At 42.6% G+C, this 144179-nt stretch overlaps 1 protein-coding gene and 1 long non-coding RNA gene across 4 annotated transcripts; one reads left to right on the forward strand and one right to left on the reverse strand.

Annotated features, from left to right (window-relative positions):
- Positions 1 to 14653: 14653 nt before the first annotated feature.
- On the reverse strand, positions 14654 to 72809 carry LOC137334630 (uncharacterized). 2 transcript variants are annotated; one of them, XR_010966191.1, is made up of 4 exons: positions 72463 to 72809; positions 21512 to 21878; positions 20076 to 20143; positions 14654 to 15524 (listed from the first exon to the last, which is right to left on the reverse strand). It is a non-coding gene; the product is annotated as an uncharacterized lncRNA (long non-coding RNA). The 2 variants fall into 2 exon arrangements; XR_010966192.1 differs by lacking the exon at positions 21512 to 21878 and having other exon boundaries at positions 72463 to 72754.
- Positions 72251 to 96100, forward strand: LOC137334628 (ras association domain-containing protein 9-like). 2 transcript variants are annotated; one of them, XM_067999452.1, is made up of 3 exons: positions 72251 to 72356; positions 72683 to 72879; positions 92725 to 95148. In XM_067999452.1, the coding sequence occupies exon 3, from the start codon at positions 92744 to 92746 to the stop codon at positions 94022 to 94024; it is 1281 nt and encodes a 426-aa protein (XP_067855553.1). In that variant the 5' UTR covers positions 72251 to 72356; positions 72683 to 72879; positions 92725 to 92743; the 3' UTR covers positions 94025 to 95148. The 2 variants fall into 2 exon arrangements, with proteins under 2 accessions (XP_067855553.1, XP_067855554.1); XM_067999453.1 differs by lacking the exon at positions 72251 to 72356 and adding an exon at positions 95818 to 96100 and having other exon boundaries at positions 72463 to 72879; positions 92725 to 93994.
- The last annotated feature ends 48079 nt before the right edge of the window (positions 96101 to 144179 follow it).

Genomic DNA, 144179 nt, shown 5'->3' on the forward strand with positions numbered 1-144179 from the left:
GGGTTTGTCCTCCTCCTCCTCCTCCTCCTGCTCCTGCTCCTCCTCAATGTGGATGGCAGATGTGGATGGTGGATGAGGGCATGGGGCCTCCTCAACCGGTAACCCTCTCTGTTGGGCCATGTTGTGCAGGACACAACACACTACTATAATGAGACTCACTCTCGCTGGTGTGTATCCCCAGAATGATCGAGGCACCAAAATTGCATCTTCAGTAGCCCTATCACATGTTCAATTATAGACCTGGTGGTGATGTGGTAGTCCTTATATCGACGCTGTTGCTCGCTGATGGGGTTCCTTAGAGATGTCATGAGCCACCTGTGCAGGGGGTATCCCTTGTCCCCGAGGAGCCAGCCCTCAAGGGTGTTCGATGTGTGGAAGAGGCCCGGGATGTTGGATTCCCTCAGAATGAATGAATCGTGGCAGCTGCCAGGGAATCTGGCGCACACGTGAAGAAATCTTTTGCGGTGGTCACAAAAAGCTGAGCTTTGATGGAGTGATACTCCTTTCTGTTAATGAACAGTCCTGGCTCATGTGGAAGTGCTCGGATTGCTATATTCATGCAATCAATTGCACCCTGTACATGTGGGAAGCCAGCCACAGCGTGGAATCCCACTGCCCTCTCCATCTGGCGAGGCCCTGTGAAAAAGCTGTCGGTGACCTGCCTTATGCACTTGTGTGCAGACTACTGAGAGACCCCGGTGATGTCACCGGTGGCACCCTAGAATGATCTGGAGGTGAAGAAGTTGAGGGCAGTGGTCACTTTAACTGTGACGGGTAATGAGATGCTGCCAGGCCCAGCCGGGAGCAGCTCGGCATGAAGGAGGCTGCAGATGTCTGCGACCACCTGGCGACTCACTCTCAGCCTCCGTATGCACTGCTCCTCAGAGAGGTCCAGGAAGCTGAGCCTCGGTCTGTAGACCTTCTGACGAGGATAGTGCCTCCTGCGACATCATTCCCTCTGTTGTTGTCCTCTGTGCTCTTGTGCCGGTGCTGTGTGGTGGAGCTGCAAGTGGCGGAAGTGCATTGTGTGCCTGGCGAGGATGGTGATGTTCCTCGTCCTCGGATGTACTGGTGAATGCAGCCATCGCCACCCACCCCCCATCCTGATGATGTCATTTTGAGGGGGTCCGAAAAGTTGGTAAATATGTGTATACAGAACAATTCTGAGTGTAAACCAAGAATTTTCAGTCTAAACACCAAGATCTCCCAGCCAAAACTTTGTCTGAGAGAACTGAGTGCCCTGCTGCAATAACTCACCTTTTATCCCCATCTGTCAAATAGGCATTTAAATGGCCAAATGGCTGCCGGCTGAAACACGACTCTTTCACCATGATGGTTTCACACAGCACGGGAAACACGCTGAAGCAGCATTGAAATCGCTTGCCTTCACTCTTAATTAGATTCATGTACATTTCAAGTATTTCAAGTACTTGAATTACTTGTTTAACTATCGTCCCGCTGGCTTTAATTGCCGGCGGGTCTTCCAGGTTCGGGAATGGTACATGCACCCAGATGACCCTGGGTCGTATGCGTTCTTAGGCATGTTGGAGCCGGGATTTCTGCCCGCTACTGGAAATCGTGATTTTCCTGGCCCACCCCAACGCACTCGCAGTTCCGTTTTAAATTCGAGCCCATGGTGTCTGGTCGCTGAGTCTCTGGAATCAAGGTAGTTCTCGAGCTCTGTGCATACAGCCCTAAGATGGACGTGTTTCAGGCTGCTGCACTTCAACAGATGCAGGGACAACTCGCTCCTGCCCATTTTCTGACACACGAAAGATATGGGAAACTGATGTGGATGTGCTGCCATAATGTGAGGCAGCACCATTACCCATTGCCAGGTCTGGTCTGCCCTGTTCCCAGTCTGTATCATTATGCTTGCTGAACTATGGGTGAGCAGACAGCAATGTCATTAGCAATGTCAGCTAATGATATTGCTGAAGTCCCTACTGATAGCATCTTCCATGTTTTGTTTTCTTCTGGTGCCCACAAATTATCAGCTTTATTGAATTCAATTTCACAATTTGCCAAAGTGCAATTTAAGCTCAAGACATCTGGGTTGCTAGTCCAGTAGCATAACAGGTTGTCATCCACCTTCTCTCTGCCAAGCACTAGTTTAGAGGCATGCACATGTTGTGGTGGGGCAGGGGAGTGCAATAGGAAGTGAACCGCAGGGGAGCATAAAGGATGATGCACAGAGCGCAAGTGGGCAGGAGGAGCTGAAGGGGGTGAAGTTGGTCGAAGTTCTTAACTGAAGTATCAGGAGACATCTGCCCTCAACTGAAGATCCTCCGGATCCAGATCTCACAGGCTCTGTTTTTAAAAGAAAGAAGCTTGCTGAGCGTATGTACATACAGACAGGGGAATGGCCTCCCAGAATTTGCAGCAGATAGGAGGGCTAATGGAGGAGTCTACTTCCAGCATGTGCTGCACCACGATGGATAGCTTTGCAGCACCACAGGCTCCCTGGGAGCATGTGGCAGCTCAAAGCCGACCTGCATTAGATGCCCCCACCACAATGGACCTAAGGACAGTCTGAGCTTGTAACATGAAGGCTCAGGACTGCTGCCATAGGGCCTGGGACTCCAGATTAGAGAAAGCTATACAGCTCGCAGTACACCATCACTATCCTTGAGAAGGTAACTGGATTACACTTCAGAACAACCCTAATCAATCTAGACACAAGAAACGTGCCTTTAAAATACTAACTGTGTGCTCTATGATGATTGTGCTAGCAGAATGAACCTCATTAAAGCAGAGTTCAGGTGGAGTCCTGGGAAAGATACAGATGCCGTCTGCCTTGCCACACAGGATAGTGTTAATTACCTTGGATACACCCATATACTTGCATCTTTGCTAGAAAGGGTGCAGGCATAACGGACCGCTTTAAAATGATTGTGACAGCTTCCATTCACTTGCATGATGCAGTACTGCTGGACACAACCAAGGTGAACACTGAGCAAGTGGTGACCTTTCCTATTCAATTTATTTCAACCTTTTCAACCTTTTCTGTTGTGCCTAGCAACTCTGGGCACCTGTTTCATACAGGCATCATTTACGTCCAATGTTATTGAGGCAGTAATGATGGAAAATGGGATGTATCATTTCATCACGTCATTACCACCTGATTTAAATATGCCTACCCATATTGGATCAGTGCTTTGGACATTTGGCAACACTTCTGCTGGAAAATCCACAGGTCATAAAAAATGGACAGGGATCTAATGTAATGGAACACCACCGCATTTTCCATCACTGGCCTGAAAATTCAAAGGAAAATCGGAGAATCCTTCGCTCTTAGCTCTTACCTGTACGTAAGAACTGTTTAATAATGGGCTAATTGTGGGGCACTGGAACTTTACAAGTTACTTTCTGACCTTTCATGGAGGTGGCATGTTTTTATATATTCTGCTATTGAGATGTTTACTATTCAAAGGTAGATTAATTTAAGCAGAATTGTTCATTAATATATTTTATTGTATTTCTACTTTGTTTAGGAAGTGTCTCCAATAGATTATGTGTTGCATATATCTTCCTTTACCACATAAATGTGCTGTTTTTAATTGGCACCATTGTTGCCATGGATATATTACTGAAGTGAAATGGATAAGTGGGTGTTTGTTTTTCTTGCAAAATACAAGGTCTTAGTGTAAATACCACTCTCACTTTACTCTTACTATCACGCTTTTAATTTAAATCAGAAATTTGTGCAGTTATGTTTGAACATTATTATCAAGTATTTAATTGTACAGTGCTAAGTGAATTGTTTTTGTTCTGCTAAATGTATTATTTGCTAAATGAAGTTTTTGCAAATCAGATCAAAGTAAAAACAATGCAGAGATACAAAGCCCAAAACCCAGTTGCCATCTATCCTGAAGTAAATACCAGGAGGCATCCTGGTAACCTCCAACATTGACCTTAAGTGTCTTTATTTTTCTCATTTACAGATTGTTTTGTACTTGTAACAAAGTGAGATATGTGCACACTGAGGTACCATTTTTAACTCGTTGCCAGCAAGTCTTCGATGGTGCTACTGGGTGTCCCATGGAATTGCATGACATAATGTTTTTTTTCCCATTAGAAACTGAAAAGTGTTACAGTCTGAGCAAACAATGTATAACTTTTAATTAAGAAAAATATGTTTTTTTACAAATAATCATTGCTTTGAATTTTTAAGTATAAACAAAATAAAGCACATTTGCTTGTCATCTCTCTATATTTGGCTGTCTCTGAAGTAAAATGAAACAGTTCATAATAGATTAAACAATCTAAATAGTTTATATTTACCTGAAAAAAGTTGGGAGTTGATATCCGGGTTGTTTTGAAATCATTGGGAAAAACAAAATAATACAGAAATTCTGTAGCAGGAGGAGGAAAGACACAGGCTTCCAATTGTACAGAGAGAATCCGAATCAATGCATGGTGGGACATCGAGCACGCTGTATATACTTAGACTCCATCATTTCCCTTCAACTGACACAGTGACAGCTCTAAGAAAAATATTAACTGCAATCCCAAGCTTTTGAGAGAGACTGAGGCTTTCCAAGTTAAACACTGATGTAGGTACTCAAAGGCACGAAAGTCAATCTTATAGGTAAGTTTATTGCGAAATATGTAATTTTTTAACATTTCAATTGTATTGCAAGCCTTAGTTAACTATATTCAGTAGGCTCAGTGGGAAATTGTTCCAGTAAGTAATTTGAGTGATTTCATTAATGAAGCTTGCTAAATTTTTATGATTCTGAATTCTCACAATGGGGGAATTTTACCCCCCCCCCCCCCCAAGATGGACGGGAGAGAGTAGCGGGGGGGGGTGGTTAAATTGTTAAAAATGGGAAACCCAACCCCAACCTGCCACGGCGGGTTGGGGGGCGGCCAAGTAACCCGCTCTGGAGAGGCGGCTCCATGATTATAATGTTTAAATGAGGATGCATTCCTCAGATTTTGGCAGCCATTTAAATTTAATACTGGCCAGCCAGGTTTCCCAGGGCTGCTGAAGGGAGGCGAGAGCTACCAGCTGCTTCCCAAGCAAACCTTCTGCAATCTTCCGACCCCCCCTGCGATCTGCCGACCCTCCACGACATTGGCCAACAACCCCTCAGCGATATCTCCCTCTGCAATGTCTCCAACCCACAATATCTCCCCTGCGATGTGTCCTCCCCATGATGTCTCTCCCCCCCCCAGCGATGTCTCCCCCCAGAGATGTCTCCCTCCTCGTGTTGTCTCCACCCAGTGATGTCTCCCCCCCCCCCACCCCGTAATGTGTCTCCCCAGCAATGTCTCCACCCACGATGTTTCCACCCAGCGAATGTCTCCCCTGCAGCGATGTCTTCTCCCATGATGTCTCCCTCTGCGATGTCTCCCCCACTGCGATCTCTCCCTTCCTCCTGCCCTCCTCACTGCCGTGCTCTGAGCCCCCTCCCCCTCACCGACCCCCAATCGCCTCGATTGCTGGGGATCGTCCCCAGTGCTCCCCGGCAGCTGCCTTCTACAGTAGGCTTTCTTGCTTGGCAGCAGCTAGCCTCTCAATCTGGCCAGCTCCCGGCCGGGAAACGTTATATTCGGCAGGTCCTCCACCTTCCCGGGATTTCCGGGTTTACTGGCCATTGACACTCCCTCCCCGTAAATATTGCGACCAATGTTTCTCAGGATTGGCACAGGGTCGGAATTCACTGCTTTTTATCAGCCAATCAAAAATAGGTGCGATATTGAAGTGTGAGACAGAAAATGTGGTACTGACTTAGCAGTAAATGTGCACAATTGTGCTGTTTTTATAATTTTATACATATAGCCTACATATAAATTATATAAAATACTGTATACAAATTTTGACAAAATATATACCATTTATAACTTCTATTGAAAGTGTGCAATATATAATTTAATCTACTTTATACTATTAGTGGACATTCCCTTTATTTCTAAACCCTAAAATTATATAATAGCCTTTTTAAATATACGTTAATCTAAGTTTCTGATTAAAGTAATTCAATTGAAGTTACAATATACAATTTATTCTTTTATATTCAATAATTTACTTTACTCAAAGTGACAATAAAATATGTCAGCACAATAATATATTCTGTTACATTGTATAATACTCCTATCCTTATTAAACAGGGCATCCTCCAAATTATCATAGGCATTATCATGAGATTCAAACAGTTTGCACAAAAGTCTTTCATAAATGCACCATGAAATACATGTAAGGCATCACACTTCATAATTTTTTTTTCTCATTGATTTACCGATCAGTTTGATATTGCACAGCATCATTTGCTACCAGTTCAGTAGCACAGCAAGGAAGAGCAGTAGTGAACGGGGAACCAGCAACATCAGCAAGGCCACCAGGAGTGGCAGCAAGGTGAGATGGCTCAGCAGACCAAAGACAAATTGACTAGCAGCAATAACAGACTGGTCCGGGAGTTTGAGGCAGGAAATCTGCAGAACCCGGCAGAAAAGATCTCGCAAGATCTGACAGCGAATGGAAAAAAAAAACAATTTATGGAAAACTTGCGAGAAAATGAAGAAATAAGTGCTTTAAAAGCCTGTAAGACAAGAACCAGCATGGTATACTGGGCCATTGAAGTCAACTTTAACCTCACAAAGGGCAAGCAGGTTATTTTACAGGCATACATAGCAATAATATTCTACTCAAGTCTTTCTGCCATGCTTTGTTCTTCCATCAATATATAAACACAATCCTATTGTACAGTCTAAGTATCTATATGTCAACCAAATAATAGTTTGGATGACATCCAATATTTCATAAACACCAATAATTGAATTTTTAACTGATCAGTAGTGCAGCAAAGGCCTAAAGGGACCAAACTTCTTTCATGGAAACATATTTAGCAAACTATTTTCTGTTAGAGAAGGGTGAAGAGTCAGAAGAGACATGCATAATTTTTAATCATATTTATTGTGATATATAGGGACATGAATTGTCATCGAGTCATCGGTTTTGTAGATGAAGGAGTTACAGGTTAGTTGCTGGATTATTGCTTTTGGCTGCTGATGCATTTGTAACTGTTTTTGGAGGTCTCCTATACTTGAATACTAGGACTAGGGGACATAGTCTAAAAATTAGAGCCAGGACTTTCAGGAGTGAAGTTAGGAAATACTTCTACGCGCAAATGGTGTTAGAAGTTTGGAAAGCTCTTTCGCAAACAGCAGTTGATGCTAGCTCAATTGTTAAGTTTAAATTTGAGATTGATAGATTTTTGTTAACCAAAGCTATTGAGGGATATGGGGCTAAGGCGGGTATATGGAGTTAGGTCACAGATCAACCATGATCTCATTGAATGGGGGAACAGGCTTGAGGGTCTAAATGGCCTACTCCTGTCCCTGTCTTCCTATGTTCCTATAATAAAGTTTCAATACTCTACAGGGAGTGGGCTGGATAGTTGACAGGCAACAGCAAGCACACTGGTGGAGTGGCAGGGGTGGGACAGGAATGCTGTCACCCTGACAGAGGAGAGCAGGTTCATATTTCATGGAGCAACTACCACTTGCTGCCTCCTGTTATGCACCACCTTCTTCTGCAAGAAAGCGGGATGTGTGTCGGTGAATGTTCTGCAGGATATTTGGGTGATGTGCCTGTCATGGTTGAATAGCTGTCAGTGTGTGTGACCTGTGAGTTGTGGGTGTGCGGCTTGCAACAGTGGTAATGTGTGAGGATGAGAGGAAGCATCTGATTGGAAGAGTTGAGTACTGATGGAAAGAGTTTGTTGGTAGGTGGATGATGGGGGTGGTGTAGTGCGTGGAACAGTGGATGCAGCTAGTGGTGCAGCTGGTAAGATATGCTACTTAACAGTTGACCTCACTCACCTTGACCCCTCGTGTCAAAGCATTGAACTTCTTCCTGCACTGCAGCCATGTACGTGGTGCTATGCTCCTGGTATTGATTTCGTCCCCAACTGTTCCCACTGCCTCAGAAGCATATGTCTGGAGGGCCTCTTGCCCCCTCTGCGGATACAGGATGCCCCTCTTTCTGTCCACCTCTTGCACCAAGGCCTCTAGTGCATCATCAGAGAACCTTGGTGCATGCACACTCTCTCACAGGCCTGGTACATACTCAGGTCGGCAGATTGGTGGGGCCTGGCGTACAGATTGGAGGATGTGGGATTTAGTAGTGCGCAACCTTTATTCAATGTTTTAAAATAACACAACAGTTTGTAAACATAAGGACGGGACCTGCATATCTGTGTTTTACGTGTGCGATGTCTGATCTCCGTTCCGACCCGCATCTTATATTTTGCAAATATCAGAGTCCCGCAAATGTTGAGCAGCCCAGTTGTTGCTCATTAAAAATTCCAGAGGTCCCATTATCACCATGCTGCACTATATTGCAGCACAGATTCACTTCACAATTTACTTCCAACACTTCCTGCAGCCACAATGCACCTTCCCTTTAAAAGGTGCAGGTTAACTTTAAGTGGTACTAGCCACTCGTGATATCTGGGGCCCCTGCTGGTGAGCAGCCACTCAATGGCACAGGTAGGGCTGGCTGCACGCAGCAATCATAGAAATCACCAGGCAGCACGAATATTACTTGCTGCCTACAGCTCAACGACTGGGCGCGGGTGAATCGCTCACCGCGACCCCCCGCCCGATTTTGGGGGTTATCCAATATAACCCTCTACATCTTTAACTCGCATAATTAAGAATGGTCCTCAGTATGTCTCTTGTCCTCATGTGTTTCCAATTCACCCATCGTAATCCGTATGTGACTGGCCCTTGTTCCATACTCCTTACTCTATATTTGCACCTTTATCCTTTGGAATCACTTTTAGAAATGTGATTCTTCTACAGATCATTCTTAGAATGAGAGACATATACAGGTTTTTCACTCTTACTTTCTTAAATGGATTATTGAAAAGAAAGAACTTGCATTTATATAGCACCTTTCATGACCTCAGGGTGTCCCAAAGTACTTCACAGTCAATGAAGTGCTTTTGAAGATTAGTCACTGTTGTAATGTAGGAAACGCAGCATCCAATTTGCTCACAGCAAGGTCCCACAAACAGCAATGAAATAAATGACCAGATGATTTGCTGATTGAGGGATAAATGTTGGCCAGGACACCAGGAGAACTCCCTTGTTCTTCTTGAAATAATACCATGGGATCTTTTGCAGGTTCCCTGCTGTTTCAGAGGTAGAATGTCATGTGGCAAATCTAAAATCTGTTTTGTTTGATGCAGAGGGAACTTTACGATATATGTCTTAATTATTATTAAGTCCTTAAGAAGTTACTACTTTGATTTGTGAATTATTAAATTGTTTACGACATATTTGGTTTCTCTGTTTTGGAAGATAATCCACATGTGTGGTTAGAAATGCCATAGCTGGGTGACTGCAATCAATCACCTTTGACAGATATTATAGGTCTGGGTGCTACACATGCATATTGTCAATCCTAACAGCTAGATTACAAAAAGGTCAGTTAGTTACCATTATAACTTTTGTTTAATGATCGGCAATTTCAAATTCTTATGACACTTGAACTTGAGAGGCTTGGTTTCCAAAGCAAGGCATGACTCACAGTGTGTCTCTTGGAGAAGACATCGCCATGGCCAGGCAGAGAAATCATTTTGGCAGTTTTTGGCCAGTTCAGCTTTTCTTCTTGTTCTATTGATGTGAAAGTGAACTCATGGAAGCTCTGTGGGATGGACTCAACCTCACGTATAGATTTTGTGTTATGATGCTAGTCCAGGTTTTATGTTACGAAGAAAATTAGTGAAGTTTCACATCTTTTATAGTTTTGCAACTGGATATTCTGAGCTTTATGCTGTAAATTAATGAAGCAATTACAGTAACAAGGGTGTTCTGTTTGCCCCTGAGCAATGCTACATTATCAGAGATTGGTTTGTAAGGAGTAAGAACTTGCTTACATGAGAAATATCTGGTGCAGCCTGAAAATTGCAACACCGTTGCTAAGGACTGGGGGAATTGGCTTTTGCGGAAGTAGCACAAGCTCAGTGCATGTTTCCCTTCCAGTACAGGTTTTCTACCTACTTTCACGGCACAAACCCTACTCTAAGGAATCAAATCTTCAATCTTTACTTCAGTTTAGGAGGCCGAGTGCTCAAAATGTAAAGTGAGGAATGAGCAAAAGATGAACCTTAGACTTGCATGGCTTGTTCAGGAACAGCAGTAAAGTGAGAGGGAGTATCAGAATGGCCCCAGAAAGCTGCAGGACGGCAGTTTGGCTCAACAACGGGCTAGTCTGGCATCAAAAAATAAAAAAGTCTGGGTGCAAAAATATATTACCACAAGATCCAGGGCCAATGAAAAAGGCAACTTTGCAAATCTCACAAGAAAAGTGCTCCTATCCTGAAGAATATCTGTCTATGAATGGTAGTAGGTTTCTACCCAAGTAACCATTCTTCAGTGAGCATCAGTGGGTTATTTTACCATGAGGGACATTAAACTAAATTCTAACTTTGTCCTCATCCGCACGTACATATTTCCAGAATGAGTAACTGGTTAGCCAAAACTCTGACCAATGTTTCCTCTCCCCAGCCCAAGGATTTCAAGTCTAGCTATAGCAGTCCCACTGATTTTCTGGTTGATATCAGTCATAGATCAGGGATTGAATCTCCCCCTGTTCAATATGGCATATTGACACAGCATGATGTGTGTTTGTTGACTGAACCATTGTGGTGACTAATTAATCGGTGTTTATTGACATGACTATAAACAGTCCTCCAGATCAGTAGCTCATTTCTCTAAAGGCCATACTGTAATTTGTCCTGTAGAGTCCAATCTTTAGTTAATATTTTCCATAACTGTTATTTTCTTTCTCATGGTTCCATTTAGTGCTGAGTGTCTTATTTGAATTAAAATCATAGAATTTCCAGCACATTATAATTTGCCCAGCTGAGTTAATTTTGAATATAAAACGATGGCATTCAACCTCAAAACACTGCTATCTTCAATGAGTCAATCAACAATTGACCCCACTATAATTTTTCACCTCAATTGTTCCTCAACCTTCTCATTAGTTTCCTGATTTGCTTACTTGAGCCAGCACCTTATCACTGAAACTAGTCACATACTTTTAATAATTGGAATTCTACACAAATAGTAACCCGACAGGAAAATTTAATTTTATGGTAGGGTATTTCCCCAGAGTGCACTAATTACTCTTACATTTTATCACGCATGGGCATGGGTCCAATTGTGATTACTGGACATCAACAGGTAGTACTTCTGCAATTAATTGTGTCGTAAGGCCTCCATATATACATTAAAGTGAATAAAGTACAATGTAGGTTTGAAAAGAAATTAACAATTATTTCTTTTTTGGATAAGGGAATAATATTTGTGGGTTTGCAGCCAACAGAGATTATTGTAGTGTTTTGATGGGATGAAAGTCACGTGGTAACTTTATATAGGCCATCAATTACACAGATTTTACTGCGCTTCATTTCTGATATTGATTCAGATCCAAAAAAAGGTGTTGCGTTCTCTGCTAGATTCTAAACCTGGCCTGCAACTGCATAAAATGTATTGAGAATGTCTGCAATAACTGAACCGTAATTGACATTTTAATTAAGAGCATCTGTCAGTCCACAGCTGGAGATTAAGCATTTTATGACCAAAAGAATTGGCTTTCAATGATGTATAAGAGCCCTTCTAACGTTCATTATGGGCTAAACAATGAAAGACTATTCTTCAGATTTTCATTACAAATAGACAGTAATTTTATTATAACAGGAGTGTTAATCCATTCAGTTAATTATTTGTGAACTAGAGTGCTGCTTTATTTTTCTCTCTAAGTAGTTTTATAATATTTGTTATGGGTTAGAGATATTAATGAAATTTAAAGGGACGTTAAATGAGACACAGAAATAAAAATGCGAAATAGATAAGGTACAAAATATATGCTATACATACATCAATACCTTTTGAATGAAATATTTCAGATAAAGGATACAAATTGTGACCTGTATTGAAGCATTGTCAAATATCCTCTATTTTTTCAAGGTTGTCTTTACCTAAAGCAAAATAATTTTAAAACTTACATGATGGAGTTCATTGAGTAAAATTGCTTTGATTTGTCCTTGTAATTTGGTATAGACACATTAGAAAATTATTTATTTGCCTTTTCCAAAAGCTAAAACAAATGAAACAATGCTAATACAATTTTTTTTTAACTGAACAAATTTATCTGTTTAAAAATGTTCTTTAATAAATAAGATCACAATTTTTTGTGACGGTGATAGATTTTCCAAGTTATTTTTCCCTTGGCTATTCATTAAGTTAAGAGGAGAAGGCAGGTGACTTATCTGTCCTAGCCCTTCACCTAGGCCACTTTGAGCCAGCTGCTAAGATATGCGCAAGAACAGCCTTGGGATGAATCTGCCGCTGATTTTCTATTCTATCTGGAACAGCACTTGATTTCTGCTCAGTACTTGCTCACAATGGAATAACTGAGATGAGAAATTCATCAGTGTGGAGAATAACTGAGATGAGAAATTCATCAGTGTGGAGAATAACTGAGATGAGAAATTCATCAGTGTGGAGAATAACTGAGATCAGAAATTCTGGTGGAAGGCTGATGTTGCTCATGTGAAAACCCTTGTGTTATCATAGCCAATGACTTGTGAGACCTCAAGCCTCTGAGGGCTGCAGACTGCGGCACTGTGGCTGCTGCCGCGGCAATCTGCCCCAGGTGGCTTTCTGGCACAGTGGTTGGTATTGGTTGAGGGGGCGGCGAGGAAGCCGATGTGCTGACTCCCTTAGAGAGCGCAACATGCCGCTCCCGCGGAGCCACTGCCACTCCCATGGGGCCGGTTCTCATCTCTTTCACTGATCTGCGAGAGAGCAGACTGCAGAAGATGAGCAATGCCTATCTATTTACTCCACAAATCTCTGCAAGGTGGATGTCTGTCTCTCGAAGGCGGAGCACAGGTTTGAACCCAGAATCTGCATGGCAGCCATTTGAGCCATTTGAAACTCACTCATAAGATTTTAATAAGGCCTGGGAGTTAAAATAACCTGGGGATGTTTTCTGGGGCAGTGGTTAAGTTTTGAACTCATCCCACTATCCACCCGCTCAAAACGCACCCAGAATAAAAATTGGGGCCAGTGAGTAATTGATAGAGGAATTATATCAAGGAGTGTGGTTTATTCAGCCAAACACAAAGTGTTTGTTGTGAAGCAGTGGCGATACTGACATTATCGAGTATTTCCTCAGGGTGTCTCCCTCTTCACCACCCTAACTGTGGTGGAAGTTTGACGGAGGCTCTATTTACACTCGGCGACAGAGCGGGAGAAGTCCCCATGGAAATTTCTGACGTATGAAACTTGTAAGAATCAAGGACTTTCCCTGCAAGTAGATAATCAGTGTTTATAAAGACAAACACAACATTTTGTCAACAATGCTGTTTCAAGAATATTGCTGAACAATTTTTCTATTAAAGTTAATATTAAAAAGCAGAATAAAAGTAACATTCTGAAAATGCACTCAAAATTCTTATCTTTCAACAGAAAAATGAAAATCCAGACTGTTCGTTGTAAGAATATGGTTCAAAGCCAAGCATGGTCAATATCCCATTTCGCATAGCTCGCATAAAACTCCCAAACATTTAGCAAGAAGGCGGTGTTACCAGGAGAGGGTCAAAGTCGTGTCTCGGTGTTTGTGAAAGACAGTTTGTAAGAAACAATCCTGCTGAAACTTCAGAACTAAATACCTAAAGGCTCGTTTCTAGATGCTAACGTCAGATGGTGGTTTACACTAAAACAAGAGATGTGGTTACTAAAGAAACCTGATAACAGTGAAAGGCTATGTAAACAATAAACATCGCAGGAGTCATTTTCAAGGCAGACATGGAACAAACTGTATATGCAGCAGATAGTCAAAACAGTCCTTGCTGGTTTCTGAGATCAGCAAAGTGGGATGGTTTACAACCATGAGATAAGACCAGCAGTGCTTACGTACAGAACAACGCAGCCAAATAGTATAAAGATAGGGCATACTCCCTCCCAAAAGTTAGAGCTCTCAAGAAGGGACAGTGGGAAGTCCATTGCCACAGGCAGTCCACAAAGGCTAGGTCTGATCTACCTGGACTCACAGACAGATCAGGTTGTATTGATTGCTTGTCATTAATGTAATCTGTAGACAGTAACTACAATACTGTTGAATGTAATGTTGAAGATAGCTGTAGTGCAACTCTGTTGTAAGTCAATCTATTCAACTTGCTATTTTATAACTACTCGGGCTAGAATCAAGCAGAAGTTATTGTTGAAGGATTAACAACCTATAGTTGCGACAGTAACGGGAGAAATCCGCTAACATTCATCTACCTGAATGTAAAGTAGTCTCTCCTGAAATATGTATTAATGGTTGTAGTTAATGATTGAATAAGTTTTACATCGGATTAGGATAAACTCAGGCTCTTACCTTGTACTTTAGTTATATCTCTGCCCCCGGTAGTGCTACGTTACCTACTACAGCAATAACATTCGTTACAAGTTATTGCAAAGAGGGAAGAAAAAAAACAACTTTGGGAGCTGTATGTTGTGAGTTGAACAGATTTCTGCAGGACAAAAACATCCCTACCAACTGCAAAATGATAGAAGAACTTTAGATACCCACAGCATTTTAAAGCAAGTTTATTTAATATTTCATGTCAATGCATTTGACATAGTTAAAAGAAGATCTGTTGTGTACAGTTTGTTGACGACAAATCTAGGAAACATTAATTGAAAATGATAAAGAATGGCATATCTGAACATAAAACTCTGACCATAAAGAGAGAGGAATGAGGAATGCCATGCAGAAAATGTAAACATTCAATCACACTCAAGGTTCACACCTTTAATTACACAAAGTTTACTCACTTTCGAGTGTACTGAATCCAAATGAATTACACTTTCACAGCAAGCAAAAGGAAGACATAGCGACTGCGATGTCCCGCTTCTGAGTCCCCAGTGGTGCTGGGAGTGCATGTTGAGAAATTATATACACTCAGTCTGTACTTTGCCACCCTTTTCATTTCAATGGTTAAAGATTGCAGGCTAGGAATGCACAATTACCCAATATGCGCTCAGAGAAGCAGAGAAATGAAAAATCTCCCCCAGCATGCAAAGTTCAAGTATCCTCTTATGACAAATAGGATTGGATGAAGCACATCACAGAGACATATAAATTATCTTTTGAAACACTGACAGAGTCCTGGCTTGATGTTAAATATTTACATCTGTTTTGGGGGATTTTACATGTTCTGTACTCTGATAAGATGAGGTATTAAATCTGTTAAATGTGATATGAAATTATTCATGTTAATATATGTTGCCAGGTAACCAATAAAGATTTATATGTTTTCTTGAAAATGTATACTTGTGTTGAAATATTAATTCATGAAGAAGACAGAATTACGTTTGAGTATATAAGGCCGACGAGATTTTCCAACACGTGCTTGTCTTTTCAAAATATATGGGTATTTTCTCTTCGCTTGGTTTTCTTTCTTATATTCTGAATCTTCATAGCTACCATAGTCTTGGTCTGCCTGAAACAACTACAAAACATGTAACCGTCACTACTACAATTTAGAGTCATTTAGGTAAACAGTATATTTTAGGTAAACATTAATAAGAGCAAGGTGTCAAAAATTCATTTTTCATGAATGTGCCACTTGTTGATATGCAAAATCTGGTCAACAACAACTACAACTTGTACAGCACTCTTCCTGTAAAAAGAACTGTCGCAAAGCTTTACAAGCAGACAAGTGAACACTGCAAGAAATGAGGAAATTGGGCTGGGGGAGATCAAAGAAATGATTGAAGAAATGGTCAGATCATATTGGGGCTGAAAATCCTCCATAAATATGGAATTAGGACAATATTACTGCACTCAGATCAGTTCTGCTCACCTATAATAATTATGCAGACAAGACCTAGAGTTGCATTGGGAATTATGTCAAATGGCAATTTGACCAACAATAATTTTATTCAACTTCACAGTTCTCTTTTCATTTTCAGCATCATACCTTCATGCTGGAGTTCTTGATTCAAATTTTGAACTTTTTTTTTTATTCGTTCACGGGATGTGGGCGTCGCTGGCAGGCCGGCATTTATTGCCCATCCCTAATTGCCCTTATAAGCAGCTACTCTTTATCTTTGACTTTATTATAGAACATGAAAGAGAAAGTTCATCTGTAGATAAGCTCGCTAAAGTTCCATCTACATACCATGGAATATTCTTTTTTTTTATTCGTTCACGGGATGTGGGCGTCGCTGGCAAGGCCAGCATTTATTGCCCATCTCTAATTGCCCTCGAGAAGGTGGTGGTGAGCTGCCTTCTTGAACCGCTGCAGTCCGTGTGGTGACGGTTCTCCCACAGTGCTGTTAGGAAGGGAGTTCCAGGATTTTGACCCAGCGACAATGAAGGAACAGCGATATATTTCCAAGTCGGGATGGTGTGTGACTTGGAGGGGAACGTGCAGGTGGTGTTGTTCCCATGTGCCTGCTGCTCTGGTCCTTCTAGGTGGTAGAGGTCGCGGGTTTGGGAGGTGCTGTCGAAGAAGCCTTGGCGAGTTGCTGCAGTGCATCCTGTGGATGGTATACACTGCAGCCACAGTGCGCCGGTGGTGAAGGGAGTGAATGTTTAGGGTGGTAGATGGGGTGCCAATCAAGCGGGCTGCTTTATCTTGGATGGTGTCGAGCTTCCAAGTCTTATTTCAATTAATGATTTGCTTGCTGTGTTCCACATTGAGACATTTTACGGTCTTATTCTTGCTGAGCAATTCTAATGTGGGAGTAGATTTTCAAATTACCACCTGGGCATAAAATGTGTGTTGCGGATCGACTACCCATAAACCGCCCGATTTTCGTTTCCATTGAACCCCCTTCTGGAGTTTACTGCCTTCAATGCCCAGCAGTCTGTGCCTCTCCTGGCACTCACTTCAACCAGGATAATTGTATCTGAGAAACTGGGAGAACTTCCTGTTGCTGACCTTACCTCTCCACACACCTCCCCCTCCCATCCACCATCTCAGGACTGCTGCTCTTTCTGACATCCTGCTCTTGTGCTACCTACTGGTCAAAAAGTGATGACCATCTTTAACTAGCAACAATCTTAGACAGCACTCAATTTCCTTTCCTCACAACAACTGTAACCCAAGAGTAGTGTTATTTCTCCTCCTAACCCATCCTGTATTGATAATGAGGGCCATGGGAACAAAGTTCAGCATGTTAGCGGCAAAGTCACATGGGATCCGCTGCTAATCTGCTAATGAGAGGAGAATCCAGCATATCAAATCCAAGCCCAGGTTTTTGTTGGAAGCTGAGGGAAGACCTGTCACCAATCTTCTGAATTCCTGCAATTGAGCCCATCCAATTTCCCTGCCTGGCCTAGTTTGTGGCTTTACTGTTGCTCTACTGTCAAAGTTAAGATGGGAGTACAACAAAAGGATCACGGATTTACGACCCCACTCAAAATAAACTTTACCTGAATAAATCTTTTGGAATTTGTCGGCTAGCTTTTCTTCAAATTATTTTGATACTGCCGAAAGCTGAAGAGAAATATCTGAGCAATTGCACTGATTAAATGCTACTTAGGCATCCTGGAAAACTATGCAAACTGCACATGTTCAGACTGCAAAATCTGCTTGCAGTTAATAGAACTAAGACGCTAGATAAAATATCAAATCCAAACTCAGGCTTGGGCCTTGAAATAAAGAACAGACCAGAGGCTGGATACTCTGCAACGACCGGCTCAACCCTGACCTCTCAAAACCTCCACCATCGACAAGACTCAGGCCAGGCATGTGCTGGAATATATACCATACATCTGGATGGCTGCAACTGCTCTGGAAGTTTGATACCATCCAGGAGAGAGCAGTTTGCTTGATTGGCACCCTGGCCAGTGGACTCAATATCCATCGCTTGTGTGCTGTGGCTGCAGTATGTACCAATCTATAAATCTAATTTGATGATTAATCTTTCAATAAATAGCTTTCTTAGTCTCAGTTGATGACTGTTCAAGTAGCTCTTTAGGAACTAATAATCAAACGATCTTTTTGAATGTAGATAAACCCAAGTTCCACTTATTTATACTTTTTTTAGATTAAACTGTAGCAACAAGTGAAGTAAAAAAGTGTTACAAAATTATCTAGATTGCATATTCTTTTTAATAAAATGTTATCATTTACAGGGAGCATAGTCTTATAAGAATCCATGCAGCTGCACCAGTCAATCAGAGCCAGCATTTGGAAAGTATACTTAATTCTAAGTTTATGTTTGATTTTGTGTAAAATAATCATCAAGCAAGGCGATGACATAAAATATCACAGAATACTTTAATATCTGAATGAATTGGTTTTTTTAATTATCTTTTAAAAACTACTGCTTTAAAAACAAAGTTACTATTGTTTTCATTACTTCTAAGAGTTTCGACCATTTGGAAGGAACCTGTTCCACCCAGAGCTGAGCTTCAACCATCAAATCCTCTTCATCACCAAAACTGCTCGTTTCTGTTGTTGCAACATTACCTGCCTCCACCCCATCTTAGTCCTTTTGCTACTGAAACCCTTATTCACATTTTTGACCGTATTCTCCACCCTCCATAAACTCTGAAATTCAGTTTACTGTACCCTGTCCTACACTAAGTCCTTGATAACATACATTGGGCCCTGTTTCCCAATGTATCCAAATTTAAAATCCTTATCATCATTTTCAAATTTCTCCACGATCTGGCCCCAGCTTATCTCTGCAACCTCCTTAGCCTTATACCCTCCCTAACCTTTCCGTCCTTTCAGCACTCCTTCCCTCCCTTCATCGCACATTTGGTAGCAAAGTCTTTTTGTCAATTCATCCTTGGGATAAAGCTGGAATTTATTGCCCATCCCTAGTTGCCCTTGAGAAGGTGGTGGTGAGCCTTCTTTCTGAACCACTGCAGTCAGTGTGGTGAAGGTACTCCCATGGTTCTGTTAGGTAGGAAGTTCCAGGAATTTGATCCAGTGACAACAAAAGAATGGCAATGTATGTCGAAGTCGGGAAGGTGCGTGATTCGGAAGGGAACTTGGAGGTGATGGTGTTCCCATGCATCTGCTGTCCTAATCCTTCTAGGTGGCGCTGGGCATGGATTTGGGAGGTCTTCAGCCACCTTAGTCCTGTTGTTGCGATTTCCCTTCCTAAGCACCTCTTCTGCTTCACGACACTCTCCACCTCCAAAAGCCTAGTCAAAAACCCCCATCTTTTCAACCAAGCTTTCGGTCACTCTCCTAATCTCTTTCCCCCACACCACCATTAGCTCAGCAGCCATTTTCCATTGTGAAGAGCCTTGAGATTTTATTCTTACATTAAAGGGGCTAAATAAATGCAAGTTGTTGTTGAATATTTTGCCCCTGAAAGTTCGTGGGGATTCGTCCCATGGGAGAGCAGCAGGGCCCCAAGGAAAAGGTATGAATGACTGAAAATGATCATTTACGGCATTTCTCTGGGGGTTCCCCTGGTCTCCTACTGAAGCTACAGTGGGAGACCGGTAGAAGCCCTGCAAAATTTCAGGATTGTTGTCTCAAGTACATTGCAATGTAACCTGGATTACAGTGCTACTACAAGCTCTTTGACTGTAATTTAGTTCATTTAATTAAAATAATGGAACATTTGTATTACATATCATTGCTACGTGACAACTTAATACTGATGTTTGGGTTCAAATGTGGAAAAAGGTTCAAGACATTAAGTTATCATTGTTAATTTATTAATATTTCAAGGAATTAATATAAATAATAAGTATTGGATATCCAGCAGTACAACTCTACATTGAAGCTTACACTGAGCAAAATTAATCATATCAATGTATATGGAAGAAACATCTGGTCACAAAATAGATAATGCAGATTTATTTAATGCTTGTACCTCGCTTTATGTTATTACTATATTAATATAACCATATGCATCATTCCCAATCATTTCACTGTGATTCTTGCTGAAGTTTAGAGAAAAGAGATGTCTTTTAAATACTTATAACACTCAAGTTGAAGCCACTGTATATTAATAACATATATCTGCTTCAATGCAAGAAACAATTCTAATATCTTTTGTTTCATCTCAGCATCTAGTCCTACCTTTAAGGCGTAAAGATGATCCAGGAGTTCTCTTTCTGTTGGTATTGTTTCTGTATTAGCTGCAGAGACTGAAAACAACCATTCCAAACTAAGTTTACAATATTCAGTCATACAAAAATCAGCCCCTGAGAATATTTAAAACACTTCACTCCAATTTTTTTAACCATAGTTCTTCTTTCATGTATTGTTATTTCTACTGCCCAAGGTGCACAGCCAGTCTGGATTAAAATGTAGTGAGCAACATGTTGGGCTCATCCGAATACTAAAATGGATTGTGCTGTGACTTTAATTGCCTCCTATGACATAGACTACAGCTTGCGGAATGTAAGGGAGGATTTTTCATGTTTTATTGCCTCAATGCATTATTGTTTGAGCTAATAAAGGTAGGGTTTTGTATTTCTTTACATTTACAATTAAAGCAAAAACAATTCGGCAGACCATGTTTCATGCGTGGGAATTAAGATTGATCAGTTATACTCAATTAAATAATTGGTATCTTAGCAAAATATGAGGTCACCCTAGGGTATGTTAGTGCAGTGTGCAGGTAATTAACTAATTTTCTAAAGTTAACCCATTCAAAGTCTTCCTGAGTTTATATATAACATAATATTTATATTTTTGCCTTGTTCAACCTGCTTTGATTTCAATTTGTATGCATCTCTTTCCAATCGAATTATTTTAAAGATTCTTCTTTTGTGAGCAGTTTAGCATTAAACAATAAACTACAGTATTTTTAAAAAATCTATGTACTTCTTATCGACATGACAACATTCAAACCTTTGAAAGAAGCCGATAAGCATCACGCAATCAGGAATGTAATCACCACATGAAATTCGAGCAGTAAATGCCCATCAGAAATTAAACACCATCATACTATCAATGATTAATGAGTAATCATAGTTAAACTATAGTTACATTTGTGTTTCCAGACAAGTTGACAGTTCAGATCGAAAAATTCTTAAAACAATACTTTTTGTACAAGCTTGATCGATTGGTTTTGCTTGAATGATTCCTTATGATCACTAGTCGGAATACAATGTGAAGTATTGATGATTGGAGTTGATCAGGACCATGTCCTAATCTTCTGAACAGATGGATTACTTTCACCAACACGGACATAGCACTAAATTTGACCATTCGTTTTTGTTTTTGCATCGGTAACATATTTGTGTCGACACTGACTAATCCCTTTCGCTCCTAACTGTAATACTGTCAGAATTAGGAGTTAGATTTGACCTGCAGATAACTGACATTCAAAAAGCTTTATGCTTTATAACTTATTCAGGTTAAACGAGTATGTTAATTCTGTCACTCTAAATTTGAGCAATAAGAAACATTTTTAGAAAGTATTAAAAACTTATCAGATCATAACTGTTCTGATTTTCCGTCGGTTTTTTCCTGATGCAATATTATTTTGGTTAAATGTTCCTACTCACCTGAACATATGCCATAAAAACTGAGGAACAGCAGCAAACACATCATTTGAATCCTCATTCTTCCAGCAGTGAATCCTCACTTTGCTACAGCCCAGAGTCCATGAAAGTTAGGGGGAGGCTGGAAGCTGAGTGTGATCCTCCTCTCTGGGGTTTTCTCTCGTTCTCTGAGCACAAGAGGCAGTAGCTGACTTCTTTAGTATCTCCAGGCTGTCGTGACGTCAAGAGAACGCTGTCCCCTGACTTCATTCAAAGGTGTGGGATAACATAGCACGTTTCCCAGCGACGTCAAGATCAGCATGTTATCTATTATTAACGCTGCCTTGGAACTAGTGCATCCTTGATCTGCATCTTTTCTAATGTTGTAAACCTATACGACGATTGCAGAATTACCTTTAATTGATTATTTTTAAAAGTCGTTCAGCAGCAAATGAGTACATTTTACACTATGTACCACCAGCTTTAGCTCACTTTTTATGTATTACTGATCTATTCACAATGATATGCAGCTGGTGTCATTGTATTGATGTTTAATTTATAAACTGTTTGATCGAGTGTCTAATGAATGTACCATGGAGAACATGGACGTCCCTCCTCTCTCATGCCAAAAGGCCTTGGGGGGCTTAATAAAGCTAGAAAAAAATGTGCACCGTTCATTCAGCCCTCTGAAGTTTCTTGTTAAAATCTTGCTATCCCTCAGGGTTGTACTGGAGTTTGTAACCGAGAAACTGAAATGTTCTGGTTGACTCTTCAGCACTTCTTTCCCCCAAGATCAGGAAAGATTGCGCAGGCTGAGGCTCTTTTCTCTAGAAAAGAGAAGACTGAGGGGTGACCTGATAGAGGTCTTTAAGATTGTGAAAGGGTTTGATAGGGTGGACGTAGAGAAGATGTTTCCACTTGCTGGGGAGACCAGAGCTAGGGGCCATAAATATAAGATAGTCACTAATAAATCCAATAGGGAATTCAGGAGAAACTTTTTTATCCAGAGAGTGGTTAGAATGTGGAACTCGTTACCACAAGGAGTGGTTGAGGAAAAGAGCGTAGATGCATTTAAGGGGAAGCTAGATAAATGAGGGAGAAAGGAATAGAAGGATATGCTGATAGGGTTAGATGAAGTAGGGAGGGAGGAGGCTCGTGTGGAGCATAAACAACAGCATGGACCTGTTTCCGTGCTGTACATTCTATGTAATCTGTGTAAATATCCGAGGATAATCTCAATGTTCTGAAGTCATGGAAATAATTAACTGCATTTTCAGGTTACATTGTGTGTCTCCAGTATTTTTTTCAGTATAACTACAAAGAATTACATAGCCCTCAACATGCCTCACCTTGCTAATCTTAGCCAAAAAAGTCAGTGTGAGCAAAAAACATTGTGATGTAGGGAGAAAGAGCTACAGACAATTGGTCCACGTTTAATGCTGATGTGAGTATTTAAACCTCTCCACAAAAGGCTAACTAGAAGTGAGGAAAAAAGTGTTAATTTTTACTTGTCACAATTTCATTAAATGGTGAACTCTTGCAATATTGGGCAGCCAGCAGATTCAGATCAAAAAGTAAATATTTTGCTCCGGATTTGACATTAAGTTAGTGAGCTCAATAAAGGGGAAGATTTGTAACAATGATCACAGCCGTGAGAAAGGTACAGAGGAGCTTTTCATCTCAGGACACACATGTAGTGGCGATTGGTGAGCCAATTGCATTGGACCAGGAGAAACAGTGGGCATTTAGGAGTACAGAGGGCATAGGCGGCACTCAATTCACAGTAGATGCTAACATAGGCAGCAATCTACTCAACGTAGGTGTCAGCTTTGGCTCAGTGCCTGTCAGTCAGCAGGTCATGAGTTTAAGTTCACTCCAAGACTTCAGCACATAGTCTAGACTGCCACATTAGTATGGTACTGAGGGATTGCTGTATTGCCAGAGTTCAGTCTTTTGAATGAGGTGTTAAAACGAGGACCCATCTGCCTGCTCAGATGGACATGAAAGATCTTTTGGCACTATCTGAAGAAGTGGAGGGGAGTTGTCCTTGTCAACATTTATCCCTCAATCACCACCATTAAAACAGATTATCTGGTCATTTATCTCAATGCTGTCTGTAGGACCTTGCTGTGTGCAGGTTGGTTGCCACATTGGTTGCAAATTGGCTTTGAAGTGCTTTGGGGTGTCCTATGAATGTGGAAGGTGTTATATTCTTTCAAATTGGGTGCTCAAGGCTTCTGCCCTGTTGGCGTCAGAGATTTATTTCCATGAACTTGACAGTCATTAACACAGTCGGATCGCAAATATTGACATTATGGAGAGCCATCCCCAGCAGATAAATGGAAATTGGTAGATTATCAAGAGTACACCAACACTTAGTAGGACATAATGGCTTGAATTTCCTTGTTGTCAGTTATGCCATTGTTGCACTGGAAATACACCGTTCACCAGCAGAGGGAGTTCCACAGAATTTTCCTGAGGTAAATTAATTTAAATATTTTTGGTGCAGCTCTGGTGTAACTTGAGTTTAGAAATTGTATAAGGTGCTGCAGCCCACCTCCCCCCCCACCCCCACCACCAGGAAACTTCCTTAAAAGCACTCCACAGACTCCTGCAGCAGCAGAATGGTGTCCGGCAGCAAGGTAAACAGGCGACAAGTGGTTTCACTGGCAATTTCCATCAAATTACTTGACAGCATTTCTCACCCACAGCATCAGTCCAGATTGGCACCATCATGCCCACTTAGGTGCCAACTGTGCCCACTGGGCACCACGCCAGGGCAGCAGGCAGTAGAAGCACAATCGGCTTCTCTGATGAAGACTTCCAAACTCTCCCCAAGATTTACCTCAGATTCCTGGGTCTTCCTTTTGCCAAAAAGGACACCAAAATCAGTCATGCTGCCTGGAGAGCTGGTACTGGCACTGACTCCTCCCTCACCCTCAGGACACATCAACGGTGCAGAAAAAAGTGAAAACACTTCTCGAGGGCAGGCAGGGGTAGCATGTCACCATACTCCCCCTTTCCTTCCTGCTCATCCTGGGCACTGCCACACCCTCACTCTCTTAAAGCAACACTCATACTACATGCTAGGTAAGGGTGCCTACAATCACCCCTAGCAAACACCACTATCTTGCACAACCTCAAAACACCTTCCTCCAAATCCTTACATCGTACATCTCTCACTTCACAATAGCCACATACTCCTTAGCTGACAGCCTTATCCTCACACACACAACCTTCCATTCCCTTAGTTTACAAAAAAACACAAATGTTTGCTTTGAAATTCATTGGGCACATGTCTCGTGATTTGTTATTTATGAACATTACAGTAAATCAGGGAATAGACCATTCAGTACATTTTGACTTCTTCACACAAGTGAGAATTCCTGGCAAAGTCCTGCTGGGCCAAAGAGATCTTTGGTGTCATCTGGTAGGGTGCATAGAAGAAGGTAAGACAGAGGTGCTGTCACTGCAGTTGATCAGTTGATGAAGGCATCTTGCAGAATCTGCCCACTGATGCCCCTTGCAGCAGTGAGAGAGGGCACAGCCTGCTGTACACCACAGACAGGTGTGACATCCTGGGAATAGAACCCTTTCCTATTCACATACGTAAGCGGCTGCTTGCCTGGTACCTTCAATGCCACGTGCATACCATTATGGCATCCTGGGAAATCCAGCTATCCTGCAGAAGTGCTTGGCTCTGTGACTTTAGAGCCTGGGGACAATACCCATTTGGAGAAATTTGTCTACTCTATGCAAGAGGGCCTCCATCACCTGCATGATACATGCCCTGACTGCTCCCTGACTAATGTTGCACAGATGCCCTGAGGCAGCTTGGAAGATGTGCAACCATAAAAATTGAGTTTTGCTGTCCCTTTAATTGTCACGGACAGAGCAGTTACCGCATTGGAGGAAGTCTGCAAATCTTCATGACGAAGTTGGTAGAGGCACAGCAGCTTGGTGAGATCCTTGTAGTATCGGTTTGTGTTGTACATGCACTGAGGAGTATAGTACCTGTTGGGCTGCTGTCCTCAGCCATGTTGCCTGATTCTCTTGGCCTGGACACGCTGCTACTGCAACTCCTCCTCCATTATGATGGCATGTCCATGGGGAAGGATGTCCCTTGTCTGAAGTCGATGTGGGTTTGGGGGCGAGGGGAGTCGAGGGTCTCAACATTTCTTTCTGGGCAGAGGGGAAAGCACTACAGACAGTAATGAAAAAATGTGAAGGAAGGGGTTAAAGAAAGGTTCCTTGCAAGCTTGTAATCAACAAGTGAAGTTGGTGCCCTCTTCAGCTCACCACCCCCTCACTTACACTTGACTGAAGTGCTAGAGGGAGCTGTTAGACCATTTTTTGGGGGGGTATAAAGTTACACTGATTACAGGAGCGATGTATGTAATATCCCTCTTTTTCAAGCAACTATTTCATTTTCTTTTAAAAGAAATTTTGGATTATGCTTCATTAGTTTATGGCAGAGAGTTCTAAATTCTAACCACGCTCTGTGTAAAGAAGTTTTTTTTAACTTTGCCTTGATTTATTTTTGTGACTAATTTTAAATTATGTTAGCTTTTTACTGACTCTTGTGGACATGGGTTGTAGAACTTCTTTTCAAACCGCCAAATTACCATGAATCAAGTAGAAACTGAAAATGGTTCAAGAATGGAAGCTCATGTCCTTCAATAACAAATTTGGGTTTCTTCTAGGTTATCTGATTTGCATATATTAACTTATGTTAATTGACCTTGAGCATCCTTCAGACAACAATAGGCCATCTGGTATTTCAACATCAACAAGGTGCAGTAAGTAACCAAATGAAGGAGATTACTGATTATACCTGCAAAGACCAATTAATCTCTTTCTTATGAATAATTTCTTAGTAGGAGGTAATTAGTTAGTAAAGTCAGATTCAGCTTTTTGGCCACCAAGAAGCCTCTTTTCCTTTTATTGGGAAGGTGCATATACATTATGCCAGATAAGCATCCATCACCAACTAGTTACAGTGGATACATGGCTCCATGACTTCATAAAGTATGATGCTTGGTCAAATGAACAAACTATTATGGCTTATCAGCTGTCAATGTGGGGGTGAAATTGGTCTTCGCCAATAGTGCAAAATGGGCTGAGAGCAAATCGGCCGCCCATTTTACACCCTGTCCGATTTTCTTTTCCATTGAAGTCAATGAAAAAGAAAATCGTGCTCAATTTAAAATGGTTTAAACCCAATTTCACCCCCTGTGTGTCCATTAGCAAAATTCATCGAATGGTCATGATCTTTTTGCTTCTGATCATTTGCCGAACATTTCAGACACTGGAATCATTGTTTAATCCATGGAATGTACTTACAAAAGTAAAATTCAGTGGATCTATATCTAAGAAACAGACATTAGTTCATAATAGTCACAGCAGCAGTAAAAAGGCAAAAGAGTGCCATCTATTTATCTATTTATTTATCTTATTATAAATTATCCTTACTCACAATATTCTTGAAAACTTACTTCAACAATTTTGAGATGGGATTTTCATGAAAAAATTATATTATTGAACAAAAAAATTAAAGTTTCTAAAAAATATTGCTAAAATATTATTTGCCACACTCTTATTTAGTTTAATGGTACACATCATTTGCCACTAAGCTGCTGAATTTAAAGGCACATTAATCAGGAGCCCGCCAGTGAAATATTTTGTGCCCTAACACGATGCATCAGTGTAAGACGAATCTTAGCCAGCATGTGAGCAGTAGACACCTGGGGCTCAATTTTAAAACTGGGCATTGGTTAGGCATGGGGGCATGGATGGGCATAGGTTGGCATGGGTGAGCACAGGTTGGCATAGGCGGGCACAGGATGGCATAGGTGAGCATAGGTTGGCACGGGGGTCGTGAGTCATGGGGGGAGGGATCGGTGGTCTTCGCAGGGGTCCGCGATTGTTGAGGGGGAGGATCAGGGGTCGTGGGTGGAAGGATCAGGGTCGGGGATCGGAGGACCGGGATGGGGGGAGGATCGGGGTCGGGAATCGGGGGTCCGCGATCTGGGGTCGGGTGTCTGCGATCGTTGGGGGGTCAGTGCAGGTAGGCTTGTTGGGCCTGGTGGAAGCACTCCTGCTCCTCCAGACCCACAAGCTGTGCCTTTCTTGGCACCTAACTGTTAGTCTTGGGCCTTCTCACCTCCTTTCACGAGGCGTAAAACAGAAGGCCCGGGAATCCCGGACCCCTGGCGTTTAAATTGGGAAGCTCAGAAAAATGGAGGCCCGAAGCCTCCTTGAAAGGTTTTAAGGCCCGACCTGCCTCCTGGGAGCGGGTTGGTCGCCCGACCCTCTTCCCGCCCTGGTGAAAACCGGAAATGGGCGGGTTGGAGGTGGGTTGGGGGCGGGTCTGAAATGGTGGCAATTTTGAAGGCCCCCCTGCCCCCAACCCATTTATTTTTCACATTTAAAATTGAGCCCCAGTAGAGGCTTCCCACAGGAATGGAAAATCAGAAGGGGAAGCTAGATAAACACATAAGGGAGAAAGGAATAGAAGGATATGCTGATAGGGTTAGATGAAGTAGGGAGGGAGGAGGCTCGTGTGGAGCCTAAACACCAGCATAGACCAGTTGGGCCAAACAGCCTGTTTCTGTGCTGTAGTTTCAATGTAGCTCAATGTAAGTCAACTTGCACCTCCTACTGATAGGTTCAAGAATGACAATCATAGATGCCCATCCTCTCAGTTTGGAAATGGCGCAGGGGATAGGAAGACCAATGAGAGAAAAATAAAAAATATGTGGGAAAAGGGGAATGGATATGATATACAATTTTAAACTAACTACCCCCTGTAGGACTTTTTCATTAAAATTCATTTATTCTAAATTTAAAGTAAGTTCATTTTAGATCACTGTTTTTGACAGTGCAGTATCTGCACAACAGTAATTTTTTTCCTCCAGTCCACCAGAGGGTCCTGACATTATCCACATCAGTGCCAAACTCTGCATTACGTATTGCCAAAGCATTCAAATGTGGATCTGAAATATGGTCCAAAACTATTAGTGGTTGAGTTGAACCTATTAGCAATGGAGTAATAATTTTATCATTGTAAGCTTATTTTCTTGGATTACGTATTGCTTCAGAATTCGCCAATCAAGAATTGATAGTTTTAAATATATTTAAATTTGTTGATATTTGACATAGATATGAAGAACTTGTGATAAGGTGAATTTAACAAGAACTGTTGAAATAGATAAACCGGGTAAGTAGTTAATTTCTCAACTAACTGGGCTTGTAGCATTTCTATGTCAAATATCAACAACATGTAATCCAATCAATGAAAAGGACAGGGAAGCTTACACTCAAGATTTGCTGATTAATTTTATTGCTTCATTTAAAATATAATTTCTGTTATTGCAGATAATTTTTCAGCAAACACGGTGTTCAGTAACTTTCTTTACCTGTGAAAGTGTGGCATTTAAATCGCTCCTTTTTAAGAGAAAGTTTCATGGGGTTTGGCAAATGTTGGAAACAGTGGTGTAGAATTTCCACTAGATTGCGTTGGTTTTATCCACGCAAGCCACCCGAACCAGTGCAAAAGATCGCGGAAAATCAAACAGAAGTCACATCAAGCGTTAATTGAATTTCCGTGATCTTTAATGCTGGTTCGAAAACCAAGGCTGGCCCTGCCCACAAAACTGGCCACGCCCCCAGATCGAAACAACAAGGATGGCGCCCGCTTGCGGCCGTTCGAGGAGGGTTTTCAAATTAAGATCGTTTTTTTAGGCACACCAGCACATTTTAAACTTTTTTACATATTAATAAATATTTAATTTACTAAGAAACTGACTAGTGTACACCAATGAAATTAGTAAATGGCTCAGAATAGGTTTTTTGAGTCATTTTCAGTGATTTAAAATCAGATCACTCACAGGTGGAGGACTGGACACTCTTATTAAAAATGCTTCCTGTTTGTGATAAACCCATTTTCAGCTGTATTAATAAAACTGCACATTAATATTTTTTAATACAAAGAATAAAAATAAACAATTACGTTCTATTTCACTGCCCGATTGCGCTGGTCCATGGAAGGTTTTACATTTGTGATAGTGCATATGCATTTTAGTGGAAACTTGAACTGTAACTTAACCAGTGCAATTTCAAGGGCAATTTGTGCCCAATTTGCTGATTGCGCCCAAAGTGGAAACTCTACCCCGTGGTGTCACCATCTAATCATCATGGAATTTGAAACTGATCTGGGCCTTACATTTAGCAAACTGGGGGAAGATGTCTACAGTTTCCTGTTCATAGGAAAATTGTAAATGCATTCTTTATACATGACGCAATCTTTACATATTCGGACTTAACATGAGTGTAAGCTTCCCTGGCCTTTTGATTGACTGATCTTCCCGAACTACAAAGAATATTTCCATTTTCAGGCATTTTCAGTATCTTTTTTTAAATTAGATCTGCGAGTCAATGGCAATGTCTAGCCGCACCACTCTGGTTTTTCTTGACTGATAAGTGACTTTCAACTAATAAGGTGAGATAGCTAAATTGTGACTTAGTATTCCTTTCATAAATTCTACCTTATTTTCATTCCCTGTGAATCTATGTTCATGCATAAAACCTCTTGCTGCTGAAATTCCGTGGCTTGCTTTGTTCAATAATTTACTTCATATTGAGGGCTGAGCTTTATTTTTAACATGTATTCTGGCAAGGGCTTCGGTGCTCTGCCTCTTGCATTATTTTGAATATTCTGTTCAGCTATTTAACATTGCTGAATAATGTTTTAATTTCTAATTTAACATATGTCAAGAATGCTTTTATGTCAACATGTTAGGATTCTGGAATGGTAGCAAGGAGAAAATGGCCTCGCACAAATGTACAAGTCCTTTGTTTTCTTATGATAAAACAGTGATCTTTGTTTGAAACTGACATTTTGGAATATGTGGACTCTATTAAGGTCAGATTAAGGTCTATTAAGGTATGTATGTATCTAGAAAAGTCTTGTATTTGGTCACATGAGGGAAACCAATTTATATATTTATCGACCTGCAGTGGATAAGGAAACGCTATGTATTTATTTTCCAGGAACCAATAAAAAAAGTTACTTCACTGTTTTTGAGCAGATCTCTTACGAATGTCTTTCCAAATATGAAGTGTGAAGGCAAATGAAGGGCAGAATAAATAATTTGATTTGCATTACAACAAATTTGTACTACAAAATGCAGCAAAAATAAATTCTCTGTTAGGTTGAAAACAGAATAAAATTTTTCCTGATATATATGAAACATTCACAAACAAATTGGTTCAGAACTGTTGCACACTTAATTCCCAACAGAGTGCAAGTTATAACCAAATGATTGCCTTATTTTGATTGTGAGGAATTTGAAACATTATACTAAATTGCTTGCTTAGATGTTTTTTCACCTTGAATTTGACTTAAGTTCTGAATGGATGCTTATTATAATTATAGTATCAGATGGGAATGAATTGCCATAAAAAGGTATATACTTCTCATTATGTTATATCCTACTTGATGAAATTTGAGAATTGGACCCAAAAAATCATGTTTTTATGGATTTTTAGCAATGAATCATAATAACTCAGGAAAATTTTTTAAAGTTCATAAATTTTGTTAGGAATGACAGGAATCATATTTGAGTATGTCCATCAACATCAACACAAATGGTGCCACTTAATGTCACAGGATATTTCAAAATATAATGAACGATTTGTAAATTGTAATGAAAATAATTTTTTGTGAATATTTAAGACCTATTCCAATTCAGCTTAGTTTTAACGTTTATAGCTATACATTTATTTGTAATGATTAAGTGTTAAAGTAGAATGCATGTCCAGTAGTAATAACCATCATATGAAAGGGAAAGTGGTGGCCACATACAGGAAGTGATCTGTTTGGATAATCCTTGGCTATTAAAAGACAAATGGGTGGTAGAGAGTAGAAAGAGCCTCATATGGAGCACTGGATGGCTGCCCATGGACAAAAGAACTCCACCAAGGAATCTGTGGAAAGGATGCTAGCAAATCTGCTGCCAAGAACTGGACTGGACATATGTGGTACCAAAAGTTTCACACCAACCCTCAGCAACATAGGGTGGAACTACAACAGGCCATAAGGGCTTAGATTATAGTAGGAAAGCAATAAAGAATTGAAGATTAAATGGTTAAATCTATCCATGTTATTTACCATGGAGGGAGTTGCTTTGCTTTTTAAGCTCACAACACTATCCCCATGATCCTTGGCCAGCTGAGTTTTCCAGTCCTGATCATGTCCATTGCCATCTGGGATAATTGAATCATAAGTGTCATTTATTGTTGGGAGGAGTAGAGGTGAAATTCCAAATGCATCTCATGAAATGAATGCCATTGTTTGACAAAACATTATTTACACTCATAAAAATAACACTTGTCTCCTTGAATACAAGGAAAAATCAGCATCAAACTGTTTTTTTATTTCTAGTTCATATTGTGAATATGTTTTAAAATGATTTATTTCTTGAGTTGCAGTTGTTCAATACAGAAATAACAGTTTAGATTGATTGATAATCAAAATCTAGTTAAAAAAAAGAAACAATAAAAGATCTAAATGTATAAAAACCTCCAGAGTGAATGAATACAAATAGATTATGGATAATCCATGTGAAAATTGGATTTGGAATTGATCCCAGATGTTATTGTCTTGAGGATATTTTGTGCTGACATGAATACATTTTCTGACAAGCATGGATGAGATTCTGCATCTCTTTGTAATTAAATTATTTGCAAAGAATTCTGTGAGCATGCATCTTTTCACAACTCATATTTAAAGTCTTTTGGTTTTATTATACAAGCACTAATTCATAATTTTAAAATGTATGATATAAATTAATCATATAACCCCTTGAGTTTACTAGCACTGTGTTCTAATAGACTGAAACAATGTTGTGGTATTCCTTCTCTTTTTTACTATAAAAACATAGATAAAATGTTTTATACTTATTTATCTCTATATTTCATTGAGATAAGAAATCAATTTTCATTCCAAAACCCTCTTGGGTTTTTTTTTGGTGCACCAGTGTCAAAGGAGCTCCTTTGGGAGTGTGTGAGAGCGATATTTAATGGCCAGCCACCTGATTCTTGCCTGCAAAAATAAGCAGCCGGCATTTGAAAATTGGGCGAGCACCCTGGCCGCCCCATTGACACCCAGGGGCTGCCTGATGCAATTTTCAGGTGGGCCGTAAATAACCGAGCAGCACACCCATCTGAAAGAGGAATGAGGCTGCTTAAATATGCCAGTCAGGTTCCTGTGCTGGTTGTAAGATCCCGATTGCTCTGTCCATTTGTGCCAGGCCTAACCAGTAGGCCTTAAAGGAACTGCTGGAGTCCGTTCAAAAAAACGACTAAAGAAACTTATCATTTTTTTTGATGGGCCAAGAGGAGCAGGAGTGTTCTTCTTGGGCCCACAAAAAATTTCCGGCTCACTGTCAGTTCTCATGAGTATTTCTCCCCCTGCACCCACCCCCCCCAACCCAGATCACACTCTCCCCACGCCAGGCCTGACATGCTGGCCGGCTCGACTTGCGAGGCGGTTGATTTCCCATCCTCCCCCAACTGGTCAGCTACAGCATGGCGCCCATTTGGCACCCACAGCTTGCCACCGGCATTTAAATGAGGCTTGGACCAAAAATGGTACTGATGCCAGTTATGCCAACTTTGCACCCATTTCGGGCAGAAGTCGAATATCAGCTGAATATTTAGATTTTAAAAGGGAATTTCAATTATCAAAGTTAATTCTTTAAAGCATGGGTATTGATTGTAGATGCAGTGTGGCAAAGAAAGCAAGGGAGAGACTTTTGGGTTGGTGCAAAATGGGCGTGATATCAACGGTGCACTGGCTGCGCCCACCCAATGCGGCAGTCAGGAGACCCGAACCATTTTCAGGTTCTGGCCTAATTAGCATTTTCTTGGCGAGCTGCAGGCGTCAAATGGGCACCCCATTGCAACTTGCCCGCTCGCCTGTCTGCTGAGGAGGATATTCCATTGCTTTTGAAGACTAGAGTGGGGTCTTATAGAAGCATAGGACCAGTCCAGTTGCTAAAAGGAATTACCAGACAAGGTTTGCTGTTTGTTTCCTAACATGTTACCAAAACATCGAGGAAGAATTTCCATGGGGTTCTCCCAATCTCTCACTGTAACTTTAGTGGAAGATCAGCATAAACCCCAGAGAAACTGCATAATAGGCTATTTTTAGCCATTTACATAGTTTCTCTGGGAATTCTACTGAACATCTGCCAAAATTATGGCCCTAAATTGGGAGACCACCCCCATGGAAATTCCAGATGATTATCTATTTCTCAAAGCAAGGAAAGGCACTTGAAGACAGGGGGATTTGGGATTTGCCTTTAAAAGTGATCTAAGATACGAAAGTTGAAATAACCCAGAGTAAGATGGTCAGAAAAGACTCAAAAATGTAACAAGTATTTAACTAAAACATCTTCAGTGAAAACCTCCAGCAAAAACTGAAACAAAATATCTACAGTTAGCAGTCAACGGAGAAGAGTTGTTGTTATCCTAGTGAACGACTTAAAAACTCATTTGTGCACGGAACTGTCATTTAGCAGCAAGGCACCTAAACCACCACTGAACCATTTTGCATTCCTTATGAATAATTCTAACTTTCATTTTTGATAATAATGATAAGATATTTCATGAAAGCATTCATGAAATATTAATTTTAAATTTCTTCCAATATTGAGTGTTTTGATTAGAATTTTTGTTGTAACAGCTGTAGGAAGTACAATGGTTACCATCAATGGTTATTCATAACTTTGATGTTCCTCCTAACTCTAATGAGTTTACGTTGCTAAAAAATATTTTTAAAATACTAGAAAATCTTCTGTTGCATTGCTAAAGTGCGTCAGACGAATATAATAATGGTAGTGTTATACAATGTATTGTTATATAGCTGCTACATCGTCCATGACATTATTCATGGTGAGTTAAAGGACATGGAAACTCTTAGGTTATAACCTTTTTTAGAAGAAGGGTTGTGTGTGTGTGTTTTTTTTAGGCAGGAAGGATCCAGCTATGAAGTAGGAATGTTTTTGATGGCACCATTGACTGTAGGAGGATGAATGAATCTGGGAGCTGCAGCGAAATGCGCATTCACGTGAATGATTCTGCTCCTGTGGTAACAGATCAATGATTGGCATGGTAGTGCTTTCTATTCATGAATGGCACTGTGTTTGAACTGGGGATGCATATGGCCACATGGGTGTACTTAGTGATTTTATTGATCCTGCCACATGGTGGAAGTGGATGCCTCTTGCTGCTTTATGCTGTCCACAGAAAAAATGTGATAATATCCCTGACTCTGGCAAATTATGCACTGTTATCTGTTTGATACAATTGTGGATTGAATGTTGGGAGATATGACATTATGCACTTCCAAACAAGTTACAATCATATGGGTCTGACCAATGCTATGTTCACGGCTATCTAATTTCCTCTCAAACCACATAGCATTCTGATGAAAGTTCTGATGAAAGGCCATCACCCTAAAAGGTTAACTCTGTTTCTCTCTCCACAGATGCTGCCTGACCTGCTGAGTGTTTCTAGCATTTTCCGTTTTTATTTCATGTTTCCTTTGTTTCCGAAGCTGCCTCGAAGGAGCTCAATTTTTTTCTTTTGTGAGAGATACTTCCTTTCCTCTCAGCAAATCCTAAGTCTTTATAAAACCCAAGTCTATCCAAGATAAAAATACTGCTTTAAATCTGGAGAATCTCTCCAAACATTCCTGGAAAGGAGACAAGAAAATGCTTATTGTCAGGTAGGCAATCCTTCTCTCACCTCTAGTCTCCAAAGCCTTTCTCTCCATCACATTCTTTCTTGTCTCTGTCTACTTTATTGATGCTTCTATGGTCAGAACCTCCCTGAACTATCATCTATAAACATCCTGTCCTACAAGCTCTTGCTTCTCTCTACAATTTCATTGTGCTGAATTCAAACCACATTGCAAAGTCTCTTGCTCTAACACATTTTTTCCCAGGTCCTCAAAACTGAAACTCCTCCCTCCCTCCCTTGGTCTTTCGTTGTTCCTACAGCTTTAAGACTTTAAGACCCAAGTTTTGCATTGTTTAAATGATTAATTTCATTTTCTACTTTTCCTGTATTCTGCCTAAGTGGCATCCTGCAGTATGGTCCTTGCACTTGAACCAAAGGGCGCGTCGGGAAACTGACGGGATTGGGTGTAACGCTGGTTTCACACTCCACCCCTATTGGGCGGAATGTAGAACCAACATTCCACCCAATCCCATGGGTTTCCCACCCCACGAGTTAGGTTAAAATTACCCCCAAGTTTCTCAATGCTAAAAAAAACCTCATCATCAGATGCTATCAAGACCTTTTTATTAAAATCAATGCAGCATATAAACAGATGTTTTCTGCATCCTCCATAGTTTTTACAGAATAGGTTTAGGATGAAAATATGGTTCATGATGCTTCTCTTGCCTTGAAACTCAGCCCATGAGACAGAGATGATTTCTTCAGTATGCCTTCCCGTCTTTTGCAGGATGAGAGTGGTTATTTTTCCAGAATGACAGCTTGAGCTAATTCCATGGTAATTTGTGTAGTTAGCTTTGTCTGTTTTCTTGTATACCATTACCATAATTGTTTTTTTCAGTTATGATTTGTGATTCTATGTTTATTAGCACAAGTTATACATCAAATTCACTACAGACTTGGATCACTTCAGCTGTTATTCATTCTACGTGCGGTACCTTCCCTGATATAATTTCCTTACATCTACTTTTACTTCACTTTCCACACTGTCTAATTTTTGATTCCAGTGTTATTCTCTCAAATTACTTAGGATTAGTTTATCAAAGCTTTGTGTTTATTTTGCTGCTCTTAATAATTCTCTTTCATTCTGGTGTCAGCCATGGCGCAATGGTAGCACTCTTGCCTCTGAGTCAGAAGGCTGTGGATTCATATCCCACTCAAGAGACTTGAATATATAAATCTAAGCTGACGCTCCAGTTCAGTACTGAGGGAGTGCTGCACTGAGGGAGATGCTGTCTTTCAGATGAGATTTTAAACTGAGGTCCCATTATCCCTCTCAGGTAGATGTAAAAGATCTCGTGGTGCTATTTTGAGGAAGAGCAGGGGAGTCCTCCCCTGTGTCCTGGCTAATATTTATCCCTCATCCAACATCACTAAAACAGATAATCTGGTCATTATCTCATTGCTGTTTGTGGGAGCTTGTTGTGTGCAAATTGGCTGCCTCATTTTCTATATTACAACAGTGACTCCACTTCAAAAAATGTACTTCATTGGCTGTAAAGCACTTTGGGATATCCTGAGGTCGTGTAAGGTACTATATGAATGTAAGTTCTTTCCTCTCCTTTTCAATCTTTTTAAAAATATATTTTGATCTGCAAGCACTCACATGTCCTTGTTTTCAACTGCTCTTACGATTGAAGTGTGTGACTAGATAAACTTTCTAATCAGATAAAATGCTGTGATTGTGCTGATGTCACACCCTCCATATTATCATGGATGGAAAAAAACAAATTTGCATTTATATTTATCTTATCACATCCCAAAGCACTTTATTATATAGGGAAATGAACAATTAATGTGCCCATAGCAAGGTGCCACAAGCAACAAATTAGATGAATTTTGGGGTGTTGATTGAGGAGGAATGTTGGTCTGGACACCCTGCACTTTTTTGAATACTGCCATGGGAGCTTTCACATTCACCCAGGCAGACAGGGCCTTGGTTTAACATCTGACTATGCAGTACTCCCTCAGTATTGCAAGGAAGCATAAGCCTGGATTATGTGTTCAAGCCCTGGAGTGGAACTTAAACCCACAACCTTCTGACTCAGAGATGACAGTGCTACCATGAACATGCACACTGAAGCTTATGGATTGATGATATCACTTATATTCCTCTATGAGTCTCTTTTCATTTTTTTTTCTCAGCTCAAGTAATGTTTTATGAAGACTTTATTTTTCTTCATTGGTTTGAACCTTGTGCTATTACTTGCTGCAATCTGTTTCTTGTGATAACCTTGAATCTCAGTTCATCTTGTTTTCAGCACTCTTTCTGATATCTGTTTATAGGAGTATGCCCTTCAAAGAATTACATTTTCGCTTTATCTTGTTTCATCTTTTTTTTTAGTTTGTTGCCACTCACTATCTTTACTAATTGATCATTTATTTATCTCACTGAAATGACAGGGGTGAAAGCAAATAAGACAACCGTAAAACTTTGCTACGGTGCTGACAAATTTGATGAAATAATAGGCTGCTGACACTGATCGATCTGAAACAATCCTTATTTGATACACTTCATGTAAGCCCGACGACAATTTTCTGTTGATGTGTTTGCCAGAATATTAGTAGTGCCTTTGACAAGTGAGTTGTACACTTTATGTGTCTGTTCTGTTTAATTTCTTAATACTGCAAGATACTTCACTTAATTAGTCAAAAATCTTTCTCCTTTTCTGCAGAAGGCACCAACTCATATTGAGCTATGAATTCCCATACCCTGATAGTCTACAATCTTCATTTGCAAGCCTAGAAAGTAAATCTTAACAGGCTATTTGATAATGGTGAGTAGCAAGCCTGGTCATGTTCTCACTTCCACACACTCATTTCTCAGCAGAAATCACTCTACAGCAATCAGAAAGCAAAACTCTGGATGATTTCTCCCTTCCCTAATACAGGGCACTGAGGCCAGTTATAGCTCTATACCAGAACTCCATCTCAGATTAGCTAACACAACACAGACTGGGGAATGAACCTGGTATGGCTCAGTACTGCAATGGATAATGATCTGCATGGCTCAGTACTGCACTGAGCAATGCTCTGTATGGCTCAGTACTGCACTGATCAATGGTTTGTATGGCTCAGTACTGCAATGGGTAATGATCTGCATGGCTCAGTACTGCACTGAACAATGATCTGTATGGCTCAGTACTGCAATGGACAATGGTCTGTTTGGCTCAGTACTGCAATGGACAGTGGTCTGTATGGCTCAGTACTGCAATGGATAATGATCTGCATGGCTCAGTACTGCACTGAACAATGCTCTGTATGGCTCATTACTGCAATGGACAATGGTCTGTATGGCTCAGTACTGCAATGGATAATGATCTGCATGGCTCAGTACTGCAATGGACAATGCTCTGTATGGTTCAGTACTGCACTGAACAATGCTCTGTATGGCTCAGTACTGCAATGGACAACGGTCTGTATGGCTCAGTACTGCAATGGATAATGATCTGCATGGCTCAGTACTGCAATGGACAACGGTCTGTATGGCTCAGTACTGCAATGGATAATGATCTGCATGGCTCAGTACTGCAATGGACAATGCTCTGTATGGCTCAGTACTGCAATGGACAACGGTCTGTATGGCTCAGTACTGCAATGGACAATGGTCTGTATGGCTCACTACTGCAATGGATAATGATCTGCATGGCTCAGTACTGCACTGAACAATGATCTGTATGGCTCAGTACTGCAATGGACAGTGGTCTGCATGGTTCAGTACTGCAATGGACAATGCACTTATGCCACAATAAGCCATTGGAGTAAATTGGTTAAATTTATATAAATTGGTAAAATGACTTTGCTTCTAATATGTTCCTCCTATGTTTTTCTAGCAGAACTCTACTGTGCTTCTACAAATTATATTTCAATCATACATCATTCTTAAAACTACTCTTCCCATGAACAGGTATGGGAAAAGTAGTTTTAAGAATTATGTAATTCTTAAAATTATGTAAAATTATTAAGTTATTAAAATTTACAATCAAAGTAGCACATTTATCAAAATTCTAATTTGAATCATATTTTACTTTTAATGTAGTTCTAGTTTCTGCTTGTGACCAATAATTCACACACACTCCAGCTGTCGTTAACATCAATGAGTTCATTTGTTTCCTAATGAAGAACTAGCAGGACTACCAAAAAATTGGTGTTAATGGTGCCGTAATGATGCTTACAAACAAAAGAATATGATCTATATATTTCTGCTGAATAGTAAAGTTGTAATATAGTGGGCACCCTATTTTAACAACAAACCACAAAATGGCATAATATTGTTTAAACTACTCATTTTGCTATTCAGTCCATATGATAAATAGTAAGACCACAATTTTCTACTTCAAGTCAAATATTCTGCCAAGAAAGATTGACCAGAAAGTTGCCCATCCACATCTACTCCATAAATGTTTTTCAGTTACAATCCTTTGAATTAGTATCTGATCTTTTCAAGGGCAAAAGAAAAGTTCCAAAACTGAGCTACGGAGACCAGTGGGTTTCAGGAAGATGGCCAGCGGTTCACGGTATGCAATGTAAGAGGTGTGATCAAACTGTTAATCCTCTACAAGATAATAACTGGAACGGCACTATAATAGATGCATTTAAGGGGAAACTAGATAAACACACGAGGAAGAAAGGAATAGAAGGTTATGCTGATAGGGTTAGATGACGAGGGGTGGGAAGAGGCTCGTGTGGAGCATAAATATCGGCATGGACCAGTTGGGCTGAATGGCCTGTTTCTGCGCTGTACAATCTTCATAATTCTATGTAATATAACTGCATTGCTTAAGCCAGTTCTCCATGTTTATGCTAGGAATGCTAAAAACTCTTGTGGCTCAACCTCAAGATTCTATATCAATCCAAAATGTTTGCACAGAATACCAGCAGCAAAGCCTCACACACCAGCTTTCCTGTCTGTTCAGATATAACAAAACAGCTTGTCCCTTATATGCAGGGGTTCAAATATGGAACATTAACTATCACTTACTGAATTAGGAATGCTGGAGCATGCATTAGACTATGAGAAATATACAACTTACTGTTTGATATCTTAGTGCAGTTTCTTCAAAGGGTTTCTTTGATCTCAGCAATCAACAGGATCAAATTTTTGAGACATCTGGCTTTTTTTTTTACAGCTGGCTCCATCTGCACCCTGTTGTTATGCCTCCCAATTTTTAAAAAAATCCCCCCATTTTGAAATGTAGCTACCAGCTGAATTACTTGATGTGTGCATTATCTCTTAACTTCAAATAACAGTTTTAGAGAGCTGCAGCCAGCTTCCATTTAGTTTAGATTACCAGTTGCAGAGATAAAGCATGATGGAAGCTGGTATTATCTTTGTTATCACTCACAAACTTTATTCCCTGGGCCACTGCTACAAGTGTGTGCTCTTGAGTTCAGTTTCAGTCAGACAAAGCTGTATTTATACTTTACAGACACACTTTCCTACATAACAACAGTATCTGCACTTCAAAAATAATTCAGTGGCTATGAAGCACTTTAGGACATCCGGAGGATATGTATAAATGCAAGTCTTTTTCTTTTCTTCTGTCTTTTTGAATGACGATAATAAATAAATGTTGCCTGCTACTCTCTGCTGATTCATAAGTTAATTTTCTATAGGCATGCCTCCACCTCATAATTGATTCTTGATTTATTTGTGACCTTGATAAGGATTGGGTGGGTGGTGAATCACAACAGCAAATTATTATATTTTCACCTTTATGACCCTAGAAATGACTATTGATGATATCAATGGATGAATGCTTCATGCACTCACATGACATTCCTTTGTTCATTATTTTAACAGAGGCGTTAAACATTTAAAATAAATGGGGTAACACCCTGTGTTAAAATACTGGAGAAAGGAAAACACTTAAGCATTCATTTACTAATATCTCTAATAGTAAGTTCAAGGCAATACTTTCTAATTCTAATCAAACTGAGTGAAATTAGATTGAGTGGCCATAATGAGTTTCTGGTCTGTGCACAGTACAAAACTGTCCACAATTTGGCACTAAATTCATAATACATTAACCATAGAAAATTAAAAAACAAGGTTAACAATAGCCATTTGATCCACCAAAGCTCATCCTTCCAGTGCCAACTCTCCCAGCCTGGCATCCAACTGCATTTGAACACTCCTAAAGTCGGCACCTCTACCATCTGTCTACGCGATTGTTACAGAAATTTAGCATCTTTTGTGTGAAGGCATTCTTTTTAAAAAGTACTTTTCACTAATTTATATTTATGAGCCCTGATTTCGCAAAAAATATATAAATGGAATGGAGCTGGTCCATGGTGCAGGCTTAGTTATGACACCAGTCACTCAATTGGGTCTCGAATTACATTGAAGTAAATGGGTTTCTTTTTCATACCTATTTTGTGAAGTCCAGATATGCTACATGCCCATAAAAAAATGCCCATATGGCACAGACGATGGGTTGTGCAAATTTTGCAACAGAAGTTTCCTCCCCCAATTTGAATAGGCTACTGGCTTACGAAAAGGTTGCCCAGAGAGTTTGGTCCATAGCATGCCTGACTGAGGAGCATAAAATCCAGCAAGACAGAAGCTCCAAAAGTTAAGTTAAGGTGGTGACAGAAAACTGGACTAATTGCTCACAAAGACACGTAGAGAGAGGTGAACCCTTCGATTCTGAGCTGAACGCCACCGTCCAGTAAAAGCACAGGTGCAAGCTGCATTGAGAAAGGCGACTGACTGAGTCAAGGTAGCCAAATAGGTCCCTCATACCTGAGTTTGGTTTCAGTATTTAGGTCATTTTGGTAAATGAGGAACAACAGAGGTCCTTGCACTGACCTCTTAAAAACTCATAAAATTAGTATCAAAACAATGAACTGTGACGTCTTTCCTCTGAGTCAATAGCAGGGAAAATAGGGAGACGGATTCAATGATATACAATCATAGAATCATAAAATGGTTACAGCACAGAAGGAGGCCATTCGGCCCATCGAGCCTACACCAGCTCTCTGCAAGAGCAATCCAGCTAGTCCCACTCCGCTGCTCTTTCCCCATAGCCCTGCAAATTTTTTGCCTTTAGGTACCTATAGGACAACAGATAATCTCGGCCTCCTGTACAATATTAACACAATAATAGAGGAATCTAGAATTAGTTCTATATTAACCAAAAATGTCTGTTGACCAGATTTTTAAAAAACAATTATGTTTCTTCCATCTATACTATACTTGAAAATACTGTGGCTGATTGAAAAAATTTGCCCATTTATAAATTTAGCCATATAATCTGAAATGCTACCTTATTTCATTACTCATTAATACGCTAAGACATGTTCCTTTTTCTTCAGGGATGTTACACATGCACATTTCCAAACCAATGTCCTCGCGGGGAGGTTCACTAGTGCTGTGGGGAGGGTATAAACTAAGTTGGCATGGGGATGGGCACCAGGATGTAGCATTAGAATGGAGAAACAAGGTGCACAAAGGATTGGGAGAGATAGGTAGCACTAGAGTAAAAACTAGTACAGTATGAGATGGGATCAGACTAAAAGAGAATACGAGAAGGCCTAAGATAGGTTTAGAGTGCATGTGTGTAAATGCACAAAGAGTAGTAAATAAGGTTGGTGAGCTGCAGGCACAATTAGCCACATGGAAATATGATGTAATGGCGATAACGGAGACCTGGCTCAAAAAAAGGCAGGATTGGGCACTAAACATTCCTGGATATAAGGTGCTCAGGAAAGATAGAGAAGGAAAAAAAGGAGGGGGATGGAAGTATTGATTAAGGAGAATATTGCAGTGCTGGAGAGAGAGGATGTCCTGGAGGGGTCAAGGACAGAATCTATTTGGTTAGAGTTAAGAAACAATAGAGGTGCCATTACACTACTGGGTGTATTCTATAGGCCACCAATTAGTGGGAAGGATATAGAGGAGCAAATTCACAGGGAAATTACAGAGACGTGCAAGAACTATAGAGCAGTGATAATGGGAGACTTCAACTATCCTAATATAGACTAGGATAGTAATAGTGTAAAGGGCAAAGAGGGGGAAGAATTTCTGAAGTGTGTTCAGCAGAACTTTCTTGATCAGCATATTTCCGGCCCAACGATGACGGAGGCATAGCTGGATCTAGTTCTGGGGAATGAGGTGGGTCAAGTGGAGCAAGTGTCAGTGGGTGAACATTTAGGAAATGGTGATCATGGTATCATAAGGTTTAGATTAATTATGGAAAAGGACAAGGAGCAATCTAGAGTAAAAATACTTAATTGGAGGAGGGTGGGGCTGATTTCAGTGGGTTGAGAACGGAATCAAAGATTGGCACGCAAAAATGTAATTGAACAATGGGCGGACTTTAAAGAGGAGATGGTTTGGGTACAGTCTCGGTACATTCCCACGAAGGAGAAAGGTAGGGCAACCAAAGCCAGAGCTCCCTGGATGATGAAAGAGATAAAGAGTAAGATGAAGCAGAAAAAGGGGATGTATGACAGATGTCAGGTTGATAATACAAGTGAGAATCAGGCTGAATATAGCCAGTTCAGAGGGGAGGTGAAAAAGGAAATAAGAGGGGCAAAGAGAGAGTATGAGAATATACTGATCGCTAACATAAAAGAGAATTCAAAAGTCTTCTATACACATATAAATAGTAAGCGGATAGTAAAAGGAGGGTTAGGGCAGATTAGGGACCAAAAAGGAAATCTACACATGGAGGCAGAGAGCATGGCGGCGGTGCTAAATGAGTATGTTGCATCTGTCTTTACCAAGGAAGAAGATGCTGCCAAAGTCACAGTGAAAGAGGAGGTAGATGAGATACTGGATGGACTAAAAATTGATAAAGAGGAGGCACTAGAAAGGCTGGCTGTACTTAAAGTAGATAATTTACCCAGTCCGGATGGGATGCATCCTAGGTTGCTGAGGGAAGTAAGGGTGGAAACTGCAGAGGTGCTGGCCATAATCTTCCAATCCTCCTTAGATGAGGGGATGGTGCCGGAGGACTGGAGGATTGCAAATGTTACACCCCTGTTCAAAAAAGGGGAGAGACATAAACCCAACAATTACAGGCCAGTCAGCCTAAGGTCGGTGGTGGGGAAACTTTTAGAGGTAATAATCTGGGATAAAATGAATTGGCAATTGAAAAAGTATGGCTAATAAATGAAAGTCAGCATAGATTTGTTAAAGGAAAATCATGTTTGACTAACTTGATTGAGTTCTTTGATGATGTAACGGAGAGGGTTGATGAGGGGAGTACGGTTGATATTGTGTATATGGACTTTCAAAAGGCATTTGATAAAGTACCACATAATAGACTTGTTAGCAAAATTAAAGCCTACGGGATAAAAGGGACAGTAACAGTGTGGATATAGAATTGGCTAGTGGACAGAAAGCAGAGAGTAGTGATGAACGGTTGTTTTTCAGACTGGAGGAAAGTATACAGAGGTGTCCCCCAGGGGTCAGTATTAGGACCACTGCACTTTTTGATTTATATTAACGACCTGGACTTGGGTATAGAGGGTATAATGTCAAAGTTTGCAGATGACATGAAACTCAGAAATGTAGTAAACAATGTAGAGGATAGTAACAGACTTCAGGAGGATATAGACAGACTGGTGAAATGGGCAGACACATGGCAAATGAAACTTAACACAGAGAAGTGTGAAGTGATGCATTTTGGTAGGAAGAAAGAGGAGAGGCAATATAAATTAAATGGTGCAATTTTAAAGGGGGTGCAGGAACAGAGAGACCTGGGGGTGCACATACACAAATCTTTGAAGGCGGCAGGACAAGTTGAGAAGGCTGTTAAAAAAGCATATAGGTTCGTGGGCTTTATTAACAAAGGCATAGAGTACAAAAGCAAGGAAGTTATGCTAAACTTTTATAAAACTCTGGTTAGGCCTCAGCTGGAGTATTGTGTTCAATTCTGGGCACCACACTTTAGGAAGGATGTCAAAGCGATAGAGAGGGTGCAGAAGAAATTTACTAGAATGGTGCCAGTGATGAAAGACTTTAGTTATGTCGAGAGAGTAGAGAAGCTGGGGTTATTTGTCTTAGAACAGAGAAGGTTAAGGGGGGATTTGATAGAGGTGTTCAAAACCATGAACAGTTTTGACAGAGTAAATAAGGAGAAACTGTTTCCAGTGGCAGAAGGGTCGGCAACCAGAGGACACAGATTTCAGGTGATCAGCAAAAGAGCCAGAGGCGACATGAAGAAACATTTTTTTACGCAGCGAGTTGTAATCACCTAGAATGCACTGCCTGAAAGGGTGCTGGAAACAGATTCAATAGTAACTTTCAAAAGGGAATTGGATAAATACTAGAAGAGAAATAATTTACAGGGCTATGGTGAAAGAGCAGGGGAATGGGACTAATTGGATAGCTCTTTCAAAGAGCTGGCACAGGCATGATGGGCCGAATGGCCTCCTCCTGTGCTGAAACTACTATGATACTATAAAAACATCTGAAATGTCATGAAATTCCTATTCTGAAGGAAAACTCCCAAGATCTCATTGCTCGCTTTCCATAGACAAAAAGTATTTAAGTATCCTCATCCATCTTTGTAAACATAAGGAGTAACAAGTAATGCATTTATTCATTTACAGTGAGATATGCAGCATATTTACTGCTGAATCATTGGCTGAGTAGGAAATTCATGGCCCATTCAGATGAGTAGTGCCGCTCGGGAATACAGCACTGATAGTGTGGAGCCATAGGCTGCTCCCTGCTGGTACCTGAAACCGAGGAGCCCATCTACTACATCTGGAATTCATATAAAAAAACACTCTGCAACACAGTTCTGTGACTGAATTCCACAATAGAGATTTTGTACTTGAGATATAACTTGAAGGAAGAACTATATCCACAGAATCACAATCTCTGTCTCTCAGTTTTTACAGCATTCTAGTAAATTGGCAGAAATTGATAGTGAAATGATAGTAATGTTGAATGAAATCCGAGGGTTGATTTCCAATGAATTATTACGATGTTAACCTGAAATATATTTGATAATCTGATTGGGGCATTAAAATAGTACAATGACAATATCTGTAGTTTTTACTTTGTTACAACAACAAGTTGCTTTTATATAGTGCCTTTAACGTAGTAAAACGTCCCAAGGCACTTCACAAGAGCATTATCAAACAAAATTTGACACCGAGTCACATAAAGAGATATTAGGACAGGTCAAAGAGATAGGTTTTAAGGAGCGTCTTAAAGGAGGAGGGAGAGGTAGAGAGGCGGAAGGTTTAGGGAGGGAATTCCAGAGCTTAGGGCCTAGACAGCTAAAGGCACGTCTGCCAATGGTGGAGCAATTAAAATCGGGGATGTACAAGAGGCAAGAATTGGAGGAGTGCAGAGATCTCGGAGTGTTGTAGGGCTGGAGGAGATTACAGAGATAGGGAGAGGCGAGGCCATAGAGGGATTTGAAAACAAGGATGAGAATTTTAAAATCGAGGTGTTCCCCGACCGGGAGATAATATAGGTCAACGAGCCCATGGGTGATGGGTGAACGGGACTTGGTGCGAGTTAGGATACGGGCAGCAGAATTTTGGATGAGCTCAAGTTTATGGAGGGTGGAAGATGGGAGGCCGGCCAGGAGAGCATTGGAATAGTCAAGACTAGAGGTAACAAAGGCACGGATGAGGGTTTCAGCAGCAGATGAGCTGAGGCAGGGGCGGAGACGGGCAATGTTACAGAGGTGGAAGTAGGCGGTCTTGGCGATGGAGCGGATATGTGATCGGAAGCTCATCTCAGGGTCAAATAGGACGCCAAGGTTGCGAACGGTGTGGTTCAGCCTCAGACAATGGTTAGGGAGAGGGATGGAGTCAGTGGCTAAAGTCGGAGTTTGTGGCAGGGATCGAACACTTTGGCTTCAGTCTTCCTAATATTTGGTTGGAGGAAATTGTTAAAATTGTTATTAAATAAACATTAAATATTGATCCTCGTAGGAACATAGGAACAGGAATAGGCCATTCAATTAGATCCTGGATGATCTGTACTTCAACTCCATTTACCTGTTGTTGTTCCATATCCCTTGACAACCTTACCTAACAAAAATCTGTCGATCTCAGTCTTCAAAATTTCACGTGACCCAGCATTCACTGCCTTTTGGAGGAGCGAGTTCCAGATTTCCATTACTCTTTGGGGGTAATTTTTACATTGAGTGATAGTGTAAAACAGGCAATATCATTTTCGTCAATGGAAATGAGAATCAGGAGAGATGTATAATGGGCAGCTGAATTGATATTGTCCATTTTACACTATTGCCCAAAGTCAAAATTACCCACTTGTGCTTCCTGATTTCACTCCTAAATGGCCTAGCTCTAATTTTAAGATAATGCCCTCTTGTTCTGGATTCCTCCACCAGAGGACATAGTTTCTCTGTATCTACCCTATCGAATCCCTTTATCATTTTAAATACCTACACTAGATCACCCCTCACCCGTCTAAACTCAAGGGATTACAAGCCAAGTTTGTGCAACCGAGTTCACAATTTAACTCTTTAAGCCCTTGTATCATTCTGGTGAATCTGGGCTCAACATTTTCCAAGGCCAATATATCTTTCCTTAGGTTCATAGTGTTAATTATAAATCAATCTTTCAAACTACAAATTGAAAAATAGCAGGAAAAGCTGTTCAATTAAACTGAAATTGATTCTATCTATGCTTGTTCATTTTGGTAATTGAGATTGTTGAATATTACTTTTTTTCTGACAATGCGAGTCTGTAATTCTATTCATCTTCTGGCAGTAAAAGGTTCCCTAGCAGATGTGATCACCCTTGATGTAGAAAAGGCTTCTGATAGAATGGAAATATTCCCCTCTGCCTAACAGAAGTCTGTCTTTCATAAAGTAGTCATATCTTTTGCAGTGATCCCTACATAGTACTGACCCCACCTTTATAGCGGGCATGTTGGTGTTATCTTGTTATAGGAGGTGGATGATATAACAAGTAGCTGGATGGTAGGAAGCACCCGTGTAAGATTCTCAAAATTCACAGATCCCCCAAAACTTGGAGAAAAACCCTAAAGAAAAGGACTTTGGACTCTTTTCTAACCATTTCAGGGTGATGAAATGTATTGGGCCTAACAGAGGGTGTTTCAAGGTCAAAAACCAAGATTTTGTATTTAAAAAAAAAGCATGTTTGGACTTGTAAAGGAAAAGGCTGCAACATGAGTTGAGATCAACCTCTGTAATAGACGGTTTGAGTATTGGAGTTAATCAAACTGTCTGGGGAAGTGTGTGACCTCACTCAGCCCCTATCAGACATTTACATTCAGACAATAGACCCACGGAAGAGCAGTCCCCACCCAAATTACAGGACCCATCCAAAACATGAATAAAACAAATCCAATCACCCCACTCCATAGAAATCTCAGGCCCAGTCAGGAAACTCGAGACCTGAGCACAACGACCACAATCAAGCAAGAGCTCAACAACTCATGAAACCATCCCGAAACCACTTCACACATTCATAAACAAGTTACTCTTAACGAACCTGCCAAAATCTTCCAATAAACCGGGTCAGATTTGGCGTGCAGATAATTGAAGGCCCATTTTCTCAAGAAGGCAGTTCAACCAGGAGTTTAACAGCTCGGAAGACGATAGTTCAACAAGGCGAGGGGGCAACAGAAAGAAGTTCAACAGAGAAGGTCAGCAGCTCTAGAAGCAGGCCAACACACAAGAAGAAACCAGAGCAACAGCCCCAGTGACCACCAGACACCTCACGGCAACAAGGGCCTTACGAAACAGCCAACCGAATATTACCACCAACCAACTGGGTAATATTGGGCCACCGCGACCAAAGAAAACCAACTCGGGAGAAAAACGAAGATCCGCAAAGTTTCCACTCTACAATCTATTCCTGACTTACCCCGGGTAAGTTTTCTACTCAAAAAACTCTAAATCCTATCCCTTTACGAAGAAAAGTGGGTACTCACCCGATAGATCCATTACGCACCCTACCGCATCAGCGGACTTGTGAAGACTGACCAGCTACGCAGTTGAAGTCCTCTACCGCATCCGGGGTACGGCAGAAACCAACCAACACATACAGCGAACCCTAAAATCGCAAACCAGCTCAACTGTCAAGGATTCGTTTGGTGAGCATTATCCCTGGACCTTTAAAGCCCAACTTAGCTAGTAAAGTGGGATTGGGAGGGGTGAGGTATCTTTCTACTGTAATTTCCCTTGTGTGTATCGAAGTGTTCCCCATTTTATTAGAGTGTTAAGATTGCTGTGTTGTATTTTCTCTCTTGAATAAAGATCAAAGTTTCTTGCACCAAAACCAGCTGTCTGCTGCACTTTTGTCACAACCCCCAAATACGTCCACGGTCTAGAACCAAGGGAGTGGGAGCGATTCGAACCGCTCAGAAGTCAGAGGTGAAGCTGACACACACCAACACCCCCGACAGCCGTATGACTAAGTACACTTGTTCTTTGACTGTGATAGCTGGGAAAATAGTGAGACCAGTCTGGATGTGTAATTCCACACCATGATTCAATGTTCTTACCTTTATCTAATCAGAGTTCCAACCAATCTCTTGCTCGGGGCCACTGTAGGGAGTACTGGAGTGCAGGTCTACGTCTGCAATCTCCTCACTCCTGACTTCAATTGTGCGACTACGGGGGAGGGGGAGGGGGAAGAGGCATTAGTGCAGGCCCCATGAGAAGGGCAGGAAGAACTGTGGGCACAAGAGTACCACTAAAGTTCTACATTAATAGAGCTATTTCACTGCAGGGAAGCTCATGGAAATTCCCTTTTATCCAACCAAACAGGAAACGACCAAAGTGACAGAGTAAGAAAGGAAGGCGACATAAAGGAGAATGCCCAAAATAGCCGACGTGCTTAATAGATTATAAGCGCTACCTTTGTGATTGACTCCTATAGCCCGTAATAAGCATGGATGGTGTAAATGATAGGGACTAAAGTTATTTCAAATTGTTTACTTTCCACTCTTTTCTCTATCAAGACGTAAGACTATCTTCTTTCTCCATTATTTATTCTTGCACTGGGACCCATAGTAGAGGTTTGTTGAACTCACCAAAATATTGAGGAACTGTGTGATAGTAACCATTGATTGAGGACACACAACAGGTAATGGTGGTTTTCAGAAAGTAAAACAAGTAGTGTTGGTTGCATGTCATGTGAATGGTGTTGGATGTCATGGGTGAAAAGGGTCAAAATGTAGAATTCTCACTCCAGTAAAATAAAGGAACAGCACGCAGATGTAGACAGAAGATTCAATTCTGTGTCTGAATCATCGTGGAAAGGCAGATTCCACGTTGAATCTTTATCATTGTCTGAACCTTGACAACATAAAACTTAATTAAAGAATGGTCTGGAGACATCGGGAAAGGAAAGATAAGAGGAACTTGCTTACTTTAAGTCAAGAAAGTGGATAACAGGACAGTTGGAAGTTGAATCAACTTCACCCATATCAATAGGACCATAGTATCGTCTACACTGTAGGTTAGAAATGTATATAAGGTTTCACATGAGCCGGATGTGACCTTGTCATGCTGAGCATGCCGTAAAAGGAGATTTTGCTAAGAAACTTTGAAGCAACTATGGTATATAAGATAAGCCTATTGTAACGGGAATTTAGATTTGACCCAGGAAGATTGAGCTCAACAATTGTCACTCAAGAGATATTGGGGTATAAATTCATTGTGGGCAGGTCCACAAAACAGGTGATAGTGAATCAGCAGTCCATTTTTCACTCTGCCTGATTTTCTTTTCCATTTAAGTTAATAATGGCTTATAATAGCCTCCTTGGTAAAAAGCAGAGCCTAGATTTTCTATGCGGTCATTGTGTTGACGGAGCAGGAGTTCCGTCCCCTGCAAAGATGCGTAGCAGACATTGGCCGGTTTTCCAGGGTCAGGCTTGTTTGCAATTTTTGGTGGGCTCCCCAGTCTCTCCTAGAGAATCTGCCTGGAGGAGGGGTGGAGATTGGCTGCAGCAGGCTTTAATTCCTGATGCAGTGTAGCCTAGTAAGTAGCCTTGTAGCTAGGGTGCAACTGAAAACTTCTTTCCTATTTTAAAAAAGCGCATTTGTCTGTGCAATTAATTTCATAGGCTTTTTGACCCTTTAATTTTTAAATGCCACCTCCTTCACTCTAAGTAACACTTTACAGAAGGTATGCACTGATGTTCCTTGTCTCCACTGTCTTTGATTTGTCACACTGCTTGTCTGACATCCGGTACTGGATGAGCAAAAATTTCCTCCAACTAAATATTGGGAAAACCGAAGCCACTGTCTTCGGTCCACGCCACAAACTCCGTTCCCTAGCCATCGACCCCATCCCTCTCCCTGGCCACTGCTTGAGGGTGAACCAGACTGTTTGCAACCTTGGCGTCCTATTTGACCCTGAGATGAGCTTCTGACCACATATCCGCTCCATCACCAAGACCGCCAACTTCCATCTCCATAACATCGCCCGTCTCTGCCCCTGGCAAAGCTCATCTGTTGCTGAAACTCACATCCATGCCTTTGTTACCTCTAGACTTAAATATTCCAATGCTCTCCTGGCCGGCCTCCCATCTTCCGCCCTCCATAAACTTGAGCTCATCCAAAATGCTGCTGCCCATATCTTAACACGCACCAAGTCCCGTTCACCCATCACCTCTGTGCTCGTTGACCTACATTGGCTCTCGGTCCAGGAATGCTTTGAGTATTAAAATTCTCATCCTTGATTTCAAATCCCTCCATTGTCTTGCCCCTCTCTATCTCTGTAACCTCCTCCAGCCCTATAATCCTCCAAGATCTCTGTGCTCCTCCAATTCTTGCCTCTTGTGCACCCCCGATTTTAATCGCTCTACCTTTGGCAGCCATGCTGTCAGCTGCCTGGGCCCTAAGCTCTGGATTTCCCTCCATAAACCTCTCTGCCTCTCTACCTCTCCTCCTTTACGACGCTCCTTAAAACCTTCACCTGTCCTAATATCTCCTTATATGGCTCGATGTCAAATTTTGTTTGATAATCACTCCTGTAAAGCGCCTTGGGACATTTTACTATGTTAAAGGTGCTATATAAATGTAACATGTTGTTGTTGTTGTTGTTGTTGTTATGGTGGTGGTAGTAGTAGTATCAAGGGTTGCTAGGATGTAAGTGATGGAAATATTATTATATGGCATATTTCTGTCATTTATATATTGCGGTGAACATTTGCTACAGCCCTCCGCCACCACATAACCTAAGGTGGAAAATCCCGCAAGTAGCAAGGACAAGTGGAGTTGGTGGAACTCGCCAGCTTAACTCCAGCAAGAAATCTAGGCTGAATATCTTATCTTCATCTACACCCAAGATTTTTTAACTCTGTTGTAAAACTACCTTAGATTTCACGCACATGGGTAACCCATCACTGATTTTGCTATAGGTATCTGACCCTCTTTAGAAACTGAAGGTGGCTTGCTTTTTGCCATTTGCAAAATAATATGAGATTCATTTCCACTAAATATAATTTTTATTGTTCCCCGTCTTAAATTTTATGGTCTAACTCAAGCTTTAAACTTTCAGGAAGAATGGATGAATGAGCCGAGTACAATATATTGGGAATTACTCATATTGAAGACTTTTTACAGTAGGTATAATCATCATCAGCAACATCGTCATCATCATCTCTCATCCAGCTGTGGATTTTTTTTATTTGTTCATGTGATGTGGGCATCGCTGGCAAGGCCAACATTTATTACCCATCCCTAATTGCCCTTGAGAAGGTGGTGTGTGAGCCACCTTCTTGAACTGCTGCAGCCCATGTGGTGAAGGTTCTCCCACTGGAAGGGAGTTCCAGGATTTTGACCCAGCGGCGATGAAGGAATGGCGATATATTTCCAAGTCGGGATGGTATGTAACTTGGAGAGGAACATGCAGGTGTTCCCATGTGCCTGCTGCCCTTGTCCTTCTAAGTGGTAGAGGTCGTGGGTTTGGGAGGTGCTGTCGAAGAAGCCTTGGCGAGTTGCTGCAGTGCATCCTGTGGATGGTACACACTGCAGCCACAGTGCGCTGGTGGTGAAGGAAGTGAATGTTTAGGGTGGTGGATGGGGTGCCAATCAAGCGGGCTGCTTTGTCCTGGATGCTGTCGAGCTTCTTGAGTGTTGTTGGAGCTGCACTCATCCAGGCAAGTGGAGAGTATTCCATCACACTCCTGACTTGTGCCTTGTAGATGGTGGAAAGGCTTTGGGGAGTCAGGAGGTGAGTCCCTCGCCGCAGAATACCAAGCCTCTGACCTGCTCTTTTAGCTACAATACTTATATGGCTTGTCCAGTTAAATTTCTGGTCAATGGTGACCCCCAGGATGTTGACGGTGGGGGATTCGGCGACGGTAATGCCGTTGAATGTCAAGGGGAGGTGGTTAGACTCTCTCTTGTTGGAGATGGTCATTGCCTGGCACTTGTCTGGCGCAAATGTTACTTGCCACTTATCAGCCCAAGCCTGGATGTTGTCCAGGTCTTGCTGCATGCGGGCACGGACTGCTTCATTATCTTAGGGGTTGCAAATGCAACTGAACACTGCAATCATCAGCGACCATCCCCATTTTTGACCTTATGATGGAGGGAAGGTCATTGATGAAGCAGCTGAAGATGGTTGGGCCTAGGACACTGCCCTGAGGAACTCCTGCAGCAATGTCCTTGGGCTGAGATGATTGGCCTCCAACAACCACTACCATCTTCCTTTATGCTAGGTATGATTCCAGCCACTGGAGCGATTTCCCCGATTCCCATTGACTTCAATTTTACTAGGGCTCCTTGGTGCCTCACTCAGTCAAATGCTGCCTTGATGTCAAGGGCAGTCACTCTCACCTCACCTCTGGAATTCAGCTCTTTTGTCCATGTTTGGACCAAAGCTGTAATGAGGTCTAGAGTCGAGTGGTCCTGGCGGATCCCACACTGAGCATCAGTGAGCAGGTTATTGGTAAGTGCCGCTTGATAGCACTGTCGATGACACCTTCCATTACTTTGCTGATGATTGAGTTAGGCTGATGGGGCGGTAATTGGCCGGATTGGATTTGTCCTGCTTTTTGTGGACAGGACATACCTGGGCAATTTTCCACATTCTTGGGAAGATGCCAGTGTTGTAACTGTACTGGAACAGTTTGGCTAGAGGCGTGGCTAGTTCTGGAGCACAAGTCTTCAGCACTACAGCCAGGATGTTGTTGGGGCCCATAGCCTTTGCTGTATCCAGTGCACTCAGCCGTTTCTTGATATCACATGGACCGAATCGAATTGGCTGAAGACTGGCTTCTGTGATGGTGGGGATATCGGGAGGAGGCCGAGATGGATCATCCACTCGGCACTTCTGGCTGAAGATGGTTGCAGATGCTTCAGCCTTGTTTTTTGCACTCACGTGCTGGACTCTGCCATCATTGAGGATGAGGATGTTTACAGGGCCTCCTCCTCCCGTTAGTTGTTTAATTGTCCACCACCATTCACGACTGGATGTGGCAGGACTGCAGAGCTTTGATCTGATCCATTGGTTGTGGAATCACTTAGCTCTGTCTATAGCATGTTGCTTCCGCTGTTTATCATGCATGTAGTCCTGAGTTGTAGCTTCACCAGGTTGGCACCTCATTTTTAGGTATGCCTGGTGCTGCTCCTGGCATTCTCTTCTACACTCCGCATTGAACCAGGGTTGATCCCCTGACTTGTTGGTAATGGTAGAGTGAGGATGATGCCGGGCCATGAGGTTATAGATTGTGCTGGAATATAAATTCTGCTGCTGCTGACGGCCCACAGCGCCTCATGGATACCCAGTTTTGAGCTGCTGGATCTGTTCTGAATCTATCCCATTTAGCACGGTAATAGTGCCGCACAACACTATCTTAAGATTAAGACTGCTACCGTTGAGTCTTTGCGATAGCCTGGCATCACTCATCTCTCTCCCATACAGTCTGCAGTCTCAGCTGTCTTCCTTTCCATTACTTGTATGATCTTCTCTGTCATCTGATGCCAACGACATGTGTGTTCATTTTGGGCAGGAGAAGCAGGAGTGCACCCGGAGTCAGCAGGTTGCCCAGTGATGCTGTTTTCGGCTGCAGCCATTCGGCCCAATGTAAATGAGGCCTGGTCCTCAAATTGGATCGGGCCTCCCAACGAGCTTACCGCCCAGCTCTTTCCACTGGCCGGCCGCCCGAGTTCGGCACTGGGGGAAAATCCACCTGATAAATTATTACATTTGTTTCACCTCAATTCAGTCAACAAAAACCATATCCATATTGATTTGTCACATGATGTTCTCATTCCATCATTGTTGCAGTTTGCTTATACCCAATATATTTCCTCAAGCAGAATATTTTTAAATTGAGAATCTTTTCTTTGTCATCCACCTTTATGTCCACGCCTCACTGCTATAATGGTTGACTTGGATGTGATGAGATGTTGATGAAGCCTTAAGTTCAGATACATTATTTCTAGACGGTAGCCAACTTTTTCATTCGTCCTTCCACAATTGAAATTCTCCATTTGATGTCCTATAAGCCTTCACCAGACTGGGCAATGAAGCCACTCAAACAATCCCCAAGGCTGCTTTGGGGCAAGGAGACAAAATGCATTCATTTAATTCATTACAAGAAAAGTGTGGTTTGCATCAATCAGAGATATTTCACTGTCTTCAACCAAGGCATGCTGTGGAATCAATGTCTGGCCAACAGTTTTTTGCCAGAACTTGTAAAATACCAGAAATGGGAAAGAAGCCAAATGGCTGAACAAAATTTAAAATAAAATACTAGGCCTTTCTGTTATCCATTAATATAAATGGTCCTCATGAATTGAAAACAAACTGTGGGAAATATATATACATTCTGCTGCTCCAAGACTTCATTGTGCTATTGATGCCTTTGAAGAACAGGCATTGGATTTAAGAGTCATCTGAATGATACCACAATATTTACAATCTATAAACACAAAGATGTATGAATTATTATATGGGGTATTTGATCACAAACAAAAATATACATTGCCTAGGTTTGGCAATGTTGACACAATGTCAACTTATAGTTTGACACGTTCCAATCACACCTGGTTCAAAACACTTTTATTGATTTATTTCTGGTCCAATGTAAGCTATCTTCATCCCACACTGCATATTAATCAACACATCAACATATCAACAACCTTAACCCCTTCAAAGAAGTACTGTTACTGTAACCCACATATCTATGGTATGACATCCATTTTGAGTATTGTAGTTTTAAACTGCTATGTTTGAAACTAAATGAAAACAAAAGAGCCCTTGGATAAAAAAAATTTTTTGCCACAATGCCAACAATTTATTCAGTAAAAGAGATTCCAAGTTTTCATTAAAACTCAGTGTAGGTTTAACAGCTTTAAAAGGTTAGAGCCTCAGCAGGGTGTTTAGGCAGGTTCAATTGAAACTGGAAAAAATTGCAAGAAAATAAAGGCAGCCAGATTTTAATGAAGAGGTTGGCACAGTATTAAATATATCAAGTTTGCATCTCTGTGAATGTCTGTTATTGGCTACCAAATATAAAATGTTAAAATGAGTCATTGCAGGAGCGATCAATTTTAAAGATATTTATTCCACATGAAAATTTTTTACAAAGAATTACATAGAATTTACTGCACACAAACAGGCCATTCGGCCCAAATGGTCTATAAGAACATAAGAAATAGGAGCAGGAGTAGGCCATATGGCCCCTCGAGCCAGCTCCACCATTCAATGAGATCATGGCTGATCGTCGACCTCAACTCCACTTTCCCACCTGATCCCCGTATCCCTTGATTCACCTAGAGTCCAAAAATCTATCTATCTCAGCCTTGAACATATTCAAAGACTCAGTATCCACAGCCCTTGGGGGTATAGAATTCCAAAGATTCACAACCCTCTGAGTGAAGAAATTCCTCCTCATCTCAGTCTTAAATGGCCGACCCCTTATCCTGAGACTATGCCCCCTAGTTCTGGACTCTCCAGCCAGGGGAAACAACCTCTCAGCACCTACCCTGTCAAGCCCCCTCAGAATCTTGTACGTTTCAATGAGATCACCTCTCATTCTTCTAAACTCCAGAGAGTACAGGCCCATTCTACTCAATATGCTGGTGTTTATGTTCCACATGAGCCTCCTCCCACTCTACTTCATCTCACCCCATTAACATATCTTTTACTTTTGAGTCTATTTCCAGCCCCCCAAAGACCAGAGTGCTACCACTGAGCCACGGCTAGAAGTATTTAATTGGCTGTGAAGCGCTCTGGGACGTCCTGAAGCCATGCAAAGCAATATATAAATGCAAGTTCTTTCTATCTTACAAGTTTCTTCTGAAGGGAACCACCACCCCCAGCCCAGTCCTGAGCTCCTCCACCGGACTTTTCTTGGGTCTAGCCAAAGGTATTTAAATCACAAGGCCACCCCCTGACCTCCTGACCTTTGGTAGGGTCATCTTCAAAAGACCGAGGCAGTCAGACCTCGACACTTACACCAAGATGTGTCGCTTTGCCGATTTTCAGTTTAGAAAGACTTGCATTTGTATAGCACCTTTCATAACCTCAGGACATCTGAAACCACTTTACAGCCAATGGAGTACCTTTGAAGTATAGTCGCTATTGTAATGCAGCAGCCAATCTGCACACAGCAAGCTCCCACAAACAATGTGATAATGACCAGATAATCTGTTTTCGTGATGTTGGTTGAGGGATAAATATTGGCCAGCACTCTTCTGCTCTTCTTCGAATAGTGCCATGGGATATATCATTTATGTCCACCTGAGAGGGCAGATGGGGCCTCGGTTTAAAGTCTCATCCAAAAGATGGCACCTCTGACAGTGCAGCACTCCCTCAGTACTGCACTGGAGTGACAGCCTGGATTTTGTGGTCAAGTCTCTGGAGTGGGACCCGAACCCACAACCTTCTTGACTCAGAGGCAACAGCGCCACCAACTGAGCCACATCTGTCTCCTTCTACAGAGAATCGAGTCAATAGTTCCATCTAGAAGGCTTTTAAGTGAAAAGTGTCGAGCCATTTTAATTCACTATTGGGCGATTCTTCTCATCGAACGCGCAATTGGCTGTTTTGCAACAGTACCTCAAAGCGGTTTGAATCATTGCGATTCATGAGATCCCCTATTAAAATGATGCCTTCTGGGCAACCGGTACCCTCCATTCCTCCAACCTTTACCGCTTGTCCCACCTCCACCATCTGAAGCTGACCCTTAATCTTTGGAACACTCCCTCTAATCCACTCTGTTTTGCCGATGTCCCTCTTCCTTCAAATCCTACTTCTTCAACTATGTCTTAGGTTCTCCCTCCCCCTCCTTCCCTTCATCTGTTTGGCCATCCACTCGCAACCTTCCGGCCCTCCTTGCTAAGCCCTCAGATGTTCTTCCCCTCCGCCCCCTTGTGACAACGGAAGTAGTTGTTCTGCTGCCGGACCGCCGCTTTGATAATAATGCATAAATATCAGGAATTAATTTTTAGTGCCGTGTAGCTAACATTTTCCTTTTCTACTCCTGATGAAAAGTTCTAGGAATAAAGGAACAGGAGTAGGCCATTTAGCCCCACAAGCCTGTTCTGCCATTCAATAAGATCATGGCTGATCTGTGACTTAACTCCATATACGTGCCTTAGTCCCATATCCCTTAATACCTTTGGTTAACAAAAATCTAACAATCTCAGATTTAAAATTAACAATTGAGCTAGCATCAATTGCCGTTTGCAGAAGAGAGTTCCAAACTTCTACTACCCTTTGTGTGTAGAAGTGTTTCCTAACTTCACTCCTGGCTCTAATTTTTAGGCTATGTCCCCTAGTCCTAGACTCCCCAGCCAGTGGAAATAGTTTCTCTCTATCAGTTCCCCTTAATATCTTGAAAGCTTTGATCACATCACCCCTTAATCTTCTAAATTTCAGGGAATATAACCCCAGTTTGTGTAATCTCCTCGTAACCCTTGGAATCCAGGTATCATTCTAGTAAATCTATGCTGCACTCCCTCTTAGGCCAATATATCCTTCCTAAGGTGCGGTGCCCAGAACTGAACACAGTACTCCAGGTGTGGTCTAACCAGGGCTTTGTATTGCTGTAGTATAATTTCTACCCCCTTGTACTCTAGTCCTCTAGATATAAAGGCTGGCATCCCATTAGCCTTTTTGATTATTTTCTGTACCTGTCCATGACATTTTAATGATCTGTATACATGGACCCCTAAGTCTCTTTGTACCTCCACTGTTTCAAGCTTTTCACCATTTAGGAAGAACTCTGACCTCACACCTGCCTACATTGAAATCCATTTGCTACAGTTTTGCCTATTCAGTTAATCTATTAATGTCTCTCTATAATTTTATGCCTCCATCTACACTACTTACAATGCTGCCTATCTTTGTGTCACCGGCAAACTTGGATTCATGGCTCTCTATCCCGTCATCTAAGTCATTAATAAATACAGTGAATAGTTAAGGCCCCAACACAGATCACTAGTCACATCCTGACAATTTGAGTGCCTGCCCATTATCCCTACTCTCTGTCTCCTGCTCCTCAGTCAATTTCTGAATCAGGTCAATAATTTGCCCTCAATTCTATGAGCTTCAACTTTAGCTAACAGCCTCTTATGAGAGACTTTATCGAATGCCTTCTGGAAGGCCATACAAACAACATCCATAGACATTCCCCTGTCCAATACCTTACTCACCTCTTCAAAAAATTCAATCAGCTTCATCTGGCATGACCTACCCTTTATAAATCCATGCTGGCTGTCTCTGATCAGCTGCAAATGTTCAGTCACTTTATCCTTAATTCTAAACTCTAGTAATTTCCCGACAACAGATGTTAGGCTATATGGTCTATAATTCCCTGGTTTCCCTCTCTCGCCTTCCTTAAATAGCAGAGAGACTGAAAGCTAAATGTCTACACATATTTTCAAACTGCAATCTAGTGGATCGTACCCCTATTTTTGTATTAGACCTAATAAATTTTGTCCTACATAAATTGAAATAGAATTAACGTGCAAAAAAGGCCAGATGGATCGTATGATTGTGATTGATTGCTTTAAAGCAAACTATGTTTTGTTGGCTCCATTCCCAAGATGGCTTGCAGCAGTCAAAGATGAAATTGACCTAATTTATCTAATCAGTATGCAAGAGCTGCATGCATATATGTAGCGCATGCATGTGTGTCTAATGTTCTGAATTTTTTATTCTATTACAGTCTTTTAATCCTATTACTGGTACAGTCCTGTCTACTCTTTTCAAAATAAATGTCATAAAGAACCTAACATGACCCATTATTGCTAATAATTGTAAATTGTCTGGGGTGGAGTGGTTTACTGGGCTGGAAGGTTGTCTTTTCACCTCTTAAAAGATATGATCAAATCTAGTCAGACCGGATTGATGAGAATTTCCTTTTTCTGCTGACGCTAGGCAGCCTATGTAAAGTTATTTTGGGCAACCTGAAGGCAGTTTCATGGGGGATGAAAATCCACTGCTCAAAACTGACCATAAATAGACAACTCATTCTGAGAACAACAACTTGCATTTATAGAGCGCCTTTAAGTAAGAAACATCCCAAGGTGCTTCACAGAGGCATAAGGAAAAAATGGACAGTGAGGCAAAGAAGGAAAGATTAGGAACGATGACCAAAACCTTTGTCAAAGAGATGGATTTTAAGGTGAGTATTAAAGGAGGAGAGGGAAGGGGAGAGGCAGAGGGGTTTAGGGAGAGATTTCCAGAATATGGGGCCTAACAGCTGAAGGCATGGCTGACAATGGTGGGTGAAGGGACGGGAGATACACAAAAGGCCAGAGCCAGAGAAATGGATAGTTCAAGTGGTGGGGGTTGTAGGACCGGAAGAGGTTACAGAAATAGGAAGGGGCAAGGCCATGGACAAGAATGAGAATTTTAATTTTGAGGCCAAAGGAATGATTAGTGTAGGAAAATGGAATTGTTACACACTGGTACAGTAGGAAATGTATTTCTGAGGTTGGAATTAAGGCACATTTTTGGACAGTATAGACCAAATCTTATTCTGCACTTTATCCATGTCCTGAAGTGGAAGTGTTTAAATTAAAAATGTATTCTAAACCCTAGCAGAGACACCCCTCACCTTGATGAATAAAAGATCCCCAAAAATGATAAGTAAACAAAAATCTACAATACAATTTTAATGTATTTCTAGATGAAAGGTTCTTTCAAGATTAAAGCACCGTCTGGAATAGGACTTGATGATAATTATAATGGAGAGTATTTTGTCTTTAAATGTAATGAAGTGTAGCAGATTGCAAATTAAGCTTGTTCTTTAGTCCTCATAATTTCTGAGATCTTCAAAACAATTTTTAATGCTCCACTTAACAGATCCAGTTGTATTAGTCCTATTTGTGTGTGATATTAATTGTAGCTGCTCATATAGAGCAGCTGCTGGATGGATTGTTGAACCTTTAGGGATTTGATATGGACTGTGATTCAGTGGAAAGCACTGTCATCTGAATTGCAGCTAAACAAAATAGCACAACGGGGACTGTTAAGTCAATACTTCTTTCGTCACTCTAAATAACCTATAAACCCAATCTGGTTCTCCTAGAATTTTCCTTGCACCGTGGGAACCCAATTAAGTTTAGACATCAGATCCACTTATTACCTGAGGTGCTCGATGGATGATTGCACTCCACAGTATGTTATGCAATTTGTGGAGGCATTCCCAACAGCTCTCCAGCCTTGTATTGAAAACACAGCAGCCTTTACCATTTCATCAGTGACAAACAGCTTGAAATGTTGAGATTTTCTGACTTTTTTGGTTTAGCTGGGTATCTGACACTCGCAGAAACCCATTAACATGCTAAAAAAACAGGCTGCAGAGAAATCCACACAACAGCCAAGGCATAGGGATCCCCAAGTGTGCGTAGGAGTAGAACAAGAGTTTAACTGGCTAAAAGTACATGCTTACCAGCACAGAGCATTGATAAGATTCCGTCCGCTGTGTGTTCAGCTAGGATCATCTGAACTGCTTGCAGGGTTACCTTTAGCTAAAAGGAAAGAGTACCAGCAGGCAGTAACTGTGCAACCCTCCATTTCTCATCAGTGAGATAGGCTGGTTGATTGAACAACAACAGTGCTCTGGACTTTTGTGAACTTGTCTGATTTTCTGAATCAATTTAACGATTTAGCACTGCTGGCATAGAGTGGGGAATCATGCAGACCATGAAGCAGGTGGGTTGAACTACACACCTAAATTAGTGATATATGCTACTGTCACGAAAGCTCCGTAGCAGGAACATTATACAATGAAATTATCCCCAGGTTACTCCAAGCTCCTATTGTCAAACATGTCATCTTGCAGCTAACTTAGCCTTCAAAAGACCCTCCTTATCTCCTCCTCCACTTTCTAATTTGGGATAGTCACTAGTTGGTCACCAGGAAGGCCCAAAAAAGGATACTGCAGTAGACTACAGTGCAGCAGAAGAGGATTTATGATAATGGTGTGAAATCATTGAGGGAAATATTGTAAAATTGCTCAGTTTCTATAGAAATTAAATCAAAATTCAATCACAGAGGCACAGAGCCAATAGCTCAGGAAGTGTCCGTTATTGATTTAGTTGAAAGAGAAAAGGATGGTAATGATATTCCACATACGAAAAAAAATATTTATTTATTCCGTTATGTTTTTGCTTGTATTTTCACTATTCCCCTGTGATAGGTTCAGTGGTCAAGCCACTGTATAAATTTTAGATGACAGTAAGTCTAGCCTTGTGTATATTTTTATGTTCTCAGTATAAATTAAAAGCTAAGATGTCCTGAACCAAGTAACCTTAGCATGGCAGAAAGATTCCAACTTGTCTGGAAGGCTACTACTACTCTTCTTGACGTGCAAACTGGTTTGATGCACCGATTCAATCAGGAGGACCACATTCCAGAACAACACTAATCTGTGCATAATTTGCTTTGAACCAAACATTATCAGCAATACAGACAAGATATTTTAAGACAAATCTGCATTTTGATGGCTGCATTGAACTTGCTGTTATCTCCAGGAAAACCAAAGACAAAATGTGACATTTAAGGGGGGTGGAGGGAGAGAATGAACAACAAGGAAAAGGTTTGTGACATGGGATGGTTCCAGAAACTCTTCTGAAAATTAGTATTGGAAAGAAAGTTAAAAGGCTTTATATATTCACTACTGCAGGTGCAGAATTTAACTTCAAAAGTTCTGGGGGTTCAGCAGCTAATAATTGTGTAAGAATTGTGTTGTTCTTTGTGCACTTTTACTTTGTAATATTACTCAAATGAATTTAGTACCTCAATTTGGAGGCTGAAACAAACTCGAGATTGGAATGTTTATAGTTCCAAGTTCAGGAGTGACAAGGAGTGAAGTACTGCAGGTTGCCTTGATGAACTAGGATCTCTGTGAGTCCCACGAGCATGAGATCTCTGCAAGGGCAGAAATCCGAGGCTTTTGGATGGTAGGGGATGCAAAGTCTGCTTACAAGGAGTGCAGTGAGGGAGATGGTTTCATGAAAAAAACCTTCATCACTCCACAGTACTAAGCAGCAATGAAGGATTCCAGCTTTAAAATTATGAGGCCAAAAAAATGTGTCATGTTCTCTCACTAGTTTATTCACCTATTTATTGAATGTCAAGGAATCCTGACAATTTGATTACTATTTCATTGGATTTCATTGCCCAGTTCTGCCCATATAGCAAAAAAAATTGTTGCGGCACTGATTTAACATCACTGATTTAACATAGGTACAACTGAGATTCCAGGACACAGAGATACATTTCGATGATCACAATAGTAGATTTTGTATTGTGGATCCCTTTCAATAATCATAGTTTTAATAAGATTTTTCTTTTACTATGAGGAATGTTGTGATTTTATATTACCTCTCAAATTTTGGAGATGGTTATATCTGTAGATACTTTTAAGTGCCTTGCCCTCATTTGACTACAAATGGATACTGTGTTGGCTTCTTTCCATATTACCTCAAGGGTTGCCACGCTCTGTTACTATCGTATCCAGTACTTCTTCCAAATAATCAGAATATATCTTCTATTCATAAATCAATAAACTTTAGAGATTCTTCTCTCCTCATCACATAATACAGAAACCTAGCCCAAGCAGGGTCTAATATTTAAGGAGTGAAATTACCCCTGTCACAATTTAAGCAAAAAAAAAGTTGAAGCAAGTACAAAGCAATATTTCATTCTTCTCAGTAAAATTATTAACTGGGGAAATATGACTTACTGAATTAGTCAGCCCTGATCCAATCATTCTAATAACTAAAAAAAGTCAAATTTGAGGCTGCATTTCTCCCCTTACAATCTATTGTGTAAAATAGGATTCCATCAAGATCAAAACACATTTCAAAGAAATTGTATTTTCTTTGTTAAAAAAGAACATTTTTAAGCTTTCTAAAATTTGTTTAACTAAACCTAATCCTATTTGCAGTGGCCAATCCGATGTCCGCCGCATAGCCAGAAACTTTTATTGAAATATGCTTAGTGAACCTATATTACTTTAACATATGAGCTTTCAAGTCAAATTTGGTTAATCTGAATGTGAGTCATGTCAATTAACTACAAATCATTTTTCTCATCACAATTCTTTAGGAATTCTTTCAAGCAGGACACATTTTGTATTATAGGCACAAGTTTTAGAATCTAAGTGTGTGGGTTTTTACCCTTTAGGCAATTGTGCGGTTACTTACCAAAATTAGCAGACAGTTATCTGACAGTTAAAGACAGCTTTCTTCAAATATCCAAAATAAATTGCTTTTTATCCTTCTGAGTGAAGGTGAATAATATCATGTGCTTTCATGTTAGCACATGCTCAATAGATTCAATTTTCAACCACATATTTTGACACCTTAATTGGTGTACTCAAATGTGTCTGTGGGATTCTAGACATCACAGTGCAATGAGGAGTTGTTACTTTGTTGGATTTTTATACTTGATATATTTCTCAGGTTCATTACCACTCCTGTAAGCAAGCCCCATTCTCTATGATTTGGAACATGCCTTAACTTGCCCAATATCTAGGTAAATGTACTGAGCCCAGGCAACAAACAGAACCCTCATCACTATAACCTGAATTATTAGATATGCCCTGATTTCTTCATCTTGGGTAAGCAGAAGAATAAACATGGCTTTGGCTATAAACCACTCATCAGATTTATTGAATATTAAATAGATAAATGAGCAGTATCAAATACAAACAGTAAATTACAGACTTCAATTATTCCTTGGCATATTGTAAACAATAAAGGTCCTTCTCTTGCGCTAATCCCTAATACAAAACTAAACCTTGAAATATGGTCCCGAATTGGACTTACATGGTAGTTTGGTGCCAAAGAGTCTCTGACTTGTCTCTGTCTCTGACAGCTTCAGACTGACTGCTGATTTTGTACAAGTCAGCCAGCGCAAAGGTATAAACTCCAAATTCCTTTTAACTAAGGAAACTAAAACATCCAGTTCAAATAGGGTTGCCAATCAAACATAGACTTTATAAAACAAATTTTTATCCAGAAAGTGTCAAATGGAGATGATGTTGGCTGGTTACGGTAATCCCTGCCACCTTTTGAAGCTCGCATCTGTAATTGCAGGACATCCAAACTTAGGCAAAAGGCAGGATGACTGCTGGGTGACAAGGGATACCTCCTACTCACATGGCTCACGATGCCTCTTCATTGGCTGTAAAAGAGGGCTACAATGAAGAACACATGAAGACAAGGATAAGAATTGAGCAATTCATTAGGATAAGGTTCTGGTGTCTGGATAGGTCTGATGGTGCCTTGCATCCAGCACCATCTCACGAATTGCGGTAGCATGTTGTGTGCTTCACAACTTTGCAATCAGGAAAGGACTGATTAAGTAGATGCCCCAGAGGATGCCAGGCGGTCTGCTGATGGTACTGGTGATTCTGAAGACCCCACCCATGAAGAACTGGAAGTATGTACAGTGGCAATGGCTGCTGGACAGCTGAGAGAGACATTCATTCACCACACATTCAGAGATAAATAGAGCAGCATTATTTGGAAGTCTCAGCCCATCAAAAACATGCCTCCTCTCACCAACCTTTTTATGGTTGAAGTAAAATCTTTGCTCCTAACAACTAGCCATCACATCCTAATCCTGATCCTCAACATCAGCATATTACCTGTCCCCGTGTCATAGAAGAAAACCAAACACCAAGCAGTCCTTATATCAAATATTCCAGTGATTTACTGCAGTCCATTATAGAGACAGTTCTTTGTTTTCTCAACATGTATACCCATTGTGACTACACAAGCTTTTCAGTGTCCTATCTGCCAACTGAGGGTCTGGGGTCTGAGATGTAGACAGCTTCTGCAAAATATGATGAGCCTTTTGGAATGGAGGTGGCCCTTCGCTCAAGGTCCCTAAGTCTTGGCATAGTTATGGGATAGACTAACTCTTTGTCATGGGCTCCTTGGCAGCCTGATCCTACAAAGTTGAAGGTTTCTGTGAGGATCTAATAAAGTTCTTCTCCATGCTGCTGCCATGAGGGGAAGTAACTTCTGAGGCACGCTACTCCACTGGTATTGGGAGCAGGATGCTGGTTACCAGTGATCAGTGAGAGAATGAACCTCATGCAATCAAAAAGATCTGTAAATTCCTGAGCGGCAACTGAATATCCTTTAGTCCCTTTGAGATTCTTCTCTGTATACCTTGTATTTCTGTTGACACTGAGCTCTCCAAATATTTCCCCAAAGCCTTCAGTCAGTCAGATCCTGGTCATTGAATTGACTGACTTATCTGGGTCTCTCATGAAGCAGAGGAAGATTCGCAGCAATTCTGCAGCTGGCACTTTCTCCAGACTACCATTCATTCAGTTGAAACCCTCTCATATGTTGGCACACAGCGGGATGGTGGACTCCATTTCAATCCCAGCATCTGCATATCTTAGGAGAGACCATGTAGAACCTCCATATGTGTCTGACATTCTATTAACATCCTTCTCTTCATGGCAGGATCCTTGAGATCATCACCTACATAGCCCTACAACCAGGGGCTGACATGTCTCACACCTCCACTCAACTACATCAGGCTCTACTTCCACATCTGAATCTTCCACTTCCTTGTGCTCTGTATCTTACCACATGTCAATTCCTCATCTACATTATCTGTACCCCCTTGAGTGGGTATCTCTGGGCTGCTGGAGGGGAGAGGGTAAATGTGGGTAAGCGGCCACCAGTGTTGTATCAATTTTTGGCTGATTACGTTCCTGTGAAGTACCTTGGGATGTTTTACTATGTTAAAGGTGCTATATAAATGTGAGTTGTTGTTGTTGTTGTTGTTGTTGTTGATAGAGAGGACTAGGATCTGTTGCTCTTGAGCAATCTTCTCAACTGTCTCCTGGTTTGCAGCCTCTGGAGTATGGATAACTTTGGTTGGTTTGAACAGCATTGCATCTTAATCACCAGCTTTGTAGATCTCGGCTAAGGAAAATGATAGCTGGTGGAGAGATTGAAGAGTATATAGAAACATTAATAAGAAAAGATATGCACTTTCATGAATCCACTGTAGGCACAGTCACACCCACATCTCCACGCCCAACTGCCAGGCCATTGTTGAAGCCAATGATTGCCATTGCTTCCTCTTCACGTGGTGTTAAGTTTGGGATTTTTACATATTCTACCCCTGACATTGTAGGCTGCATATAGTGACACTACTGCTCCTGGTCAGAATGGGAATGATTGGGTAATTCCATCATTCACGCCTGGAGACCATACTGCTGTAAATGACTGGGATTGATTTTATGCACATAATTTGTATGTAACTATCCTGCTATGGAAATCACCCTACTTTTATCAGGAGGTGTGATCACCCTGCTTCCATCATGAGTTCTGTTTGCTGTAGTTCTTAAAGGCTCTTTTAAAATAGACCCTGTAGACTGTTTGCTGTAGTGCGCTGTTTAAATAGACTCTGTTGGCTGAGTAAAGACACTCTGGACATTGTGTGCTGCCTTCTCCTGCAGGAGGAATGTATAGTGTTAATTGGCTGCTGCACTCTCCAGATCCTGCAGTCACAGTCAGTCAGAATTCATGGAATGAATAGCGCAAATTGTAGGTGAATGGGATCAAGGACCTAGGATGAGAGGCTTCAATATTCTAACAGAAATTGAAGGATGTGAGACAATTGACATGAGTGCTGCCAGATGACTTTGCTTCAGGGACAAAGAACATGGTGTCATGTGATACCCTAAAGGATACTGCTTGACTATTGGTCCTTTTGAAAGACATCCACCTTCACCTAATTTCATTATGCAATAGGTTTGATATACAAAAGTTTTCTCTTTTGTTTCTATTTCTATTGGATTCTTAAGAAAGTGCGTCAGCATGTTATAAAGCTATTTTACATATAGGTGTGCCTTCATATATATTTTGTGAAGCTGCTGTACAATTAAGGGTAAATTCACATATATATTTTATGAGGTTATTGAACATTTAGTTGGGCATTGACACACGTATTTTGTGACAGTGTACATTCTCATGCATACTTTATGAAGTCACAGCACATCCTAATTGTACAGTGCCTATCGTTGGAATGCGTTGCCGCATCTGGGCTTCTTGGCAGGAATGTGCAGGTCAGGACCAATGCACTTTGTTTGGCCTTGGGATCTGTGGGTCAATTAGGCTTGGGGCCATTCAGTAGGGACTACAATGGTGTTCAACTTACTGCAAAATGTCAGTCACGTTGGTTGGGGTCAGTGCCCCTTATGGTCAGTGAGTGGGTTACTGCACCGGTGGTTGGGGAGGGGGGGAGATGGCATAGTTTGTTTTGAGTAGACTTCCCTCTTGTTTTGGATGCTGGAGGTATTTGAGATATATTTTCAACATTTTGCCCTCTTAGAAGAACTTGGAGATGTGACAGTTCAGGTTGTGAAATAACTGGGTTGGTACCATGACATAATAAAGATGAACATTCTTCCCTTGCCTCCTTTACCTATTTCAGATGCTGCCATCTGAAATAGGTCGAGGAAGCAGGCGAGAATGTTCATCTTTGTTGTGTTCACCCTACTGAAGTGTAATATGGGCAGGTTGTTCCATCTCATTAGGTCTGCATATATGCTGGTAAGATGGGGAGGGGGATTCCTTTTTGTACAGGTAATGAGTTTTGGGGTAAATGTTTACACAACGATATCTGAAGCGAGCCCCTGACCATGCAAAGGGATAGAATTCCTGTATTTGTGTGGAAAGATTCCCATGTGAGGGACATACCCTCTGTTTCACTAGAGTTGTGTTGGAAACTGAAGACAGGGATATTTTTTATTCAATCCTATATCTGTGGATTCTTGGGTTCACTAGTTTGCCCTTTTAATATCTCAACTAATTTTTCTTTTAATATCTATCTATCTTGGTTGTTTATACAAATTGTGAAAAGCAGAAGTGTACGGACTGAATTCTGGGAAACATCACTGGTTACTTTTCGTGAACTCCGATATATCCATTTATACCCTTAATGTCAAAAATGTTTTTGATTAGCTTAGCTTTGCCTCTCTTAATTGTTTTAGCCCTCACCTCTTCTACTTTGTTCTTGTCAGGTATTTCATTAAGCACTTCTTAGAAGCCAAGTGAGGTGAAATTCCAGTGGTCGGGACTACAGTGTGTGGATCACCTGCTAGGAGCCGAAATTTGGTGCAGAACCCGGATCCACCAGGTTTTTCCCCATTTAAATGTAGATCCAAATTCCAGTCAAGAAGAGGGTACAGTCTCCCATCAACCAACCCAGCCCACCTCCCAGAGGGGATTGATTACCTTCGAAACCATGCTTGTTTCTTCAAACCCTTCCAGGTCTCTCCAACTTCTGCCAGAAGAATGGGGCAGGTGACACTGAGGCACCCTTGTAGTTCTAGCTGCTTGTCCTGATTATGGCAATGACCCTGTCCCCTTAATTTGCGCTGCTGGGCATGGGCAGCCACAAATCCCACTTGGGCATACTTTCACCAACAGAGCAAAGACCCTGGCTATATTTCAAGCCCAAGCTATGTATCTATCAGACTGTATTCATCTGTTAACTAGGAGCTTCAGCGCCCTGCACTGTGGATTGGTAGGATGCTGATTTTACATTAACAATTCTGCACACAATGGGGGTTATATTGGATACTCCCGAAAACTGGTGCTGAGATTAACCCATACCCGTTTGTTGCGATATCGGCAGCACATAAAATTTGTGCTGCTTGCTGATTTAAATGATTGCTGTGTGCAGCCAGCACTACCTGCGCTGTTCATTGCCTGCACGCATCAGCAGGGGTCCCGACATATTTACCTGTGTATATGAGTAAAAGCTATGGTGCGTTTCAAAATAACACCAACTAGTCAATCAATAAACTGACCTGCATTTCACTATGAACAATGGATGTGCAGTTTGAATCAAGAGATATGTCCACGTCACCACTTAATGCATGAACATACCGCTGAACTACACAAGCAAACGGTTCTTAAAATCAAATCTGCTAACTTGCGCTTTATATGTGATCATTTATGAGTACGATTGAGGAAGGAGGAAATAGGCTGTGCCCCAAGGTCTTTCTGAAAATACCACTCCAAAAATGCCTGGAATACACAAAGCTAGCGCTACTTAAAGGCAGCCTGCACCTCTTAAAGGGGAGGTGCACTGTGGCTGATGGAATTGGTGTCAGGCAGTGGAGTGCTTTGGTGAAGATGTCTTAACTTGCGAGAGAGCATGCACCAAGGTTTTCTGACAATGCACTGGAGGCCTTGGTGCAAGAGATGGAGAGAAGGAGGGACATTCTGTATCTGCAGGAGGCCCTCCAGACACATGCTCAAGAGGCAGTGGGAGTAAGTAGTGACGGAGGTCAATGCCAGGTGCATAGTGTCAAGAACATGGATGCAGTGCGGGAAGAAGTTTAATGATTTGATATGAATGGTCAAGGTGAGTGAGTACAACTGTCAAGTAGCATCTCCTACCAACTGCACCACTAGTCTCATCCACTGCTCCATGAACTACACTCCCATCACCCACCTACCAACACACTCTTTCAATCAGTACTCAACTCTTCAAATCAGATGCTTCATCTCAACCTCACACATTAACATTGTTACAAGCCGCACACCCACAACTCACAGATCACACACACTAGCAGCTATTGCACCATGACAGCCACATCACCCAAACATCTTGCAGCACATTCACTGACACACTTCCCTCTTTCCTTCAGGAGAAGGTGGCGCATAACAGGAGGCAGCAAGTGGAGTGGCTCCATGAAACATGAACCTGCAGTCCTCTTTCATGATGACAGCATTCCTGCTCCCACCCCTGCCACTCCGCCAGTTCCTTTGCGGTTGCCTGTCAGCCAGCCAGCCCACTCCCTGTAGCATATTGAAACTTGATCCAAGTGTAGGAAACTTCCAAAAACACGTACAAATGCATCAGCAGCCAAAAGAAATAGTTCAGCAACTAACCTGTAACTCCTGCATGATCCCTTTAAATAGCGCTGGTGGGGGGAGAAGTCCATGCCGTTTAAGTCCTGTTCAGCTGTGCGAGGTTGGCTGAAGTGTGGAGTTCCAAAATAGTAGCGGTCGCTTTAAATCAGCGTTGCACACTGATTGACGTCATAATCTCCCTACTCTACATTCTGCCGGCATTCGTTAGGTGCGCGTGTACAAACACCTTTACCAAGGTGGTGTCCTGAGTACTTCATGTCGGAAGTGTGCGCGCGCATCTCGGACGCCATTTTCGGGGCTTAGGTGTCCACGTAGCGCATAAAAAAACTGGCGCTACATGGCCCAATTTTGCCCCCATCTGCTCCAATGCTCTCCCTCCCCCGTTTGAGCACAGCCCTGCCCCTCAGGTAGGACCATGTGCCTGGAAGCACTGCCAGGAATCCAACTGGTAGCTGGAAGCATCAGAACTGAGCCTGCTCCTGATCTCACCCAAAAGCCACACACCGACACATTCCAGCAGGGGTCACTGGATAACGAACTGGAGCACAAACTCTCGCTGCCAAACTTCCCTTTCATTTTGGTAACCAACAACAAACGTACACACACGAGATTCATTTTCCGCAAATTGTCTTTTCATGGTGAACCAGAACTTAAACGTGAAATAAATGAAGTTCCCAATAAGTGCAAGGAAAACTAAATCTAGTGAGAAATTAAACAATGAAACACTCTCAGAACGAAAATCTAACGTATTGAAGGTAGACTTTCGGTTGTATATTACTATACAGTATTATCTTGTGCTTAAATCCATAATAATAAGCATTATTCAAACATTCCAGTGGCATTGCTAAACACTGGTCTTACTGTTAACTTGGATTGCCGAGTCTTTCAACATAACGTCCTTTAACTGGGTATTAGAGTCGAAGGTCTCAGCACCACTCTGCCACGCACTTTTTTGGGCCAATATTTCCATTCGCAACGGTTGTTTTCCGAATCAATAACATGGTCTTGAATGATGCTGCGTTCGTCTTTTGATCCGAAGGTTTCTGGCCTGCTCCAAAACAAATGCTTTTTTTTGAAACAGGTGGGAGTTTTTTTTTGGCGTGGGATCGTGCCAAACCACCTACTCGGCATCTCCGGCATTCAGTGGGTCACAATTAATGAGTAAACCATCAGTGGAATGGAATTTATTATTTGAAGGAAGCTTTCCGGGAATGTTGGTTGCAGAAATCGAACGCTCTCCGCTTGAAGGAATTACCAAAGATAGTCGAAATTAGCAAGGTAAGGTTATCATGTAGACTTGTCGACCTATATGTGTGTGTGTATATATATATAATAGTTACTGAGTGACACTGGCATTACCATGAGATCGCCAGCGCCAGTAAGTGTGGACGTTATGAAATGTTAGGCAACTTGGTTATTACGATTGTGTAATAGAAATACCAGTGTCAGTCTCATAGATGAAAAGAGCTTTATTAATTTTACTGGATGAGATGGGTAGCAAGAGTCACCTCACTATGTTCACTTTAACCAGGACATATAAGGTAGCCAAACTTAGTGGGAAGATAGAAGATTGGGAAGTCTTCAAAAGACAGCAAAAAGTAACTAAAGGATTGATTAAGAAAGGGAAGATAGATTATGAAAATAAATTAGCAAAAAATATAAAAACAGATAGCAAGAGTTTCTACAGTTATATAAGAAAAAGGGTGGCTAAAGCAAACGTAGGTCCCTTAGAGGATGAGACCGGGAAATTAATGGTGGGAAACATGGAGATGGCAAAAATGCTGAACAAATATTTTGTTTCAGTCTTTACGGTAGAGGACACTAAGAATATCCCAACACTGGACAAACAGGGGGCTCTAGGGGGGGAGGAGCTAAATACGATTAAAATCACTAAGGAATTGGTACTCAGTAAAATAATGGGACTCAAGGCGGATAAATCCCCTGGACCTGATGGCTTACATCCTAGGGTCTTGAGGGAAGTGGCAGTAGGGATTGTGGATGCTTTGGTAATAATTTTCCAAAATTCTCTGGACTCAGCAAAGGTCCCGGCAGATTGGAAAACTGCTAATGTAACACCCTTATTTAAAAAGGGTAGTAGGCAGAAGGCTGGTAATTATAGACCAGTTAGCCTAACATCTGTGGTGGGTAAAATTTTGGAGTCTATTATTAAGGAGACAGTAACGGAACATTTAGAGGCAGTACAAAGAAGGTTCACTCGGCTAATCCCGGGGATGAGGGGGTGGACATATGAGGAGAGGTTGAGTAGATTGGGACTCTACTCATTGGAGTTCAGAAGAATGAGAGGCGATCTTATTGAAACATATAAGATTGTGAAGGGGCTTGATCAGGTGGATGCGGTAAAGATGTTCCCAAGGATGGGTGAAACTAGAACTAGGGGGCATAATCTTAGAATAAGGGGCTGCTCTTTCAAAACTGAGATGAGGAGAAACTTCTTCATTCAGAGGGTAGTAGGTCTGTGGAATTTGCTGCCCCAGGATGCTGTGGAAGCTACATCATTAAATAAATTTAAAACAGAAATAGACAGTTTCCTAGAAGTAAAGGGAATTAGGGGTTACGGGGAGCGGGCAGGAAATTGGACATGAAGCTGAGTTCGGATCGGTCAAGGCCCTGTGGGTGGTGGAGAGGGCCCAGGGGCTGAGTGGCCGGGTCCTGCTTCTACTTCTTGTGTTCTTTAGATTTGAGGTTAGGATCAGATAAGCCATGGTCTTATTGAATGGCGGAGCGGAGCAGGCTCGAGGGGCCGATTGGCCTACTCCTGCTCCTATTTCTTATGTTCTTATGTAACCAGTTGGAATTTCAATCATAAATGTCTTGACACCTTGTAAAGTGTAGTGGAAAGTAATATTTCAGTCCCACTTGCGTTATGTTGTAATAAGAGTGAAAAGTTTCAAAGAAACACTCTACAGTAAACATCAGGGTCATGGTGAACTGCAGCTAAAGTGCCCACTCACATAAGTGGCGATCTCTATATAGTTCTTGGGAATTGTATCCCTAGCGTTCCTCGAAGTAAAGTTGGTTTGATCAGTAAATGCATGGTCCCAAAAATTGTGGGAATAATAACGGTGAGTTCACGCGCCCGCCATTATTAGTGCGTAAAAAACCCAGCAATTGGCGGCGAAGAAGAGATATGCCATGAGTTTGGATTCGCCACAAATAGCTGGACGATTTGCGCCGCTCTGCCATTAGCCTCGCCAAAACTGAAAAAAAATTACCATCTCGCCACGAGCCCCCCCCCACATTGTGTGTCATGAAATTGCTAGATTTGCGCCATTAATACGAATTAATCTCACTGTAGCCATTTAAGGCTGGTAATTCATGTCATTGGAACCCTGTTAATGATGTGATTTATGGTCCTGACATGAAACTCAACCTTGGTGGTCCAGAAAGGGAATAATGAAACTGTGGAGTGTCACACCCGCAGGTAGTAACTTGTTCCTAGAGGATTTTTAAATTTTAAATTTTTAACATTTTTTCTTACTTTTCCTTTCTGTCCCTTTTTTTCTCCCTCTTAATCCACTCTCTTTCTGTATCTAATTTGACTCCAATTCACCCTATTTCCTTCTCCATCGTTCGCTCTGTTTCTGTGTCCTTAAATTTCATTGGTTAAGGAGATAGACCATTGGACCCGACATTCAGGAGGTCCCAAATGCCCCATTGACCTCACTGCGTCATTATCAGTTTGCATTTCCAGCAATTTGTGGGCCATGATTTTAAGGCCTCTATATAAAATTTGGGACCATGCATCCTCACGAGGTAAGAGAAGCAGAGGAACCCATTTAGGCAGGTACATGTATAAGTGTTCAACTTACTGAGATTACCTTGGCGACTTTTTGAAAAGGCTGTTGTGCAGCAACATTTTGTGCAAAAACGTACCATGAATTTAAAATAAATTTGGTAACACGCAGAAACCAGTGAAGATATAGGTAGAAGTCAGGTCAGGAAAACACTTGCGTGCTGTTTCTATCACTGTAAAGGGGAACTAAAGTAAAAGTGAATGTTTTGTTTTGAAATAGGCAAAAATCCATTGTACAGACTTGTAAAAAAAACTAAATGTTGTTAACGCTGTTCTTATAAAGTAATAGTTCATCTTGTGAACCTGCTGGTCAATGGACCAGGCTGACATTTGCTTTCAATGCAATACACATCTCCTTCCTTTAACTATCAATAAACATTTGCAAATTTTAAGGAGAGAACATTTCTGTTTATATTTACGCTATCTGAACATTTAACGGTATGTATGCACTGCAACTTTAGCTACTGTAAAGCAAAACAGCTTCTACTTTAAGAAGATGCTAAAATGTCAGTATAACATCTGGAGTCAGGGGTTAATCAGGGGATGATCCATTCCTCCGTGGATCTTAGCATCTGCATGTGGACTAACTGTGCCTAATAAAATCATCGCACCCACGGAACCATAATCTAGGCATACCCATGTCATGACATCACATATATGCCCACGTGCCTTATAGTGATCACACTAGGTGATGACATTGTGGCACAATTACCCTGTGCATGTGCAGCCCATGTGATTCCCCTTTGCTGCTGGTTCATTGAGAGGCCCACAGCAGAAGTTCAACAGAGTGCTCCTCTGGGATACTTCCCAAGGCGCGGCCTATAACAGAAAAAGCCCTTGAGACAGCCAACAGTTTTCAGTTCTTTCAAATCTTTCTAGGTGTGCGCTGTGGCTCAGTGATAGAACGCTCACCTCTCAGTTAGAAGGTTGTAAGTTTAAGTCACACTCCAGACACTTGAGCACAGAATCTAGGCTGATGCTTCAGTGCAGTACTGAGGGAGTGCTGCACTGTCAGAAGTGCCGTCTTTCCGATGAGACGTTAAACCGAGGCTGCGTCTGCCTTCTCAGTTGGACGTAAAAGATCCCATGGTACTATTTTGAAGACGAGCAGGGCAGTTCTCCTGCCCAAAAGTTATCCCTCAACCAACATCACTAAAACAGATTATCTGGTCATTATCACATTGCTGATTGTGGGTCCTTGCTGTGCGCAAATTGGCTGCCGCGTTTCCCTACATTACAACAGTGACTACATTTCAAAAGTACTTCATTGGCTGTGAAGCACTTTAGGATGTTCTGAGGTTGTGAAAGATGCTATATAAATCAAGTTCTTTCTTTTAAATCCATTCCCAGGCTTTTAAACCCATTAGTAGCTTCTTGTTGCATTTAGCAGATTGGCCTGCAATCTTGACCTGTTGTTCTCTCTTCCCTTTTTTGTTTTAGTCGGTCCTATAAAAGAGCTTACTTGCCTTCCCTTTCCATTTCTGAAACCGGCTTTTCTTTTTTTGGATGCTCATTGGCTTGCTGTATAATTTAATGTTTTTATTTCAGACTTTCAGTCTTTCCGTGTTTTTTTCACATTTGCAACTTTTGTTATATTTACTAACTTTTAGAATAACCACTGCTGGCAAATTATTATCTTTGAATTAATTACAAGATTTAGGGGGAGAAATTCATCTGCGCCCATTTTTGGTTCCAGAAATGGGCTCTGCACAGGCCCAATCCAGGAAGCCTGAAGCCATCCCAAAATTGGGCCTTGGGCCTCATTTCAATAATTTAGGCAAGCTGCCAGTGCCTCCAGAGGCAGCTCCTCCATTTGAAGATATGAATATCAGGCCGCTTGCCTCATCAGCAGGGGGTGGAGTGGCAATGGGTGTTGGCTCATCATGGTTGCTGCAGAGACAGAGGAGCTGCTCCTCCTGGCAACACAGCAACAATTTCTGATAGATTTTTGTAAAAAAAAATTACATTCCATTGGCGGCTGCAGGGCCGCTAACAAATCCACTAAAGTATGCCCAGCACCTGTTCCACTGAACGCGGACCAGTTTCAGCAAGAAGACCTAAAATAGACATTAGGCCCCGCATTTATGTATGAAAGGGGCCTAGTGCCTGTTTTAGGTGGCCGCCTGGAACGCCTGCAAAGCCACTTTTACCAATATGGCAGCACCCGTAATGCAGGCATAGATCGGGCGTGCGGCATTGTGTCCCGAAATTGTTCCTTTTTGCCACCTGGAAAATGGGCACAAGGACCAATTTCTACCCCTTAATGTATTATTAAAATGACAGATAAAAGCCATTGGCTGTGGCCTACCGTACAGCCTGGATACCAGTAATTAAACAGCAATCTATGAACATTTAAGAAAAGACAGCTTGATGTTTTAGGTGGGGATTCTTTGTTAGAATTAAGGCTCAAATGAAGATTCTCCATCTGAAGTGTTAGCCTGTCTCTTCTGCTCGCAGATATTGGCAGACCTGCTGGGCATTTCTAGCACTTTCTATTTTTATTTCAGAATTTCCGTAATTAGAAATGTTTTCTTTATTTCTATGATAACTGTAATCCACTTTCTACTTTTTCTTTAGTTTCGAATAAAAATGACATTGATTTAGTTTAGAAAATAGGGAATGGCATGATTTACTCGCTCTTCCAAATACGGTTATATGTGGTTGGACAGCCTTGAAGGTGATGAGACCATCAATATAATCCTTAGGGTAAATTTACCAACCACACTCAAAATAAGTGCAGATTGGAGTTGCAGTCCTGTCTCTGACCTGTGCTCCCCTCAAGCACAGCTCCCTGCTGGAAGTGTGGTTCCAAGGAACTTACCTTCTTAACCTGGGGGGAAAATATCAGTCGATCAAGCTGTATTCTCACAGATTGATACCTTTATTTGTTTAGTGAATTATATTTGCTCTTTAGTTATCCAAATACCAAAAATCTGTAATTAAGATGAACAAGACACAAATCAATATGCAATATGTAACAATAAAGGTTAATGTTATTGGATTATGGATGGTTTATTTGCAATGGATTAGTTCCAAATCCAGCATTTGCATTGATGGCCAAATTGCCTCAAGGTGATCTCACATTGTTCATAAAGGCGTGAAGCAATTTCATATCCAAGTTAAGCTTTACATTCTGCATGGACATGAAGCCAAAACCACTTCACAATGATACAAAGTATCATATAACTGGCCTATAAGTTATTTTTAATTTTCAGTATCTGATTATTTGTATCTATTCTTAGACTTATAACCGTAGAGTTAAAAGGACGTCCAGCAAGTTTGGAATTGTACTATATCTACGATTCTTACTCCACCTGCCAGGAGAGAACTCGCACATATTTGTTTCATGTGTATGAAAAGCTCTAGTCCTGTGGTGGCTATTTTATCATGTTAGGAGAGTTCAAATGGCAGCATTGGCCATCTCATTTATCTATCTGTACAATTAAAATTCTTGCATCAAGTACACGTCCCTCCAAGCCTTTCAAAGCTATGACGGCTGAAAGTGTCACACCACACGGCATTCCCCATCTTCAGGGCAAAAATTAATCATTGGCTAAAATGAGAGCTCATCTGTTAAATCAACAATCAAATATACCACTGATTAAACATGAATGAATCAAAGGCTGTTTGATTCAGTTGGCAAGTACTGATGAAGAACAAGTAAGCAGCAATCAAACTGACCAACTTTAAGCTACCAATTGTGAAGTGACAAGTAACAGTATGTGACCAAAAATGTTGGACTAAAAATTAGGCTGGCCGCATGCCCAAACCAAGAGGCCTGAGGGTTGATGGTACTGGGTCCTCGGGCCTCATTAACATACATGGCGCAAGCTGCCGGCGCTGATCACGCCTCCACAGGCAGTTCGCCTGAGCGAAGGCATCAGTGTTAGGGGGCCAGCATCGCCGTAAGTGGCATTCAAGTAAGTCCCAGGAGTGGGGATTGCAGCGGGCTATGGGCGTGGGCGATCGCGACTCCTGTAGAGTTGGGGGGAGCACGTTGGCAAATTCATCTGGCAAATGAATTTCTATATAGATAGATGTGAGGGGGTGCATTTTAGTAGGAAGAATAAGGAGGCCACATATTGCTTGGATAATAAGAGTCTAAATGGGGTAGAGGAGCAAATCACTAAAAATAGCGATGCAGGTTAATAAGGCCATAAAAATGGCAAACCAAGTAATGGGGTTTATTTCTAGCAGGATAAAATTGAAAAGCAGTGAAGTTATGTTAATTTTGTATAGAACCTTGGTTAGACCACACTTGGAGTATTGTGCACAGTTCTGGTCTCCATATTATAAAGAGGATATAGAAGCATTGGAGAAGGTGCAAAACAAATTTACTAGGATGAAAGCAGAACTGAGAGGTTATACCCACCAGGAAAGATTGAACAGACTGTAGCTCTTTTCTCCAGGAAAGAGAAGGCTGAGGGGTGCCCTGATAGAGGTCTTTAAGATAATGAAAGGGTTTGATAGGGTGGAAGTAGAGAAAATTTTCTAATTGTGGGGGTGTCCAAAACTAGATGTTATCAATGTTAGATAGTCACTAATAAATCCAATTGGGAAGTCAGGAGAAACTTCTTTACCCAAAGAGTGGTAAGAATGTGGAATGCGCTACCACTGCTAAATTGGTCAGCTTTGTGTCCATTTTACACCTGAAAAATGGGCACAACACATACCAATTTGTACCCTGTTGTTCGCACCTTGAATATTGCCCCAAATTAAAACAAATCAGCAAAAGTACCATTTACAACATTTGAGCCCATTATTTTAACTCTACTAATATAAAAAAATAACCACCAGAGAAGTGGAGCATCAAGCGTGTGTTTATAGAATTCTCTCCAGATAGGCAGAATGTAGGTTGTAGACTGTAGTATATTTCCACTGTTGACTGCATTTCGTACTGTATAGTTTTATGTCTAGGAATGGGTATAAATGAACAAATGCTCCATTGAACACTAAAAGTAGCTTATAGGCCAGTTATACACAGTAGGGTTGTGTCTAGAGTGTTGTAAATCCCTGGAAAATGTTTTCCCAGAAAGGGCAATTTTAGGAGCCTGCAGAACTTGGTGGGAGCTTTAATTATTGGCTTGGGCTTTGATCATTTTAGTTTTTGGCAAATGCTTTTGTTCCTCCCAAGTGGCTACTGTCCATTTAAATCCTGGCAAGTCCGTCCCTCTTCACTTTGGCTGCACACACCATCTCTAGTTGAACTTTCCTGTGTTCCCAGCCTGCTGCGATCCGTCCAGAGTCATTCCCAGCCAGCTCTGACCCACCTGCAGTCTATTACAATCCACTCATCCTTCCAAAGTCATTTCCAGCCTATTACAATCCACCCAGAGTTGTTCTGAACCCACCCTGACTTGTTTCCATCCTGCCTCAACCTGGCAGACTCTCTTGTCCCAACATAACCATAATTCATTCTCAGCCCCAAACCCTCGATCCTCAATCCCCTCTGAGTCATTCTCACCTAAATCTTTATTCGTTCATAGTTTTCTCATCATCAGTTGAGTGTTTGGCTCTTCTGCTCTATTGGCCTACTGTACTTGTGAAGCAGAATAACAAAAGCAAACAGGGCATGAAGTAAAAGAAAAAGACAGAAGTGGCTTGAGAGGAAGAGACAGAAATGGCATATGAGAGCAACATAGACAGAAGTGGAGGGCAAAGTGCAGAAAGACAGAAGCAAAGGACAGGTGAACAGAAATGGAGGAAGACAGATACATAAAGAGGGGAACGAGAAGAAGAGTGAAGGAGGAGAAAGAGAGACAAAGAAAATTTTTCACAAACTTTCCAGTATCAGTCATCTTAGCTGGAGAGGCAAGAGATTGGGAGTTTTTTGGTCAGATTCAGCCCAAAATAGATTGAGAACTAATGAATTGATAGTTTTTGATGATATATATTGTCAAGAATGGACATGTTGCTCGAACAAGCTCCAGAGGGGAGATGAGGAGAATTATTTTATGCAGTAAGTTGTAATGATCTGGAATGCACTGCCTGAAAGGGTAGTGGAAGCAGATTCAATAGTATCTGTCAACAGAGAATTGGATATATACGTTAAAAGGAAATATTTCCAGGGTTAGAACCTCCTCCAGTCCTACACAGAGCATGGGACGAATTGGGCAGCTCTTTCAAAGAGCCAGCACAGGCACAATGGGCCAAATGGCCTCCTCCTGTGCTGTAAAATTCTACGATAAAGGTGGGCCTAAAAATATAGAAACAAAATGTTTTGTTCCAAGGCTTCAAAACTATGCTACATTGAAATTATGCACCCAGAGCTGTGGTCATACTTTCATTGTGCTCCCTCCCCTCTAGCATTGCCTGACCAGTTCATTATCTAACAGCATCTACTCAGTCTTTTTAGCTGTACCTTTGTTACGGTATCTCTTGATCACGGCCCATTGTTTCTGCTACTTGTCACCGCTGCACTTCATTATGGCACCTCTACTTTGTTCCAGGCTAGTGTTTGTGTTCTGTTCCCATGTGTGGCTAGTCCCAGACCTGGGCTAATATTTGTGGTCTGAGTATGTGTCCATGATTGCTTCCAGTCACACACTCTCAGTTCTTCCAGCTCCATACCTTCCTCAGTGGCTTAGGCCCCTTTCACCATCAGTGCTCCTGTACTTGCTCAGTACTCCTGGATTACTACCTTCCCCGCTTAGTGCTCCTGAACTTCCTGAGTACTCACAGTCCCCATCTTCCCGAGTTTCCACGCAACCCAGTGCCCTCTAGTGCACCTACTGCAAATATATCCATGCTCCAATTCACCCCACTCCTTCCCATATTGCAGTGGACCCAAGTGCTACCACACTCCAGTGCTCCCAATGTTCTCAGCCCCTCAGCATACTGCCTCCACCCCCACAATGACCTCAAATCTTTCCCTGACTTGACTGTCCACAGACTCTACCCCTCCAGTTTTACTAGACACTCAACTCCTGGTCTCCAGTCCTCCACTTGACTGCTCCCACCAATCCCTGCCTCCCATGGGTATGACGCACACTACTCAATCTCTCCTCTTAGGACAACCCTCTCATCCCAGGAATCAATCTAGCTAATCTTTGTTGCACTGCCTCTAAGGCAGATACATCCTTCTTTAGGTAAGGAGACCAAAACTGTACACAGTACTCCAGGTGTGGTCTCACCAAAGCCCTGTACAATTGCAGCAAGACTTCCTTACTCTTGTACTCCAAACTCCTTGCAATAAAGGCCAACATACCATTTGCCTTCCTAATTGCTTGCTATACCTACATGTTAACTTTCTGTGTTTCATGTACAAGGACACCCAAATCCCTCTGAACACCAACATTTAAAAGTTTCTCACCATTTAAAAAAAATTAGTTTTTCTATTCTTTCTACCAAACTGAATAACCTCACATTTCTCCACATTATACTCCATCTGCCACCTTCTTGCCCACTCACTTAACCTGTCTATATCCCTTTGCAGCCTCTTTGTGTCCTCCTCACAGCTTACTTTCCCACCTAGCTTTATATCATCAGCAATCCTTAACTTCTTTAGTTAGCCATGGATGGATCACTTTTCCCATGGAGTTTTTATTCCTCAATGGAATGTACATTCGTTGAGAATTATGAAATATTTCTTTAAATGTTCGCCATTGCTTGTCTATTGTCATATCTTTTAATCTAATTTCTCATTCAACCTTAGCCACCTCGCCCCTCATGCCTATGTAATTGGCTTTGTTTAAGTTTAAGACTCTAGTTTTGGATTTAAGTATGTCACTCTTGAACTCAATGTGAAATTCTATCATGTTATGACCACTTCCCCTCAGAGGATCCATCACGATAAGATTACTAATTAACCCTGTCTCATTACTCAAGACAAAATCTAAAATAGCCTGTTCCCTGGATGGTTCCACAACGTATTGTTCTAGGAAACTGACTCGAATGCATTCCATGAACTTGTCCTCCAAACTACTTTTGCCAATTTGATTTGCCCAGTCTATATGAAGATTAAAGTCCCCCACGATTATTGCATTACTTTTGTTACAAGCCCCTCTTATTTCTTGATTGATATTCTGTCCAACAGTATAACTATTGTTAGGGTGCCTATAAACTACTCCCACCAGTGTTTTCTGCCCCATGTTATTTCTTATCTCCACCCAGACTGATTCTACTTTCTGATCTTCCGAGCCAAGATCTTTTCTCACTACTATCTTTATGTCATGCTTTATTATCATGACATAAAGATAGCTACCCCTCTCCCTCCTTTTTCATGTTGTCTGTTTTTTCTAAAAGTCAAGTACCCTGGAATATTTAGTTCCCAACCTTGGTCACCTTGCAACCACGTATCAGTGATGGTTACTAGATCAAACCCATTTACCTCTATTTGTGCCATTAATTCATCTACCTTGTTATGAATGCTTTGTGCATTCAGATAAAGCACCATTAATTTTAACTTTTTACTATTTTTCCCTGATTTGACCTTATTCACTGATGCACTATTACCGTTAAACTCTCTGTCCCTTCCTGACACACTCTTCTTATCTTTACCCAAATCGCTACATTGTTCTATGGCCTTGACTTTTCTATTTAGATTTATAAATGCACCCTTTCCTGAACCTTCCCCTCCCCCCCACTTTTTAGTTTAAAGCCCTATCTACCACTCCAGTTATTCGATTCACCAGGACACTGGTCCCAGCCCAGTTTAAGTGGAGCCCGTCCCAACAGAACAGCTCCCTCTTTTCCCAGTACTAATGCCAGTGCCACATGAATTGAAACCTTTGTCTCCCACACTATTATTTGAGCCACACATTTAACTCTCTGATCTGTTTGACCCTATGCCAATTTGCGCGTGGCTCAGGTAGTAATCCAGAGATTATTACCTTTGAGGTTCTGTTTATTAATTTGGGCCCTAGCTCCTCAAACTCCCTCAGCAGAACCCCATTCCACTTCTACCTATACCATTGGTTCCTACATGGACCATGACAACTGGATCCTCCCCCTCATGCTCCAAATTCTTCTCCATGATATTGTCTATGCCCAATGTGGGCATAATTGTTCCACTCCTATCCTTTGGAAGATCGCCAGGAAATCGTTGGGCAATGAGATCCAATATGTCAGGTCTCTGTCTCTTTTTACTCTGCTTTGCACCCAGGAACTAAGCTTTCCCAGATGAACAGAAAAGGAAAATCAGTCCTTTTTGTTGATGTACCTCACCACAGAAGATCGATTATATTATAATACACCGTATGTTACAAGGTATAACGCTCCTGTCATTCAGAATCCACCAACTCATTGTGAGCTATGGCATGGGAGATCTGCTAATCTTTATAATAGTTTTGAGACCATGCTGCACACAGCACACTTCAAAGTTCAAAGGTATGTAAAAAAAAAGGCATGCTTTTTTTCTGACCTGGAGCTGGAGATTTACCAGCACTTGGCAATTTGGAAACTTCCCTCATCAAACAGCAATTAAATTCTGATTGACGTCAGAACATAGTTAGGACACTTCCTCATAGGAAGTTTAGGAACATACAAATGTATAAAAAGGAAGGAAGCGGTGCAGCTATGAACACTACATTCCAACCCTTCTCCCACCCCAGCTATGCAATTTCCCCTGAGAGGCAAAAATGAGAGGAAAAAACCTCTGGTCAATTTAGGAAAAGCCCTGAAAAATTCCGCTCTGACTCCGTGAAGCAACCAAAAAATGCTGCAGAGCACCACAATAATTCACTGTTCCCAGCTACCCTGCAACTTACTTTCATAACATGAAATGTACTCTCTCATAAACTCCTTTTGAAGGCCTGTAGGAAATCCATTCTCACTGCATGCTTCGGTAATCTGTTCCAAAGGACAATGACACTCTGTGAAAAGAAATACTTCCTAACATCAAACCTAACTCTGCCTATGTATTTCACACTCATGCTCCCTAATCTCCATCTCAAATAATCTATCTAACTTTGCAGATTCTGTACCCTTCCTAATTTTAAAAACCACCTCTGAGCTTGCATTTCTCTAATGGAAACAGACCCAACTCCTCAAGCCTATCCTGATAACCAAGAGCCCTAAGATGGGATATCATATGTATCTTCTCTAGGGCCTTGTTATCCCTCACTGTGTGTAGGGTCCAAAACTCAACACATAACTCCAATGCAGATATTCCAAGGCCTTGTATGTCCCAGCATACAAACTAAAACTCTATATTTTTTATTTGTTGACAAAGGAGCTAAGCAACTGCTATTCTAGGGAACTTCCAACAGTACTCATAATTAGGCTCCGATTGACCTTAGGATATGCTTATTTGGACCATGCACCAGACTCCATACTACCTATGAGTTACTGAAGGTCAGCTAGTAATATTAAAAGTTAAATACTAAGTTTATAAAATGCCTAGAAAATCCAACAAATCATCTAGGCACTTTTTATACCTGGCTTTATACCCAGCCTGAAGTTATATTCCACCAGATATGAAATCTAAATAGTGTGATATGGCATCTGGAGGTCTTGCATCACCTGGCTTCCACGCGCCTGGGAATCAGATCAGGGAGTAGTTCCTGAATTATACGGTCTCTTTTGCATCACTGCACACTCAAAACCACTTCACATTGCTAGGAAAATGGCAACAAAACTGCAGCCTAAATCAGATATTTATCCAGCTCTTTTTTGAAGATGTTAGTTCACACAGCAATAGCTGCATTTGATAGGATGTTTATTCCACATATCTACAATTCTGCAGGGGAACGATAACTTGTAATACCTAATCCGATTTAGGATTTTCAGTTTTATACTAGTATTTTCTAATAGTGTCACAATTTAAGTTAAATAACCTACTTACAACAATGCTCTGGGCTATTTTAAAGACCTGCATCAAGTCTTCTCCATCTTCTTTATTCCAATGGAATACAAACTGAGTTCTATGAGCCTCTGCTCATAAGTTAAAGCTTTAGGTCCTGAAATTGTTCATTTTATTTTTCTTTTGAGCTCTGTCCAATATATTAATATCCTTTTGAAGGTAGGTTGTCCAAAATAACTCACAATATTCTAGATGTGGCCTTACCAATGGATTATACAAGATTAAAGTGCCCTGTTTTGACTAATAATCAATCAAAGTATTTGGTTAAAGTTGTTGATAGCAAAGTCGCACTCCCTCCCATTTCCAATTCCATCTCTATCTGTCTTCCACCCTACCTCACCTATCACTAGAACAAGGACATTGAGTAATGAGCAGTTGGTTGCCTCCCTGAGGTACATGCAATTCTGTATATAATTTAATACATTTAATTAATTGGATAGTTTATATATAAAATGAGCTTAGAACTTCCTCATATCGTCTAATCACTTCAGGATGCAAGTGGTAGAAACTCCTTTCAAATTCCGAAGCAAAAAAAATTAAAAAACAAGTTTTCTCTAAATCACTCCTTTGTTGGCCTGCAAAGTTGAACTAAAAGAATAGATTTCAAAACGTACATCTCATTTCCTTCTACATACAGTAATTTTGTCATTCCTTTTAAGCAACTAAGGTCAAGTATAGCAGCACATTGCAAAATGTCATTTTTATTTATAGGTCCATTCAAATAATAACATGGCATCCTCAATTTTCTAAGAGTCCATTGTTCTAATCTAGCCTAAGCTTCTAGACTGTCTGAGGTTGAACCAGACTGTTCACAACCTTGGCGTCCTATTTAACCCTGAGATGAGATTCCGACCACATATCTACTCCATCACCAAGACCGCCTACTTCCACCTCCGTAACATCACCCGTCTCCGCCCCTGCCTCAGCTTATCTGCTGCTGAATCCCTCATCCGTGCCTTTGTTACCTCTAAACTTGACTATTCCATTGCTCTCCTGGCTGGCCTCCCATATTCTACCCTCCATAACCTTGAGCTTATCCAAAACTCTGCTGACCGCATCCTAACTCGCACCTAGTCCTGTTCATCCATCGCTCCTGTGCTCACTGAACTACATTGGCTCCTGGTCCAGGAATGCCTCCAATTTAAAATTCTCATCCTTGTTTTCAAATCCCTCCATGGCCTTGCCCCTCCCTATCTCTGTAACCTCCTCCAGCCCTACAGCCCTCTGAGATCTCTGCGCTCCTGCAATTCTTGCCTCTTGTGCATCCCTGATTTTAATCGCTTCTCCATTGGCAGCCATGCCTTCAGCTGCGGGGCCCTAAGCTCTGGAATTCCCTCCCTAAACCTCTCCACCTCTCTACCTCTCCTCCCTTAAGACGCTCCTTAAAACCTACCTCTTTGACCAAGCTTTTGGTCACCTGTCCTAATATCTCCTTATGTGGTTCGGTGTCACATTTTGTTTGATAGCGCTCCGGTGAAGCGCCTTGGGACGTTTTACTACGTTAAAAGCACTATATAAATGCAAGTTTTTGTTGTTGTAGTCTATTGACAAGTAATTTTGAGGGTTTAGACTGCACTGTATCTCAATCAGAACTGCACTGATTAGGTAATTTAAAAAGTGTGTTGTAAATGCTTAAAATACCTGAGTGCATTTTTCCTCACGGGTTAATCTATCAAAGTCAATACATTCATAAGTAAGCATCCCACTTCTTAAAACATTCTAAATAGTATATTTTAAAATAAGTTTCAATGGGAAAGGTTAGATCTGTGCAATGAAACCCCAAATGAAAAAGTAATTTATTGGAATGTTAAACAGCATGTTTTGTAAAATATATTGCATTCATCTCAACAAAGCAAAGTTTAACATTATAGGTCAGGAAGGCACGTTTTTAACAAATATTTATGGATGTATATATTTCTATATATGAAGATGGATGTATATATTTCTATATATTAGGATGATATATGCATGGTGTACGATGAATTGCTCTGTGATTCACCAGATAAAATAACCTGATATTCTGAGAGTTCCTATGTTACAGAATATTGTTTTGTGATATATGTTACTGTCTCATATTCTAATAGGTATTATGTCACTATCCTAAATTTTGTGAGGTCTTGCATCATTCCCGACTACTTTAAGTAGTTTGAAATATCTAAAAATGCAGCCACCATGAATCCAATGTTAATGGAATACTATTGTCAGAAACTTTTTCTATTTAAACAACCTATGTCAGATTTTTAAACTATATAGAAATTCAAGAATTGTACAAATAGGGGAAAGAGGAAAGACAAAATGTGAACTAAGTTGAGGGTGTTAGAGTTCAGGTTTAGGATTGATAGCTATGAAAGAGTCTTGAAGTATAAAAGAGGGCAACTGATTGGTATGCAGGGCTCTGATGCCAGATGTAGCATATTGTTTATTGGCTAGTGTCTGCTGTCAATCAAAATACTGTTGATGCCAAAACGCTTTGATTACGCTCACAGCAATGAAACAGAAATCTTCATTTTTTAAAAGTTCATTCTCGGGTATATGGGTGTTGCTGGCAAGGCCAGCATTGATTGCCCGTCCCTTCAACCTTTTTAGGAACATAGGAACATAGGAACAGGAGTAGGCCATTCAGCCTCTCGTGCCTGCTCCGCCATTTGATAAGATCATGGGTGATCTGTGATCTAACGCCATATACCCGCCTTTGGCCCATATCCCTTAATACCTTTGATTGCCAAAAAGCTATCTATCTCAGATTTAAATTTAGCAATTGAGCTAGTATCAATTGCCATTTGCGGAGGAGGGTTCCAAACTTCTACCACCCTTTGTGTGTAGAAAAGTTTTCTAATCTCGCTCATGAAAGGTTTGGCTCTAATTTTTAGACTGTGTCCCCTACTCCTAGAATCCCCAACCAGCGGAAATAGTTTCTCTCTGTACACCCTATCCGTTCCTCTTAATATCTTATAAACTTCGATCAGATCACCCCTTAAACTTCGAAATTCCAGAGAATACAACCCTAATTTGTGTAATCTCTCCTCGTAGCTTAACCCTTGAAGTCCGATATCATTTTAGTAATCTAACGCTGCACTCCCTCCAAGGCCAATATGTCCTTCCGAAGGTGCGGTGCCCAGAACTGCTCACAGTACTCCAGGCACGGTCTAACCAGGGTTTTGTATAGCTGCTGCATAACTTCTGCCCTCTTGTACTCTAGTCCTCTAGATTTTTCTTGAACTGCTGCAGTCCATGTGGTGAAAGTATTCTCCCAGTGCTGTTAGGTAGGGAGTTCCAGAATTTTGACCCAATGGCCCAGCTATGTGCCAGTGACATCTGCTCCTGACCCCACCAGAGTATCCAGGATCAGGACAGAGTGAACTAATTTTGATAATTCTGATGGGCACTCACACCAATATAAGCCAATCTTGGATGCCCATGACAGAAGGAAAGGAAAATGTGGCAATGTAGAGCCACATTGATGTGCCACCATACTAAAAGCTAAAGGTCTGCACATAATAAACAATGTTTCTAAGATAATTGATATATCAAAAACATCAACCATCAATCTGGAGTCTTCCAGGGCTTAACCTAGACAAGTGCTAGGCAATGACGATCTCCAACAAGAGAGAGTCTAACCACCTCCCCTTGACATTCAACGGCATTACCATCGCCGAAACCCCAACTTCAACATCCTGGGGGTCACCATTGACCAGAAACTTAACTGGATCAGCCATATAAATACTGTGGCTACAAGAGCAGGTTAGAGGCTGGGTATTCTGTGGCGAGTGACTCACCTCCTGACTACCCAAAGCCTTTTCACCATCTACAAGGCACAAGTCAGGAGTGTGATGGAATACTCTCCACTTGCCTGGATGAGTGCAGCTCCAACAACACTCAAGAAGCTCGACACCATCCAGGACAAAGCAGCCTGCTTGATTGGCACCCCATCCACCACCCTAAACATTCACTCCCTTCACCACCATTGCTCCGTGGCTGTAGTGTATACCATCCACAGGATGCACTGAAGCAACTTACCAAGGCTTCTTCGGCAGCACCTCCCAAACCTGCGACCTCTACCACCTAGAAGGACAAGGGCAGCAGGCACATGGGAACAACACCACCTGCACGTTCCCCTCCAAGTCACACACCATCCCGACTTGGAAATATATCGTCATTCCTTTATCGTTGCTGGGTCAAAATTCTGGAACTCCCTTCCTAACAGCACAGTGGGAGAACCTTCACCACACGGACTAAAGTAGTTCAAGAAGGCAGCTCACCACCACCTTCTCAAGGGCAATTAGGGATGGGCAATAAATGTTGGCCTTGCCAGCGACGCCCACATCCCATGAAGTAATAAAAAATCCCAGTCTGGAGATCTCTGGGGCCTCATTTGTGCCCATCCATGAACTTGTATATGGGTATCTTGCTGGCATCCAGGTCGCTGGGTGCAAAGGAGATAGAAGTGGTGGAAATTCCTGCAGTTGATGTGATCCTATTGATCCTGCCTCCTTCCTTATGTTGATATTTTGTCTTTGGGCTGGAAAGAACTTCCACCTGCCCCAGCACCAGCGAGAATTCCCTTTATTTGTTCCTTAGTGAAGAGACCCCACATTTTCGAGGCATGCCAATTTTCCGCCCCCACTGGGCCTCCTCCATTTACCTCAGAATTGTGCCCAGGTCTTAAGGCCTGTTTTTGTTTAAATGTTGGAGAGAATCAGAACAGGTGATAATGAGGCATTGGTTGTAAAGTTATAATTGAGGTATTTGCTTTTAAATACACGAAAGACTTGAACATTATTATAGGGTAGTAAATTTATTTAGTTTTGTAAAAAAAATGTCTTTGATGTATGCATAACTACAATAACTTGCATTTACATAGCGCTTTTAATATAGTAAAACATTCCGCGGTGCGTAATCAGACAAAAATTGACACCAAGCCAAAGGAGATATTAGGGCAGGTGACTAAAAGCTTGGTCAAAGTGATAGGTTTTAAGAAGCCTTTTAAAGGAAGAGAGAGAAGCGGAAAGGTTTAAAGAGGGAATTCTGGAGCTTAGGATCTAGATGGCTGAAGGCACAGTCGCCAAAGGAGGGGTGAGGAAGTCGGGAAATACACTAACTGTTAACACATAAGAAAAACGTTCTAGAAAAGTTAAAATCTATATTATTTAGAAACAACTAATATTTAAAATAGTAAAAATGGAAGTGAAAAAGAATAGGGAGTTAGAGACTCCAGTAATTTCAATTGTTCTACGTGTCTCCAGGATAGAGAACGGAAAAATCAATCAGGGTTTCTGCCCCTGTCTTTATCCAGTAACCATGCTGGAAATTGCCCCTCTGTAGACATTGGGTGAGGACAGGATGCCGTTCAGTTGTAATGTTCCTCCCATAGCCGAATAGCCTGCCCATGCTCACACCTAAGAATGACCATGCCTGTGGAACAGCATCCCAATGGGAGTCAGACCTTTCAGCACTGCAGGGAAGAAATTTGGAAAAAATAAACAAGAGAAATCAGTAATGTCAAAAATATTTTAAACCATATAAATGTGTTAAGATCGCCAGACGACCAGTCAACACTATGGGTTATATAGTTTTAAAAAACACAGGCTGTACTAAACGTTATGTTCTAAAACTTTATTTTAAATAAATAAAACTCTTATTTAAACTAGAACTTCGGTTCTCATACTTCAGTTTGAATACAAAGATCAAACAAACCTTTTTTAGTGCAAAAATATCGATGTTATCATCGCTGCAAATGTTATTTTCGGACCATTTTTTGTACCCAAATCTAAAATGTAACAATACATTTTTCTCTACTTTTTCGGTGCACAAAAACGTGTTTTTCCTTGACTTTCTGAGGATTGGACACTCCCAAACAAAACCAGGCTAATTTGTCAACTTCAAGAGACATTGTGCTGGCTAACTGGTTTTAACGCATTAAAAGACGCGACAAAGTTTTAAGAAGCTGTTAACCAATTTGTAGTACGGATCCACCCAAGAGGTGGAAAATACCAAGTTTGAGAAATATTGTAACGTTCGACACTTAAGATAGCTTCTAACTGACTTGCCTGGGCGTAATTTCAAAATTTTCAAAAATATCCAAACACAAAAAAAAACAATGAAAATATTCTAACCACAAACGGTATTTTCAGGAATTAATTTGGAATGCTTCATGGCGTCAACTTGCAAAACTTTAACAAGTAACGTTTTGAAGGATTGTTCTAAGGCAAACAGGTTAATGAGGAGCAAAGACAATGATTGAAGCGGCTGTAATCTTGAAATGCTAACATGGTGATGTCGGACAGTTGGAGTGTCAAAATTAAGAGGTATTTCGGTTAAAGAAGCAATTTTCTCGAAGTGCAATGCAAAGTTGGGACAGGAGGAAAGTTTGCCTGCAGGGAGTTGGTGAGCTTTTACCTGCAGCCACGTGATCCCGTTCACTTACAACTCCACTCAGTCAAGTTTATGTTTTAAGAGAACCGGGAGAGACTTATGTGTCCTAACCCAGCTCGGCTCTTCCTCTTTCCAGATCTCGCCCAAGAGCGACCATGGGCTCCCCGGAGGGCGCCGAGATCGTGGTGTGGGTGTGCCAGGAGGAGAAGGTGGTGTGCGGACTGACCAAGCGTACCAGCTGCGCCCAGGTGGTGAGAGCCCTGTTGGAGGATCACCTCGCTAACGCCGGCGACACCAGGTTGCTACATGCGCCGCCCAAGGACTACTGCATCGTGGAGAAGTGGAGGGGCTTCGAGAGGTTCCTTCCCCCGCCGACCAAGCTGCTGAGGCTCTGGGCGTCCTGGGGAGAGGAGCAACCCAACGTGCACTTCGTCCTGGTCAAGTCGGGCGCCTCCCTCCCCGTCCCAGGGCTGAGGACAGCCGAGGCTAAGGTTGTCCAAAACACCGACGGTCAGAGGGACCTGAGCCCTGCCCAGTACATCAAGAACCTGCCGATGGACAAGCAGAAGAGGATGGTCAGGAAAGCTTTCAGGAAACTGGCTAAAATGAAAAGGCTGAGGCAGGACCGGGAGGGGATGGAGACCCTGGTCCATCTGATCGTATCCCAGGATCACACCATCCGCCAGCAACTGCAGAGGATGAAGGAGCTGGACGGGGACATCGAGAGATACGAGTCCAGGACTCACTTCGAGCGGATACAGAACGAGGGAGAAAACTATGTGCAAGAAACTTATTTACTGGAGAGCAGAGACAACGGCCGGCAGCAACAGCAACGTGGGCCAGCTCAGTTACAGGAATATCTCAACAAGCAGGACGGGATCCTACAGTTAGAGCAAGAACTTCAGCAGCGCAGGGAAATCCTGGAGAAACTGACAGCGGAAATCCAGCAGGAGTTGAGGAAGGTGTGGGAGGGAACTCAAGAGGAAAAGATACAAAGCGACTCCGAGTCCCTGTGCAATGATCAACAGTGTTCCCAGGCAGAGACTGAGAAAGTTGAGAGCGAGTTGGAGGCGGGCATGTGCAGTGCCCTCCAGCTCCACAAAAACTTAATGGATGTTCAGGAGAAAGTGAAACATAAGGAATTATTACTGGTGGAGAAGGCGGAGGAATGTGACCACTTAGTCCAACAGCTGAAGTCGCTGCATTTTCCAGAGGATGCGGAGAGCGAAGCCCCGGTGACTGGGGGTTGTAAAGATTTGGCCAAGTGTAGTTTGCCGCGGAAGAGTGTCAAGGATCAATCCGGAAGCGGCTCTGAGCCTCTCTCCCCTTCCGATGTGAACGATACCGACTCCGACACCGGGATAAGCTCCACAAACAGCCAGGACTCGGAACCGCCTTGTGTCGAGGTGTTTTCGACATCGCAAAATTATCTTTAATAATCCTGAAGGAAACCCAGCCTTGCGGTTTATTAGTAACAGTGTAGGATAGTCCCTCTTGTATGAGGATACGACGTTTAAAAGCCACTTCACATCATTAGATATTAGGTGTGCCTTTTAAAGAATGCACAGAATATGTGACTTTAACTTAAATGCAGTACGGAAATAGGCAATGGTATTGTGGGAACCGGTCAAAAGCACGGCCCCACCAAGTTTAGAAAGATTTATTGGAGTGACATTTGTCCCTTTCTTTAACTGTAAGCCGTTAAGTTTGTTTTTTGAAATGATATTATTTAAACCAATGCAATGATTGAAATACAAGGTCCGCATTTTCTGGTCACAGACAACTGACGTTAGAGACAGATATTAGACAAATTGCTTCATGGATAACACTTTCTCATAGAATCATAGAAAGTTACGGCACAGAAGGAGGCCATTCGGCCCATCCTGTCCGTGCCGGCCGAAAAAGAGCTATCCAGCTTAATCCCACTTTCCAGCACTTGGTCCGTGGCCCTGTTTCTGGGACACAATGGTGCATTACAAAAAAAATCCACTGTTTAAGAAACACAAAATGGATTCAAGTCCTAAAAGTAATTTGTGATCCATAGAAATAGATTATGACATAACCCCTCACCCTGTTTATTTAAGGATTTAGCCGATATCCTAGCAACTTCATTAAAGGATTGGAACAAGTGCAAAAGACTGTAGGGATCTTGTGTAAAACTACAATAAGATTGCACTCTGATCGCACCTTTCTTTAAGTAAATGTATAAAATGTGGGTAATGCAGATCAAGGAGTCGGTGGTTGTTTAGGGTGATATAGTTTGAAAAATTAACCTACATACAGTGCATCCCTCCTAACTGTACAGCTGCTTCCTACACACTTATCTAGGGCATACCCAACAAGAGAAGTTCATGTAAGTACCCTGTAGTACAAAATATATAATTTAGAGGATAAGTACTATGAACAAGAGTGGACTATAACATGATTTATTGTTACAATGAAATGAATTAAACCGTTTAAAATTCTGACTTTTTATTGGCTAGATGCCAATAATGAACAATAAGGTGTTAAGACTCATTTTGATGAATAATAAACAGATTGGTATTTACAAAAGTGAGAACAGGGTGATTCATTTGTACCGTGCATATGACCTGCAATATCATACAATCCTAGAACAAAAAAAATCAGTGAAAATGAGTAATGAATACTGGGAAATTTTTGTTTAAGTTATATACAAATATGGAATGAAAGTGAACACATCAAAAAGTGAAATAGACTAGAACTTTTTTATCACATGCCAATAAAAGGCTTATTGGTTTAAATGTGACCATTTTCCATTTTACAATACTGACATATTGGAGCAGATTTTCATATTTACCAAATGTAAATAATGTAACTTAAGCATTGTTTGGGCAAAGAAAAGAAAGGATTGCCTGTCAGTAACAGAACCTGCCTAAAGTTCCTTTCATTGAAATGAATGAAAGGAAAATCCAGTTGGTTCTGTAAGGTGCGTGCAATCCTCTCTGCCAGATTTTCCCTTGTGCGTTCGGCCCAGCGATGCTTAACGCAATGACTGTAAAGTCGGAAATCGACCCCACTGATTTCAGGATTCTAGAATTCATTTTTAAAATTCTAATTGTGAGCCTTTCTACTGTGTTCTGCTCTAGAGCAGGTCTTAACTGAAGTCTCACACATGAGATTGGTCAGCCACTTACTAGGGAAGAGTAGCTGAGGTGGTTTCCCCATTGCCTTCCCCACGGGTTTTTATCTTCAGTGTACCTTTTCCTAGGTGAGCTGCAACCAACACTGAAGAGACCACCGACCCTTTTACAATGGAGGGGGGCCACCACCATCCATCAGACTCAAGTAGCACCACTGAGCATCAACAGTATTCAGAGATCCGGTCTCCACTCACCAAGGTCTGGAATGGGCCTGAATCCAACCTTTCTGACTCAGAGGCGGGAATACTACCACTGTCATCCCAATATTTAGAGACCATATTCTAATCTCTAATTGCTGGGGCTGTCTTGAGTGGGACTCGAACCCTTCACCTTTTAACTCATTGTTGGGGGGGGGGGGGGGGGGGAACTGCTACCACTAACCAAAGGCTCACATCTCCTAATTGGGAGTAATTTTCTAAATTTTCTAAGTAACTATATATATATAGCTGTAAGCAATTGGACTGACTTCAACCAAGCTGTCAAATTACTTTCTGATATGCTTAGGCATGCTAATTTCCTGACACTTATGAATCCAGTAGCAAAATTGACTGCTCAATAAAGGCAGAGTGTTTAATGTTCTTCCGTTGATCTGCAAGGTTGGTGTTGAATTATATGCAGAGTTAATTTAAAGTGTAGTTAACACTATAAATCAACAAGCAAATCTAGTTTGTTTCACCTGCCTTAGTCTTTCCTTAATCTTACAATCAACAGACTTTTAAAGCCTAAGCTTGGCATCACCTAATCATTACGCGCCTTACTCTTTTCAATTTTGGTGGTGTCCCGCATGGTAGGCTTTAGTCTTCATTTAGATTTCTCAATTTAAAAACAAACAGCTACACAGGCAATCTCTGGAGCTGTTGGCTATGACATTGCTGCACTAAAAGTCACCTTATTATGTTGTTAAAAATATACAGGCTATCTTAGGAATGAGATCAAGGCAGGTCTCCATTGTCAGTGGTTGGTTGACATTTTCCTTGACAATTTTTTGCACCTCCATCATTAATTCTATTTCAGTAAGCAGAATGATGTATGCACATTGCTGGAAAATGCAGAAAGGAAAATGTAACACAGAAAATGACAGTAAGCATTCTTTAAAGTTGTCGATTTTTGTAGCTGCATATAATGAATCATTATGTCGCTCCACTACATTGAATATTGTTCAATGGTCCGCTTGATCGATTTCAAAATAATTGTGCATGGAATAATCCAAGTAACTGCAAGGGCATGCATATTGATCTCTGGTGATGCCACAGACCAGCATATATAGTTTGTCTAACATATTGGACACTAAAAAATTGACATAACAATAAATTCCTATCCAAATTGTTTTTTTCTGGCTCCTGGCAGATTCAAGAAAATGAAATTGTGTAACTATTAAACAATAATCCTGAATCATCAAAATGTGCAATGAAACAATTAGCATAGCACACAACTGACTTTACGGCCAGATATTAGATAAATTATTTCATAGAGGGCACAATAAAATTGCCAGTACCCCATGTGTCGACATAAGGTTAAAAGAAACTTCATACACAAAGAACTTCAAAGGGATGGAATATGCATTATACCTGGTGAGAAGGAGAAGTGCCCTTATTTCCATTACTTTAAATAGAAATGCTAGACATTGCAATTATCTTACAGAGGTCAAACAATAGCAAACTCACTAATCTCTATTGCACTAGTTTACCACTGGTGACTAGTGTTTCTTCCTCCAGCTGAAGTGAAATGTGTATTTGAAACTTTCTGCAAAATACAGTTGAATGATTCAACTTTTTGAGCACAGAATTATACATTAAACCATGAAGTGCACTTGAAATGACCGCTGGTTACTTTTTTCACAGTTAAAAAAGACTCATCTTGCTAAACGTTAAAGTTTCTGTAACAACTTCCTCCTCCCAGTATACTTTATCATGATCAAGTATATACGCCAGATAAATTACATAGTTGAAGGAATAGTAAAAATCTTTCTATGTACTCTGTTCCAACAACAGGGTAATAAAATAGAAGAGTCATGCACTTGGTTATATATTGTTAAGAAAATGTCTCTTTGACAGCTTCTATGGAGTGTTCTCATGTCACACCCTATGAAGAAGTCAATTATGATAAGTATGACTTTGTTGTAAAAGTTAATTGTTCTTTTTTGTTTTGTATTCTGTTATTTTATGCAATGTTTACCTCTTTCATACTTTTGTGATCAGTTTATTAAGTTTTTCTTTATATTTTTCTCATGCAGTTATGTTGCTGACTGAACAAAAATAAACATATTCAAATACATAAAGAATACATTGCAAATATTTCTTCAATATTGTAAGACACCATGGTACTGACTATCATTATTTTTCATTGATTCACATGTTTTTACAAAAATGATTGCTCTCAATTCCCTTTGTACTAAATTGTGAAATGGCAGCTGAATAAAGCATCATTTATGAAAAGATCCTTTTTGATTCTGCTATCCTTAAGCTACTTCTCAGTGAAATTCCATACAATGAAAAATATGAAACAGGCAATAAATATACTTGACTGGAAAGTATATTGCACCATTGACATGATTGTGCTTTGTTACCTATTGAAGTTATATTTATCTTCAGCAGCCCCTGGCTTTTATTATTATCTTATAAAATTATGGCTTACAACTCAATATCTAAAACTGATGATCTAGTCATTTATCTCATTGCTGTTTGTGGGACCTTGCTGTGCGCAAATTGGCTGCTACCTTTCCTACATTACATCAGTGACTACTATAGATAAAAAATCTACCCAGTAATCATTTAATTAAATGAAACTATATGAATGAATTGGAATAAAAAATGTTTCATATTTCAATTTTTTTTTAAATTTCTAATTTTGTAAATTTTTAAACAGCAACAAACAATTCTTGTGCCCACAATATTATATTTTAAAACACACTAATTTCTTTCAATAATGCAACATCAAGATTTAATATGTCAAAACTATGACTATGCCACTCCTAAATATAATTTATTTATTATTTATGAAATGATTGATTTATGGTCACGCAATGAAACTTAATGAATGACTTTGTAGCTCAGTAACTTCGCAATGTGGGCGTTTTGTTATAGTTGTGCATGTAAAAACTAGAAGCAAAAAACTCAAAAGGAGTGGCTTATATTTTTGGTTAGCTTTCTAATGCTTTGATCACTGTGGCAAACAGAAACTGGAGATAATCTTTGGTTTATATTGAGTACATTTTAATATTTCATATGGACATTGCTGATCATTCTAGTGCCTTATTACATGGAGCTTGTTCACTCAATTTGCATTAGAACTAAAGAGTTTTGTTTTAAAACTCATTGGTTTATGACTGAACACCTGGGGCTCGATTTTACCGGCGGGTTTCCTGTGCGTTTCCAGCGGGGGGGGCCCCCGAAAATCCCGATATCCAGGCACGAGACCGGATCGTGCCACGATCCCGCCCACTTCCGGGTTCCCCGATGACGTGCGGGGGTGCGTGCGTAGCCCCCGCTGATGGGAATCCCACAGGCAATTAAAGCCAGCGGGATGCCACTTGAGTGTATTTATTTTGCTTGTTCAGGTCATTAACTGACCTGATTAAGGGACTGTGTGTGATTTTGGAGAAACATGGGACTGTTTCACACACTGGGGGAAACAGTCCTAGTTGAACTGGACGTGTTGCAGCCGTCAGCCTGTGGCAGCTGCAAAGGTCCATTTGACAGGTGGGGGGTGGGGAAACCCTCACCCATTGCAGGAGGCCGCTCTGTCACTTGGGACAAAGTGTGGCCTCCACCACCCCCCTCCTGACGGTGAAAGTCACCAACCTGCACACTCACCCCGGGGTCCGGAGACATGTGCCTACCTTGCGGACCCCCTCAGATGTACATCTTGCAGATGGGGGCCACTGTAGCTGCAGTCATGACCTCCTCGGAGGGCGCACAACATCGCCAGCCTCGCCATCCACGCCGTCCACCTCTGACACGTGGAGCTCCACAACAGAGTGCTGTGACACATCCACCTGTACAGCAGGAGGGAGGGCTACCGCAGAGAGAGACGCGTTGCAGAGGGCACTACCCTCGCCACAGGGTCCACAGACCGAGGCGCAGCTCCCCGGACCTCTCCGAGCAGCAGTGCACACGGAGGCGCAGATTCACTCGACATGTAGTCGTGGACATCTGCAGCCTCTTTCATGCCGAGCGGCTCCTGGCTGGCCCCAGCACCATCTGCTTACCTGTCACTGCCAAAGTCACCACTGCCCTCCACAACTTCTCCACCGTATCCTTCCAGGGTGCAGCCGGGTACACCGCCGATCTCTCTCAGTCGTCTGCGCGGAAGAGCCCTGCAAATACACCTGCACCTACTCTGCAGTAACACAATGGGTGGCATCAGTTGTGGGTCCTCATAGTGATACCCGGGAGCGGGCATTATTGCACAAAACAGACAGGATTCGCGGAGACATGGCAGTGGTGGTGCCAATATAATGTGTGATGTGAGTTGTTCTGAAATTCAATATAGGTAACACCCATGACAAACCCTCAAACACCCTTGTGCATCCCCTTCATGCTCACGACACGTTTGCCTTACACTGCCTACTGCACAAATGTGATGCATGCCCTGTGGCTGCAGCACAGGTAGTGGCAGGTTGAGTGAGGCTGGCCGTGAGGGAGATGCACGAGAGGGTGAGTATGGGATAGAGCCATGAGATTAGATGAGGATTGGGTTGCGTGTTAGTGGCGGGGTGAGTACTCGCGAGGTGAGTAGGTGCAGGTAAGATGAGGATGGGGTTTGAGTGGGTATGAGGGGTGATGTGACAGAGTAGTGTTGGCGGTGCCGAAGGAGATTTGGGGTGGGGGCAGTGTTGTGGCAGACGGAGTGTAGGGGAAAGACTACGTGTTCTCACTGTGGCTGACCTACTGCGGTCAATGGAGCGCCTCCTGCACTGTATGCAGGTGGGCGATATGTTGGTGGCGCAGGTGACCTCCTCTGCCACCTCGAGCCAGGCCTTCTTGGTGGCAGAGGCAGGCTGCTTCCTCCCGCCCGCCGGGTGGAAGAGCTCTGTCCTCCCCCCTCCTCCTCACCCCATCTGATGATACCTGTGGTGAGGCATCATTAAACTGGGAGCAGCCTTCCCCCTGGGCTGCTCCATGCTGTAATGTGTTCTATTGGTTGCAGCATCTGTCAGTGGAGGACTGCCCCTTTAACTAGAGAGCCTCCAGCTGACAGATCGTACTGCGCATGCGCAGCCCGCCCGACGCGCAGACCAGCAGCGCGGAGCCCGGAGGAGCAGGTAAGTGGCTCCAATTAGTGGTTTGCCTGCTACGATCGCGCGGGCAACCCACTAATTTCACCGAGCGTGTTGACTACGCTCCCGAAACCCAACCCGCCGGAAACCCGCAGGCCTGGTAAAATCGAGCCCCTTGCACCTGACACTTCCCAGAAACAATCAAAAATGTAACAGAGCATATTTGATTACTATGTAGATATAGAGAAAAACTCAAGTGTAAAAGTAACTTCATATTTTTCAGCAGCAAAAAAAGTACTTGGATGATAAACTGCCCAATAAATAAACATCTCCAGCAAAAGCCGTATGAAAGGTATATATTTAGCATATCAACTATAAATAACCTTGTACTCAAAATGGTATTTACAGATAAGGTGAAATTGAATAATAAGAGCAGGAAGTTATTAAGCTATCAATATGTCCAGTTGTGATCCAAAATAAACATAATCAACATTCCAGTGTGGAACCAGCACTGTGAAGTGTCACACTTCATGTAGCTTTATTTGTGTCATACCTCAAGTTGTGCTTTGTTCCATGTGAGGAACCTTACTTTTTAATATCAAAACAGTTTTCAAGACAGGCGTTGGTAATTCTGTTGCAATGTTTCTTGTCTTTCTCTCTTTTATCAATACTATTATGGAAATTGAACGTTCCTCTCTTTTTCCTTCTAGCTTTAAATACTAAGCTGATAGTTAAGTGCAGTACCTAGGGAATGTTTCTTTGTCGGGGAGACCATCCTTCAGGATGACATATAAAACCGAAGTCCTACTTGCCTGTTCAGGTATATGTTAAAAATTCCATGGGCACTATTTGAAAATGATCACAGAGTTCTTTCAATCCACAGTACTGTCACATGGTCAACATTCCTCCCCTAATGAACATTACCAAACAGATTCATTGGTTATTCATCTCATTGCTGCTTGTGAAATGTTGCTAGTGCAGATTGCTTCCATATTGCATAAGTAGCAAGTCAGCACATTAAAAAGTAATTAATTATATGAAATACTTTGAAAAATTTCAACATGACAAGGTGCTATATCAATACAAATATTTTACTTTAATATTTCTCCTTATTGTATTCTTCCTGCATTGAAGACGCCTCAGATCATATAAAATAACTATTCTTTCCCAGAATCTCAAAACTGTGACATTCTTCCTTTCCTGCTACAATCTGCAAACTTTATAACTAAAATTTTGTGTCACCTAATCACTAGGCTGCCCATGAGGTCAATCCCATGATCACCAGCGTCTATAGACAAAGGCGAAATTACTTAGCTTGACAGATCTAGTGCTGGTAGAGGCTCCTCTTCCCAATGAAAGTTGGGTCAGCAGACTCCAGTAACATCACTAAGATATCTGAAGGCCTGATTAATTGTTATATTGGATAGTTCTTCAGAAGAATCCCAATCACAGCGTAATACTTTACATAGAACAGCATGAAAGAAAATATGCCAGAACGATCAAGACAAAGCATTACCTGATTGGCCATATATGCCAAGAAGCCATTAACCATTTCTTCAGGCCTTACATTGATTGTGGGAACTCGTCTTCTCAGGGTCTGGCAGAAAGATGCAGAGCTGTGCCATCTGCTTTAAGAACACCTGCAGCTGCCATGCAGTGTAGGGCTGGCACATGCAGTGGCTGTAATGGCCACCTGTGGCCTGAAATGTGGCTGGATCTTCTTGCAGGCAATGCTGACCTATGGGGTTGGTACCATCAGGTGGCACAGAGAGCAACCCTCCTCACAAGCATCTCATGCAGCACCATCTTAACTTCAACAGCCATCAAGTAGGGGAACGGTTGCTCGGTTCCTTGCCTGCAATTATGGCTGTACCAAGGCACCCCTTCCCATCTTAAGCCATTGCCCCTTCATCCTTTGCAGAGATGGATAATGGTTTGAGATGCATTTTGAAACACTTCAAAGGGCTTGTAAATTTTTTTGTCATTGTGACATTTCCATTTAATTGATCCCATCCCTTCAAATTTTGCTTTGCTAACATTAAGTGTGCTTCTTAGATCTGTTCAGGTCTACACTGAGTGCTGTCAATAATTAAGCAAATGAGCTTACACCAGAGTATTGAGTGCAATTAGTACTTGACCTTTAAGACAGCATTTGTACCGCTTTTAAACCATTTAGCACCCTTAGACCTGTGGATGAAAATCAGCCCCATGGTATCTTCTCTTCTACTCTTTTCAGCCAATCGTGATACCTTGCATTATAGGCCTTAGCCCATCATCTCATTAATACGCTTGAATATTTTCCAGCAGGGATAACAGGCAAAGGAACCCTGCATGATTTGGTCCATTCCCTAGCAATGAATTCAATTGTAGTATCCCTATTGTTGCTCTAATTGAGATCAGTTAACTCAATACAAATGACTGATTGACTCAATTAAGGACCTTCCTGATCTGCATATCTCAGTATCAACATATTCCCTGCAATCACCCACTGAGCCATCAGGGGACTACCATTGAATAAAACATTTCTTTTATTATAATTTTTGATTTACTAATCCAAAAGCATTATTTTGTGGTATTCTACTAAAGATTAAATTCCTGTTATCTTGCATTGATGTTATAAATAAGAATATTAAATAACAATGCCATTAATATAAAAATCATGACTGTAGGAGTGATTACCATGAAAATTGTCTCATCTCAAGCTTCAAATATTAATAAATCAGCTGAGCTTCAATAGTTATGGCATTATTTTGTGATAACATTATTTTCTTGCAATATATACTGCAAATGAATCTAAGTTGAATTGTGAATCTAATATAGTGTTGTTTTCTGCCCAATGCTCATTAGCAGCGCATAATTTTGGAGATGAATGAAAGGTATGTGTGGATAACTAACCTATTGAATTATTCTTAGTCTTGATTAGAAGTGTATATAATATTGGCTTCCAACATAGCAGCCCTTAATGCCAAATCTGCACAATTTGATAGCAAGCACCCTGGTGAAAGTCCAATGGCAGCAAATGACCCATGTCTTTTTTTGCTAAATTCCTAACAATCCATTACTAGGTTGCTTTTGCCAGTATTTATAAAAAAGAGGGTGGTAAAAACTAGCTGTTATTGGAGCAATGCCTACTTTTTACATTAATGGCTTGGTGACATAGGAGATGGAGTGTGAAATGAATCCCATGATCTGTGTACAATGGTATGTTTACTGTAGTTGAATGCCATGGTGGTCACACAGGATTTTATTACAAGCATCGTTTGCTAATTAAAATTCTTAAGAGAAATATGGTGGTGTTGGCGATCAACGCAGGGAGATCAGTGAATGTGAACAATTCATTAATGTTACATGGCTGGTGTTGGACTCAGATGAAACAGGTGAGGCTGCGGACCAGCATGAAGTGTCATTTAAGGGAATTATAGAGGAGGAAGAGGTAGGGATAGGAGAAAGTGAGTGCATAAGTGTAAGGAGAAGTGGAAAGGTAAGTGGAGTACTGCAGAGAACAGAATTGTCAAACAGATTCGAGGTAATGAAGAACATCAATGGTGATGCTGAGGAAAGAAGTGCAAAATAAAAGAGGAGGGAGTACAGCATTAAAAAAAATAGAGACAAGAATGGTGAAAGAAAGTGGAAGGAAAGTAATGATAGAGGAACTACACTGTGCTATTTATGGATTGTTGTTTCTGTCTTAAGGACAAGGCTAACAGATTTATCTGATAAGGATTGGGGATATTGAGGGGAGATGTTGAGAGATAGGACCCCAAAGATTTTTACGGCCTACTGGGTGGAGCATCCGCCATGACCACTGTGCTCAGTTGAAGCTGTCAGACCAGAAACGGAGGCCCTCTACAGTAAGTTCAAAAACTTATTTTTATGGGGCCAGGGGGAGCAGGGGTTTAGGCTGCTGCAGGCCCCAGGCTCCCTCGCAGTGTTCACAAAACCCTCCTGAGATCCCTCCTTCGATATTGAGCCGGTCTTAACCTGTTGAGCTGCTTCTGAACACCTGCTGGAGTGGTAAAGTTAAGTAACAGCTTAACAGCGGAAAGAGCAGCCCAGAAAAAACATGGAAATCCCCCCAGAGGCAACAGTATAAAGGAGCAGCTGAGAGCAGAGGGGTGAGTCTGAAACAGACAGAAAAATCAAAAAGTGATGGCACAGCACAAGGAGGAGTGGCAAGGATAAGTTATAGATAAGTATTTAGTTTATAGGTTAGTGTTTTGGTGATCGCTGTAAAGTTAGTGTAGGTATTTAGTTTATTGGTTAATGTTTTTATTGGTTAGTGTTTTTAGTGATTAGTGGTTTTTTTTAGTGGTTAGAGATTTAGGGGGAAAAATTGGATAAAGGTCCGTTCTGGGCGATGGCAGCACACCACCCTGCGCCCAACGGACTCTACGCAGGCAGCACGTGAACTTCATGCTGCCTGATACTTACCATGAAATCTCCGTGCAGCAAGCGCAGCCCTCGGTGCTGAGAGGCTGCAAGGAGAATGAGGAAGTTGGAATTGGGGCGTGGACAGCGCATGTCATCAGCTGCCTGCACTACTTAAAGGTGCAGGCACAGTTCCAATGGCAGATACACAGCCAAGTAGGAGAAGGGAGAATGGCATCACGAGTAGCTGCACCAGCAAGAGACCGGGCACCATGATTCTCGGACGATGCTCTGGAGGCCCTGGGTGGAAGGTGTGGACCAAAGGAGGGCAGCATTGTACCCTCAGGGTGGCCGGAGACCATCCAGACTACAGCTGCGTAGGCATTGGCAGGCCGTGGCACAGGAGGTGAATGCCAGGAGCATTGCACCATGCACGTGGGTGCAATGCTGCAAGAAATTTAATGATTTGACATGAGTGGTCAAGGTGAGTGAATGCAAGTGTCATGTGGCACATTCTACCAACTGCACCAATACTCCATGCACGACACCTCCCGTCACCCACCCACCCACCAACAAACACTGCCATCCATACGCAATGCTGCATCTCACATGCACATAATACCAAACTTGCAGGCCACACAACCACCACTCAAATCACACAAACTGGCAGCTATTTGACCACGACAGGCACATCACCCACACATCTTGCAGACTCACTGGCACACTGTCCTCTGTCTTGCAGGAGAAAGTGGTGTATAACACCCGCCAGCAAGAGGGACCTGAGGCTGGACGGGCACATCTACACGTTCTCACACCCTAGAGGAGACAGTGCTGCGGATCATTGGGTGGGCCGTCGCTGCAGCTGTTACAAAGTGCCGCACTGGAGGTCCCAGTCAAGGGGGGTCTCTGCATATCTAATGATCCTTCTCCTTTTCCACATCTCCCTCCTCCCATAATCTTTTCTGACACACATGCTGCACATGCTGCCAGCACCCACCTCTTACTTGCTCCTCTCCCCACTCCACAACTCAACCTGTTTCCCTTTGTTATTGCAGATACCCAAGAACACGTGGCGGCACTCGAGGAGGAGGAGGAGGAGGAGGAGGACACTGAGGCCACACCGTCACTCGATCTGATACTTGCTGCCACCAGCTCAGAGACTGACACTGCGCGTCCTTTAGAGGTTAGGTTAGAGGAGGGATCTGCACATGGTGAGACACCGAGCACAAGTGCGCAGGAGCCGGGGCGGAGGGAACGGATACCACAGGAGCCAACTCGCCGGAGGGCGAGGTCACTCACTAGTTCTGCTGCAGAGGAGTCAGATGAGGACTTCGATGGGCCAGGCTACAGAAGACGGCTGATGGGCGTACACCAACAAATGCTTGGGGCACTGGAAAGCCTGCGCATAATGGGAAGGGGCATGGAGGAGTCCAGCTCCAACTTGGCACAGAACTTGGAGCCCATCCTTTCCAACATGGAATGGGTGGTCAACTCTACCAGCGCACCTGTGGAACTCACCATGATACAGCGTCTGATGACTGATGTCACAGCATTCATTGCAGCACAAACATCTGCCATCCAAGGTTTGACTGCTGCATTTGCAGCTCAGACTGCTGCATTGGATGCTAAGGTGTTGCTATCATGGCTCTGGGGACCACTGTGGAATGGGGCTTCCAGGGCAGCACAGCAATCCAGCAGCCTGTTCTCCAGCAGATCACTAGGATTGCTGAGGCTCCGCCCCGGGAGAGTGGCAGTGGCACCATGGCAGTCGGACCTGCTGTACTCTCTCAGGACGACAGCATTCCTGCTCCCACCCCTGCCACTCCACCAGTGCCCCTGTTGTTGCCTCTCGGCCGGCCAGGCCAGACTGCTGCAGCCCATGTTGCGATGGTGCAGTCTGAAGCCGGGCCCTCCAGGCCCAGAGCTGCTCGAGGTTGTCCTCCAAGGCCATCTGGATGTTCCTCCATTGAAAGCCAGCAGCCTTCCACCACCCGTGCTCCAGCCACTGGGGAAGCACCTCGTAGGAGCACTAGGATAGTTAAAGGCAAACTGAAAACAGGCACTAAGGGAATGCACAAGGGTGAATAGTTCTGTTACGTTTGCATATTTTCATTTATTAATCCATAAGTGAGAGTTTGATTTTGCATTTGGTGGTGGTTTTTATTCATGCAATGAGCTGAGAGGGACACCAATGTGTAATCTGATGGGGGACGATTTGATTGTCTTGTGGGAGGGGAAAGTTGGGGAATGTAGGATTGTTGGTGAGTTGGGGGATGTAGTTTCAATTATTGATAGCGGGCACGGATCAGGCGAGCAAGCACAGCCCTTGCAGACAAGGCATGTGGTTCCTGCTGCAACCTTGCGTCATCCTCCACCTCCTCTTTCGGCTTCACTCCCTCCTCCTGCTCCTCCTCAGCCTCTTCCTCCCCCTGCTCCTTCGCCTCTTTCTCCTCAGCCTCCTCCGCCTCCTCCTCCTCCACCTCTGGCTCAGGATCTTCTGCAGTCATTGGTGGCAAAGGCTGGTCCCTCATGATGGCGAGGTTGTGCAGCATGCAGCAGACCACCACGAAACTGGCTACCCGCTCAGGGGAGTACTGCAGGGCTCCTCCAGACCGGTCTAGGCATGGAAGCGTTGTTTGAAGAGGCCCCTGGTGTGCTCCATGATGTTGCATGTGGCAGTATGGCTCTCATTATAGGCCCGCTGTGCACGTGTGCGTGGATTCCTGACCGGTGTCATGAGCCACGTCGAGAGGGGATAGCCCTTGTCGCCCAGTAGCCAGCCTTTGACTTGCCGAGTCGGATGAAAGATAGCTGGCCCCATTGGACTGCCGCATGACGAAGGCGGCTTGACTGCTCCTTGGGTAGTGGGCATCGAACTCCAAGATGCAATGCATGTGGTCGCACACCAACTGCACGTTGAGGGAGGTGGAAGCCCTTTCGGTTGACGAAGACAGCCGAGTTGATGTGCGGGGCACGCAGGGCAATATGTATGCAGTCCATGGCACCCTGCACCATGGGGAAGCCAGCAATGTGGGCGAACCCCCATGCTCACTCGTTTTGATTGTCTCTGTCGAGAGGGAAGGTGATGAATCTGTTCCTCATGTGGTACAGTGCATCTGTGACCTCCCTTATGCAGCAGTGCACTGCATACTGCGAGATGTTGCACATGTCGCCAGCAGAGGCCTGAAATGCCCCTGAGCCGTAGAAATTCAGTGCCAGGGTGACCTTCACAGCCACAGGCAATGCTGTCCTCACCCTGCTCTGAGGCTGCGGTTGTGGCCGCACCAGTTGACAGATCTCGGTGACGGCTTCCTTGGTGAACCTCAGGCGTCGGAGGTGATCCTTCTCGGTCATGTTGAGGTAAGAGAATTGATCCCTGAAGGCCCTCATTGGGTAGGGCCTCCTGCTCAGTGCCCTATGCCTCGTCATCCTCCGTCTCCTCGCAGCTTGACCTGCTGGGCGTGGCCTCTCTGCATGCTCCCAGTCATGCTCAATGCCCAACGGGAGCCCTAGCAGACTGGACCCTAGCACACCAGACAAGTGCCAGGCAATGACAATCTCCAACAGGAGAGAGTCTAACCATCTCCCATTGACATTCAACGGCATTACCATCGCCGAATCCACCACCATCAACATCCTGGGGGTCACCATTGACCAGAAACTTAACTGGACCAGCCACATAAATACTGTGGCTACAAGATCAGGTTAGAGGCTGGGTATTCTGCAGTGAGTAACTCACCTCCTGACTCCCCAAAACCTTTCCACCATCTACGAGGCACAAGACAGGAGTGTGATGGAATACTCTCCACTTGCCTGGATGAGTGCAGCTCCAACAACACTCAAGAAGCTTGACACCATCCAGGATAAAGCAGCCCGCTTGATTGGCACCCCATCCACCACACTAAACATTCACTCCCTTCACCACCGGCGCACTGTGGCTGCAGTGTGTACCATCCTCAGGATGTACTGCAGCAACTCGCCAAGGCTTCTTCGACAGCACCTCCCAAACCTGCGACCTCTATCACCTAGAAGGACAAGGGCAGCAGGCACATGGGAACAACACCACCTGCACGTTCCCCTCCAAGTCACACACCATCCCGACTTGGAAATATATCGCCGTTCCTTCATCGTCACTGAGTCAAAATCCTGGAACTCCCTTCCTAACAGCACTGTGGGAGAACCTTCACCACATGGACTGCAGCGGTTCAAGAAGGCGGCTCAAGGACAATTAGGGAAGGGCAATAAATGCTGGCCTCGCCAGCGACGCCCACATCCCATGAACGAATAAAAGAAAAAGACTGCCCATGGTTGGCAGGAATGTTGTTCCACCAGGGTTGTAATTTTCTAACCCGTAAGGCAATACCTGCCAAAACACTCTCAAAAGTAGTGTAGGAACTCTCAATAAGGATAGAGAGCTTTAAAAGACACTTCCTACTCCTCCAGCAGCCAGAAGCAATAATCCAGCAACTAACCTGCAACACGTGCACGGCCCTTTAAATAGCGCTGGTGGGGGGCCCTTCAGGCACTGTAAGAAACGTTTAGATGGTCGGGGATAAGACTGTGCATTGAGTTGAGCGTTAAGGTCCAAAATTGTGTGCATCACTTTAAATCAGCGTTGCGCACTAATTGCAGCCATTTTCTCCCTACTATACATGCTTCCAGCGTTCAGGATTAGTGCATGCCAAGATGGCGTCTGGTGCACGTCACGCAGGAAATGTGCGTGTGCCTCCAAGATGCCATCTTGAACGTTGGAGAGGCCGTGTAGCACTGAAACAATGGGCGCTACATGGCCCAATTTAGCGCCCTTAGTGTTTTAGAATAATAGAATGGTTACAGCATGGAAGGAGGCCTTTCGGCCTGTCGAGTCCGTGCGGGCTCTCTGCAAGAGCAATCCAGCTAGTCCCACTCCCCCGCCCTATCCCCGTAGCCCTACAAATTTTTTCCCTTCAAGTACTTATCCAATTCCCTTTTGAAAGCCACAATTGAATCTGCCTCCACCACCCCTCAGGCAGTACTTTCTGGGTCAAAACCACTCGCTATATAAAAAAGTTTTTTCTCATGTTGCCTTTGGTTCTTTTGCCAATCACCTTAAATCTATGTCCTATGGTTCTTGACCCCTCCGCCAATGGGAACAGTTTATCTCTATCTACTCTGTCCAGACACTTCATGATTTTGAATACCTCTATCAAATCTCTTCTCAACCTTCCCTGCTCTAAGGAGAACAACCTCAGCTTCTCCAGTCTATCCACGTAACTAAAGTCCCTCATCCTGGAATCATTCTAGTTAATCTCTTCCGCACATTCTCTAAGGCCTTTACATCCTTCCTAAAGTGCGATGCCCAGAAATGGACTTAATACTCCAGTTGTGGCTGAACCAGTGTTTTATAAAGGTTTATCATAACCTCCCTGCTTTCCTACTCTGTGCCTCTATTTATAAAGCCCAGGATTCTGTATGCTTTCTAAACCACTTTCTCAAACTGCCCTGCCACCTTCTACGATTTGAGCACATATACCCCCAGATCTCTTTGTTCCTGCACCCCTTTAGTTTATATTGCCTCTCCTTGTTCTTCCTATCAAAATATATCACTTCACACTTTTCTGCGTTGAATTTCATCTGCCACGGGTCTGTCCATTCCACCAGCCTGTCTATATCCTCTTGAAGTCTATCATTATCCTTCTCACTGTTCACTACCCTTCCAAGTTTTGTGTCAACTGCAAAAGTTGAAATTATGCCCTGTACACCCAAGTCCAAGTCATTAATATATATCAAAAAAAGCAATGGTCCTAGTACCAACCCCTGGGGAACACCACTGTATACCTCCCTCCAGTCTGAAAAACAACCGTTCACCACTACTCTCTGTTTCCTATTACTTAGCCAATTTCATATCCATGCTAACACTGCTGCCTTTACTCCATGGGCTTCAACTTTCCACATCATTTCAACTTTGATGACAAGCCTATTATGCGGTTCTTTATCAAACGCCTTTTGGAAGTCCATATACACCACATCAACTGTATTGCCCGCATCAACCCTCTCTGTTACCTCATCAAAATACTCAATCAAGTTGGTTAAACACAATTTCTCTTGAACAAATTGGTGCTGGCTTTCCTTCATTAATTCACACTTGTCCAAGTGACTGTTAATTTTGTCCTGGATTATCATTTTTAAAAACTTCCCCACTACTGGTGGTGGGTGTATGGAATTCGCTGCCCGCATTGGTGGTAGAGGCAGGGACCCTCAACTCTTTTAAAAAGTACCTGGATCTGCAACTAAAGTGCTGGAAGCTGAAGGGCTACAGACCAGGAGCTGGAAGGTGGGATTAGAATGGGCACCTGGTTGTTCTTCGAGCCAGCGCGGACATGATGAGCCGAATGGCCCCCTTCTGTGCTGTATCTTTTCTATGGTTCTATAGTTCTGTGGTACTGAAGTTAAACTGACTGGCCTGGGTTTATTCTTACATCCTTTTTTGAACAAGGGTGTAACATTTGCAATTCTCCAGTCCTCTGGCATCACCCCCGTATCTAAGGATGATTGGAAGATTATGGCCAGTACCTCCATAATTTCCGCCCTTGCTTCCCTCAGCAACTTAGGTTGCATCCCATCCAAACTGGGTGACTTATCTACTTTAAGTACAACCAGCCCTTCTAGTACCTCCTGTTTACCAATTTTTAGCCCATCCAGTATCTTAACTACCTCTTCACTTACTGTGATTTTGGCAGCATCTTCTTCCTTGGTAAAGTCAGATGCAAAGTGCTCATTCAGTACCTCTGCCATGCCCTCTGCCTCCATGTGTAGATCTCCTTTTTGGTCCCTACTCAGACCCACCTCTCTTCTTACTATTCGTTTACTGTTTACATGCCTATAGAAGACTTTTGGATTCCCTTTTGTGTTAGCCGCCTGTCTATTCTCATACTCTCTTTGCCCCTCTTATTTCCTTTTTTCACCTCCCCTCTGAGCTGTCTATATTTAGCCTGGCTCTCAATTGTATTATCAACCTGACATCTGTCGTAAGCCCCTTTTTTCTGCTTTAGCTTACTCTCTACCTCTTTTGACATCCAGGGAGCTCTGGTTTTAGTTGTCCTACCCATCTCTCTCGTGAGCATGTATCTAGACTGTACCTGAACCATATCCTCTTTAAAGGCCGCCCATTGTTCATTTACAGTTTTACCTGCCAATCTTTGATTCCAATTTACCCGGGCCAGATCCGTTCTCATCCCATTGAAATTGGCCCTCCTCCAATTGAGTATTTTTACTTTAGAGTGGTCCTTGTCCTTTTCCATAGCTAATCTAAACCTTATGATACAATGATTGCTGTTCACTAAATGTTCCCCCACTGACACTTGCTCCATTTTGCCCACCCCGTTTCCCAGAACCAGATCCAGCAATGCCTCGTTGGTTGAAAACGTACTGGTCAAGAAAGTTCTCCTGAACACAATTCAAAAATTCCTCCCCCTCTTTGCCCCTTACACTATTACTATCCCAGTCTATATTAGGATAGTTGAAGTCCCCCATTATCACTACTCTATGGTTCTTGCACATCTCTGTAATTTCCCTGCAAATTTGCTCGTCTATATCCTTCTCACTAGTTGGTGACCTATAGAATACACCCAGTAGTGTAATGGCACCTCTACTGTTTCTTAACTCTAACCAAATAGATTCTGTTCTTGACCCCTCCAGGACATCCTCTCTCTCCAGCACTGCAATATTCTCCTTAATCAATACTGCCACCACACCCCTCTCCTTTCTTTCCTTCCCTATCTTTCCTGAACACCTTCTATCCAGGAATATTTAGTACCCAATCCTGCCCTTTTTTGAGCCTGGTCTCTGTTATTGCCACAATATCATATTCCCATGTGGTTAATTGCGCCTGCAGCTCACCAACCTTGTTTACTACATTTCGTGCATTTACATACATGCAATGTAAACCTATCTTAGGCCTTCTTGTATTCTCTCTTAATCTGATCCTATCTAATACCGTACTATTTCTTACTCTTTAGTGTTAGCTAAACAGTTAGATAGCCTTAAAGCTAAACAAATAGATTTAAATAACTGTTAGATAACATGGCAGAACAGCTGAGACCTGTCGCTTGCACATCCTGTGCCCTGTGGGATCTCCAGAACACTTTGTGTGTCCTGGAGAACCACATATGCAGGAAGTGCCGCCAACTGCTCGAGCTGGAATTCAGACTTTCAGAGGTTGAGGGGAGGCTGGCATTACTACAATGCATCCAGGAAGCTGAGAGTTTCGTGGACAGCACGATTCAAGAGGTGGTCACCCCACAGCTACAGAGAGTTCAGGAGGAGAGGGACTGGGTGATCATCAGGCAGACTAGGAGGAACAGACAGGCAGTGCTGGATTCCCCTGGAAATGTGGCACTCACAAACCGGTATTTAATGTTGAATACCAGTGAGAGTGATGACAGCTCAGTCAGAAGAAAATCCACGACTGCTTGGGAGACTCGGCTGCACAAGAAAGTGTAGAAATGCAGTTGTTATAGGGGATTCGATAGTCTGGGAATAGACAGGCGTTTCTGCAACTGTAGCCATGAGTCCCGAATGCTGTGTTGCCTCCCTGCTGCCAGGGTAAAGGATATCACTGAACGGGTGCAGGACATTCTGTGAGGGGAGGGGGAACAACCAGAAGTCACGGTCCATGTTGGAACCAATGACATAGGTAGGAAAAGGGTTGAGGTCTTACAAGCAGTGTTTCAGGAGCTAGGAAAAGGATTAAAGAACCGGACCTCAAAAGTGGTAATCTCTGGATTACTCCCTGTGCTATGTGTGAGTGAGCACAGAAACAAAAAGATAGTGCAGGTGAATGTGTGGCTGGAGAAGTGGTGCAGGAGGGACGGCTTCAGATTCCTGAGACATTGGGACCAGTTCGGGGACAGGAGGGACCTGTATAAGTCGGATGGCTTACACCTGAACAGGGCTGGGACCAATGTCCTCATGGGGAGGCTAATTAGTGCTGTGGGGGAGGGTTTAAACTAATTTGGCAGGGTTAGGGGAATCAGGACGCATCAGCAGAGAGGAGAGACAAGGTGCATAGAAAACTAGGAGGGGCAAACAGCAACAGAATAAAGAATAGTGTAGAAAGAGCAGGAAGTATATGGAGGAAAAAAGCAAAGCCGGCTAGCATGGTGTTGAAATGCATCTGTGTTAATGCGAGAAGTGTTGTAATAAATAAAGTTGATGAGCTGCAGCCACAAGTTGCCACATACGGTTATGATATAATGACTATAATGGGGACCTGACTTAAACATAGGTAGAAATGCGAACTAAACATTCCTGGCTACAATATATTCAGGAGGGATAAGGAAGTATAAAAGAAAGGAGGGTGGCAGTATTGACCAAGGATAATATTACAGTTCTACAGAGGGACGATATACTAGAGGGTTCAAAGACTGAATCTATTTGTTTAGAGTTAGAGTTTAACATTGCTGGGCGTTTACTATAGACTCCCAAATAGTGAGAAGGAGATAGAGGAGCAAATCTGCAGGCACATTTCAGAGAAATGTAGAAATAATGAAGCAGTAGTAGTAGGGGTCTCCAATTAGCCTAATATAGGCTGGGGAAAAAACAGTGTAAACGGCAAGGAGGGTGAAGAATTCCTAAAATGTGTACAGGAGAACTTTCTTAATCCATATGTTTCTAGCCCAACAAGGAAGGAAGTAGTGCTAGATCTAGTTCTGTGGAATGAAGTTGGATAAGTGGAGTGTGTTTCAGTGGGAGAACATCTGGGTAATAGTGATCATAATATAATTAGGTTTATCATTGTTACAGAAAGGGACATAGAAAAAACAATGGTGAAAATATTCAACCGCTAGAGAGCCAATTTCATTGATTTGAGAAGGGATCTTGCATTGGTGGACTGGAAACAAAGGTTGGCCAGGAAAACAGTAAATAAGCAATAGCAAGCCTTCAAGGTGGAGATAGTTTGGGTACAAACCAAGCATATTCCCATAAGGAGGAAAGATAGGTCATACAAAGCTAGAGCTCCCTGGATGACAAAGAAAATAGAGGTTAAAATAAAACAGAAAGAGGAAAAATATCATGTACAGAATACAGTAGAAAACCAAGCAGAATACAGAGGGTGCAGGGGGAAATTGAAAAGGGATACAAGAAGATCAAAGAGAGACTATGAGAAAAGATTAGCGGGTAACATAAAATGGAACCCGAAAATCTTTTATAAACATATAAAAAGGAAAAGGATAGTTAAAGGAATGGTGGGGCTGGCTAGGGACAAAAAAGGAAACCTTCTCAGGGAGGCAGAGGGTATGACTGAGGTACTGAATGAATACTTTGCATTTGTCTTCACGAAAGAAGAGGATGAAGTTAATGTTGCAGTAGAGGAGGAGGGAGTAAAGATATTGGATAGGATAAAAATAGATAGAAAGGAGGTGCTAAATAGGTTGGCATCACGCAAAGATAAGAAATCACCCGGTCCAGGTGGGATACATCCTAGGTTGCTGAGAGAAGCAAGGGTGAAGATAGCAGATGCTCTGACCACAATCTTTCAATCCTCCTTGGATATGGGAATGGTGCCAGAGGACTGGAGGATTGCAAATGTTATAACCCTGTTCAAAAAAGGAGAGAGGAATAAACATGGTAACTACAGGCCAGTCAGTCTGTCAGTGGTGGGCAAACTACTAGAGACCATTGTCAAGGACAAAATTAATTCTCACTTGGACAAGCATGGGTTAATAAGGGACAGCCAGCATGGATTTGTTAAAGGCAAATTGTGTCTGACTAACCTGATTGAGTTCTTTGATGAAGGTAGTCCAGTAGATATTGTACACATGGGCTTTCAAAAAGGATTTGATGAACTATCACATTACAGACTTAATCAGAAAATAGAAGCTCATGGTATTAAAGGATGATGGTAACTTGGATGCATAATTGGCTAAGGGATAGGAGGCGGAGAGTAGTGGTGAATGGATGTTTTTCTGACTGGAGAGAAGTGTACAGTGGAGACCCCAGGGGTCGGTATTAGGACCGTTGTTTTTCTTGTTATATATAAATCACCTAGACTTGGGTATAGGGCGTACAATTTTGAAGTTTGCGGATGATACAAAACTTGGCAAGGTAGTAAACAGTGAGGAGGATAGCAGCAGACATCCGGAGGCCATAGACAGACTGGTGAAATGGGCAGACACATGGCAGATGCAATTTCAACCGGATAAGTGTGAAGTGATGCATTTTGGGAGGAACAACATGGAGAGGCAGTATATTCTAAATGGTATTATTTTGAGGAGGGTGCAAGAACAGAGGGACCCAGGGGTGCATATTCACAAATCTTTGAAGGTGGCAGGGCAAGATGATAAGGCAGTTAAGAAAGCACATCGGATATTTGGTTTTGTAAATAGGGGCATTAAATACGAAAAGAAGGAGGTCATGTTAAACCTTTACAAATCACTGGTTAGGCCTCAGCTGGAGTATTGGGTACAATTTTGGGCACTACACTTTAAAAGGATGTCAAGGCCTTGGAGAGGGTACAGAGGAGGTTTACCAGGATGATACCGGGGCTGAGGAACTTCAGTTATGTGGAGAGACTGGAGAAGCTGGGATTGCTCTCCTTAGAGCAGAGAAGGTTAAGGGGAGACCTAATAAAGGTATTCAAAATAATGAGAGATTTTGATAGAGCAAATAAGGAGAAACTGTTTCCTCTGGCAAGTGGGCGGTAACAAGAGGTCACAGATTTAAAATAATTGGCAAAAGAACTAGAGGGGACATGAGGAGAAATTGTTTCACACGGAGGGTTGTTAAGATCTGGAATGCACTGCCTGAAAGAGCAGCAGAAGCAGATTCCATAGGAACTTTCAAAAGGCAATTGGACATATACTTGAAGAGGACTAATTTGTAGGGTTATGGAGAAAAAGCTGGGGTGTGGGACTAAATTGAACAGCTCTTTCAAAGAGCCGGCACATGCTCGATGGGCCGAATGGTCTCCTTCCGTGCTGTAAGATTCTATCATTCTATGAAACATCCAAACTTAGGTGCCTTAAGAATATAGGCCCCGATATTAGAATAGAGGCGGGATGGCAGGGGGGTGGGGGGGGGGGAATTGGGTGCGTGGGTAACCCGACCAATAAAAAATATCCGTTTCCCACACGATTGCAACTCAATTGGTGCCACTGAACATGTCTTCCAGGTTTGCCGTCCGAAAGCTGCGCAGTGGGCGGACTGCGCACCCGCATCACAGGCTGTCAGCTGGAGGAGCTCTATTTAAAGGGCCATTGCTCTAGAGGCTTTTGCTGGAGCAAACACCCACAGACTACAATGGAACAGCACAGGGGCAAGGCTATTCCAAGATTTAACGGTGCCTCACTCCAGGTGCTACTGGATGGAGTGAGGAGGAGGAGGGATGTGTTTTACTCAGCAGACAGGAGGAATTGGCCTGCCTCTGCCACCAAGGAGGCCTGGCACGAAGTGGCAGAGGAGGTCACCAGTAGCAGCAACATATCCCGCACCTGGATCCAGTGCAGGAAGCACTTCAATGACTTAAATAGATCAGCAAAAGCGAGTACACTTACTGATTCTCCTACATTCCGTGTTGCACATCACTGCATCCCCCGCCCCCCAACTCATTCTGCACTGCTAAGACTACTCCATCACACCACTCCTCACACCCACTTCAGGCTCATCCTCAACTTACCTGCATTACCCCACCACTACCACTCACCCCAATCCTGATCCAATGTGATATCTCTGTCTTATACTCACCCTCTGATGTACCTCTTTCATGATCAGCCTCACCCAAAGCAATGCATTCATCAGTCGCTCATTCAAACGTCTGTTCTTTGTCCCCTTCTAAGAGAAGAGAACACAAAATGCACACGAAAGGGCGAGGACTGGAGGGGGGCCACAACAAATAGTGGTCCTCACAGACGCGCAGGAGGAGGCGCTGGAGCTCAGCCGAACCCTCGAGTGCCTGTCCGTCGGGGACGGCGAGACTGGCACCCGACAAATGTCTGGTGACACAACTTTAACATTCATCACACACAACATGAATTGATGTTAACATGCCTTGCCATCTTCAACACCTCAGTATGCTGATCACATCATGACACATCTGTGATGATGCTTAATAATGCCTTCTGTTCTCTTACAGGCCCTTCAGCGACCGCAGTGATGGCAGAAGGTGATTTCTCAGAGGACCTGCCGGCCTCTGAGGGCGCACCATCACATCGTAGTGAGCCATCCACCAGTGCAGGTGCTCACACATCGGTGGGTCCTAGTACTCAGTCAGTTGGGTTGGCACCTGGTGAGTCACCACACCAAAGTGAGCACAAGCAGACACTGGTGGTAGGGGCAGCTGTGGAGAATCCGTGTCGTTGGGAGCACTCCTCTCCAGGCTCTGCTCAGGTGGACGCAGATGCTGAACTCCGGGGGCCATCCTTTATAAGGAGAATGATCGAGGGACAGCAGCACTTTTGTGAGGTACTGAAACAGGTGCCACGCGCGCTCTCCACAATAGCGCAGAGGATGGAGGAGTCCAACTCCTGCATGTTTGGAATGGCGGCACAGGTGCGGGAGGGAATCTCTGAGATAGTGTCACAGGGACATGAGCAACTCCCAGAGAGAGTGTCACAGATAAGTGCAGGAATGTCTGCGATGGAGGGAAGGCTGGCCTCCGTTGAGCTTCAGCCATGGCTCACAAATGAGTCCATTCATTTTTCAGTCCGGTCTTTGGGACTCAGGGTGAACAACATTCTACTGCCTTAGACAGGCAGACAGATACACTACCACTGGCCTTACAAGGCATCACACATGTCCTCCAAACTGTTGTCCAGCAGAGTGGTAGGAGTGATGTGGCCCTGGCCCAGGGGAGGGAATGATGGCGAAAGGGGACATGGAAGTGGGGACGCCACTCAAAGCGCTCCCACATCTCACCCGTTGCCCCCCTCTCAACCAGTACCAGCAACACTGCCTCCTCTCCAGGTGGCCGAGTCTGCCCCTGCACAGGTGCAGGTGGAGCAGTCTTTGAAGGGGCCCTCACGGGCTCCAAAACCCAGAGGGTGTAGGCCCAAAGCATCTAATCAGTCAGGGCATGAAAATGAGCAACCTGCCACTACCTCTGCTGCAGCCACAGGGGATGCACCACGTAGAAGTAGTCGTAAGGGGAAAGCGAAGGTTTTGTGAGCATGAGGGGTGTGCACAAGGGTGTTTGATGGACTGTCATGTTTTTCATTTATATTTAGTTTTTGTTAAAGTGACATTAAATGTTATGATAGTCACCACTACTGCTACATCTTGCCCATTCTTGACTGGCTTTTGTGATAGGGCCCTTTCATGAGGTTCACCATGAATGGCGACACTTGATGCCACCCATTGGGTCACTTTACAGTGGATGTATGTGTAGTTGCAGGACTGTTTTGCGCTGGGATGGGTGGGCGGCCTGGTGAGGGCATTGCTCTTTCCAGGTGGTGTGAGGACTGGACTGTTCACACTTTCTGATGTTAGGAGAACCGTTCACATATCAGTGACTCCCTGGCCTCATGAGCAGCCAGATGAGCCGTTGTTCTGCCCATGTATTCCTCTTCCTCCTCATCCTCCTCAATATGGGTGACAGATGCGGATGTGGCCTCCTCAAGCAGCACCCCTATCTGTTGTGCCATGTTGTGCAGGGCACAACACACTACTATAATGCATCCCACTCTGTCTGGTATGTATTGAAGCACTCCCCCAGAAGGATCAAGGCACCTAAATCGCATCTTGAGCAGCCCTAAAGCATGCTCAATTGTAGACCTGGTGGCAATGCGGCTGTCGTCATATCGACGCTGCTGCTCGGTGATGGGGTTCCTCAGAGGTGTCATGAGCCCGTGTGCAGGGGATATCCCTTGTCCCTTAAGGGTGTTCGGTGCATGTAAGAGGGGCGGGATGTTGGATTCCCTCAGGATGAAGGAATCGTGGCAGCTGCCAGGGAATCTGGTGCACACGTGAAGGAATCTTTCGCGCTGGTCATAAACGAGCTGACCGTTGATGGAGTGATACCCCCTGCTGTTGATGAACACTCATATGGAGTTGCTCGTATTGCTATATGGGTCCAATCGATTACACCCTGTACCTGTGGGAAGCCAGCCACTGTGGGATCCCACTGCCCTCTCCGTCTGGCTGAGTCATCCATGGGAAAGTTGACGTATTGCGAGGCTCTGCGAAACAAACCGTCCATGACCTGCCTTATACTCTTGCGTGCAGACGACTGAGAGACCCTGGCAATGTCCTCGGTGGCACCCTGGAATGATCCGGAGGCGAAGAAATTGAGAGCAGTGGTGACTTTGATAGCAACGGGTAATGAGATGCCGCTTGGCCCAGCCGGGAACAGCTCGGCATGAAGGAGACTGCAGATGTCTGCGACTACCTGACGACTGAATCTGAGCCTCCGTATGCACTGCTCCTCAGAGAGGTCCAGGAAGCTGAGCCTCGGTCTGTAGACCCTGTTGCGAGGGTAGTGCCTCCTGCGACGTCGCTCTCTCTGCTGTTGCCCCCTGTGCTCTTGTGTAGGTACCTTTGGCGCAGCACTGTGTTGTGAAGCTGCAAGTGACGGAAGTGCACGCCGTGCTTGGCGAGGCTGGTGATGTTGCTCGTCCTCGGATGTGCTGGTGAATGCAGCCATCGCGCCCCCCAACCATCCTAATGGTGTCGGTTTGAGGGGATCTGAAAAGTTGTTAAATACGTGTGAACAGAAGAATTGTAAGTGGAAAGTAAGAATTTACATCTTACACAGAGAACAAAATACACTCTGTGATTTCCAGGTGATGGAAACTAAAAACAGATCAATGAACTTAGACCAGTATCGATTTAACCCCTGAAACATTATTGCATAAAAGTCACTTGTTTCATTAAATGTGCTCAAAGGGAAGTCTCGCATTTTATCGATTTTCAGTGAAAACACAAAGATCTTGCAGCCAAAAGTTTGTGTGAAAGAACTGAGTGCCCTGCTGCAAGAACTCACCTTTTCTCCCCATCTGTCAAACAAGCATTTGAATGTGCAACTGGCTGCTGGCTGAAACACGTCTGGTAGAACATGGAGTGTTTCCCAAAGCACAGGAAACACGCTGAGGATGTTTAAAAATAGATGAAATTAAGTACTTCAAGTACTTAAAGTATGTACATAAGTCTCTTAACTATCATCCTGCCGGCTTTAATTGCCGGTGGGACTTCCGCATTCGGGAGGCACCCAGACGCATCAGTGGGGAATCCGAAAGTCTGTGGGTTGGAGCCGGGTTCCGAACCTGCTCAGGATTTCCCCGATTTTTAGAGCCCTGCCCCCAATGCACCCGCTACTTCACTGAAAATCGACCCCAAAATAACTTCAAATATTCATAAGAGCTTTGCATCCTTTCAGTTTCATTAAACCACTTTAACCAGTGTTTGCTGTTTCAATGTGCAGTTACACGGAAAATAATCCCTAGAATATGGTATTCCTCTGGGCAGGAAATAATGTTCGGTGCGGGAGCTTATTATAATAATGCAAATGTTCACTGATGCCAAACATTAAAGAAATAAAAATTTGTCGGTCAAATAAAATGCTAGACTTCCCTTTGAGCACATTTAATGAAACAAGTGACTTTTATGCAATAATGTTTCAGAGGTTAAATCGATACTGGTCTAAGTTCATTGATCTGTTTTTAGTTTCCATCACCTGGAAATCACAGAGTGTATTTTGTTCTCTGTGTAAGATGTAAAAAAAGACTACTAAACCAAAAATGTTTATAAGGACAGTTTAATTTTTCTGTAAGCATCACACACCATGAAAAATGCACTGAGTAGGTTTACTCTCTTGGCTTTATGTAATCTCAATCAGAAGAAACATAAACCATACAAAATGAAAACCTTTTCTATTTAGCTTTAAGCCACGCCCTTGGATTAAAGGCTTTTTTAAAATTTGCACAGTGATTATAGTTCTTTGGGGTATACTGTATACGTGACAAAAATGTGTCTTTTCCAAAAAAAAAGGGGAGAGTTTTGGGCCTGGTCTTCCCTGTACAGCAGGGGGTGGGGGGGATTATTTTATTGGGAAGGAGAGGATGCTCTATTTTCTTCTCATGTCATTTACATAAGAACATAAGAAATAGGAGCAGGAGTAGGCCAATCGGCCCCTCGAGCCTGCTCCGCCATTCAATAAGATCATGGCTGATCTGATCCTAACCTCAAATCTAAATTCATGTCCAATTTCCTGCCCGCTCCCTGTAACCCCAATTCCCTTTACTTCTAGGAAACTGTCTATTTCTGTTTTAAATTTATTCAATGATGTAGCTTCCACAGCTTCCTGGGGCAGCAAATTCCACAGACCTACCACCCTCTGAGTGAAGAAGTTTCCCCTCATCTCAGTTTTGAAAGAGCAGCCCCTTATTCTAAGATTATGCCCCCTAGTTCTAGTTTCACCCATCCTTGGGAACATCCTTACCGCATCCACCCGATCAAGCCCCTTCACAATCTTATATGTTTCAATAAGATCGCCTCTCATTCTTCTGAACTCCAATGAGTAGAGTCCCAATCTACTCAACCTCTCCTCATATGTCCGCCCCCTCATCCCCGGGATTAACCGAGTGAACCTTCTTTGTACTGCCTCGAGAGCAAGTATGTCTTTTCTTAAGTATGGAGACCAAAACTGTATGCAGTATTCCAGGTGCGGTCTCACCAATACCTTATATAACTGCAGCAATACCTCCCTGTTTTTATATTCTATCCCCCTCGCAATAAAAGCCAACATTCTGTTGGCCTTCTTGATCACCTGCTGCACCTGCATATTAACTTTTTGATTTTCTTGCACTAGGATCCCCAGATCCCTTTGTAATGCAGTATTCTCCAGTCTCTTGCCACCAAGATAATAACTTGCTCTCTGGTTTTTCCTGCCAAAGTGCATAACCTCACATTTTCCAATATTGTATTGCATCTGCCAAATCTCCGCCCACTCACCCAGCCTGTCTATATCCCTCTGCAGGTTTTTATGTCCTCCTCACTCTCTACTTTCCCTCCCACCTTTGTATCATCTGCAAACTTTGATATGTTGCACTCGGTCCCCTCTTCCAAATCGTTAATATAGATTGTAAAGAGTTGGGGACCCAGCACCGACCCCTGTGGAACACCACTGGCTACTGGTTGCCAGTCCGAGAATGAACCATTTATCCCAACTCTCTGCTTCCTGTTAGATAACCAATCCTCCACCCATGTCAGAATATTACCCCCAATCCAGTGATTCTTTATCTTGAGCAATAATCTTTTATGTCACACATTTTGAGTCACACAATTTGAGTCACACATCATGATTGCTCAGGGGGCAGGCAGGTATCCTAGTCCCAAGCTTCTGCCAGTGCTGCTCTGATGTGAGGTGTATGAAAACATCTGGAAACAACTTGGCACCTCCTCGTTGGAACAGGGTGTGATCAGCAACCCCTATGTGGTGGCTGGAACTTACAATTCCCATTCCTGTAGCATTGCGCACGGGTGCTAAAATATGCCCGCGTGGCTCATAATCTTTCTGTTAATTTATCTGTCATTGGTGGAATAACATTTGCAATTCACTGACTTGTGGCTTTTCTTGTTAGAAAGAGGACAACTGCCAAGTGTGATAAGGAGAGAGAATCTGGCCAACCTGCTAAGTGGGGCAAGTCACATTATCAGGAGTTAATATCGGTGGCAAAACTATGCATCTGTGCACATTTGTTCTCTGTGAACGATTATCTCAAACTCCCTAATATATAGGGGTAATTATCTTTTGGACTCACTGACAGAATCCTGAATGAATAACCTGGGTTTTTTTTTGGTGCCTGGTTCATTCAGGTTTTGAAGTCCTTATACCTCAGGGTCCAGTTTTTAAAAGCTTAATATCCGCAGAGTGCACATATATTTACTGATTTCTAAAATGTCTGTTAAAATATTTCACTATATAATTGCTCTCTTTCACAGTGTAGCCTTGTTGCCTCAACAAAGCGATGTTCTATCAATTTACTGTTAGTGACGGTGTCTGCCCAAAACAGATCACAGAAATGAGGAAAGTAAAAAGCTCGGTTAGTTATGGAATGTGTGACTATGGAAACAGAAAGACTTGATCGAATTTTCGTCTGTTCATCAGTAAGAATAAACACTATGTAAAAATTTGTAAGATTTCTGAAGTAATGCATGCATATCAAGAAGTGACTGGCTAGAAGATCCTGTGGACGTGAATTGCATCAGCAATTCCAGAGCCATCAGCTAGCCAGTTGCCCGAGTAACCATATCGACATAGATTCTGGTTTAAAGATAGAAATGCCTTTGTGTTACAATGCAGTATTTCTTTTTTTATTGAAAAACATTGCGATATTTTATTTGGTTTTGATTCATTTTTGTTTTTGGTGAAAAAAAATTCTTTTCAACAAAATATGCATTCAAAATGCCCATTTTATCCCTGTCTGCCCAGCTGGAACGGGCCTGGTGAGTGGTTAAAATGGCAGTTGGGCGCTTCCCACTGTGTTTCCGACGCGTTCATCGCTATTTTAACGCACCTTTTTTGGTCGCAGGCAAATCACCTGTCACAGGCAGGCAGGGCCGTCATTAATATTTAAAAGTTGTGGTCCGATGACATAATTTGGACCCCGATGTGATTTTAACCCTGAGTCGTGCAAGTCACGCACAGTGCCAGACCCGCCAGTGAAACCTGGCGGCAAGCAATAGTGTGGCCAGAAGAGGCCCAGGTAAATTAAAATTTTTAATTTTTTTAGGTTTCCTTGTAGCCTGTTAGCAGCAGGAGTGCTTCTCCAGGCCCCATAAGGAAACTTTGGGCTTCCCCTACCTCGGGCTTCCCTCCACCTCCCCTCCTGCTCCTTGAAATCCGCTCCCGCCTGCCGGCCACGTAATTGTTCCCATTGGATTCGGGTGGGAGTCCGTCCTCCAATATGGTAATGAGGCCCAGGAGTTAAAATGACCTGGGACTCCTGGGTGCTTCCCACCTGCTCCAGCCCCTGCATGCCTCACTTACACCCCGAGTTAAAATCAGGGGAACAACTATTTATGAAACCCAATGTATGACAGGATAGGGTCATCATATCAAGGTGTAGTTGCTGAATTCTCAAAATTGATACAAAGAATAATTGAAATACTCTAACCCAAAGAAAGTACTGTTGTCTCTGCTTCTTGATGCTACAAATGCAACCTGAAACTATAAGATTGTAGAAGGTATGGTGATCTTAAGTGCAACAGCTAGCTCCTTGCAGCTGACCTTGAATAAACTCAAAATAAAGCATAATAATTAATGCCACTTTTATATCTCAATTTTGGCATCTGTGTTACATCCTCTTGGGTGCAGCCCAATGCTAAAAGTTCATTATAAAATGGACATATGCATCAATGCAGATATCTGTGTCAGTCGTGAAACCACTTGGAAGAGCTGATCTTGCATCAGTAGTGATTCACTTTGACTGTAATATAAAAATAGCCTGACAAAACAGAAATTCTTTTGCAAGTGAAAATAAACTCTGGCAGCCCATTGCACTGCCTGTCACAATTTAATGACTAGAAAAATGTTACCAACATTCAGAGGCTTGTGAACAGAATTCCACATACACATTGAGGAACGTGGTCAGAACACTGCCTTTTCTAACTTCGATGGTAGTCATGATGTGGAGATGCCGGTGATGGACTGGGGTTGACAATTGTAAACAATTTTACAACACCAAGTTATAGTCCAGCAATTTTATTTTAAATTCACAAGCTTTCGGAGATTTTCTCCTTCCTCAGGCAAATGTTTCAAGATCTCCTTGAAGCCTACGCATTTATACATATTGAACAATAATACATGGTGTTTACAGACTACCCCTGCAACTGCCCGTTGCCAAGGCAATCACCGTGTTCAGACAGAGAGGTGTTACCTGCAGAACCTCCGAATACACATTCAACAAAAAAACAAACAGGGAAAAAAAAACAGAGAAAAAAAAACACAGAGAGAGGCAGAAACATCCGGAAGGCAGAGAGAGCCAGCAAATGACCCATTATATTAAAAACAGATAACATTTGTTCGCTGGTGGGGTAACGTGTAGCGTGACATGAACCCAAGATCCCGGTTGAGGCCGTCCTCATGGGTGCGGAACTTGGCTATCAATTTCTGCTCGACGATTTTGCGTTGTCGTGTGTCTCGAAGGCCGCCTTGGAGTACGCTTACCCGAAGGTCGGTGGATGAATGTCCATGACTGCTGAAGTGTTCCCCGACTGGGAGGGAACCCTCCTGTTTGGCGATTGTTGCGCGGTGTCCGTTCATCCGTTGTCGCAGCGTCTGCATGGTCTCGCCAATGTACCATGCTCTGGGGCATCCTTTCCTGCAACGTATGAGGTAGACAACGTTGGCTGAGTCACAGGAGTATGAACCATGCACCTGGTGGGTGGTGTCATCTCGTGTGATGGTGGTATCTGTGTCGATGATCTGGCATGTCTTGCAGAGGTTACCGTGGCAGGGTTGTGTGGCGTCGTGGACGCTGTTCTCTTGAAAGCTAGGTAGTTTGCTGCGAACGATGGTCTGTTTGAGGTTGGGTGGCTGTTTAAAGGCGAGTAGTGGAGGTGTGGGGATGGCCATAGCGAGGTGTTTGTCCTCATTGATGACATGTTGAAGGCTGCGGAGAACATGGCGTAGTTTCTCCGCTCCGGGGAAGTACTGGACGACAAAGGGTACTCTGTTGGTTGCGTCCCGTGTTAGTCTCCTGAGGAGGTCTATGCGATTTTTTGCTGTGGCCCGTCGGAACTGTCGATCGATGAGTCGAGCGTCATATCCCGTTCTTACTAGGGCGTCTTTCAGCGTCTGTAGGTGTCCATCGCGTTCCTCCTCGTCTGAGCAGACCCTGTGTATTCGCAGGGCCTGTCCATAGGGGATGGCCTCTTTGACGTGGTTAGGGTGGAAGCTGGAAAAGTGGAGCATCGTGAGGTTGTCCGTGGGCTTGCGGTAGAGTGAGGTGCTGAGGTGCCCGTCTTTGATGGAGATTCGTGTGTCCAAGAAAGAAACTGATTCTGAGGAGTAGTCCATGGTGAGCTTGATGGTGGGATGGAACTTGTTGATGTTATCGTGTAGTCTCTTTAGTGATTCCTTGCCGTGGGTCCATAGAAAGAAAATGTCGTCGATGTATCTGGTGTATAGTGTTGGTTGGAGGTCTTGTGCAGTGAAGAAGTCCTGCTCGAACTTGTGCATGAAAATGTTGGCGTATTGGGGTGCGAATTTGGTCCCCATGGCTGTTCCGTGTGTTTGGGTAAAGAACTGGTTATCGAAGGTGAAGACATTGTGATCCAGGATGAAGCGGATGAGTTGTAGGATGGCTTCCGGAGATTGGCTGTTGTTGGTGTTGAGTATTGATGCTGTCGCAGCGATGCCGTCATCGTGGGGGATACTGGTGTATAGTGCCGAGACGTCCATCGTGGTGAGAAGTGTTCCTGGTTCAACTGGTCCGTGGGTACTGAGTTTTTGTAGGAAGTCTGTAGTGTCACGACAGAAGCTGGGGGTTCCCTGTACGATGGGTTTCAGGATGCCCTCGATGTATCCAGAGAGGTTCTCACACAGGGTTCCGTTGCCTGATACGATGGGACGTCCGGGTGTGTTGGCTTTGTGTATCTTTGGGAGGCAGTAGAAGTCTCCCACGCGGGGATTACGTGGGATGAGAATGCGTAGGATGCTTTGAAGGTCTGGATCGAAGGTCTTGATCAGTTTGTTGAGCTGGTGGGTGTGTTCTTTGGTCGGATCTGCGGGTAACCGTCTGTAGTGTTCCTGGTTGTCCAGTTGTCGGTATGCTTCTTTGCAATAGTCTGTTCTGTTCTGTATGACTATGGCTCCTCCTTTGTCCGCTGGTTTGATGACGATGTTGCGGTTGGTCTTGAGAGCGTTGATGGCGTTGCGTTGTGCTCGGGTGACATTCTGGACTGTCTTCTGAGTGCGGCTGATGAATCTGGCATTGACGCATTTCCTGACAGCTTGAGCATACATGTCCAGCTGAGGGCAGCGACCCTCCGGAGGAGTCCAGTTTGACTCTTTCCTCTTCGGTTGCTGTACCGCGGATCCCTCTGTCTGCTGTTCCGGATCGTCGATTGTCTCATTGGGTTCGCTGCTGAAATCTTGGGGTTTGTGGTAGAATTCCCGGAGCCTCATTCTCCTGATGAATTCCTCTGTGTCTGCCTCTCTCTGTGTTTTTTTTTCTCTGTTTTTTTTTCCCTGTTTGTTTTTTTGTTGAATGTGTATTCGGAGGTTCTGCAGGTAACACCTCTCTGTCTGAACACGGTGATTGCCTTGGCAACGGGCAGTTGCAGGGGTAGTCTGTAAACACCATGTATTATTGTTCAATATGTATAAATGCGTAGGCTTCAAGGAGATCTTGAAACATTTGCCTGAGGAAGGAGAAAATCTCCGAAAGCTTGTGAATTTAAAATAAAATTGCTGGACTATAACTTGGTGTTGTAAAATTGTTTACAATTGTCAACCCCAGTCCATCACCGGCATCTCCACATCATGACTACCATCGACACCACAAACTGCCGGCTCACAGTGGAAAGGATATCCAAGAAGATCGCGCATTTAGACACAGACATCAAGTTTTTACAGAGCTGCAAGAAAGCAGACAAGATCCCGAAAGGACTCCAGATCACGAACCCACTCAAGTCCACATACAACTCGGATTACGCTGAGAGACTCTGCCGCCGTACCTCTCGCACACTCCGCAACCATCTCATACACCAACTCTACAGCAGACGCCACAACCTCGAAACCAAGATAGAGTCCATACTCTCAACCTGTACTCAGGACACAGCAGACCAGCTACGTTATACCGCCAAACAGACGAGGCAACGGAACTACGCTGCCTACATGAAAACCAAGAGCAGGAAGCTTGAGAAACTCGGCATCACCACCAGCAACGACCAAGCTTCCCCTGGTACCACGGTTGCAACCACAGGGAAGTCTATTGTCAATTTATCCGACCACACCCTTCAACCAGACGAAATCGAAGTTCTCAGCCGAGGGCTCAATTTCTGCCCCACTACCAAAATGGACCCCACTAGTCTCGCGGCGGACACAGAGGAATTCATCAGGAGAATGAGGCTCCGGGAATTCTACCACAAACCCCAAGATTTCAGCAGCGAACCCAATGAGACAATCGACGATCCGGAACAGCAGACAGAGGGATCCGCGGTACAGCAACCGAAGAGGAAAGAGTCAAACTGGACTCCTCCGGAGGGTCGCTGCCCTCAGCTGGACATGTATGCTCAAGCTGTCAGGAAATGCGTCAATGCCAGATTCATCAGCCGCACTCAGAAGACAGTCCAGAATGTCACCCGAGCACAACGCAACGCCATCAACGCTCTCAAGACCAACCGCAACATCGTCATCAAACCAGCGGACAAAGGAGGAGCCATAGTCATACAGAACAGAACAGACTATTGCAAAGAAGCATACCGACAACTGGACAACCAGGAACACTACAGACGGTTACCCGCAGATCCGACCAAAGAACACACCCACCAGCTCAACAAACTGATCAAGACCTTCGATCCAGACCTTCAAAGCATCCTACGCATTCTCATCCCACGTAATCCCCGCGTGGGAGACTTCTACTGCCTCCCAAAGATACACAAAGCCAACACACCCGGACGTCCCATCGTATCAGGCAACGGAACCCTGTGTGAGAACCTCTCTGGATACATCGAGGGCATCCTGAAACCCATCGTACAGGGAACCCCCAGCTTCTGTCGTGACACTACAGACTTCCTACAAAAACTCAGTACCCACGGACCAGTTGAACCAGGAACACTTCTCACCACGATGGACGTCTCGGCACTATACACCAGTATCCCCCACGATGACGGCATCGCTGCGACAGCATCAATACTCAACACCAACAACAGCCAATCTCCGGAAGCCATCCTACAACTCATCCGCTTCATCCTGGATCACAATGTCTTCACCTTCGATAACCAGTTCTTTACCCAAACACACGGAACAGCCATGGGGACCAAATTCGCACCCCAATACGCCAACATTTTCATGCACAAGTTCGAGCAGGACTTCTTCACTGCACAAGACCTCCAACCAACACTATACACCAGATACATCGACGACATTTTCTTTCTATGGACCCACGGCAAGGAATCACTAAAGAGACTACACGATAACATCAACAAGTTCCATCCCACCATCAAGCTCACCATGGACTACTCCTCAGAATCAGTTTCTTTCTTGGACACACGAATCTCCATCAAAGACGGGCACCTCAGCACCTCACTCTACCGCAAGCCCACGGACAACCTCACGATGCTCCACTTTTCCAGCTTCCACCCTAACCACGTCAAAGAGGCCATCCCCTATGGACAGGCCCTGCGAATACACAGGGTCTGCTCAGACGAGGAGGAACGCGATGGACACCTACAGACGCTGAAAGACGCCCTAGTAAGAACGGGATATGACGCTCGACTCATCGATCGACAGTTCCGACGGGCAACAGCAAAAAATCGCATAGACCTCCTCAGGAGACTAACACGGGACGCAACCAACAGAGTACCCTTTGTCGTCCAGTACTTCCCCGGAGCGGAGAAACTACGCCATGTTCTCCGCAGCCTTCAACATGTCATCAATGAGGACAAACACCTCGCTATGGCCATCCCCACACCTCCACTACTCGCCTTTAAACAGCCACCCAACCTCAAACAGACCATCGTTCGCAGCAAACTACCTAGCTTTCAAGAGAACAGCGTCCACGACGCCACACAACCCTGCCACGGTAACCTCTGCAAGACATGCCAGATCATCGACACAGATACCACCATCACACGAGATGACACCACCCACCAGGTGCATGGTTCATACTCCTGTGACTCAGCCAACGTTGTCTACCTCATACGTTGCAGGAAAGGATGCCCCAGAGCATGGTACATTGGCGAGACCATGCAGACGCTGCGACAACGGATGAACGGACACCGCGCAACAATCGCCAAACAGGAGGGTTCCCTCCCAGTCGGGGAACACTTCAGCAGTCATGGACATTCATCCACCGACCTTCGGGTAAGCGTACTCCAAGGCGGCCTTCGAGACACACGACAACGCAAAATCGTCGAGCAGAAATTGATAGCCAAGTTCCGCACCCATGAGGACGGCCTCAACCGGGATCTTGGGTTCATGTCACGCTACACGTTACCCCACCAGCGAACAAATGTTATCTGTTTTTAATATAATGGGTCATTTGCTGGCTCTCTCTGCCTTCCGGATGTTTCTGCCTCTCTCTGTGTTTTTTTTTTCTCTGTTTTTTTTTCCCCTGTTTGTTTTTTTGTTGAATGTGTATTCGGAGGTTCTGCAGGTAACACCTCTCTGTCTGAACACGGTGATTGCCTTGGCAACGGGCAGTTGCAGGGGTAGTCTGTAAACACCATGTATTATTGTTCAATATGTATAAATGCGTAGGCTTCAAGGAGATCTTGAAACATTTGCCTGAGGAAGGAGAAAATCTCCGAAAGCTTGTGAATTTAAAATAAAATTGCTGGACTATAACTTGGTGTTGTAAAATTGTTTACAATTTTCTAACTTCAGCGTTATGTGACTAGGCATTATGGGCTGCTGTTGAGAATGGAGTCATTATACAGTTAAAAGGGGCATTGTGGATTTTGTTACTATGTAAATAGAGATTATGAACATTCTGATGTTATGAACTGATTGATAAGATGTATACTTCTATGAATAGAACAAAATAAGATTAGCATACAGTTATCCACTGTAACAGATAATAACTTCACTACTATAAGAGCTGTATTCCATTCAGATAGATGGCATGTAATTTACGATATTTTATATTTGTTCACTGGTACTGTTAATGGGTAAAACTACAGATGAACAGCGGGAGGTGTTCAAAGAAGCATTTGGCACAATACAAGATTTGTACGCACCCATAAAGGGCAAAAGCTCTACTTGTCAACAAAACAGCCGAGAGATAGTATAAAACTAAAAGAAACAGCTTGCTCAAATGCAAAGAATGGTGAAGATCTCGCAGACTGGGAGAGATGTAAAGAACAACAAAGGGATGCAAAGAAAGTAGTAAGAGTTGCAAAAAGGGAATATGCAAATAAGCTTGTGAGGGATATCAAGGATAACATTAAAAGTTTTTACAAGCATATTAAGAGAAAAAGGTTGGCTAAGGGGTAACGTGGGCCCTTTAAAGACAGACACAGTTAATATTGTAATAGAAAATAAGGAAATGGCAGACTTGCTAAATAATTACTTTTGTTGTACATGGGCTTGATGGGCCGAATAGCCTCCTTCTGTGCTGTAACCAGCCTATGATTCTGTGATTCTATTGGTCTTCACAATAGAGGAAGAGGATAAAGTACCAGAGATATGACAAAAACTAAAAATAAATCAAGGGGAGGACCTCACTAGATTTAATATAATTTTAAAAATGGTATTGGAGAAAATAATGTGACTGAAGATTGACAAATGGTGTCAACATTTTTTAATGGCAAAATTCTATGTCAACATTTGCTAGTCATACTATAATTACAGACCCTCCCAACAATAGGTGACACTGTCGCGCCCCTTTCTCCCATCTCCCATATCCTCTGCAAGGCTTGCTCTTTACTACACTGATTGAGCCATTCTGCCCTGTTTCCAGCTCCTCTTTTCAGATAGCTGCTTCTCCCACAACGGCTAAAAATCTACTCTGTCTGGTCTGGAAATCTCTTCTGATTGAGTCTGGCTAAGTTTTCCAGTTTGTTCCATTAAGTTTTACCTCCATGTTATTTTAGTTGTCCATTGTTCTAGGACGTACTGTCATCATATTCTTTGGCAAGATCAAAATAAAACTTTTCAATTCTGTATAAATGTTGACTCCCCATGTGTAATATATTAAGTGTTGCATATAGCACATACTTCCTGTAAATGTTACACTTACTTCCTGCAACACTTCCCCATCACATTTTCCCTGTCACACTTTGTAGCTCTGATAGAATAAAATTGGACTTATTCAGTCACTCTAAATCAGTGACCCTGATTTGGTTTGGCCACAACTGGAGTATTGTGTCCAGTTTAGGAAAGATGTGAAAGCTTTAGAGAGGGTGCAGAAGAGATTTACTAGAATGATTCCAGGGATGAGGGACTTTAGTTACGTGGATAGACTGGAGAAGCTGGGTTTGTTCTCCATGGAACAGAAAAGGTTGTGAAGAGATTTGATAGAGGTATTCAAAATCACGAAGGGCCTAGACAGAGTAGTTAGAGAGAAACTGTTCCTTATGGCGGAAGGGTCAGGAACCAGAAGACATAGATTTAAGGTGATTGGCAAAAGAACCAAAGGTGACATAAGGAAAAACTTTTTTACACAGCGAGTGGTTAGGATCTGGAATGCACTGCCCGAGGGAATGGTGGAGGCAGATTCAATGATGGCCTTCAAATAGGAACTGGAAAAGTACTTGAAAGGAAAAAAATTGCAGGGCTACAGGGAAAGGGTGGGGGAGTGGGACTAGCTGGATTGCTCTTGCATAGAGCCGGCGCGGACACGATGGGCCGAATGGCCTCCTTCCATGTTGTAACCTTTCTATGATTCTATGATTCAATGATAATCATATACTGTGTCACATAGCATAACACCCTTATTGTTATAAAACAGCTTACTTTCCAACTCGCCACGAGCAATTTATTGAGAATTAGAGCTCTGCTTGCAGTTGCATCAGCTGGCTTAGAAAACATGTTACGTTGTTAGGTCAAGATTTCCCTGCATCTTGATGATATTGGCTTACCGCCCACACAAAAACTCTCACTGTCCCACCACGGTTATTTTTCACTGCCACTTCTTAATTATGTTTTTTTCAGTAGTAATCAACCATTTTAACACCCAACTGAAGAACGCACTCACTGCTGAGAGGTGAAGATTTAAACATATCTTACACAATCCTTTTGTATATGTTCAATTATCTCTAACAATTTGTTAACATTCAATTTTTTGACAGTCTGTTCTGTAGATAATAAATTAAGTACACGTATCAGAAAATATTTCTGTGGTGATAGCTTTACTTTAGCAACATCAAACATTATTTAGAAAATAATATTCAGTTTAATGCTTAATCCGAGGAGTGAGCCTTTGGCTTTGTGGTAGCATTCTCACCTTTGAGTCAGAAGGTGGAAGGGTTTGAATTCCACCCCAGACAGGCCCAGCAAGTGGAGACTAGAATATGGTCTCTAAATACTGAATTGATATTTGGTGGTACTTGCACCCAGATGGCGTGACCACTGGTTCAGTGGAAGTATTCATGGATAAAAATGAGAAATGCTGGAAATCGGGGCGTATTAGTACTTTTAATCTACCTGGAACGTATTCCCTAGGTCAGAGATAAAATCACCTACTTAGTTGAACTAGCTTTTAATAGCAATCAATACCACTGATTGAACTATTCAAGCAAATATTGACATAATCATCTGAGCCTGAAAATATCGATAATACTTTTGCAATACTCAGTAATGAAAATGCGATTTGACTTATTCAATCACCATAAATCAGCAGCCCTGACAATACATTATACTCTGCACAGCATAAAATAGTGTATCCTCAGGCTTACCATGAGTAACACCATAGGAGATCTGGTAGATTATTATAGAATAACCTCCATGTTTTTGGAATCCATGGTGTTCCTTCATCATTGCTGAATCAAAGTCCTAGAACACCCTACTTAACAGCACTGTGAGAGGACCTTCACCACATGGACTGCAGCAGTTCAAGAAGAAGGCCCACCACTACCTTCTCAAGGGCAACTAGGGAATGGGTAATAAATGCCGGCCTTGTCAGCGACAGCTACATCACGAAGAATGATTTCCAAAATGTTTAATTTCGCTGGAAGGCTTCCGGTCGGGAAGTGGCGAAAAATTACGTGACTCGGAGTCTGCCCACCGACACCAGGTAGGTGGTGGGATCAGCTTCAGAGGCCCTCTCACTGGGGTCTTGCATTTGGGAAAGGAGGGGGGAGGTCTGCAGCAGGGGAGTGCTAACTGCTCCTCCTGGCCCTACAAGGGAAGTTTGGGCCTTTTCTGGCCCAGGCTTCTCGACCCACTGTCTTCATCTGGTGCGAAAGCTGCAGCAGCTTCCCCGCTCAGGCCACCAGTTAAAATTGCAAGTCAGGTCCTGATGATAGCCGCACTTGAAGAGCAGGTGAGTTAAGGGCCCCGATATTTACACAGCGGTGGGGAGGGAGTGGAAAAGTGGGTAACACGGAGGTCCTGCTGAATTTAACAGTAGGACCTCATTTAAATCTTTTTTTCCCTATTCCCCGGCTTGATGGAGAGACTGGCTGGCTGCTGTGTGGGAAGGCCTGTGCTGCTGGCCGCAGCCGGGGGGCGAGGGAGAGATTGTGGAGGCTGGGAGGGAGATCAGAGGCTGGGTTGGGAGATCGTAGATTGGGAGTAGATTATGGAGGTCCAGGGGGTAGATCGGAAAGGTCTGGGGGAGATGGTAGAAGTCGGGGGTGTGGGGGGGAGATCATGGAGGCCGGGGAGGGAGGCCGATCATAGGAAGGGAGGCCAACTGCAGCAGGTTTTCTTGGTTGGCCAGTGGGAAGCACTCCTGCTCTTCCTGGCCCACAAGCAGACCTGGAAAGGCACTTATCTGCTGGTTCCGGCCGTTCTTGCCTCCCTCCAGCTGCCGGGTTGCCCGAGCCCTGGGCAATCTGGCCCCCAGGCGTTAAATCTAAAAGGTTGCTAAAACGTGAAGCACGCAGCCCCATTAAAATATAAATTACTGACCTGCCTCTCGAGAGCAGGATACTCGCCGGTTCCCCAAACCAATTAAACTGTAAGTGGAGACGGGATGGGGTGTTAAAATTTCCCCCAAAGAATCAACCCTACAGTGTAGTTGCCCTAGCTTCAACTTACGCTCACTATGAGTTTGGCTTCATGTTGAGAACATAGGGATAGCTGAATTTACCAGATAGATTAAATGTTTTATTATTGCACATTTCAAGAGCTTCTATATATAACGTGTAGCATAGAATATCTGAAAATTAAAATTTATAGTCATGCGTTTTTATAATATAGAAAAAGGAAAAGAAATGTGTGCAAAAGGGTTTACTCCACTTACAACATTATGTGAGCATAAAATGCACTTAAAGTTTCCATAGGGAATGGGTTAATCAGTATCAAGGACTTAATCTTAACATTGAGCACAGCGGTAAGAAATTTCAGCTGCAAGAGCTTAGATAATTGAAACCTCTCAACCACTACAAGTGCACTTAACCCAGAAGCTTCGTAGTTCTGCCAGTCTCTAAATATAACCTAGCTGCCCTGGGATCGTCCCACTGCTATAGGCACCTGGGAAACATGTAGGAGGCTCCAGACTCCCACAGACTCCTTTTTATTACGTGCCAAATAACTTGTGAAACTGGGAAACTAAAACTGCCACAGACCAAAAAAGATTTATTGTACTGTGACAAAGTTTGCTCAATACACCCTTAGTCATTTGTTGTTCAGCCAAAAACATTCGACCTGATTGAGTTTGTATTTGCATCACAACTGGTAGCTGTAAGAACCGTCATCAAGTTCATACATTAAAGTTCCTTTACAATTTTCCAGTGAATATCAATTTGTTACGGTAAAAAGTATAAAAGAATACCAAATAGCTTGCCGCAGTGGGACAAACATTAGCTGTGTGATAGAACAGAAATGTAATTGTGGGTTTTCTTTCTGTCCCTAATGAATTGCATTTCTTAAACAACAAATTAAATGAGCATTTTAGCAATAAAGTACATAAATGTTAAAAATATTATTTTGAAAAGCAAAAATGAGGTTTAAAATCCATAATAATTTGATCAAAATATTAATATATTTTGTGCAATATTGCCCATGGCTTGAGAAGCAGAGGAATGTGGGCAAGCGGGAAGGCAGGCTTAAGGAAGGACAAAGGGGGCCGATTTTCACCCTACCCGCCCAGTGGAAATTGGATGTGTAGGAAGTTAAAAACGAGCGGGTTACTTACCTCCTAAAGCAGGTGGGGCCCTCATGAGTTCATGCAAATAGGACTCCTATCATATCAATAGGACCCCGATTGCATTTAAATTGGGGCCTCAGCAGGGAAGGGGCCGCAGTTTTCCCACCAGCCTGAAGCAGGTCTCCAGACCAAAGAAGACTTCCTAGGTAAGTGTAAAACTTTCCTTTGTGGGACGAGGAGAAGCAGAAGAGCTCCCCTGGGCCCCACAAGGAAAGTCGCAGCCTCCCCTCTTCTGGACTCCCCACTTCCCTCCTGCGAGACTTTCCCAAAACCCTCTCCCACTATTTACCTGCAAGTCAGATCTACACAACTAACTTAACATCTCCTTTAGCAACTTTAGGGTTATGAGGAAAAAGCTGGGATGTGGGACTGAAATGGACAGTTCTTTCAAAGAACTGGCACAGGCACGATGGGCTGAATAGCCTCCTTCTGTACTGTAAGATTCTATGAATTTAGCAAAGACTATCAGAATTGGGGCCTTCTACATTCTAGGTTGCTTATCCTGTGGTTACCTTCCTGAGCTAACAATAATTCATCAGGAGAATGAATAATGCCAGGAGATCTTCTGTCCATAGACAGATGGGTCTCAGTTTAACATTTTATCCAATGGACGGCACCTCCAACAATGCAGCACTTCTTCAAAACTGGACTGAAGTGTCAGCCTAGTTTATGTGCTCAAGTCCTGGAGTGGGATTTGTACCAATAATCTTCTGTGACTGCTATCTATCCCAATACTTTTTCTCCTAGAAATTCCATCTTACCCCTAGAATTTCAGGCTACAGTCAGCATGACACCTATCGATACCATCTAGACTTCGATCTTCACAAAAAATGCATTTTTCCTTCCCAAAATGTTGTCTTAACCTGCCCAAATTAGTACTGGGCAAACTTAAAAGAGCAAAGTTAAAGGTTTAAAGTATTCCCCATTCTGTTCAGAAAAATAATTTTTTAATTCATTTGATGGTTTTTATACAAAATGTAATTTTTTCTTTGCCAATTTTCTCTCCTCTCCCAAAGGCGTTAACTTCTTGATGGGGTACAGTTCCACGTACTCTAGAACATTCACCATGTGGCCATTATTCATCTATGAGCATTGATGCTGAGTATTAGCAAGCTATTCAACCACTTGGGTTGTCACAGGCAAGTCTGTTGCTGTCCTCATCGGACGTGTACATATGCATTTTTCCAGCAGGGGCCACTAGATAACAAACAGGAAGAGGAATCCTGGCTCATTAAGCCTAAAACACTGATGCCATTTGTAGTGACTCACAGCTGCCTCAGGTGCATTTAGCTAACTTGGGAGAGTTCCAGCGATTGACTGGGACTTTCCTGATCGAAATGGTTCAGCGACTCACTGGATAAACTTACTGAGCCATCTGGGTAGAAAAAAGGAATGAAAGACTTGCATTTATATAGCGCCTTTCATGATCTCAGGACATCCCAAAGCGCTTTACAGCCAATTAAGTGCTTTTGCAGTGTAGTCACTGTTGTAATGTCAGAAACACAGCAGCCAATCTGCAAACAGCTAGGTCTCATAAACAGCAATGTGATAACGATCAGATAATCTGTTTTAGTGATGTTGGTTGAGGGGAAAACTCCCTGCTCTTTTTTCAAAATAGGGCTATGGGATCTTTTACATCCACCTGAGAGGGCAGAAGGGCCATGGTTTAATATCTCATCTAAAGGACAGCACCTCTGACAATGCAGCACTCCTTCAGTACTGCACTGAAGTGGCAGCCTAGATTTTGTGCTCAAGTCTCTGGAGTGGGTTTTAAATCCACAACATTCTGACTCACAGGTGAGAGCACTACCACTGTTAGATATAGGGTAGTAGAAGTATAAATTTTATATCCCGCATGGAGAGCCTTGTTTTCCATCTTCCTTGCTTCTAAGTTAGTACAATGATGTAATTGACAGGGGGCATGTGGAGCAGTTCCAAAGGAAACAATGGGAGACACACCCTCAAACCAGCATGAGCTCTGCTACAGAGCCAGGGAGCCCAGTAAACCAGACTATTAGCTGGGAAATCTACTCCCCAGCCGGCAGTGTGGTTTCCTGGAGCACCGTGGGTCTCAGGGCAGTCTGAAGTCACGGCGCCAGTTGTTTACTGTGTAGCCATTCCTTCCAGGACGCATGAGGTACTCCTTCTTTGTAGAATGATCAGAATGGCCAATCTCTATACTTCAGACATTTACAATACAGCATTAAATTCTCCAAATAGTTAATGAGTAGTAACTAACAATAATACAGTTAGATTGCAGAGTTTGCAAGAAACAAAACTTTAATTACCAGTAACACCCTAATTTAACAAATACATCTATACAACCTGCTATATGCCAAAAGAGAACTGATCAGGTTATCATTTGTGTAGTAACTCATTAGAGAAATCAGCGTAACTAAGAAGACTTTCTTGCAAACATCTACTTTGTCTTCTTTCCCCCTTCTAAAACAAGGGACTGTTTGATGTGTCAGAAGATTAGGTAAAATACTAGCATTGCATTGACCAATAACCCTTTAAAATTATTATTAGATTAACTAACTTAGTTGACATTATATAGCAGTGCTATTAGGAACTCTGGCAGGTGAAAAGGAAAGCAGGATAGCACTCAATCCATTCTTTCAAGAGTCCTAGTGATCAAGGTTGTTTTCATAGTTCTGAAAAAGTATCATCTGCATGTGTGTATATGTAAAGAAGATCTATATTATGACTTATCATTTTTTAATTATTTATAAGCATCCTGAGGTATCTGGGAATGGCAGCATTTGAATGCACATGTGGATTCCCACTGCCATATTAAAATGCAAACATGCTATCAGTAGTGCTTCATACGATGCAATTTGGTTAATCCATGCTTATTGTACGATGAATACAGCAATTTGTATATTGAATTGTTGTTTGGTGATTTTGTATTTTAACTATATTCTGGTGTCTAACTTGGTGTAATTTTGTAAAATATCAGGACTCAATACAATGGATGCGTTAGTTATTTCAACCCAAGAAATAAATCATTAAGTATATTCATAGATATATCAGCAATTAAGAAAACATGTATATATTTATGGGAGAAAGTGTACTTGCTTCACACCAGATCTGATCTCCCAGCAATCCTGATTTGATTTGCAGTCCAAGTATTGGATTCTGAGAGCTGAAGATATTCCAGCTAACTTACTGTTAGGGTTTGCCTGCCAAGTCTTGCTTCCCTCTTGTAGTATGCATCACCAGCTAGTAGTAGAATTTATTAGTTTTTATTCTGTAAGTTCCTATTAGCAACTTAAATAAATGTACTATGTACTACTACTCCATAACTTCCTTCATCCAATGGAGATTGAAGGACTAATCAATCAATATTCAAAGTTCAAAAATCTGAGACCAGATTTTAGTTTGAAAAACAAACAGATTGCTCTATTGCATCCTATTTCATCAATACTGAAAGCATATTAGTTGAAGAGACCTATCAATATATAGACCAAGGAATAGAATCAGAAATCTTCACTGATGCTCTTTGTTGTTTGATTAGTTAACTCACTTGTGAATAGCCAAGAAAGTCCATGAATCTATCAGTCAGAAGGAGTGTAGTCAAAAGAAGCCTAGGATTTGGTCACCAAGAGCAATGACTTTCTGGAATGATTAATCGAGGATGATCTCTGGCACCGATAACATGTAAGCCACAATCTCTGCATCACAAGGTAAAGGCAGACAATTGCAGTATCATGTTGATCATAATGTTGACAAGAAAAAGTAAGTCACCGCTCACTCGTTTGAAAGAAAATGAGTGTTGTTCAGCATTTTCACATGATATATTAACAGGGAATGCTATTAGTCACCTGACACCTTTAAAACGAATATGTAGGGATAAATTTCTGACTTGGCACTGCCGACAGGGAGCCCCACCTGCTGGAAGCGCACAGCAGAAATCCGGACACATGCTGCACATAATTTTCCAACCATTTAAATTAATGGGTGGAAAATCGCACATACCCAGGTTTCAGATTTGTGCTTCCAAAGGCGGAGGCTTCCCACCATCAGCATAAAATCAGGAAATTACCCCAATAGGGTATTCTTTAAGTTATGAAATGTTAATCATGATATGAACAAATTTAAATTGAAGGGATGTGGTGAAACTTAGACCAGGTTTATGAACACAGAAAAGTCCCTCCCCTCAATTACTGCCAGTGATGTGCTACAATATTAACTACTGGAATGACAAGTACCTGATTTATCATTACATACCACTGACAGAAACTTTAATCATCTTGAAGTAAAAAAAAGTAAACAAAACTCTGATCTGCAGCTATCTCTACCAAGGAAAAAGAAGGCATAAAGGCACAGTATTTTCAATATAAATTGGACCTTCCATTTAAGTAAGGAAAACACAAGCCAATTACCGCCCCATCAGTCTACTCTCAATCATCAGCAAAGTGGTGGAAGGTGTCGTCGACAGTGCTATCAAGCGGCACTTACTCACCGATGCTCAGTTTGGGTTCCGCCAAGACCACTCAGCTCCAGATCTCATTACAGCCTTGGTCCAAACATGGACAAAAGAGCTGAATTCCAGAGGTGAGGTGAGAGTGACATCAAGGCAGCATTTGACCGAGTGTGGCACCAAGGAGCCCTGGTAAAATTGAAGTCAATGGGAATTAGGGGGAAAACTCTCCAGTGGCTGGAGTCATACCAAGCACAAAGGAAGATGGTAGTGGTTGTTGGAGGCCAATCATCTCAGTCCCAGGGCATTGCTGCAGGAGTTCCTCAGGGCGGTGTCCTAGTCCCAACCATCTTCAGCTGCTTCATCAATGACCTTCCCTGCATCATAAGGTCAGAAATGGGGATGTTCGCTGATGATTGCACAGTGTTCAGTTCCATTCGCAACCCCTCAAATAATGAAGCAGTCCGAGCCCGCATGCAGCAAGGCCTGGACAACATCCAGGCTTGGGCTCATAAGTGGCAAGTAACATTTGCGCCAGACAAGTGCCAGGCAATGACCATCTCCAACAAGAGAGAGTCTAACCATCTTCCCTTGACATTCAACGGCATTACCATCGCCGAATCCCCCACAATCAACATCCTGGGGGTCACCATTGACCAGAAACTTAACTGGATCAGCCATATAAATACTGTGGCTACAAGAGCAGGTTAGAGGCTGGGTATTCTGTGGCGAGTGACTCACCTCCTGACTACCCAAAGCCTTTTCACCATCTACAAGGCACAAGTCAGGAGTGTGATGGAATACTCTCCACTTGCCTGGATGAGTGCAGCTCCAACAACACTCAAGAAGCTCGACACCATCCAGGACAAAGCAGCCCGCTTGATTGGCACTCCATCCACCACTCCCTTCACCACCAGCGCACAGTGGCTGCAGTGTGTACTATCCACAGGACGCACAGCAGCAACTCGCCAAGGCTTCTTCGACAGCATCTCCCAAACCCGCGACCTCTACCACCTAGAAGGACAAGAGCAGCAGGCACATGGGAACAACACCACCTGCACGTTCCCCTCCAAGTCACACACCATCCCGACTTGGAAATATATCGCTGTTCCTTCATTGTCGCTGGGTCAAAATCCTGGAACTCCCTTCCTAACAGCACTGTGGGAGAACCTTCACCACATGGACTGCAGCGGTTCAAGAAGGCGGCTCCTCACCACCTTCTCAAGGGTAATTAGGGATGGGCAATAAATGCCGGCCTTGCCAGCGACGCCCACATCCCATGAACGAATAAAAAAAAAATCACCTGTTTCTCAGAGGATATCCCCTTTTGACCCTAATTTTCAGCCTCATGGAGACCCATCATTTTGAGGCTCCCCTCTCCACAGAGGGCATGTACCATACCATAGAATAACATAGAATCTACAGCACAGAAACAGGCGATTCGACCCAACTGGTTTACGCCGGCGTTTATGCTCCACACGAGCCTCGTCCCACCCCTCTTCATCTAACACCAACTTATCATTTTAGAGCTCCCCTCTCAACAAATAGTGTGTGCTACTAACACTAACTTAGGATTTTGGGAGCTCCCATCTCTGCATGTAGCCATGCCACTAACAACATTAATTTATCCTTTTTATATCATCTCCATAGTGACTCCTGTAAATCAATTCTGAAGCGGTCATTGTGCAAATCAGGAGATATCTGAGATGGGAAAATTCAGTATCAGTTGGGTATTACTTAACTGGAGCTCACTTTCTGATGTGGATGATTCTCAAATGGCCTGGATGCTGATCTATGGTGTTCCCTACAGAGCCAGTTACTGAGCCTCCCTTGGTTGATTAGCAGAGAGCAGAGACCCAAATGGTGGGTGTCCAAAGGGTGAAAGATAAAATGAAAATAAGATCATCCAGCGAGTGGGAATTTTAACAAATTATTTAGACGGAAGAGTACTTTCTTTGAAAATCTTCATTATGTTATTTTCCCTTTCTCTGGCAGTATATAGATAATGGGCCAGATCATGAATGTAAAACAATGACATTTTGCAATGAGATAAATATATAAAAATACATTAAAACAATTTGAGCTATTCAATTGAGAACTATATGAATTCCCAATAAACTTCTCTGGGGTAGATTTTGACTTTGTGCGATAGCGAATCGGCCGCTCGTTTTCCCTCTCTCCCAAATTTTAGTTCCATTGAAGTTTTAGACTGTCGCACAAAGTCAAAATCTACCCCTCTGTGTAGCCCTAAAATATTTCTTCAAATAATATTAACGTGGCAAAAAAGGACTGAAAATGAGTTTAGTTTGAAATTTTTTTGAGACAACAAAGTCAAGTTTGTTCAGGTATTTACCTTTGTTTACTCTCAACTGTAAAGGAGGGTGTGACTTCATCCCTGACAAGAACTTAACAGAACAATTTTCCAGTGACTCATTGCTTCGAAACTTTTCAATCTTTTTTTTTCTATAA

The sequence above is a fragment of the Heptranchias perlo genome, chromosome 18 (assembly GCF_035084215.1).
Source record: "Heptranchias perlo isolate sHepPer1 chromosome 18, sHepPer1.hap1, whole genome shotgun sequence".
NCBI classification, from domain to species: Eukaryota; Metazoa; Chordata; class Chondrichthyes; order Hexanchiformes; family Hexanchidae; genus Heptranchias; species Heptranchias perlo.

Coding starts and splice junctions, on each gene's coding strand:
- LOC137334628 (XM_067999452.1), top strand. CDS start 92,744: ATGGGCTCCCCGGAGGGCGCCGAGATCGTGGTGTGGGTGTGCCAGGAG.